The sequence below is a fragment of the Oncorhynchus gorbuscha genome, linkage group LG01 (assembly GCF_021184085.1).
Source record: "Oncorhynchus gorbuscha isolate QuinsamMale2020 ecotype Even-year linkage group LG01, OgorEven_v1.0, whole genome shotgun sequence".
In the NCBI taxonomy this organism is placed as follows: Eukaryota; Metazoa; Chordata; class Actinopteri; order Salmoniformes; family Salmonidae; genus Oncorhynchus; species Oncorhynchus gorbuscha.
This window is the reverse complement of record NC_060173.1, coordinates 91975580-92119758: the sequence shown is the minus strand read 5'-3', so window position 1 is coordinate 92119758 and position 144179 is coordinate 91975580. Positions and strand designations below refer to the sequence as shown.

Here is a 144179-nt window from a genome sequence, read left to right as displayed (position 1 = left end):
GCTCTCAGAGGGGAAGGAGAAAGAGCATTGACTGCAGGAGAGGAGTATATGTTTATCACATAGTGTACACAGTATCAAGTCAAATCAAATTTTATTTGTCACACACACATGGTTAGCAGATGTTAATGCGAGTGTAGCGAAATGCTTGTGCTTCTAGTTCCGACAATGCAGTAATAACCAACAAGTAATCTAACTAACAATTCCAAAACTACTGTCTTATACACAGTGTAAGGGGATAAAGAATATGTACATAAAGATATATGAATGAGTGATGGTAGAGAGCAGCATAGGCAAGATACAGTAGATGGTATCGAGTACAGTATATACATATGAGATGAGTATGTAAACAAAGTGGCATAGTTAAAGTGGCTAGTGATACATGTATTACATAAGGATGCAGTAGATGATATAGAGTACAGTATATACGTATGCATATGAGATGAATAATGTAGGGTATGTAACATTATATTAGGTAGCATTGCTTAAAGTGGCTAGTGATATATTTTACATCATTTCTCATCAATTCCCATTATTAAAGTGGCTGGAGTTGAGTCAGTGTCAGTGTGTTGGCAGCAGCCACTCAATGTTAGTGGTGGCTGTTTAACAGTCTGATGGCCTTGAGATAGAAGCTGTTTTTCAATCTCTCGGTCCCAGCTTTGATGCACCTGTACTGACCTCGCCTTCTGGATGATAGCGGGGTGAACAGGCTGCTGCTCGGGTGGTTGTTGTCCTTGATGATCTTTTTGGCCTTCCTGTGACATCGGGTGGTGTAGGTGTCCTGGAGGGCAGGTAGTTTGCCCCCGGTGATATGTTGTGCAGACCTCACTAACCTCTGGAGAGCCTTACGGTTGTGGGCGGAGCAGTTGCCGTACCAGGCGGTGATACAGCCCACCAGGATGCTCTCGATTTTGCATCTGTAGAAGTTTGTGAGTGCTTTTGGTGACAAGCCGAATTTCTTCAGCCTCCTGAGGTTGAAGAGGCGCTGCTGCGCCTTCTTCACGATGCTGTCTGTGTGAGTGGACCAATTCAGTTTGTCTGTGATGTGTATGCCGAGGAACTTAAAACTTACTACCCTCTCCACTACTGTTCCATCGATGTGAATAGGGGGGTGTTCCCTCTGCTGTTTCCTGAAGTCCACAATAATCTCCTTAGTTTTGTTGACGTTGAGTGTGAGGTTATTTTCCTGACACCACACTCCGAGGGCCCTCACCTCCTCCCTGTAGGCCGTCTCGTCGTTGTTGGTAATCAAGCCTACCACTGTTGTGTCGTCCGCAAACTTGATGATTGAGTTGGAGGCGTGAGTGGCCACGCAGTCGTGGGTGAACAGGGAGTACAGGAGCGGGCTCAGAACGCACTCTTGTGGGGCCCCAGTGTTGAGGATCAGCGGGAGGAGATGTTGTTGCCTACCCTCACCACCTGGGGGCGGCCCGTCAGGAAGTCCAGTACCCAGTTGCACAGGGCGGGGTCGAGGCCCAGGGTCTCGAGCTTGATGACGAGCTTGGAGGGTACTATGGTGTTGAATGCCGAGCTGTAGTCGATGAACAGCATTCTCACATAGGTATTCCTCTTGTCCAGATGGGTTATGGCAGTGTGCAGTGTGGTTGAGATTGCATCGTCTGTAGACCTATTTGGGCAGTAAGCAAATTGGAGTGGGCCTTGGGTGTCAGGTAGGGTGGAGGTGATATGGTCCTTGACTAGTCTCTCAAAGCACTTCATGATGACGGAAGTGAGTGCTACGGGGCGGTAGTCGTTTAGCTCAGTTACCTTAGCTTTCTTGGGAACAGGAACAATGGTGGCCCTCTTGAAGCATGTGGGAACAGCAGACTGGTATAGGGATTGATTGAATATGTCCGTAAACACACCGGCCAGCTGGTCTGCGCATGCTCTGAGGGCGTGGCTGGGGATGCCGTCTGGGTCTGCAGCCTTGCGAGGGTTAACACGTTTAAATGTTTTACTCACCTGGGCTGCAGTGAAGGAGAGTCTGCATGTTTTCGTTGCAGGCCGTGTCAGTGGCACTGTATTGTCCTCAAAGCGGGCCAAAAAGTTATTTAGTCTGCCTGGGAGCAAGACATCCTGGTCTGTGACGGGGCTGGTTTTCTTCTTGTAGTCCGTGATTGACTGTAGACCCTGCCAGATACCTCGTGTCTGAGCCGTTGAGTTGAGATTCTACTTTGTCTCTATACTGACGCTTAGCTTGTTTGATAGCCTTGCGGAGGGAATAGCTGCACTGTTTGTATTCGGTCATGTTACCAGTAACCTTGCCCTGATTAAAAGCAGTGGTACGCGCTTTCAGTTTCACGCGAATGCTGCCATCAATCCACGGTTTCTGGTTAGGGAATGTTTTAATCGTTGCTATGGGAACGACATCTTCAATGCACGTTCTAATGAACTCGCACACCGAATCAGCGTATTCATCAATGTTGTTCTGATGCAATACGAAACATCCCAGTCCACGTGATGGAAGCAGTCTTGGAGTGTGGAATCAGCTTGGTCGGACCAGCGTTGACAGACCTCAGCGTGGGAGCTTCTTGTTTTAGTTTCTGTCTGTAGGCAGGGATCAACAAAATGGAGTCGTGGTCAGCTTTTCCGAAAGGAGGGCGGGGCAGGGCCTTATATGCTCCGGATAAATGGATTCCAGTTTGTAAAGAGTCAAATAAAGTTCGTTCAGAGCCATCGATGTGTCTGCTTGGGGGGGAATATATACGGCTGTGATTATAATCGAAGAGAATTCTCTTGGTAGATAATGCGGTCGACATTTGATTGTGAGGAATTCTAAATCAGGTGAACAGAAGGATTTGAGTTCCTGTATGTTTCTTTGATCACACCATGTCTCGTTAGCCAAAAGGCATACGCCCCCGCCCCTCTTCTTACCAGAAAGATGTTTGTTTCTGTCGGCGCGATGCGTGGAGAAACCCGCTGGCTGCACCGCCTCCGATAGCGTCTCTCCAGTGAGCCATGTTTCCGTGAAGCAAAGAATGTTACAGTCTCTGATGTCCCTCTGGAATTCTACCCTTGCACGGATTTCATCAACCTTGTTGTCAAGAGACTGGACATTGGCGAGAAGAATGCTAGGGAGTGGTGCACAATGTGCCCATCTCTGGAGTCTGACCAGAAGACCGCCTTGTTTCCCTCTTTTACGGAGTCGTTTTTTTTGGGGTCGCCGGCTGGGATCCATTCCGTTGTCCTGGTTGAAAGGCAGAACACAGGATCCGCGTCTCGAAAATCATATTCTTGGTCATACTGATGGTGAGTTGACGCTGATCTTACATTCAGTAGTTCTTCTCGACTGTATGTAATGAAACCTAAGATGACCTGGGATACTAATGTAAGAAATAACACGTAAAAAAACAAAAAACTGCATAGTTTCCTAGGAACGCGAGGTGAGGCGGCCATCTCTGTCGGCGCCAGAAGTATTCACCATGGCATACATTGTAGGGAGCTTGTATTTAAATCTTGAAACAGTAAAAATTAGGTTCCATATAAGATTTGTACTTTTACATTACATGCATCTATTGAGTGAGGTATAGAACACAATAATGTAATAAGCCCGTATCTACATAATTTATATAATTTATTTGTACATTCACAAAGAATGCCTGCACAGTTGACTCCTTACCTTTACATGTCTCTTCTTCAAAGGTTGACTCTCATTCTATCTTGTCCAATGGATCTGAAGAACTTTCCCATGGACATGCAGATCTGTACCATGCAACTGGAGAGCTGTAAGTGACTGCTCCTTACATCCCACATGGTAAAGCACATGCAACATGGTTTGTAAAAATGCAATAACCTCTCATACATCTTTGCTGTATTCATTAATTCCTCAGTTGGCTACACCATGAATGACTTGATCTTTGAGTGGGAGAGCAAGGACAAAAATCCGGTGCAGGTGGCCGCAGGGCTGACCCTCCCCCAGTTTATCATGAGAGATGAGAAGGAGCTGGGATACTGTACCAAAAGCTACAACACCGGTCAGAGAACCACACACACACACACACACACACACACACTGTACACACACACATTCACAGACATTCTCACGCACACACCACACCTCTCACCACACCATCCCTGATCTGAGGTGTCAGTGTGTTTTGTTCTCCAGGTAAATTCACCTGCATTGAGGTGAAGTTCCACTTGGAGAGACAGATGGGTTACTACCTGATCCAGATGTATATCCCCAGCCTCCTCATTGTCATCCTCTCCTGGGTCTCCTTCTGGATCAACATGGACGCTGCACCCGCCAGGGTAGCGCTAGGCATCACCACTGTGCTCACCATGACAACCCAGAGCTCCGGCTCCAGAGCCTCCCTTCCTAAGGTAATATTGTTAACCCAAGCAGGGTGAGTGGACAATCTGATGGAGGAGAGAGGGATACTGGGCCATGTTCAGATCAATCAATATTCCATTTCCTACTCCTTTTCGAAGTCGTACATAATCAGATACTGCTCATAAAATGTAAATATGCCTAAGGTTGAAGTCTCCATGCTTCCCTGAATTTTGAGTATTGGGTTCTGATTCAAGTGGCCTAGGGCAATAGATAATCAATCAATAGATTTATATCAAGCGAATATCAATGCATTTGTGAAGTCTTTAATTTTTAAAATCAATAAGTTGCAAAACAGAGAAGACCTTTAAAAATTACATCAAATCAAATCAAATGTATTTATATAGCCCTTCGTACATCAGCTGATATCTCAAAGTGCTGTACAGAAACCCAGCCTAAAACCCCAAACAGCAAACAATGCAGGTGTAAAAGCACGGTGGCTAGGAAAAACTCCCTAGAAAGGCCAAAACCTAGGAAGAAACCTAGAGAGGAACCAGGCTATGTGGGGTGGCCAGTCCTCTTCTGGCTGTGCCGGGTAGAGATTATAACAGAACATGACCAAGATGTTCAAATGTTCATAAATGACCAGCATGGTCAAATAATAATAAGGCAGAACAGTTGAAACTGGAGCAGCAGCACAGTCAGGTGGACTGGGGACAGCAAGGAACCATCATGTCAGGTAGTCCTGGGGCATGGTCCTAGGGCTCAGGTCCTCCGAGAGAGAGAAAGAAAGAGAGAAGGAGAGAATTAGAGAACGCACACTTAGATTCACACAGGACACCGAATAGGACAGGAGAAGTACTCCAGATATAACAAACTGACCCTAGCCCCCCGACACATAAACTACTGCAGCATAAATACTGGAGGCTGAGACAGGAGGGGTCAGGAGACACTGTGGCCCCATCCGAGGACACCCCCGGACAGGGCCAAACAGGAAGGATATAACCCCACCAACTTTGCCAAAACACAGCCCCCACACCACTAGAGGGATATCTTCAACCACCAACTTACCATCCTGAGACAAGGCCGAGTATAGCCCACAAAGATCTCCGCCACGACACAACCCAAGGGGGGGGGGGCCAACCCAGACAGGCTGACCACAACAGTGAATCAACCCACCCAGGTGACGCACCCCTCCCAGGGACGGCATGAGAGAGCCCCAGCAAGCCAGTGACTCAGCCCCCGTAACAGGGTTAGAGGCAGAGAATCCCAGTGGCAAGAGGGGAACCGGCCAGGCAGAGACAGCAAGGGCGGTTCGTTGCTCCAGAGCCTTTCCGTTCACCTTCCCACTCCTGGGCCAGACTACACTCAATCATATGACCCACTGAAGAGATGAGTCTTCAGTAAAGACTTAAAGGTTGAGACCGAGTTTGCGTCTCTGACATGGGTAGGCAGACCGTTCCATAAAAATGGAGCTCTATAGGAGAAAGCCCTGCCTCCAGCTGTTTGCTTAGAAATTCTAGGGACAATTAGGAGGCCTGCGTCTTGTGACCGTAGCGTACGTGTAGGTATGTACGGCAGGACCAAATCAGAGAGATGGGTAAGGAGCAAGCCCATGTAATGCTTTGTAGGTTAGCAGTAAAACCTTGAAATCAGCCCTTGCTTTGACAGGAAGCCAGTGTAGAGAGGCTAGCACTGGAGTAATATGATCAATTTTTTTGGTTCTAATTAGGATTCTAGCAGCCGTATTTAGCACTAACTGAAGTTTATTTAGTGCTTTATCCGGGTAGCCGGAAAATAGAGCATTGCAGTAGTCTAACCTAGAAGTTAGACTACTAGTCCTAGTCCTAGTCCTTCTGTAGCTCAGTTGGTAGAGCATGGCGCTTGTAACGCCAGGGTAGTGGGTTCGATTCCCGGGACCACCCATACGTAGAATGTATGCACACATGACTGTAAGTCGCTTTGGATAAAAGTGTCTGCTAAATGGCATATATTATTATATTATATATTAGAAGTGACAAAAAGCATGGATTAATTTTTCTGCATCATTTTTGGACAGAAAGTTTCTGATTTTTGCAATGTTACGTAGATGGAAAAAAGCTGTCCTCGAAATGGTCTTGATATGTTCTTCAAAAGAGAGATCAGGGTCCAGACACAACATTAACATTAAACATTATCACAATATATTGAAGAAATGTATTTAACTTGTTAGAATAGTGATTTAGGTGGTGATATAACATGACTAAATTAAACAGTAGTGTATACACAGCGACAGTGCACTGTCAAAGACTAAATTGCTATTCACACTTACACTAGCAAGAGGCCTCCTCCAGTGTGAGTCATCTCTTGAAGATCAATAATTTCCCTACACATTGGACCACACATGACCACGGAGGGCTCGGCCACGGCGGGCTCGGCCACGGCGGGCTCGGCCACGGAGGTCTCGGCCACGGAGGGCTCGACCACGTCAAAGAGGCCTGCATGAAAGAAACGCTGATAAATATTAAGACAGGACTTTGAGAGGCACAGCAACAAAAGCTCAATATGCCTAAAGAGCACTCAACAACGTTGAGTTGTTTTCTCTCCATGCAAATGACCTGTCATTTTGAGAGACAGACGAGGTCATTGTAGGATGAATAAGAGGTCATCCTTCAGATTCTAGCCTCCATCTCACATCCGGCTTGGAGATGAAGGCTTCAGCCTAACTGCTACTGTTTCCTTTATGTTACCTTGGTAATTGAAGCAGCAATTATTTCCTTCCAGTGCTATCGCTGAAATCATTCATATCAATTTCAGCTTTGAAAGTTTAAAGCACTTGTTAGCAAATACCACCCCTCTAATTATGGTGATTTAGAATTTACATCAACTCTGATTAACATAACAAAGCACAATGAGGGAAGATAATAATCCCATTGAAATGTTAATTGACCGATGCATCATGACGCCAGGACATAGAAGGATTATGCAGTCCCAGTAAACTATTGTTTGTTTGTTTCTTGTCACAGGTGTCCTATGTGAAGGCCATTGATATCTGGATGGCCGTGTGTCTCCTGTTTGTATTCGCTGCCCTACTGGAATATGCTGGGGTTAACTTTGTTTCCAGGCAACAGAAGGATTTACTTCGCTTGAGGCGAAGACAGAGGCGGACTCACAAGGTAAACAGTCTAGTCTTGAGGAGCATCCCACTGGACACATGCTGCTTAAATCAACATTGTTTCTACTCCATTTCAATGAAATTATGTTGAACCCACGTGGAATAGACATTCAATTGACGTCTGTGCCCAGTGGGATTGCCGTTAGAACAGTCACTGCAAAGCCCAGACTCATTACCCATTTTTAAAGATTGGGAGTTCCACTCCAGTATTTTTTAATTGCTATTGAAGAGATGGGGAGAGACAGGCAAGACTGAGAAAATGTGTGTTGAAAATGCAATATGGGACCAGGATTCGATCAATCCCTCGCTTACACAGGCTTACATGCACCAAAGGCAGGCGGTGCAAGTAACTGCTACACCAAATTCCAGGGCTTCATGGCTGAACATATGAATGGTGTCTTTCAAAAGGAAGGGTGACATGATGAAACTGGGCTGAATGAACATTTAGGGCAGTCGGAGACTTGTTGACTGAAGTGTGTCAGGTTATCTAAGTGTGTTCGCTTGTTGTTGCTGCTGCAGCAGAGGGAGGGAGGGTGTATCTGGGAGACATTCAGCTGTGTCCCCAGTGTTAATGAAGCAGCTGTAGATGTCGCCTGGAGGCATCCTCAGGTAAAGGGTACAACACCTGAGTCACGGGCCAAGAAAAGGACGCAAGAACATGGCTACTGGCCATACACCACAATGTCATAGTGTGTGTGCACATGGGAGTGTGTCTGAAACTCTTTCTCTCCATTGAACAGAAGCAAACTCATCATGGTTCTGCCTTTGTTTTGTTTCACCAGGATGATGACATGAGGGATGGCCGCTTCAATTTCTCTGGTTACGGCATGACTCAGTGTCTGAAGGATGGGTCGGCTGTTAAAAACGCCATCTCAAACCCCAGCCCAGCACCACCAACCCCTAAAGAGAAAGAGGTGATAAGAAAAAGGTTTGTGGACAGGGCCAAGAGGATTGACACTGTGTCCCGAGCAGCCTTCCCTATGGCCTTCCTCCTCTTCAACATCTTCTACTGGATAACATACAAGGTCATCAGGCATGAGGACATTGGCATGCAGTCAGGGTAGTCGCTCTGCCCGGCAGGTTTTACCTATGGAACCCTCATCTCTCTCTCACTCTAATTTTACTGAATGAGAAATGATTGGACAGCAGTGAGACTACTTTATGTTGTGGGACTGTACATGGAGGAGAGGCACAGTGATGCTGGGGGTGGTGGTGTTCTTTCAGGGACAATTGATAGGTGTTCAAGCAAAATCGAATAGACTATTGCACATGTTTTAGATGAACAAGTGGTGAGGCACAGATATATCCCTATGTGTTAATGCATCCTGGAGATTCTACTGGGTTTTTACTCAAGTCACAGAGCAATGATGTAAAAAGGTGGACCACATTTTATGAGACAATACTGCCTTTGCATTTGTGCAACCTTGCAATGGAGCAACATTCCATGCATTTGTATGTGCAGTAGTCTGGGCTTTAGGGTTAGACTTTTGTGTGGTTTTCATATGAAGGTTGATTTAGAGCAGTTTTATACAATTGTACTGCAGTTCCTCACTGTTTCTACAAGCAGCAGTTCTATACGAGCACAATGTATACACACACACACACGTTTTACTATCCTTGTGGGGACCAAACAATTGATTCCCATTCAAAATCCTATTTTCTCTAACCCCTAAACCTAAACCAAACTCTGACCTTAACCCTAACCCCAAGACTAAGACTAAAAAAGTATTTTTCCTTGTTGGGACCGGCAAAATGTCCCCACTTGATTGAATTTTCCTCATTTTACTATCCTTGTGAGGAGTTCTGGTCCCCTAAAGTATAGTAAAACCAAATACACATCTATAAGGCCTACATGTGTGAAGAGATTAAATCCAGATTGACAGTTAGAAACTGCATTTTTATAAGCTACCCAAAGCCTTAGATATCATGGATTTGGAGATAAATGGTAGGCTTCCCTATCTTTCACAAAGCACTGTCTCTTTTCACTCAGCTGTCTGTCAGAAATGAATGCACTTATTTATTTAAAACTCAGTCAAATTTGGCCTAAAAGGTCGTTTGTATTTTCCACTCCCCTTCAACGTACAGTTGAAGTCAGAAGTTTACATACACTTAGGTTGGAGTCATTAAAACTCGTTTCTCAACCACTCCACACATTTTTTGTTAACAAATTATAGTTTTGGCAAGTCGGGTAGGACATCTACTTTGTGCATGACACAAGTAATTTTCCCAACAATTGTTTACAGACAGATTATTTCACTTATAAATCACTGTATCACAATCCCAGTGGGTCAGAAGTTCACACACACTAAGTTGACTGTACCTTTAAACAGCTTGGAAAATTCCAGAAAATGATTTAGAAGCTTCTGATAGGCTAATTGACATAATTTGAGTCAATTTGGGGTGTACCTGTGGATGTATTTCAAGGCCGACCATCAAACTCAGTGCCTCTTTGCTTGACATCTTGGGAAAATCAAAAGAAAATCAGCCAAGACCTCAGAAAACACATTATAGAGCTCCACAAGTCTGGTTCATCCTTGAGAGAAATTTCCAAATGCCTGAAGGTACCACGTTCATCTGTACAAACAATAGTACGCAAGTATAAACACCATGGGACCACGCAGCCGTCATACCACTCAGGAAGGAGATGCATTCTGTCTCCTAGAGATGAACATTATTTGGTGCGAAAAGTGCAACTTAATTTCAGAACAACAGCAAAGGACATTTAACATTACATTTAAGTCATTTAGCAGACGCTCTTATCCAGAGCGACTTACAAATTGGACCTTGTGAAGATGCTGGAGGAAACAGCTACAAAAGTATCTACATCCATAGTAAAACAAGTCTGACCTGAAAGGTCGCTCAGCAAGGAAGAAGCCACTGCTCCAAAACCGCCATAAAAAAGCCAGACTACGGTTTTCAACTGCACATGGGGACAAAGATCATACTTTTTGGAGAAATGTCCTCTGGTCTGATGAAACAAAAATACAACTGTTTGGCCATAATAACCATCATTTTGTTAGGATGAAAAAGGGGGATGCTTGCAAGGCAAAGAACACCATCCCAACCGTGAAGCACAGGGGTGGCAGCATCATGTTGTTGGGGTGCTTTGCTCCAGAAGGGATGGTGCACTACACAAAATAGATGGCATCATGAGGGTGGAAAATTACGTGGATATATTGAAGCAACATCAGTCAGGAAGTTAAAGCTTGGTCACAAATGGGTCTTCCAAATGGACAATGACCCCAAGCATACTTCCAAAGTTGTGGAAAATGGCTTAAGGACAAAAGGTTCAACGTATTGGAGTGGCCATCACAAAGCCTTGACCTCATCCTATAGAACATTTGTGGGCAGAACTGAAAAAGTGTGTGCGAGCAAGGAGGCCTACAAACCTGACTCAGATACACCAGCTCTGTCAGAAGGAATGGGCCAAAATTCACCCAACTTATTGTGGGAAGCTTGTGGAAGGCAACCCAAAACGTTTGACCCAAGTTAAACCATTTAAAAGCAATGCTACCAAATACTAATTGAGTGTATGTAAACTTCTGACCCACTGGGAATGTGATGAAAGAAAAAAAGCTGAAATAAATCACTCTACTATTCTGACATTTCCCATTCTTAAAATAAAGTGGTGATTCTAACTGACCTAAGACAGTGAATTTTTACTAGGATTAAATGTCAATAATTGTGAAAAACTGAGTTTAAATGTACTTGGTTAATAAGGTGTATGTAAACTGACTTCAACTCTATATCAAGCGATCATCATTACATACATGTTATCTAATCTATTTCATTATTCAACGTATCATCGCTATTTTCAAACTCCATCTTTTGCATTTCATTTTCTTCTTGTTCTATTCTTAAACATGTCACATGGGGTACATGACAAACTTCTGATCTACTCAATATTCCATTTTTGCCAATTAATTTGTTTGTATCACAGATAAATATTTAGAGTTAGGGTGTATGTTTTGTAGATTTAATTGTAATGAAATGTTTATTGTAATGAAGGCAGATGATATGTTTTTAAAAACTGACATTTCTATTCTACTTCTTAAGATTCCTCTGGGGACTGCTGAATGAATTCCCTCTTTGGGCAGTACGTATTACAGTTAACATTGTATACTATTCAGCATTGCCACTATGAAGGATATCCTCGTAAACAATGGTACAGAGCAGCTATGGGTCCTTGCACTCCTGACATACTACAAGGAAAGTATTTTATTGAATGCTCAGTGTTTCCCCTATTTGCATTTAGCAGCGGCTCAATGTAGATGTATAGATGTATTCCCCAGAAGATCTCATCCCCGCGCACCGCAGGAAGACCTCCCCCCTACTCTGCCAACGCTGCTGAAAGAAGTCCTAGGGGAAACTAATGCTGATTCTGAAAAAGGTTGTTTAAGAAACTGTACATCAATAAAGTTGAGTGTGCACCACATATGCCCTCTCCCTCATCATGGTAGTGTGTTGTCCCATCATCAAACAGACTGTCAGAACATCACATTATGTGTACCGTATGGAACTAGCTGATCACATTTTAGAAGAAGAAGTATGATGCAGACTGCAGAGTTCAATATTTCTAGTGGGATGGCAACAGGGAATCATTACCCATAAATAATGATTAGAGACCAACCAAGAAAAATCTAGTAAAACAGACATCTCTATGGTGACTTGGGACAAAGTTAGAGGTGAAAAAACAACAACTGTCCTTTCTTCTTACCTGGCCAATGACTCAGGGTGACTGCTGAAGCCTGGCTGGGCTCTCTTTATATCCAGGTCGCGCCGTGTGACACAGAACTGGGGCGACAGCGGGTTTCCGCTAATGTAGGATAATGGACCTCACGGTGTGTTGGCGAGACATCACAGCAGGTAGCGTTTACCTGTGTGGACACCACCTGAATAGAAAATGCCAGAGTGGCTTCACTGCCACGGCAAAAACATTCTATCAGACATACACCTGGGGCTAAGTGGTAGCACCTCCTAAATGGTCTTCACTCAGTGCAATTGACTCCGAAGTTGTTTAATTTGAAAACCATGGAAATCACTGCTGCCCAGAGAGAATCATGTTATGCTCCCTGACACCAAATGACCATGTGAATCATCTTAATTAGACAGAAAAGATAACATTGCTCTAATGTATATTGGACTTACCTTTCCCACGAGTCAATTCACTGGACCTTATTACCATGCTGGAAATGAATGCGAGAGATCAACATTGAGCCACATCCAACACAAAGTGTGCTATTGGAGATGATTGATTCTATCAAAGCAAAATAATGCATACAACTGTGGTTGAGTGTTTCACATCAGGATTCTAAACAGATTCATAATGTTAATAGTCTACAAATAATACCTCCCATTTACTGTAGGTGACACTTTACGTCACTGATCATTATTGGTCTAAAAGGCAAGGATGCAGTCTTATTGAAATAGCCAGTCAGTGACAGCTTAGAAAAAAATACAATTATTTTCAGAATAAAGAGTAAAAATAGATAGCATCTTAATTGTCTCAGAGAGAAAATACGACTTCCAATCGTTCATTAGGCTTCTAGACGGTCTGGGAGGGAGAAAAAAAAAATGACAGGGTTTCCATAGCAACTGCACAGAAATGGAAAGGCCAGTGTGTGGGGAAAGTGGGGATTGATTGAGTTTGAAAACTGGATCATTTTGTCACAGAATATATATTTAGTCTTTCTCCTCTTTAAAAGGCTGGGAGAATAATATTTTGACAAATGAAAACTGTTTTATGTTATTCCAGTGATTAAACCAGCCTTATAGATGACCACAACAAAGCTATTATCATTGTCATCCAACTTAAACCAATGTTAACCCATTATCCTGTCTGGAACAGCAAAACAGCCCCCCCAAGTCTATACAAACTAATTAACAAAACCACTTAATGTCAATTCAATTCCCACCTTTAGAGGTTGGACACAGAGTTAAAACCCAGTGCTACTACTGTAGATGGGGACGCTGCTGATATTACAGAGTATTAATCTCAGTTCCTTTGTCATGGCTCAATATAGCTAGTCTATAATCAATGAGACTGAACTGTCTGTACATGCTTCGATTCCCCTCCAGGCCTTCCAAGACTGGTTTCCCTGCTCTTAGGAATTTTTCAAAGCACAACGATTCGATCATTCTAAATCCCTACTCCAAAGTGCATATATAAATATCCCTTTTTAATCACAGTTGTACTGCTCAGAGAAATGGTTTCTAACAAGAACTGATAAACATTGTTTATGCTCATAATGGGACATGTACATTTAGAGGAATTAGACTGAGCAACCCTACACTTTGAGTCAGGCATGTCCCATCAGTCAGAAGAAGTAGTCAAATCAGAAAATAATATAAATGTGTTAGGATGTGATAAGGAAAGAATGCAGGGGAGTTGCTAAATTGAACAAATACCATAATACATGATTGATATTTGATAAAGCCTATGTATTTCCACATAGATTTGACAGAGTCACGGGCATTTATTGGGATGACTCATGTACTGGAGGGTAGTCACTAGCTGGCACAAAAACAGTCATACAATCTGATTTGAAACCTAACCCTAACCACACTGCTGACCGTATGCTTAACCATAAATTAAAAGGGACACTGTGATTTTGGCAATGAGGCCCTTAAACTTCCAGTCATTGTGCTAAAGCTAGTTAGCATTGGTTTGTGAAACTACTAACTTCCTTCATACTGGACAAAGTCATTAAAATGGTATCCAGAAGTTCATCTAATACTGGGAATTAGATAAAGTGCCTATTGCCAAAATCCCGAAGTATCCTTTAAAGACCAAAACACAATTTTTTGTAATTATTTAGCCAATTTTGACTTTGCAACTGGCCCATCTAGTGTAAATCCCTCAGCTCTGCCTCTAGGACAAGATTCATCCCAATAAACGTCAACCTGCGACATAGTCCTGCAGCGAGAGGAACCTTAGTCAATAGATATAGTAACCAAGCCAGGAGCAGAGCGATCAAGGTTGACCTGTCATTCAGAATCAACATAACAATGACTTCTCTCCACCAACAACACTCATCATTGTTGGTGTTAACATTACCAGAACAATGCCTCTGGAAACAGTCAATCAAGTATCTGGGGCTTGTTTGTCCCTTAATAGATTATTAAATTGTGATTCATGTTCAGCAACATAAGAATTAAAAAAACTGTACAAGATGGAAACTAGGCTACATGTTGTCTTGTCAACGGATTTAAATCTGTAATGACTGGAAAATTGCCTTCATGTCTTTAAGGCCAATTCCACCACTTTTCAAACACATTTTCATATACAGAACAATACCAGTGTCTACATATGTGAAAACAGCACATATCTACATTTTGTAGAAAAAAAAAGTTATACCCGATGACATTTTAAAAACAGTGATTTTCAAACACTACGAGATTCGGAGTGACGTGTGGAGAAAGAAGATACCCTCCCTCTGGACTCATTGCAGATTTTGAAAAGCAGTTTTTCTGCTTACTTATCTTTAACCACAGATCATAAAAACATGCAATTTTCACATATGTAGACTTTGGTATGGTGCTGGAGATGAGTTTGAAAAGTGGCAGAATTGCCCTATAATTACCTTCAAACTACACTGAACAAAAATATTAAACGCAACATGTGTTAGTCCCATGTTTCATGAGCTGAAATAAAAGATCCTAGAAACTTTCCTTTTCTCAAAAATTGTGTGCACAAATGTTTCCATCCCTGTTAATGAGCATTTCATTTTTGCCAAGATAATCCAGATGTGGCATATCAAGAAGCCTTAAACAGCATGATCATTACAGTGCACCTTGTGCTGGGGACAATAAAAGGCCACTCTAAAATGTGCAGTTGTCACAACACAATGCCAGATCTCTCACGTTTTGACGGAGTGTACAATTGGCATGCTGACTGCATGCATGTCCACCAGAGCTGTTACCATTGAATTTGGCATTACGTCCAACCAGCCTCACAACCGCAGACAGTACGGCGTCGTATGGGCGAGCAGTTTGCTGATGTCAACGTTGTGAAGTGCCCTACGGTGGCGGTGGGGTTATGGTATGGGCAGGCATAAGCTATAGACAAACACAATGACATTTTACCGATGGCAATTTGAATGCACAGAGACACTGTGACGAGATCCTGAAGCCCATTGCTGTGCCATTCATCTGCCGCCATCACCTCATATCCAGCAATTGAAGAGGAGTGGGACAACATTCCAGAGGCCACAATCAACAGCCTGATCAACTCTATGCAAAGGAGATACTGACTGGTTTTCTGATCCAACAGATGCATTTCTGTATTCCCAGTCATGTAAAATCCATAGACTAGGGCCTATTTAATTGATTTAAATTGACTGATTTCCTTCCGTGAACTAACTCAGTAAAATCTTTAAAATTGTTGCATGCTACGTTTATATTTTTGTTCAGTATATTTTGGCTTCGGAGAAGAGGCATATGCAAGCTTCATGCCAGGTCCTCGTCTGCAATGATATTCCTCTGTCAGGAACCACATTCTTCATTCTGATGAAAACACATGTGGATCGAGGGCAGATGCCCTGCAGTCATCCTTCTCAAACTTAACAAAAGTTAGCTTGCAATAATGGGATGACAAAACAAATCCCCATGCTTTCTCCTCAGCCTGCCAGGCAGTGAGGTTTGAAGAGGCCTCCAGGCAGAAAACCATCCCCAGCTGATACCATAACAAATCGAGCAGGTGTCTCAGTGCAGGCGCTGTATACCTAACCCCAGAGGAAAACCCAAAAACCTGTGTGTGTTAGGAGGCCGAAGGTGTGAATTAGTGCGAGTGTTGTGAAAAAGACAGACAGCAGAGCAAAACGCAAATGGCAGGTATCACCAGATGATACAGTTCTCACAAAACCGGTTCAAAGCCGAATCATTTGAATTGCATGGCTTTTTATTTTGATTATTTTGCAAAGAATCCCATGACAGTGAAAACAAAGAGTGCCTACAACAATGTTTTCCAATTATGTTTTCTAGACAAAAAGTATTGTGACAGTGAGTCCAAGAGCCCTGGATCCAATAACAGCCTTAGGTATTGGACCACAGATAGCATCGTGGTGAAAGAGAGAGAAAAGTGGAATTTCTCTGGTCAGACAGTGTGCCACAGACAGGAGCTGCTGTGTCGCGATCTGACTTTACGAGAACCAAAACGGCACATCCCCATCCAAGGGTCCTCCAGGGGCAAACTTCACAAAATAAGGGGCCAAAAACCTGGTAGAACTGCACCATCCATCTTACCAGACACCTTTAGTCAAAGTTTGAGCAAACATAGTAACTGTACTACATTTGGTCAAGACAAGACAATATCCAAGATGGGTTTAATTTATAGCATTTTACAGAAAACATAACTGCGCCATAACGGGAAGAGACAAAGCTTTCTCAGCTTCTAACCAGGGAGGCAGGTGTAGACGTTTGCCATCCCGTTACCTCCTAAAGTTTCCTTCTGAACACACAGTGTTTCACACTTCAGATCACAGCAGCAGCAGCGTTTCACAGGCTGCCGGTCTGAGGGGAGAGAGGAGTAGCTATTACACAGAGATTAGAGACGTGAAGCACAGGAGGTGGTCCAAGGGAGACATGCATTCACACACACACACACACACACACACACACACACACAGTACCTTCAGAACATATTCACACAACTCAACTTTTTCCACATTTTGCTGTGCTACAGCCTGAATTTGAAAAGGACTAAACATATATTGGTCACTGGCCCACACACACACCCCATAATGTCAAAGTGGAATATTGTTTAGATATTTTTTATTTATTATTAAAAAACAAGAATAAGTATTCAACCTCTTATGGCAAACCTAAATAAGTTCAGGAATAAAAACTTGCTTAAGTCATTAGTTGTTTGGACTCACTTTGTGTAACGATAGTGTTTAACGTGATTTTTGAATGACTACCTCATCTCTGTACCCCACACATACAGATAATTGTAATGTCCCTCAGTCGAGCAGTGAATTTCAAACTAAGACCACGGATGTTTTCCAATGCCTCACAAACAAAAAAAAGCAGACATTGACATTTTATTACACGTTAGATGGTGTATCAATACACCCAGTCACTACAAAGATAGGCATCCTTCCTAACTCAGTTGCTGGAGAGGGAGGAAACAGCTCAGAGATTTCACCATGAGGCCAATGGTAACTTTAACAGAGTTTAAATGGCTGAGGATGGATCAACAACATTGTAGTTACTCCACAATACTAACCCAATTGACAGGATGAAAAAGAAGATGGTACAGAATAATATTGCAATAAGGCACTAAAGTAATACTGGGGAAAAAGTGGCAAAACAAATCACTTTTTGTGCTGAATACAGTGTTATGTTTGGGGCAAATCCAATACAACATTACAGAGTACCATTCTCCATATTTTCAAGCATAGTGGTGGCTGCATAATGTTATGGATATGCTTGTAATCATTAAGGACTAGGGAGTTTCAGGACAAAAAAAAGAAAACGGAGCTATGCACAGTCAAAATTATACAGGAAAGCCTGGTTCAGTGTGCTGTACCACTGGGTGATGAATTAACTTTTCAGAAGGACAGTAATCGAAAACACAAGAACAAATCTACACTGGAGTTGCATACCAAAAAGAGAGCAAATGATCCTGAGAGGGCGAGTTACAGTTTTTACATAAATCTGCTTGAAAGTCTGTCAAGACTTGAAAATTGTTGTCTAGCAATGACCTACAACAAATTTGACAGAGCTTGAAGAATTTTTTTAAATAATGGGCAATGATTGTACAATCCAGATGTGCAAATCTCTTAGAGACCTAGCCAGAAAGACTCACAGCTGTAAGTACTGCCAAAGGTTATTCTAACATGCATTGACTCAGGGGTGTGAATTCTTATGTAAATAACATTTGAATTTACATTTTTTAAAACTGTCATTATGGGGTATTGTGTTTAGATGGATGAGATGTTTGTTATTTATTTTGTCCATCTTTAATTCAGGCTCTAACAAAATCTTTTCAAAGGGGTGTGAATATTTTCTGAAGGCACTGTATGCTGCTGTTCTGCTACTTCAGAAGAAATAAAGCACCATTGGTTTTGAGGTGCTAATAAAAGGAAGTGAAACTATTTACTTGTTGTGAAGCGCCATAACCGATTAGGCTGAGCCCCTTCTCGAAACAGAAACTTCTGTAGAGAGAGCAATGCTCCACCCCATCAATGCTGACTTAAATGAAGAACAAGCTTGAAGAATTTAGAAAATCATTTTAAAAAATGGGCAGATATTGTACATACCAGGTGTGGAAAGCTCTTAAGAGACTTACGCAGAAAGACTCACAGATGTAATCACTGAGAGATACTTAAGGAAATGAGATTTCAGTATTTAATTTAAAACATTTTAAACAATTTTTCAGAATGTTTTCACTTTGTCATTATAGAGTGTAGATGGATGAAACAAAAACATATTTAATCAATTTTGAATTCAGGCTGTAAAAAAAATGTGGAATAAGTTGAGGGGTATGAACACTTTTTTTAATGGACCGTACATCTGAGGAACTATAGGTACAGGCAGGTTTACACTATGAGAGATTAACATAATAATTACAATAACCTAGAGGGTGAATTGCATCTCAGGTTTGTAACTTCTCATTACCAATGACAACACATAAGGTAGCACTCAGTTCAACAAGGCATAAGACAGTGATCATCTGGACTGAACCTCAACATTTCATTGATAACAAGAACATACAGAATATTAGAAACCAAAAGGTACAATCCTGTAGAAGGCATAGAAATAAAAAAGAACTACTGCACTACCGTGGCCAGTTTATTAGGTACACCACACCATTCACAAAAATGGTTCACTACTACAGTGAGTCACGTGGCTGTGGCTTGCTATATAAAGCAGGCAGACAGGTATCGAGGCGTTCAGAAACTGTTCGATTGAACATTAGAATGGGCAAAACGAGTGATTTAAGAGACGTGGTATGCTCGTCAGTGCCAGGCGCATCGGTTCCAGTATCTCAGAAACGAGAATGGTGTGACAAACAAAAAACATCCAGTGAGCGGCAGTCCTGTGGGTGAAAACAGCTTGTTGATGAGAGGTCGAATGAGAACGACAAGAATCGTCCGAGCTGACAAGCGGGCCACAAACAGGCAAATAACGGTGCAGTACAACAACGGCATCTTGGAATTAACAACTTGTCGGTCCTCGTCACAGATGGGCCATTGCACCAGACGACCACACCAGGTTCCTCTCCGATCAGCTAAAAACAAGAAGAAGTGGCTCCAGTGGGCACTCGATCACCAACACTGGACAACTGAAGAGTGGAAGGACTTTGCCTGGTCCGACTAATCCCGGGTCCTGTTGCGTCATGCTGATGGCAGAGTCAGCATATGGCGTAAATAGCATGAGTCCATGGCCCCAACCTGCCTGGTGTCAACGGTATAGGTTGGTGGCGGTGGTATAATGGTGTAGGGAATGTTTTCCTGGCACCCGTTAGGTCCCTTGATACCAATTGATCTACGTTTCCCATGAACCGAAGAATTTGGGATGGCCACTTAGTGTGCATGTCAATGCATTGCAAGCCTAAATTAGTGGCTGTGTCTCTAGGAGGGCAACTACATCTCCTTCCAGCTGTACCTGGGTTAGGCTCTGGGTCAACCTGCGATAGCGCTCCACACCCACCAGGGGGCTCAACAGCCTCCTGCTCCTCTCCTTGTCCCGCTGCCACTCCTCCCTGCACCTCTGGAGTCCCTCAGCAGAGCCTGGATCAGGGGGCTCCATCTTCTTCACTCCACTGCTCTTCTTCAGCTCCTCCATCTCCTCTTCACGGAGCAAAGACGACACGCCCTGTTTGAGTGACAGTACCTCTTTCTCCAGGGAATGGGCCAGTCGTGGTACCGTCCCGTCTCCTCCCCCCTGCCTGAGGCGCAGGATTGAGCAGGATGCTGGCAGGAAACCAAACAGGGAGTCGAGGAACTGCAGCACCTTGAACTGGCTACAGGTGAACAATTATGTAAATATCATGAGAGATATATGTATTATTTGTGTTTAATCTGTATCGAAATGCACTATACCATTGAAGTATTACAGCGCCATTAAATGTTCCAGTATATTTGGATTAAGGAAAATTCATGCATGGCCCACCACTAACAAATTTAATCACTCGTGGATAATTTCCTAATTCCTAATTCCTAATTAATAATTGAACATATCAAACGGCATTGTAAGCAAAGATTAGCTACCTGCAGTGGACGGATAATTCTCCCTGGAAAGGTGTTTTGTGCTGCCAGTGAAACAGCATGACAGCAGATAGCCCAGCAGGATTGGACAGTAGGTAGTGTGGACTGATCTCTAGCCTCTCACAGGGAATGCTTGTCTGGATCCAGCCAGCCACATCACACAGGGTGTGGTCAGGAGAGTGGATCAGGAAGGTCCAGGCATCCAGCACAGCCAATAGGCTAAGCAGGTCTTCTCTAGCCTCATCTAGAGAGACAGGAAATAAAATAGAATGCAATAGAATAGTGAACACACTACATACATACTGTATTAACTGTTTATTCAATGAGTAAGCAACACTATAATACTGTTAAGAAAAGATGTGAAGATGTCCACACACAAACGACTATAAATTATCATAAAGGGAGTTACAGAGCTCTTACTTATTGACCATCCACTGATATAAAGTGTCACAGTTTTACCTGTTGTGAGTTGACTGTTGGTCATCAGCTGGCGGTGGTGTTTGACCTGAATATCAATTTGGATTTGACCGCACTGGACCACTGTTGGTCTGTTGGTCCTGGAGTGGTTACAGAGGCCGAAGATCCCTGTCTGTGGACATAATGGAGCATAATGGGGCATTTGACACTGCCAGAGGTCAGCAGAGGGGTCAGGTCAGTCATAGCGGTCACTGCCAGTCGGTGTGTGGCACGGGCTCCGCTGGCAACGGTCCGCCTGCTCCTCTTAGCCGCTGGCTCTGGGTGAGAGTAGGGAGACGGGGGGCTGGGTGTGGGGAACCAGGACGCTTGGCTGTGGGTCTGTATGACCGCAGGCGTCTGGCTCTGGCCTCTCTCTCTCAGGATGGATAAAGTAACATTCTCCGCTGAGCTGGAACAAAAATATATACTGAACAAAAATGTAAAACGCAACAATATCCAAAATGTTATGAAGTTACAGTTCATATGAGGAAATCAGTCATTTGAAATAAATTCATTAGGTCCCTAATCTATGGATTTCAAATGACTGGGAATACAGATTTGCATCTGTTGGTCACAGATACCTTAAAATAAACATCCTCACAATGCACGTCATTGGTATTTCTGTGCATTAAAAATGACATTGATAAAATGCAATTGTGTTCTTAGCTTATGCCTGCCCATACCATGACCCCACCATGGGGCACTCTTCACAACATTGACATCAGCAAACTGCTCGCCCACATGACACCATACACATGGTCTGCAGTTATGAGGCTGGTTGGAAGTACTGCTAAGTTCTCTAAAATGGTGTTGAGGCGGTAGAGTGAACATTAAATTCTCTGGCAACAGTTCTGATGGACATTTCTGCAATTAGCATGCAAATTGCACGCTCCCTCAAAATATCTGTAGCGTTGTGTGACAAAACTGCACATCAGTGTCCTTTTACTGCCCCCAGCACAAGGTACACCTGTGTAATGAAAATTCTGTTTAATTAGCTTCTTCATATGCCACGCTTATCAGGTGGATGGATTATCTTGGCAAAGGAGAAACACAAACAGGGATGTAAACAAAATTGTAAACAATATTTTTGAGAAATAACCTTCTCGTGTGTATGGAACATTTCTGGAATCTTTAATTTCAGCTCATGAAAAAAGGGACCAACACTTTACATGTTGCGTTTATAATTTTGTTCAGTGTATAACATGTCAGTAACAATCCCTTGGACACAGTAGGCTGCTGAACAGGGAATCAAATACATTTAGCATTAATGAAGTGAGTGAGCGAATAAATGAAAGACCAAAAGAACGCATGAAAGAACAAACAGATGAGTGATCTCAAACTGTCTGGAGAGCCTATGTACTACTTGAGCTGTACCAGTGCCATGTTAACCCACAGCAGCAGCACTGAGGGCCCCCAAGCAATTCCACCATAAGGATGATATTCTCCATCCTCAAGACATGCGCCCAAGTTAAAACAGAACAGGTGGCGCAACTTGGACTCTTGATTGCTCTGCGCTCCCACTGAAACCGCTCTGAGGGCTGTTGGAGAGTATGTTGCCATGGTGACCAGATAGGCATGTGGCTGCTGTAGAGTAATTTCTCAAAGTCTGGAGAGTTATCGCCCGAGAGAGTAAGACGGGCTCCTAAAAGTAGCTCTTCTACAGGAGGCTGAGGCAAGGCAACAGGGTGGAAGGGAAGACATTATTGATGTCCCTTCAGTCTTGCTTTGAGTGCACTTCACAGGCATAAACAGCATTTGATGTTACGTTTGTTTGCTATATGTCCTTATAAATGCAATCATGATCTAAGTTGTATAAGTTCTGTGATATTAACTAGGTTTCCATTTCACTTTTTATGCGAGTGTTGACAAACCAAAATACGCTAGACAAGATGGAATCTTTTTGTGTTGGTACAATTAAGTTTGCGAGAAATGGTGGTGGAAACGCCTTTATGCACACATATTGATACAATAACCATCATATCGAAGTAAAATTGGAGTCACGCGATATTTTGTGTGATCCTCTCACTACAACTCGGGAAAGCATGCAGTTTATTAAGCTACAGATGAAATAAATTATGAAGTTCACAGGGTGGTGAAAGTACACAGCGATGAGCTTGATGCTCTTTTCCAATATTCTGGTGACATTATGATCTACGCTAGGCTGTCGTTTGACATAATAATCATCTTATCATGTAGGCCAGAGATTCCCAACCAAGGGGTACTTGAGAAGATTTGAGATCATAGGACTACTGGTAAAATGCATGAGGGGATAACCCCTAGCAGAGCAAAATTCAGTTGGTGGTACAGTAACGGACAACGGTTTGGAACCACTGATGTAGGCTATACCTTCACTACATGTGCAAGCTGTTGCTAGAGCGCATGTGCCAAGGCCAGAGTGGGAACATTCGCTATTTAAAAAGGCAACATTTTTTTGTGACAAAACCATCAGTAGAATTGAAAATGCGATGGAGACCCTTCCCCCCCCTCGGTACATGGGAATTTAACCGCAAAAGTAATTTATGTGCATTAAGTCATCACTGCCTTTTGTCTGCAAAAAGTCAATTGGATGACACCACATCTTAAATGTGAAAATGCGCATATTGTTTTGCGCATATGCAGATTTTACTATATTTGTCACCAATTGGATTGAAACCTAGCTAGTGAGACAAATGTCCGGAGGGGAAACATAGTCTTTCGGGTGTGATTTAAGTGAGTGGATTTAAAGATCAATATTCTGGCAGTTTTCAAATATTTTTTTATCTCTTGTCTTTTGGTTGGGGGAATTGTTCATTGGTAGGTAAAGAAATCTGGTCAGCCACTGTGGGATCTAACATCTGGTCAGTGGCTTTCACCAGGCAGGAACCATGCTTGACTAAGACCATTAACACATACTATCATTACTTTAACACTGCCTCTATCATTACCATGCCCTCAGCTCCATAAAATTAAGATATCAATAAAATTAGAAGCTGCAAAATTCACTAATAACAATTGATGTTCAATGATACGTCGCTGAGGAAATTAAGATGCAATGTTCATAGGGCTCTCAAACGAGCTCACAACAGTGAAAATATCAACTGATATAGAGAGAGAAGTATATTTACATGGCACTCTCTGTGGATAGTATCACACCCACAATCAAGCGGTCTTCAATGACACGGTGCCAAAGATTGTCCACTAGAGGTGGTGGCATCACCGGCATAACCTGCCTCTTCTCATGAATGGCCTCGTCCTCTGGCTCATCTTCCCATAGAGAAACAAGGCCTTCCTGTTAGAGAGGATCAAAGACTACCATCAACACCAATATGATAACAGTTACATACATCTGGCATATATTGAATTGTCATGTAAGAAAGATCATGATAATGTGAGAAAGATCATGATAATGTAAGAAAAATAAGCGTGACTAGGCTAATGACAATCACCTGCTCTGTCTGGGTGAGAATGTGTTCTCTTCCTGAGACCAGGTCTGTGAGGGCTTGGACTGACTGGCGTAGAACCCTCTCCTTCACCCTCACATCGCTCTGAAGATCCTGGAGCAAGGTCAGGCCACTCTAAAGAAACACAACATAGTGGAAAATAGCAACATCTTGGATAAACTGGAATATTGTTGCATCTGGACAATACACTCCAAACATGACAACTGTTAAATAATTTATGCATTGTTCTCATTAGCACCCAAATACACAACTACAGAATAACAGCTGTGATGTTGTTCTCCTGAATGTAATAATATACCTGTAGTCTGGACTGTAGAGCTTGGACAGTTAGGAGGTAGTTCTCCTGAGCTGTGTCAGATACCTGCTGTCCTTCACTGCTCTCCTGTCCATGCTGAAACATACAACAATCTTTAAAGATCAGAATGGTACATTTAGGCATTTGGCTTACAAAACATCAGATGTTAACCTTGTTGCATAGAACATTTAGGGGTATAAGTTGGGTGTTATAAAACTGGTAAAGAAGAACAAATAGTAGTGTCTCACAGAATAGGTTGTCCCGCAGAGATCTGTGATGAGGAAAAGATCCACTGGATCCACAGGAGGGCTCTGGCTTCCAAAGACCAGCAGCATTTGATCTGTTCCACAGCTCAAAAAGTCATCCACATGTAGGGAGGTCACACCTGACCAGCATGATGCTACCTGAGGGAGACAGAACAGGGCCATGAGAATTATACAGTAAGCATGATAGCTCACCCAAAATAGCAGAACAATACCTGAAAAGTATCTTTCCACACTGCACAGACATGTCCATCGTTGAAATAGATGGCAAACAGACATCCATTGCGTCCAGTGTTGACCATCTGAATGTGTTGAGGTTCTTCAAAGGGAAGCAGACATACCTCAATGGGAATGCCGTTCTCAAAATAAACCAACTGCTTTTTACTGGTCGCTGCCACCACAGTTGATTTCAACACACTGTTCACCTCTTCAGCGGAGATCACAAATACACACTGTGTGATGGAACTATAGGCATGAGGTAAGATTAGATCTGCATTAAATACTTGTCCGTCCTCTACAAAATACCCCATGGTTTTGCTCCCGCCTGGAGAGTCCAACTGATCTTTCAGGCATTCATTTGATTGTGTTTGGTAACCTAGTATGAATATTTTTATTTTATTGAGAGGAAACTCAACAATACAATTCAGAGAGAGCTTGATAGGTATTTGTCTAACTTCACCTGCCTGCAGTGACGTGTAGAAGACAATACCAGCATGGCTCCATAATACAGTAGGGCCTTGCAAGATAGTAACATTGTCTTTCATTCGGTATGGCAGTTTAAACTCCATATGTGGCTCTAATCTATTTGAGATGCTCAGAGTGAGAAGGCTGTACTTGAAGACATTTCCCTTCTTGCTCTGTATCAGTAAAATGCATGGCGAAGTGACTCTGTTTTTCACATGTAGGGCAAAGGTGCATGCCACTATATCAACATTGGATGAACTCTTTCTGTTGATGATGGCCATACCACCATTCCCCTTTAAAAAAGTGCAGCCATCCCGTTGAAATGTCAGTCTGCTGAAAGCCAATTCTGATCCTCTTCGACTTTCGCCATCTCTGGGATTGGGGAGTTTGCACTGAAATGTGAGAATATCACCATGGAAGGAGAGCAGCTTCGTGTGTTTGGGACTGTCATGTGTCATTGTGGTACTTTTATCCACAGTAGGATGAGTTCAGCAGGTGCCCTCTGTGTCCCCTCTTCGTCACCTGAAAAGTATATGCACATGACTCTAGTTGAGTTTAGCTTGTCTAGCTAACGTTAGCTTAATCATCTGACTGAAATGCTCAGCTGGTGTACTGTAGTTATAGTAGCCAGTTACTGTAACGTTAGCTAGTTAACTTACTTGCACTAAACCCCAAAATTGCACCGAACAAAAATGTAGTTAACTAGCTAGCTACGTGATTTCGAGTTACAATTATGAAAGATGAACCGGTGATGCTTACCTGCAGTTATGGGGCAAAAGTTTGTCAAATAGTTAGCTATCAAATATTCACTGTCAAAACATCGCGCCAGCACTCAGTCAAGGTGCCCTTGATTCATGTCGCCTGCGTAGAAGATGGGTGGAGTGTTTCATGGCCAAATACCAAAATGGTTGATGTGGTTATATATATATATATAATGTTATACAAGTCTCATATAAAGTTCTCAATTCTACAAGCTCATCCGGCAAAGCACGTGACCCAAATCTACCGCTTTCAATTACGTAACAAACTTTGCATTGTGGGATAGCCAGTCTTGTTTCCAACAACATACACGTGAACAGTTGTCGCATTCAAAACAACTGGTAACTCGGAAATCTCCGACTCCCGACTTCAGTACGCTCATAACCACTGGGAACCCTGGAGAAAAAAACGAGCTCCAACTGGGAAATATCGTATTGGACGGCTCATCCAACATGGAAGCTCTGGAACTCCGAATTTCCGACCTGAAGTTCACTGACGTCATGATTTGACCTTTTCCCCCCGAATTCCCTGTTGTCGTGAAAGCACCATGGATAAACTATTGTTTACGTGCTTTGTCATCAATGCTTACGTTGAAGACGCTTGAATTAATCCATGCAATGTTCTTAACATTTGCATAAATTGACCTGAGATATCATATACTTATGCATATATTTGACGAGCTAGCCAAGAGTAAAAATGGCAACATATATTGTATATCAGTGGGTAGTACTGATTCATCTATCAATTTCCATGTAGCCACACTAGCAGTCACTTGAACAGAGTCACTTGAACATGGCGGAAGTTGGGCAGCTCGAATCAGAGCAGGTAGCACACCAGCTCATTTTAGCAACAAGATTACATATATTTTGCTTGGCTATTTGTTATGTTAATATTCATTAACATTACACATGGCAAACGTATCTCTCTTACAACAGGACATTGAGAAGAAAATTGAGGAGACAAAACAGAAGTTCAAGAATGAGTACGTCCAAGGTAAGTGCCTGGTAACAGTCCAGTTAGCTAGCTAGCAAAATAACATTTGACACAACACCCCATAATCTAGCTACTGTAACGGATAACATCATTCGCTAACTAGTTAGCTAAAAGCCAAAAAGCTATGCGCTGTTCGATTTCAGTCCATCAATCTAGTTTACTTAGCTAGTTAACGTTACCTATTTGACTGAGAACAGATCATACTTTTGAAATAGTAGCCTGTTGCCATATGTTCACATGTGCCACTTGAAACCAATAATTATCATAGTAATCATCATCATACCTATTAAGTTTCTGACAGATTGTTCTGATACATTAATTCATTGATGAATGAATATTGATTTGCCTACTGGCAGTGACATGTCTGTGGTCACACCATTATAATGTAAACTTGTTTTTTTTTGTAATAGAAAAACCTGTTATTTTGAGTAGCCTACTTGAATTGAAAACTATACTATACCTTTCAGTCCCCTGATAAGCGTTCTTGAAAGACCAATCCCTCTTTGAAAAACACTTGTTTCCTAAACAGCTACATTTAGTAAATGAGGTAGCTGAAGTAGCAAGGCACCCCTGTTTTGTTTTACATAAAGTAGGCTAATTGCTGTCTGCACTTTATGGTAGGGTCTTGTCGCAAAAGGTTAAAAGCAACAAACTCATAGGTGTGTTTTTGGAGTAGGTATTCAGTTTATATATGAGTAATATAAATGGTTAATTCCTCTATCCCTCACAGAATCAGACAAATATGACTCCAGAGATGTGGACAGGCTACAGAAGGATGACGCTCTGGTGGAGGCATACCTGACATGGCGACAATACTCAGTGGACGATGCCTTGAAAATGATTGACGATAGTTTCCTGTGGAGGAAAGAATTTGGTTTGAATGGTGAGGAGATTGGGCACATTTCTAACCTCTCCTAAAATTCCATTGCAGGTGTCCTTGTTTTCAGGGATTAAAGAAGGGAAAGGAAGTGACACTGTCAATAACCACATTTCCATCCACAGTTTTTATGTGTGTACCATACCAAGTCATACCATTATAAGAAGTTTCGGTACAATTTTATAAATGCCAACCAATAATCTGTTTGGTAGACATGGTGGGATTGAGTCGCAACAAAATGGAATTTAGCATTGCATATAAATGTTCGGAATGACACTTTCATGTGTACAACATCTAAAGACCTACATCACTATACTGAGAGCTTTGCTGTTTCTAAAAGGACATATTTGGGTGTTTTTGGAGCCTTTGTTCATGTTAATCTGTGGCCCCCATACTGCAAGTGTGGTAGGTTTCTCAAAACCAAGTTAAATTACAAAAAAAAAAAAAACTTCTATAACATGCCATTTGCATCAAATAGAGATTTGGTTGTAAAAAGTAAACTTCTCCTTTTAAGGTTGTGTAGAAAACAGGAACAGCACACATTCTACACTCTGCTAAAGTAGTGTCCTAACTATATTCAAATACAGGCAAGTTATAAAGAGCATTTTTATGTAGGCCTATCAGTATCACCACACTGTGACGATTCATCAGTAGCTGTTTTGTGTGACAATGTGGGATAGATTCTTGGCCTTCTCTGAGAGAAAGGCTTCATAGTCCATCCGTACAAGCCGGAGACAATCTTCTATAAGCCTCACTGGTAAATTGCTGCATTTTAGTCATTCAATTACAGGGTTTTAATCCAGCCAACAGTCAGTTTGTTAAATCGGCGTCATGCAGAAATTGGATTTACAACTTCTGATATAGTTATTGTCACTTGTTGACATGTTTTGTCAGTCTTGAATAGAAGAGAGGAGTTAGGAATACTTTGGTTTTTAAGATAATTATTTTGGCCAGTAATTGTTCCTATTATGAAACATTCTTATTGAATGGCCAAGAAAGTTTTTGGCCATGAAAGTTTTGTCTTATTTCAGACCTCACAGAGAGCAGCATTCCAAAGTGGATGTTTGAGACTGGGGCTGTCTTCCTCCATGGCTATGACAAGGAAGGCAACAAGCTCTGTATGTTGATTCAATATGCTCATACGGTACCATATGTATAATATATTTCTCTAATAATTGCTCACTGACACAATATTTATACCCTTTACAAAATATGTTCAGTCATTGTTCTTTAATACATTTGCCACATATGTTGAGATTATTGAATGCAATACCTTTGTCTGTGTTTTCAGTCTGGTTCAAAGTCAAGCTACATACCAAGGATGCAAAGACCATCATGGACAAGAAGAAGTATGTTGCCTTCTGGCTGGAGCGCTATGCTAAGAGAGAGCCAGGGATGCCACTCACTGTTGTGTTCGACATGGCTGATTCAGGGATCAGCAATATCGTGAGTGGACACTTACCTGTATGATTAACATTGTAGTCATTTCATGTATTTGTCACCTGCCCTTATTATTTGATAGTCTTTGAAGAATCACTAATTCCATCCATTGCTACAGTACATCAATAGCTCTGGTTTCAACCAATATCACAGTTGATCCACTCTACATAGGTTAAAGGCGGGCTTTATTTTTGTTAATTTTTGTCCTCATAATTAAACATGTTTGCCCCCTTTTCAAAAAGATGTGACTAACTCTGTGGGTGGTTATGAGTGCCATTGAAGACCCGATGTGCATCCTAATTTTGCTTGCTGTTTGAGCCAGGGACTTGGAGGGATTGATGCTCTTCAATGCTTAGCACGTTGGAGATTAAAGTGACCTTTAAATCCGTTTGGTCAATCCAAATCGACTGACTACCTAATCCATAGACTGACTGTCTGTCAGAGCCTCCAGGCAGGCACTCTCCTCTCTGTCAGTCAGCTTGCTTCACAGGCCAAACTCACTCCTGGAGAAATGCAACAATTAAACACACACGAGCCAGAGAGAGAACCCAAATATGAAATGTGTGGATTAGTAGATCAGTTTGGGAAGCAGTCTTAATGACGTTTTCGGAAATAGCCCACTGTGTGGGTTGGAACAGGCCTAGCCAGTGTTATCTCATTAACTTTAAAAAATGTGTCTGTAGGGGGTGGGATCTAGACAGGCTCCTCCTAAGTATATGACTAGATTGATAGTGTTGTCTGACGATAATAGGCCAATATGGTAATGGAAACATGACTGAGTGAATTGTCATGAACGAGGCTTTTAAGGTAGCTGTAATCCATTCAACTGACTGCAGAGTTTTAGATACCGGTAGTCTTGTGTGTTTGTATGACTTCAACCTTTGTCCTTGTTTCAGGAGACTCAGGACAGATAGCATTGGTTTGTTTGGAGGACACGTGCACACACAAAAAGGAAACCTCTGAGTTTCCAAGCTGTCCGTAGTTATCGCAGCCAAGGCTTGTTATGGAGAGCGACTTTATACAACCTTTTAATCAAGGTTCCTCAATCATACAGTAAACAACCAAACTGCAATGTGTCAGCAAATACTGTGATTAATACAATCAGCGCAATGCAAGTAGACTAGCCTCTGCCTTAGTTATGGTGGTTCATGGGGTGCCTGAATTATATTTCATATGATTGAGTTGAGGGAAGGTGTTTGAAAGTATGAAATGGATTGGCTACAGCTCTGTTCAGTAGAACTTGTGACAAAGTTTCAATGGTGGTGATTTGGGTCAATGCACAGCTTGCGGCAGTAAATATCTTAGGCTGAGCAAACAATTTCCCTATTGAAAACCCATAAAACGTCTTTGCTAGTCAAAGCCTGCTTTGAGGCTGTATAGCACTGTACTTTCTGAGTCGTGTTCATTTACTTTTTTTTCTTTTTCAGGACATGGATTTTGTGAAGTATATCATTAATTGCTTCAAAGTGTATTATCCAAAGTTTCTATGTAAGTATATAAAAAGTGTAACAATATGGGTTTCATTCACAGGTTGATCGATCAACTTTGTATGACACAGATGGCCTACATATTTAGTATTATCATTGACACGCATTATGTGAAATTAGTTTTAATAAATGGTTTTAAAACAACGCACATGGCATCATATGATTCTGTGTTGTGGCCTTGTTACCTCTCAGATATGGTTTTATCTTGTCATTTCAGCCAAAATGATCATTGTTGACATGCCATGGATCATGAATGGTGAGTCATGTAGTTATTCAAAATATTTGCTATAGAAATGTTAGTATCCATAAGAAACCAGTCTTTATGATTGAATCGTAGTTTGGACTTCGTAGTTGGGACACAGTTGTTTTTTTGTTTTGTTTTCAGCTGCATGGAAGATTGTGAAGACATGGTTGGGTCCAGAAGCCATCAGCAAGCTCAAGTTTGCATCCAAAAACGAGATCCAGACGTTTATTGACCCTGAGTACCTCCCTCTTCACATGGGTGGAATGGTATGTACCTGCAGTAATGAACTCACTGAAGATGGCAGTGACGCTGTCCATTGATCTACCTGGTTGCATACATTTTCATCTTACTATCTCATCTGATGTATTCCCTTTTTCAAACATCAACATTTTACAGGTTTTGCCTCTATTCCTGCCGCTCACTTTTCATAAGAAAATGTGTCTAGCCTGTGACTAATCAGTCCTTCTGTAGCTCAGTTGGTAGAGCATGGCGCTTGTAACGCCAGGGTAGTGGGTTCGATCCCCGGGACCACCCATACGTAGAATGTATGCACACATGACTGTAAGTCGCTTTGGATAAAAGCGTCTGCTAAATGGCATATATTATTATATATTATTAATCAATATTTGGCCATTATCACATTACTTCGGATGGTTGACCTAATACTATCTCTGAATTAATTTCAGGACCCCTTCAAATACAGCTATCCTCCCCTTCCTGACGATGACTTCCAAACACCCACCTGTGAGAACGGACCAATCGTCAGCGAGGATGACAATGAGAGCAAGGAGGGCGAATCAGAGGGCAAGGAGTTGGAGTCAAGCTTCAGCTCCGAGGTCGCTGTCAAACCCAAAAAGGTACAAAGGCTCCCCTTTTATTTATCAACTCTGGTATTTTCTGTCCTCTTCTCTAAATGTAGGTACAGCAAGGAAGACAACAACACGCACAGATACATTGTATATTCATGCTGTGGCTGCATATAAACTCCTAATCTGGCTTAAATAGTTTTACTTATCCATTAGATTTTTAGAATTCGTACAAGATGTTGTCATGTTTCTAAGGTAGCCTGCCATTAAATCTGGCTGCAGTTATTACTCATTAACAGTAGAGTGAATTTAGTTAGTATTTGCAGTGAGCTAAAATTGATTACTGACGGTTTAACCCTGCATGGGGTTCTCTTAGAAACAGCAGACAGTTTTTAATCTTCGTCATTAGCTCGAATTACCATTAAAGCACACCCTGTCCACACTCGGCAGTCAAATAAGACATTAGAAGAAGTCCAGTCGAGTTACTCCTCACTTTGATGTGCCGTTTTACTCCCAGACCCTTTCATTTCTCAACGTTTAGTGTGAGATAACAGTATGTAATCGGGGTCCTCTGTGGAGAGAGCTGTGAATGGTTGAGGCGCTAATGCCCTGATTTGGCAGCTGTTAAGCTCCTCCTCATTGTCTCGGTCAAGGTGACTTCCAATGTCTCCAGCTGCCACTTAATCCTTCCTGTCGACTGACTGACTGTACCCGCACATCGCAGTCCCACTCTCTGGATCTACCTCAGTCTCCCTCACTCAACACATGGCTCCTTTCATTAGGCTATTTTTTATTATTATCATTTTTTTAACCTTTATTTAACTAGGCAAGTCAGTTAAGAACAAATTCTTATTTTCAATGACTGCCTAGGAACAGTGGGTTAACTGCCTGATCAGGGGCAGAACGACAGATTTGTACCTTGTCAGCTCTGGGATTTGAACTTGCAACCTTTCGGTTACTAGTCTAATGCTCTAACCACTAGGCTGCCCTGCCACTCCCTATTGAGAATTTGTCGTCTGACTGGCGTCAAAGAAGCTCTTCCAAGCTGCGGTGGGAGACCGCTTTTTCCCGCATACGTCGCTCGGTTTACCTGACTTCACAGCAGTGTTTAAAGCAGTTCCCAGAATACACCCGCGGGGCCTACTTTCTTTCTTTTGTGTTACCACTAATGGTTTTGTTGCCGGCCGGCCCTCGTGCAGCCAGCGCCCATCAGAGACAACCTGCAGCTCTAGGCTTTAACACACCTCCACCATCTAGTGCTCTCTGCTGTCGTTAGGCTGCCGTACCCTAGCAACAGTCAGCACATCATTACTGGCATATGCTGCACACATTCCCCTCTTTCTCTTCCCTTGGGGTCTTCACTGTTCATCCACAGCACAATCTATTTAGCCTCTACTTTGTGTAACAAGCAAAACAAACACACATTGTAGCCTATGATATAGGCTACTGTCATTTCTGTCATATGAAGACTAGCCTGTATGAGTAGATCTACCTGTTTCATATTCTTTAGTGTAATGTCAACTGGTAGTGCGGTGAAGTGTTGGGTGTTTATTGATGTAGCTCTCTGGGTGTAGCTGCGCTGTGTCCTGTATTCCTGGCAGAAGGCTGTGTTGTCTCTACATTGTCAGACAATGGGGCGCTATGGCTATGCTGTGACTATGCTGTGTCAAAGCAGACTTCTGTTGAGCCTTTAATTAGGCTTGGGCGACGTACCGTATACTGTGGGAATTTAGAAATACCGATATATATTGTTTTTAAATCATACCAGCGGTATTACTAAATTATGGTGGAAAATAAGTATTTGGTCAATAACAAAAGTTTATCGAAATACTTTGTTATATATCCTTTGTTGGCAATGACGAGGTCAAACGTTTTCTGTCTTCACAAGGTTTTCACACACTGTTGCTGGTATTTTGGCCCATTCCTCCATGCAGATCTCCTCTAGAGCAGTTATTTTTTGGGGCTGTTGCTGGGCAACACGGACTTTCAACTCCCTCCAAAGATTTTCTATGGGGATGAGATCTGGAGACTGGCTAGGCTACTCCAGGACCTTGAAATGCTTCTTACGAAGCCACTCCTTCGTTGCCCGGGCGGTGTGTTTGGGATCATTGTCATGCTGAAAGACCCAGCCACATTTCATCTTCAATGCCCTTGCTGATGGAAGGAGGTTTTCACTCAATCTCACGATACATGGCCCCATTCATTCTTTCCTTTACACGGATCAGTCGTCCCGGTCCCTTGGCAGAAAAACAGCCCCAAAGCATGATGTTTCCACCCCCATGCTTTACAGTAGGTATGGTGTTCTTTGGATGCAACTCAGCATTCTTTGTCCTCCAAACATGACGAGTTGAGTTTTTACCAAAAAGTTATATTTTGGTTTCATCTGACCATATGACATTCTCCCAATCTTCTTCTGGATCATCCAAATGCTCTCGAGCAAACTTCAGATGGGCCTGGACATGTACTGGCTTAAGCAGGGGGACACGTCTGGCACTGCAGGATTTGAGTCCCTGGAGGCGTAGTGTGTTGCTGATGGTAGGCTTTGTTACTTTGGTCCCAGCTCTCTGCAGGTCATTCACTAGGCCCCCCGTGTGGTTCTGGGATTTTTGCTCACCGTTCTTGTGATCATTTTCACGGGGTGAGATCTTGTGTGGAGCCCCAGATCGAGGGAGATTATCAGTGGTCTTGTATGTCTTCCATTTCCTAATAATTGCTCCCACAGTTGATTTCTTCAAACCAAGCTGCTTACCTATTGCAGATTCATTCTTCCCAGCCTGGTGCAGGTCTACAATTTTGTTTCTGGTGTCCTTTGACAGCTCTTTGGTCTTGGCCATAGTGGAGTTTGGAGTGTGACTGTTTGAGGTTGTGGACAGGTGTCTTTTATACTGATAACAAGTTCAAACAGGTGCCATTAATACAGGTAACGAGTGGAGGACAGAGGAGCCTCTTAAAGAGGCAGGTCTCTGAGAGCCAGAAATCTTGCTTGTTTGTAGGTGACCAAATACTTATTTTCCACCAAAATCTGCAAATAAATTAATAAAAAATCCTACAATGTGATTTTCTGGATTTTTTTTTCTCCTCATTTTGTCTGTCATAGTTGAAGTGTACCAATGATGAACATTACAGGCCTCATCTTTTTAAGTGGGAGAACTTGCACAATTGGTGGCTGACTAAATACTTTTTTGCCCCACTCTATATAATATATATATATTACGGCCCTTGTGTGCACTTCCGGTAATACCCTGGTATGGTACAGGAATGGTATGACAATCTGGATACCACCAACCCTACATTTAAGCCATTTGGGTAACTTGCATCACTTTTGTAGCTCACAGGGGACTCTGTACATACACATACACACACACACACACACACACACTTGCTTACACGCAGATACACAGACCTATTCTCCAGAGTGGCCTCGGCAGCTACGCGTCGCAAAGCTGCTCGCATGAGCCTCTTAAGCGCCTGGAGCCTAAAACGTCAAAGCCCCCATTGTAAATTAAGACCACATTAGTCATGCACAACAGATTTAGATTTACAAATGGACATATGCAAATGAGTCGGTAAATAAACATAGTTAGGGCTACCCAAAATCCTTGGGACGTCCCTACCCTAAACCCAAACCTTATCACCTACCCTAACTTTAACCATAACCCTTACCTAATCATGAAAACTTTACATTTCAACTTCAGTGGGGTAGGGATGTCCCAAGAATCCCTGATAGCAATGACCAATAGTTCACACCCAAACCCTTTCCTTGGAATGGCCTGCTGACGGTGTTGTAACATACAGACCTGGAGTCAAGCTACACACTCTGCTGTGGCATTGGAGTGTAGCTATGTATTTATGGTCAGGGAGGGTCAGCCTGCCTTGCGCAACCCTAGAGGGAACGGTATGGTTGGTGTATGGTTCAGGTTCAGCCTGGGTTTTTCTTTGGCATGATCAGGGAATGTCTTGTAATAGATTATAATAAATCAGGTTGGCAAACCAAAACCTGAGCCTCATCCAGTCTGTGTGTGGTTTTGTGTGTAGGCCTGTGTGATTGAGTGGTATGTGAATGAGTCCATCTATACACGCGGGTGAGCACAATGGTCTTTGTTAACTCTAACAATCTACTTAGGCTATAGGCTAATCTCTTGGTTTGCTGTGATTAAGGTTAGGGTCCTAACGCCAATCATGATATCCATTGCTTACAGTTTGTCTGTCTGCACACATTCTGCCATCATGATCATATTCTGCTACTCCTCTCTCTACATAAATATTGTCCTGCCTCCTGAATCAATACCTGTGTGTCTCAACAGTGTTGATACAGTAGCGTCCCAGAGCGATCAGCTAATTGCCTTTCTCTCTGTTTTGAACCAAGGGCTGGTTTTGGTAAGCCATTGTATGCTCTTAGCCTCACCAGCAGAAGTACTGAGTCCTGGAGAGTTCTGCAGTCTGAAAGGGCAGTCTGAGGGTTTTACTCATGTACAATGTGTGAGTACCCCACCCTCGCCATCTAATCATCGACTCATTCAGCCTTTTGATTGAATCCAAAATGGACCTGGATCAAACATTTCAAATTTGACCCCTATAATGTGTTGCACTTTTTGGACTCTGTGAGATGATTTGGAATTTGATTATGTTTTTGAAGAGATTCATAGCCAATCAAGTAGGCTAACATACATTACTCACAATACTGCATCATAAAAGAAGAAAAGCTTTCCAACCTTGATGCCTGTCCCAGTGACCAGCTTTATAGCATGGTGGTATTTTATCCAACTTGAGTGTTTTATCTTACTTAATGTAACATTAGGGAGAGTGTTTTCTGTAGTGACAAGAAAGGAAGTGTGCCAAGTGTATACATGCCTAAATGTATTGTACTGACCTTTTAATCCAAAACCATACTGTATTGTATCATTACTGTTCAGTTCAAATGAGCTTATCTACTCTATTATAATGATGAATGTACTCATTGTTTATAATACTAGAGAAAGATAATTATACAGTCATACTACCACCAGCGCTAACGTTTTTGGTATTTTTACCGCACTTATGTTAGCAGATTTGCAATTACCTTATTACAGATATACATGTAATTGCAAGACCTACCTCTGTGTATCGACACCGTTTCAAACGACGAGAGAGCAACTTTTCAAAAATCAACTGTATTGTGCCTTACTGTCAATAACCACTCCAGGGCCCCGTCTTTCAAAAGTTATTTTTCCGGATTCGGCTATCAGATAGGAGTCCCCATTCAAGTCAATGACTTGTCCGTTTTAATTCATTATATTTCTATGCATTTAATCATCTCGATAGGCGAAATCCAGATGAATAGCATTTTAAAAAACTGTGCACAGATCATCGGACAGTCGTTTCACGGTCTGCTTGGGGAGGCTGCCGACAAATCATGTTATCAATTCAAGAATTTCATACTGGCTACATTTCTTAGACATTTCTGGATGTATGGATTTCATATTGTATCTGCTGCCTAGATCAGCCTTATTCACTCAATCTGTAAGATTGTGAGGAAATGATCAGAAGATAGATAGTTACATAGTTCAGAGAACACAATCTCAAGCACACACAAAATGACTTTTATTTTGAAAGTGATCTTTCATTGACAAGCTATAAGTGAATTCAAACATTGTATCGGTGTTATGGGGTATCCAGGGTACATTCAAGTGTCCTTCTCTCAAGTGTCTGAATGTGGTAATTGCACAGTTTTTGTACACTGGATGTGCCTAAAAGTTATTGTTCACTAAAAAATGATATTTCTACAACACCAACCTCTCTCAAACGTTGTGGTGGTGTCGGGGGACATACGTGGGATATTGAAGTTTTTTCATATTTTTCATGCGCATTTATATAGTCACTCGGTAGACATTCAATGTTGCCATTAAGTCATACATCATCAGATAACATTGACAATAGGTTGGTAGGAACAAATATAGCCTAAGGAGGAATTTGATACCCCCCCATATAGCTCAAACACAGACCAAATTGAAGCTTACCTTGCAAGATGTTTGGTGAAAACATTGTGTAAAATAAATATTTTAACTCTCTGGGCTGGTGATCAATAACGGTAGGTCAGAGTATTTTGATCCTGGTTTTGATTAACCAGAATGATAAACTGAACATTTTGTTTTTCACTGTTTGATTAACAATTGATTTAGTTATGATTAACTCTTATGCAATTATTTGATAGTCTATTTAATTAACGGAAATGCTGTAGTTTTTTATTTATTCAACAGATTAGTCTCTGCCAGTCAATTATGCTCATGTACATTTCAACAGTAGCTAATTAATCCCTGTTGTGTATTGCACTTGATTTGAACACTGAATAAAAATAGACATTTCAGAAGCAGCTTAGTGTCTCTTGATGTCTTTATTGTGTCATCTGTGTGTGTCGCAGCGGCCTGGTGGAGGTGTGCGTGTGTGTTGCTTATCACAGTAGAAGACACACTCCCCATCTGACTCATTAGTGCTTGTACATGGATCACAGGCACACCCCAGTCACCTCATCCAACTCTCCCATCCTATCACATCTTCTCTCTCCTGCTGCACTCCCCCTCTCCCTATCTCCCATCTGGCTCACTCAAGCTGTGGGACTGGCCTTGCTAATATACTATAGAGGCCAAATTACGCTCGTCCCACCACAACTGACCTTTCACCTGTCTTTCCATAACTTTCTGCCAACGTTGAACAAACCACGTGTTCATATCGGCTGTTCTGTGGTCTCGTGAACTCATTGTGTGGGTGAGTGTATGAGGGAGGGAGTTGGATGTGGGCGAAAGTTGACGTTTATTGAAGTGAAAGTGCTGACTAGCCATGGGACCATGTGTTCTCACAGGACATGTGTTTGTAGGGTTCCTCTTCTGGTTGCCTCACTATACTGTGAACAAGGTTCAGGGGTTGTCATGGGGATTAATGTGGTTATTTAGGAAATTAAATGACCTGTCACACACACAGTCCCAAAATGTATTTAACTCATATAATTTGAAATAAATCCAATTTGATATCAGATTTGCTGAATACAACAGGTAGACCTTACCGTGTAATGCTTACTTAAAGCCCTTAACCAAAAATGCAGTTAAATAAATAGTTTTTTTTTAAATCAAATTGAATACAAAAATATAATCAAATCAAAAAGTAACACCAAGAAAATGACCTAACAATAACGAGGCTATATACAGGGGGGTACCGGTACCTCAATGTGTGGAGGTACAGGTTAGTCAAGGTCATTTTTAAAGTGACTATGCATATATAATAAACAGCCAGTAGCAGCAGTCCGGGTGGCCATTTGATTAATTGTTCAGCACTCTTATGGCTTGGGGGTAGAAGCTATTAAGGAGCCTTTTGGTGCTAGACTTGGCGCACCGGTACCTCTTGCCGTTTGGTAGCAGAGAGAACAGTATGACTTGGGTGACTGGAGTCTTTGACAATTTTTTGGGCCTTCCTCTGACACGCCTAGTATATAGGTCCTGGATGTCAGGAAGCTTGGCCCCAGCGACGTACTGGACCGCGCACACTATCCTCTGTAGCGCCTTGCGGTCGGAGGCCCGAGCAGCTGCCATACTAGGCGGTGCTGCAACCGGTCATGATGCTCTCGATGGTGCAGCTCAAGACATTTTTCAAAACTTGGAGACCCATGCCAAATCTTTTCAGTCTCCTGAGGGGGAAAAGGCATTGTCTTGCCCTCTTCACAACTGTGAAGTGTTTGGACCATGATAGTTCGTTGGTGATGTGGACACCAAGGAACTTAACTCTCGACCCGCTCCACTACAGCCCCGTCGATGTTAAAGGGGGCCTGTTTGGCCCTCCTTTACCTGTAGTCCACGATCAGCTGCTTTTGTCTTGCTCACATTGAGGGAGGGGTTGTTATGCTGGCACCACACTGCCAGGTCTCTGACCTGCTCCCTGTAGGCTGTCTCATCATTGTCAGTGATCAGGCCTACCACCATTGTGTGGTCGGCAAACTTAATGATGGTGTTGGAGTCGTGCTTGGCCACACAGTCATGGGTGAACAGCGAGTACAGGACGGTACTGTGCATGCACCCCTGAGTGGCTCCAGTGTTGAGGATCAACGTGGCAGATGTGTTGTTGCCTACCCTTACCACCTGGGCCGGCCCGTCAGGAAGTCCAGGATCCAGTTGCAGAGGCAGGTGTTTAATCCCAAGGTCCTTAGCTTATTGATTAACTTTGTGGGCACTATGGTGTTGAATGCTGCGCTGTGGTCAATGAACAGCATTCTCACATAGGTGTTCCTTTTGTCCAGGTGGGAAAGGGCAGTGTGGAGTGCGATTGAGATGCATCATCTGTGGATCTGTTTGGGCGGTATGCGAATTGGAGTGGGTCGGGGGTTTCCGGCATGATTGTGTTGTGAGCCATGACCAGCCTTTCGAAGCACTTCATGGCTACAGACTTGAGTGCTACAGGGCAGAAGTCCTTTTAGGCCGGTTACCTTCGCTTTCTTGGGCTCAGGGACTATGGTGGTCTGTTTGAAACATGTAGGTATTACAGACTCGATCAGGGAGAGGTTAAAAATGTCAGTGAAGACACTTGCCAGTTGGTCCGCGCATGCTTTGAGTACAAATCTTGGTAATCCGTCTGGTCTCGTGGCTTTGTGAATGTTGATCTGTTTAAAGGTCTTGCTCATATTGGCTACGGAGAGCGTGATCACACATTTATCTGGAACAGCTAGTGCTCTCATGCATGCTTCAGTGTTACTTACCTCGAAGCGAGCAACAAAGGCATTTAGCTCATCTGGTAGGCTTGCATCATTGGGCAGCTCACGTCTGGGTTCCCCTTTTGTAGTCCGTAATAGTTTTCAAGACCTGACACATCCGACAAGTGTCAGAGCCTTTGTAGTAAGATTCAATCTTAGTCCTGTTTTGATGCTTTGTCTGAGGACATAGCGGGATTTCTTATAAGAGTCCGGATTAGTGTCCTGCTCCTTAAAAGCGGCAACTCTAGCCTTTAGCTCGGTGCGGATGTTGCCTGTAATCCATGGCTTCTGGTTGGGATATGTACGTACGGTTACTGTGGGGATGACGTCGTTGATGCACCTATTGATGAAGCCAGTGACTGAGGTGTTATACTCCTCAATGCCATTGGATGAATCATGGAACATATTCCAGTCTGTGCTAGCAAAACAGTCCTGTAGCGTAGCATCCGCATCATCTGACCACTTCCGTATTGAGCGATTCACTGGTAATTCTTGCTTTAGTTTTTTCTTGTAAGCAGGAATCAGGAGGATAGAATCATGGTCAAATTTGCCAAATGGAGGGTGAGGGAGAGCTTTGTATGCGTCTCTGTGTGTGGAGTAAAGGTAGTATAATTATTTTAAAAACAAAATTGTCTTATTTTTTTCTCTGGTTGCACATGTGACATGCCGGTAGAAATGAGGTAAAATGGATTTGTTTGCCTGCATTGAAGTCCACGGTCACTAGGAGCGCCGCTTCTGGATGACTATAGTTAATCATTTAATAGTTTTATTTAGAAATGAATAAATATTACTTAGGAGAATATGTATCTTTTAGAACACCTCTCCAAACAAAGCACTTACAATGATGAACTGATGAATGATCAACTGTTGTCTTGTTTCAGGTGTATTTCTCTGAGGAGAGTCTGAGCAGTCTGAAGCTGGATGACAACGACAAAGGAGACTGTCGGACGAAGGGAGCTAGGAAGCCACTGACCACATTCAAGGGCCCTCTTCTAAACGTCAGGTATTCAATGCAGCCCTCTCTTAGTCTTCTCTTGCTGAATATCAAATCAACCCTTACTCGCTAGCCACTCCTGTATCTCAGAAAGTATTGAACATTTATAAGCAATATGCTAATTCTTTCACTTTGCCTTCTGGGTGGAATTTTCACCATATTGTTTATCCAATAGTTGCAGATATACAAGATTTTCTAGAAAGTCAGGAGGGACTAGGGTTTGATTTGGAATTCAGCATCTCTTAGCTGCACTCAATGCTTAAAGAATAGCAGGACTAGTAGCACAGTGACTAGGCTGTGGCTAATCCATATCCACATGGGAAGGATTTGAATGGGTTGTAGAGTTTAGGATGAATGTGTTTTTGACACTCAAGCCCAGAGACAGATATCAATATGTTTGCACCTGGATGGATGGATTGATCTTGTAGTATCTGAACAGAAATAAAGGATGCCTGCGATCAATAGTGCATTGCGTGGAAATCAGTTGGTGCAGTTAATTACTGTGCTGTGATATTCAATAAAATTAATTAATTGATTGATCATGCCGACTATTACTTCCCATATTGACCAAGGAGCAACCAGTAGTCCCCATGCAAATTGATGGCTAAATGAATGTGGCATTGTTGATCGAGTGACACTTTTGTGCAAAACATAGTTCAAGGTCATTCTGTTACCTAATTGTATTCTTTTGTGTTGAAGCGGATGTATCATTTATCTTGAGGCTGATTATAGAGCGCCATTATTCAGTGTTCTATGTTATTTGAAAGAACTTTATCTTTCCTAATCATTTTATAAGAATTTGTTGACTTACCTGTATGGGGTGCTGTTGTTGCTGTTGAGGTTGACTTCAGGTACAGTACTTGAGCTACCTCCATTGATGGCTATTTTGATGTCAAATCAGATCATTCCTCTTTTCCCTAGTCATTTCTGTCGGGTTCAGTTTTTTGGAGAGCTGACACTTTGATGTGAGATTTGACAGCTCAGGGCTACGTATTAGATGCAATTATGTCTCTGAGCTGTGTTAGTCCTGATTCCAGTGAGACCACGAGGAAGGCAGAACGCACTGAGAGGGGAGGGGCATGAGAGGGGAGACTTTGATCTTCAGAATATGTTTGTCAAAAGGTTTCTTGGAGTCTAGAGAGTCATTCTGGGCTCAGGGGAGCGCTGTGCTCCTCAACACTTTACTGGGGCAAAGAATAAATACAGGAAGATGTGGAGAGGAAGGAAGTTGGAACAATCTGTTTAGAGGAGCCGTACCCTATGGAATGTACAATGAGAGACTTTAAAGAATGGTGCCCGAGGAGATGGCTGCTGTTTTATGGGCTCCTAACCAATTGTGCTATTTTGTGTGTTTTTTCACGTTGTTTGTAACTTATTTTGTACATAATGTTTCTTCCACCATCTCTTAAGACCGAAAATAGCTTCTGGATATAAGAACAGCTATTACTCACCTTGAACTGGACAAGGATTTTTTTCTTTAACGAGTCAGATGCAAAGGTTTTACTCCAGATACCCGATCAGGCCCAAATCCCCATTATTTGCATGAAGAGAACACGCCAATACAGGGGGCGCAGGTCCGGGTGCCTTGTGAGAATTTGTTGGCGAGTGGGTAACCCACCTCTACCATCCGTCCTATTGGTCAATGTGCAATCATTGGAGAATAAACTGGATGAGCTCCGTTCAAGACTATCCTACCAACGGGACATTTAAAAAGAACTGTAAAATCTTAAGTTTCACAGAGTCATGACAGAACGACGACATGGATAATATACAGTTGGCAAGACCGAACAGCTGCCTCCGGTAAGACACGGGTTGGTGGTCTGTGTCTATTTGTCAATAACAGCCGGTGTGCGAAATCAAGTATTAAGGAAGTTTAAAAGTTTTGCTCGCCTGAGGTAGAGTATCTCATAGTAAGCTGTAGACCACACTATTTACAGAGAGAGTTTTCATCTATATTTTTCGTAGCTGTCTATTTACCACCACAAACCGATGCTGGCATTCAACAAACTACATAAAGCCATAAGCAAACAAGAAAATGCTCATCCAGAGGTGGCGCTCCTAGTGGCTGGGGTCTTTAATGCAGGGAAACTTAAATCAGTTTTACCTCATTTCTACCAGCATGTTACAGTACATGTGCAATGAGGGGGGAAAAACTCCACACACAGAGACGTATACAAAGCTCTCCCTCGCCCTCCATTTTGAAAAATCGGACCATAATTCTATCCTCCTGATTCCTGCTTACAAGCAAAAACTAAAGCAGGAGGTACCAGTGACTCGCTCAATACGGAAGTGGTCAGATGACGCAGATGCTATGCTACAGGACTGTGTTGCTAGGACAGACTGGAATATGTTCCGGGACTCATCCAATGGCATTGAGGAGTATACCATATCAGTCACCAGGCTTCATCAATAAGTTCGATGACCTTGTTTCCACAGTGACCTACATACATACCCCAACCAGAAGCCATGGATTACAGGCAACATCTGCACGGAGGTAAAGGGTAAAGCTGCTGCTTTCAAGGAGCGGGACTCTTACCTGGACTCTTATAAGAAGTCCCGCTATTCCCTTAGAGGAACCATCAAACAGGCAATGCGTAAATACAGGACTAAGATTGAATCCTACTACACTGGCTCTGACGCTGGTTGGATGCGGCAGGGCTAACAAACTATTACGGACTACAAAGAGAAGCCCAGACGCCAGCTGCCCAGTGACACAAGCTTACCAGGCAAGCTAAATTACTTCTATGCGGGCTTCGAGGCAAGCATGCATGAGAGCACCAGCTGTTCCGGACGACTGTGTGATAACACCTTGGCCAATGTAAGTAAAACCTTTTAAACAGCTCAACATTCACAATACCGCAGGGCCAGACGAATTCGCCAACCGAATTACCAGGACATGTACTCCAAGCATATGCTGACCAACTGGCAAGTGTCTTCACTGACATTTTCATACTGTCCCTGGCCGAGTCTGTAATACCTACAGTAGCAGTCAAAGGTTTGGGCACCTACTCATTTTCATACTCATTTTCTACATTGTAGTTTATAGTTCATCACTAAGCTAAGGACCCTGGGACTAAACACCTACCTTTGCAACTGGATCATGGACTTCCTGACAGGCTGTCACCAGGTGGTAAGGGTAGGCAACAACACATCTGCCACACTGATCATCAACACGGGGGCCCCTCAGGGGCGTGTGCTTAGTCCCCTCCTGTACTCTCTATTCACCCATGATTGCGTGGCCAAGCACGACTCCACACCATTAAGTTTGCCGATGACACAACGGCGGTAGGTCTAATCACCGAAAACGATGAGACCGCCTGTAGGGAGGAGGTCAGAGACCTGGCAGTGTGGTGCCAGGACAACAACCTCTCCCTCAATGTGATCAAGACAAAGAAGATAATTGTGGACTACAGAAAAAGGAGGGCCAAGCACGCCCCCATTCTCATTGACGGGGCTGTAGTGGAGCAGGTTGAGAGCTTCAAGTTCCTTGGTGTCCACATCACCAACAAACTATCATAGTCCAAACACACCAAGACTGTCATGAAGAGGGCACAACAATGCCAATTCACCCTCAGGAGACTGAAAAGATTTGGCATGGGTCCCCAGATCCTGAAAAATGTATTGAGCTGCACCATCAAGACTATTCTGACTGGTTGTATCATGCCTGGTATGGTATCTGCTCAGTCTCTGACATCAAGGTGCTACAGAGGGTAGTGCGTACGGCCCAGTACATTACTAGGGCCAAGGTTCCTGCCATCCAGGACCTCTATACCAGGCGGTGTCAGAGGAAGGCCCTAAAAATTGCCAAAGGCTCCAGTCACCCTAGTCATAGACTGTTCTCTCTCCTACTGCACGGAAAGAGGTACCAGAGCACCAAGTCTAGGTCTAAAAGATCCTTAAAGATAGGGCTGACTACTGCCCCCTTTGGAGGAATTGCGTGCCCATAGTAAACAGAAAAAAAATCTGTCCAAAATTGCTAATATATGCATATAATAATTATAATTGAATAGAAAACACTCTAAAGCTTTTAAAACCGTTCAAATTATGTCTGTATGTAAAGCAGAACTCTCAGGGCAGCCATTCTCCCAAACTCTCTCTTGTCATCATGAAAGTTGGGCCAACTTTGACGTCATCGCCCCCACCCTTCCCAACCAGCTACAGATCTGGGAACAGTTTCTATGTCTTCAGCGCGATGTCTGCTTTCAATGGGGCTTGTCATTGTGAGAATCGCGCGCTGCCTCCACTTTTGGCGGGCTGAAACCTTCAGGTCACGCGAAAATACATGCACTTTGATGCGCTCGTCGGGTCCAGAGCTCTCTTTCTTCCAGGGTTGACCAAACGATGTCTGTTTGTCTGTTCGAGCTAAGTATTGGTTTGCATGTTCAGAACATGCTAAAGCTTGATTCTGCACTTAGATTGACCAGTTTCGTCGACATATAATATGTAATTTTGAAGTTTAGATGCGCATCCACTAGAATTTTAGCTGCATTTCAGACGGAATTTGTCGTGGTTGATAGCCCAAAGACACAGACTTGAAAACCAAACGCAGTTTTTGGTAAGTATGACTACTTCCACGGCTTATGATCGAAGAACATCAAAGGTAAGGAAATATTTATGTGGTTATTTTTGTGTTTCTGTGGAGTCCAACATAGAGGAGACATAATGCTAATGTGTGAGCACCGTCTCATATTATAGCCTAGTGAACGAATTCTGTTACGTTAAAAATAAATGTAACACAGCGGTTGCATTAAGAAGAAGTGTATCTTTCTATCTATATGTAGAACATGTATATTTAGTCAAAGTTTATGATGTGTATTGCTTGTTATCTGATATCTGCTGGAGCTATCATCATTTCTCCGGACATTTGAGTAGCATTTTTTTGAACATTGCGAGATTTATGGATATAAATAGCATATTATTGAAAAAAAAACAAATGTACTGTGTAACATGTCCTATTACTGTCATCTGATGAAGATTTTCAAAAGGTTAGTGAATTATTTTTCTTTGAATCCTGCGTTTGTTGATTGCATATTTTGTTCAACTTGGCTATTCAAATTAGCTGTGTCTTTGGTGGTGGTTTGACATAAATATGTGCTATGTTTTCGCCGTAAAACATTTTAGAAATCTGACTTGCTGGCTGGATGAACAAGGTGTTTATCTTTCATTTGAGCTATTGGACTTGTTAATGTGTGGAGGTTAAATATTTCTAAGAATATTTTTGCATTCCATGCACCACCGTTCCAGCTGAACGTGGGAGGGGTCGTTCCCAAAAGGGAATCCTACCCCGTCAACAGGTTTTAAAACTTCTTAGAGCTGCAATCCCGTTAACGGGATTGATATGACAACAGCCAGTGAATGTGCAGAGCGCCAAATTCAAACAACAGAAATCTCATAATTAAAATTCCTCAAACATCTTATACCATTTTAAAGGTAATCTTGTTGTTAATCCCACAAGAGTCCGATTTCAAATAGGCTTTACAGCGAAAGCACCACAAAAGTCACAGAAAAATTCTGCCATTTTTCCAGCCAAAAAAAGGAGTCACGAAAAGCACAAATAGAGATACATTTAATCACTAACCTTTGATGATCTTCATCAGAATGCACTCCCAGGAATCCCAGGTCCACAATAAATGTTTGATTTGTTCGATAAAGTCCTTTATTTATGTCCAATTAGCTACTTTTGTTTGGTATACTGTACATATCCAAACGCTAGTTCATTTCTTTGGACAAAAACTTCAAAAAGTTATATTACAGGTCGAAGAAACATTTCAAACTAAGCATAGAATCAATCATTAGGATGTTTTTATCATAAATCTTCAATAAACTTCCAACCGTAGAATTCCTTTTGTGTCTTGAGGAGGAATGTAACGCAAGTCAATATCATGTAGAATGGGCGTGACCAGGAAATGGCTCTCTTCCAGTAAGCTGACTCATTCAGTTCTTATTCAGTCCCACAACACAGTAGAATCCTCATTCAAGTTTCTAAAGACGGTTGACATCTAGTGGAAGCCCTAGGAAGTGCAACTTCATTCATATCCCAATGTGAATTCAATAGGGCCTGGTTTGAAAATCCACCAACCTCAGATTTCTCACTTCCTGTTTGGATTTCTTCTCACGTTTTTGCCTGCCATATGAGTTCTGTTATACTCACAGACATCATTCAAACAGTTTTAGAAACTTCCGAGTGTTTTCTATCCAATACTAATAATAATATGCACAAATTAGCAACTGAGACTGAGGAGCAGGTCGTTTATGCTGGGCACCTTTCATCCAAGCTACTCAATAGTGCCCCTGCAACCATAAGAAGTTAATGCAACCTGTGTCAGATTTCAAAAAAACTTTACGGAAAAAGCAAACCATGCAATAATCTGAGTACAGCTTTCAAACAACAAAGCAGCCAAAAAGATATCGCCATACTGGATAGTCAACAGAAGTCAGAAATAGCATTATAAATATTCACTTACCTTTGATGATCTTCATCAGAATGCACTCCCAGGAATCCCAGTTCCACATTCAATGTTTGATTTAGTTCGATAATGTCCATCATTTATGTCCAAAGAGCTATTTTTGTTAGCACGTTTAGTAAACAAATCCAAAGTCATGAAGCGCGTTCCCTAGTTGCAGACGAAATGTCAAAAAGTTCCGTTACTGTCCGTAGAAACATGTCAAACGATGTATGGAATCAATCTTTAGGATGTTTTTAACATAAAACGTCAATAATGTTCCAACCGGAGAATTCCTATGTCTGTAGTATAGCAATGGAACTAGAGCTAACTCTCACGTGACCGCGCCTCAGAGCCTGTGTCAATTTGCCAGACACCTGGCTCAATCAGCCCTTATGAACCCCCACCTCACAGTAGAATCCTCAAACAAGTTTCTAAAGATGGTTGACATCTAGTGGAAGCCTTAGGAAGTGCAACATAACCAATATCCCACTGTGTATTCAATAGGGGCTGGGTTGAAAATCGACCAACCTCAGATTTCCCACTTCCTGTTTGGATTTCTTCTCAGGTTTTTGCCTGCCATATGAGTTTTGTTATACTCACATACATCATTCAAACAGTTTTAGAAACTTCAGAGTGCTTTCTATCCAATACTAATAATAATATGCATATATTAGCAACTGGGACTGAGGAGCAACCTTTCATCCAAGCTACTCAATACTGCCCCTGCAGCCATAAGAAGTTAACAGCTTCTACCCACAAACTATAAGACAGCTGAACAGCTAATCAAATGGCTACCTGGACTGTTTGTTGTTTTACACTGCTGCTACTCGCTGTTTATTATCTATCTATGGATGGTCACTTTACCCTTACCTACGTGTACGTATTACCTCGATTACCTCGACTAACCTGTACCCACACACATTGACTCAGTACCGGTACCCCCTGTATATAGCCTTGGTATTTTGTTACTCTTTTATTTATTTTTTACTTTAGTTTGTTTTGTAAATATTTTTCTTAACTGCATTGTTGTTTAAGGGCTTGTAAGTAAGCATTTCAGGATAAGGTCTACACCTGTTGTATTCGGCGCATGTGACAAATTACATTTTATTTGATTATATGCGCTAGACAGGGATTTGAATCCTGTTTGCCATTTCAGTTTTCAGTAGGTACTGTAGCAGGCCATCAGGATTCCACAGCATTGCTGTGTGGGGAAGTGTTCACTGAGGCTGAATTATCCAATTACAGAATAATCCCTTAAACCTGCGCTGAGTGAATGGGGTGCGCTGAGTGAATGGGGTGCGCTGAGTGAATGGGGTGCGCTGAGTGAATGGGGTGCGCTGAGTGAATGGGGTGCGCTGAGTGAATGGGGTGTGCTGAGTGTTGAAGAGCGAATCAGAGCACCTTGTGGCTAATTTCTCAGGCCATGGATTTTTTGCACTGCTGCTCTGGATTTCACAGCTTTGATGCCAGATCACAGATGTTTTCACCCTAAACCTGGATAATAATGTGGTGTAATTCTCCATGTTCCCCATAAATGGGTTCAGCCAGGCTAGAGGCAGCCTCGTACCCAGGAGCTTGACAGACAGCTCCATATGGGTCAGGAGGAGACACAGCACATCAGAGACTGAGCGTTTGGCCCAGAGGAACAATGTCAGGCGCTATTTCTCTGGAAAGAACCCCCTTTAAAAATATGCTAAAGAACATGTTGACGTCAATCAAGGCTCTCCTTATGTTGAGAGCACACACACACATTGGTTTCAGCATCTCTGTAGGATACCAGGCTTTTTGTTTACTCATGCCTGCACAGATGGACATAATCTGCCATGTGTTAGCTAATAATATTGAGGTAGATGGTGGTACAGCAGCTGTTAAGTAAATTTGTAACAACAGAAGCTAACGGAAGTTACACGTCCCTGGGTAATCATACTAAAATCACTCTCAGGATGCAACATCTTCATCTAAGCTCACGAAGCTTAGTCAAAAAGATTGTTAAAGCTAAGATATCACGGAGAGGAACAACAACAGCACGCTGTAAAGCAAGCTGCTGTTGCTATCCACTTTTAACAGATGTATTGGCTTGTTTTGAACACCCAGATAGCCATTGTGGCCAATGGCTTAAAGAAAAATACATTCATTTATTTAGTTAGACACAAATTCAGTCGTAGCAACCTTCTCTTCATATGCTTTTTCTCCTGTCTTTTCTCTTTCTTCCAGTCCAGCAGAGGAGCTGAGTTTTGGCACCAAAGAGTCTGAGAGGAAGTGTCTTATCATCCTCGATAATGTGTCCAAGAATCAAGTGGCCTTCAAGGTGAGTGTGTGCGTGTGTGCGTGTCAGATACACAGTGGTGTGCATTTGCACAAAATACACAATGTTGTTGTCAGTCTCCAAGCTGACCTGAGCGTGTGTGTCCCTCTACAGGTACGAACCACAGCACCTGAGAAGTACAGAGTGAAGCCCAGCAACAGCAGCTGTGAACCGGGCGCGTCTGTGGATATAGTGGTGTCTTTACATGGCGGTAGAGTACTGATCTTATCTCTCTGCATTGTCTCTCCTCCTCTTACCTACTTCGTCCTTTGAATGTTTCCAAATGCTCCTGCAGAAACTTCAGAATAATCAAAAGGTCCAGTCTATTCATTTTGGGAAGTGCTGACAGAGTGCAGCTTTCTTTTGCCCGACATACATATTTTACGAGGGATAAAATAATAATCTCTTATCTTCCCCTAAACCGAGACTTCAGAAATCTAACAGAGGGTGAATAAACTTTATTGAGACACTTTCAGTACTCTCCTGGAAGGCTGAAACCTCTAAGGTCAATGTTTTTACCTCAATCACTTGAGACCAACATTGAGTTGGGATGCAGGGACTTGGCTGATAAGAAGTTCCGAGGCGTTCAATCATGGCCTCTGATGTACTAGACATGGGTTTTTTGAAGATTTGAATTCTGGCACTATTCCAAAGTTTGAGGGTTTTCTTCTCTCTCTCTGGGTATTAACTTTGAAACTCATTAATTACATGTTTGAGAGCCGCCATCTATCGCTTCCATCTTGTTCACTTAGTTCTAGTGGATAAGAACCCTCACTGTATCTGTAAATGAGTCAGCTCTTTCACTTCTATATCTGAGACTTTGATGCTGACAGCAGTGGGGTGATCCCATCCATATGTAGGACTCTAGATACATAAACTGAACAATATACAGAGATTAAATATCATTCAGAGTTCAATGAGAGAACGAGTGCCCTGGATGTGTTTGTGCAGGCTACCAGGCGTCTCTGCAGGACCGCTTCTTGGTCATGGCTGCTGAGATGGAGCAGAACGCTGGTGCTGGATCACCAGAGCTCGCTCAGTTCTGGAAGGACGTGCCCAAAACCAAGATCATGGATCACAGGTACACCACCATCAATGTCTCATCATGGATGGGAATGGGAATATGTGAATACCTTTTTATACGTTTTTATTACCAGTTCATTCAAGGGGCAGGTAGTCATTTGATATGCCACTATCAAAATCTATAATGACCTCGAAGATGACTTTGATTGACTTAACCCATTGTGGTCTTGCAGTGTACATCACAGATTGTCTCAGCATGGCTAGTGAATGTCAGTGACCTAGCAGGCTGATAATCCCCCTTCCCGGCCCTTTCTGACATGGCTGTGTCCTGTCCTTCCTGTAGATTACGATGTCACGTCCTGGAGAGCACTAAGCCCATTCTGAGCTATCCGAGTGGATGTGACAACCCTGTGGAAGGAGGAGCCAATGGCCACCCAGACCTGCACACAACGGTGAACTCTGATTGGAATATACACCTCATCCCACAATAACTTATTAACCTATACAGTGCCTATAGAAAATATACACCCCCTTGAACTTTTTTTCACATTTTGTTGCATTACAAAGTGCGATTGAAATAGATTTAATTGTAAAAAAAAAAAAAGGAAAAAAAGGGTGGGGGTGGGGGGAATTGATCTTCACAAAATACTCCGTAATGTCAAAGTGACGCGTAATAAAATGTAATAACTAAAATATAGTTGTTGCATAAGTATTCACCCTCCCTAAATTAATTCAGAAGTAAAAAATTGGCTTAACATCAAACTGAACTGAGCTGCAGGACAGGAATGAAACTGCTCAGGGATGTTAACTTCTTACGGGTATGTGGGACGGTGGCGCCCCACCTGGCCAACATCCAGTGAAATTGCAGAGCACGAAATTCAAAAATATTAAATTCAAATATTTAACATTCTTTAAAATATATGTGTTATACATCAAAATAAAGCTTAACTTTCTGTTAATCCAGCCGCCGTGTCAGATTTCAAAAAGGCTTTATGGCTAAAGCAAACCATGCAATTATCTGAGGACAGCACCCCACATACAAACACATGAAAATTATATTTCAACCAGGCAGGTGCGACTCGAAAGTCAGAAATAGCGATATAAAAAATGACGTACCTTTGATCTTCCTCTGTTTGCACTCCAAAAAGTCCCAGTTACATCACAAATGATCATTTTGTTCGATAATGTCCTTTAGTTGGCGCACTTCATTCAGTCAATAATCCACTCAGTTTCCCTTCCACAAAATGAATCCCAAACGTTACTAATACTTTTCCGAACAAGTCAAACAACGTTTATAATCAAACCTTAGGTATCCTAATACGCAAATAAACAATACAATTTAAGACTGAGAATAGTATGTTCATTACCGGGGATAAAGAAGAAAGAACGCACTTTCCTCCTCGCGCTTGGAAACACTACAGCCAAAATGGCAGCCACCTAGAAAAACTACAATTTCTTGGTCATTTTTCCAAAAACCAGCCTGTAATTCTTTCTAAAGACTGTTGACATCTATTGGAAGCCCTAGGAACTGCAATTTGGGAGGACTTGGGCTTATAATTATAGTACTAGCCATTGAAAATAGTGGTAAACTGAAGTTATTTTGGGGGGGGATGGTTTGTCCTCGGGGTTTCGCCTGCCATATCAGTTCTGTTATACTCACAGACATAATTTTAACAGTTTTAGAAACTTTAGGCTGGGTTTCTGTACAGCACTTTGAGATATCAGCTGATGTACGAAGGGCTATATAAATACATTTGATTTGATTTGATAGTGTTTTCTATCTAAATCGACCAATTATATGCATATCCTAGCTTCTGTAACAGGCAGTTTACTTTGGGCAGGCTTTTCATCCGGGGGTCAAAATACTGCCCCTTACCCCAGAGGTTTAACATGCGGCCATTGGTGACTTTAAAACAGCTACAGAGTTCAATGGCTGTGATGGGAGAACTGAGGATGTATCATTATAGACTCTACAATAATAACCTAAATGACAGTGAAAAGAAGAATACAAATATATAGAATATATATTCCAAAACATGTAACAAGACACTAAAGTAATACTGCAAAAAAAAACACGGCAAAGGAATACACTTTTTGGCATAAATGCAGAGCTGTTTGTTTGGGGCAAATCCAACACGTCACTGAGTAACTGCCTCCTTATTTTCAAGCATGGTGGTGGCTGCATCATGTTATGGGTGTGCTTGTCATCGTTAAGGACTGGGCAGCTTTTCAGGATGAAAAGAAACGGGATGGAGCTAAGCACAGGCAAAATCCTAGAGGAAAACCTGCTTCAGTCTGCTTTACACCAGACACTGGGAGAGGAATTCACTTTCCAGCAGGACAATAACCCACATGAGAAGGCAACATCTACACAGTGAATCTGTTAAATATATGCCAAGAATTGAAAATGGCTGTCAAGCAATGGTCCCCAACACCTTGACTGAGCTTGAAGAATTTAGAAAATAATAATGGGGAAATATTGCACAATACAGGTGTGAAAAGTTATTATTCCACTTATCCCAGGAGACTTATTTGCCAAAGATGTTTCTAAAGTGTAATGAAGCACATACGGACTAAATCGCACACATGTTTATTTTGTCCATCCACACCAGACATGATCAGGAGACGCAGGTTGAAATATAAAAACGAACTCTGAACCAACTATATTAATTTGGGGACTGGTCAAAACACAATAAACATTCATGGCAATTTAACTAGCTGGCTTGCGGTTGGTAGCTAATTTATTCTGTGATATAAACATTGGGTTGTTATTTTACCTGATGCATAAGGTCCTCTACTCCGACAATTAATCCACAGATAAAAGGGTAAACTGAGTTTGTTTCTTGTAATCGCTCCTCCCTTAAGGCTTCTTCTCTTTAAGGGGAGTGTAGACTTTCTATAGGCACTGCATATTAACCAATGTATTTTCTGTACTTGAACTTGATTTACTTTCTTTGTATAATATTTTTTTACACAATTAGAGCCATTGGGGTTATAATTATGGTGAATTGTGTCGTTTTCTGAAACATTTTAGTAGTGTCAAATTGATATGGGAGACTGAAAAGTGAATAAATTAGTAAGATGAAGTAATCAAATGTTCTCCTCTGCAGCTGATGCGTGTGATGGTGTGTAACGCCAGGCTGGAGCAGAAGCTGGACCAGTGTCTGTGGGTCCAGCAGGTCCTGATTGGTCTGGTGCTGGTTGTCATGATGTTCAGCTTCCTGACTCTCTACCACCTTTCTGGGGCTTCCTGACTGGACTCAACCTTGTCTACAGCAGCTTAAAGCTAAACCAACAGACAGGGCTGGTATTGAACTTGGTGATAAAAAACGAAGGCAGACTCTCTTCTCTACAATGTCTGTCGTCATGAAATGGAGGAACGCTTTATTATGTAGCAGTGAACTAGGGACATGTGGAGTAGTCAGTCAGTTGCCCAGAGAGATTCTTCATAGTCTCCTTGGCGTTGTGAGAGGTACTGTAGCTAAAGACTCTCGATACCGTGAAATGCAGTCAATAATGTATTTTTGTTACTAATCATGGAATTATAAATTAAGTATTTATTGCAATATGTAACATATTCATTATTTCAATATGTAATATGTAACATGATGAAGGAGATTTAGTACATTTTTCTGATCCTAATGAACATTTCATTTGAAATATATAGTATAAAAATATCAGGTCAAGAATAAACGTGCACTTTTTCTTTAAACCAATTGCAATTTGTTTGGCTTATAAAATGGCTAAAATAAGTGTCTGGCATGTACAAGACACTACCCAACATGAGCTTTTCCATACTGATACAGTAGATAACCATCTCAGTCCTAAAGCAAGCCTCAAACTTCTCTCTTTTGACCCTGATTTTACTTCAACGGTATAACAGTGTCGGTGATCCAGCCTTGCCACCCTCCCTCTTTGATAAAAGCCTTCTCAATCCCGGGGATCCTAATCGAAAAAATAGTCGTGTGTGACCTCGACAAACCTCTCCCCACTTACCTCTTGGGAGCCTAGGAAGATCTCTTTCTGTGCTATCTCCCTCCATTTGTTTTAATCACCCTACGCTGGCAAACCTAAAAATACCTGGCAATTACTGGTGAGGATGGGGAAATGGCAGAACCCACAGAGCTCAGTGGGAAGGCTGGGTATCTATAACAAGATTCAGTGCAGAGCAGTCAACCACAGAGCCAGTGCAGGGGATCACACTTAGAATATTATAATGAACAAAAATATAAATGCAACATGCAGCAATTTCAAGGATTTTGCTGAGTTACATCAGGAAATCAGTCAATTAAAATAAACTCATTAGGCCCTAATCTATGGATTTCCCATCACTGAGCTGGTGTGCAGCCATGGGTGGGCCTGTGAGCGCATCGGCCCACCCACTTGTGAGCCAGGCCCAGCCAATCAGAATGTTTTCCCCACAAAGGGGCTTTATTGCAGAAATTAATACTCCTTTTCTGACTGCTCTGCAGCTGGTCTGCTGTTGGTGGTTGATTGCATTTTGCCCTCAAAAAGATAGTGTTTGGTCTGGCACTGAAGACATCATTGTTTCATGTGCATTGGCTTTTGTCTTGCTTCGGTTGGAGCCTTTTCTTTTTCTTATATAAGACGATCACGTTCAGCTACCTCATGTTTCCTAACAGTGCTATTTCTGTGTTTTTCCTCATTCACATGTGATGTTTTGAACTCTCCCTTTTCTCTTAAAGGGTTCCTATGTATGAGTCTTTACCACACAATTGAGAAACCACTCTCCCTGCATCAATGGACTGTTTGTATTAGTCATTGGATCGTTTTAGGAGAATGTGTGCAGTGGGTGTAAAACTTGCATTATTTGTTGTATTTTTGCTCTCACTGAGAATCGCTTTCGCTATTTGAGGCGGTAAGTGCCTGTGCATTTAGCAGGAGGACGAAGCTAAATGGAGTGCCAGGTTCTCTAGGGGGCTTTAGGTAAAAGCTTTAGCATCAGATTCAGGTGGGTAAGCTCTAAGTGCATCTATACCTCCTTCAGTACCTGACCAAGTCTGTCAGAATCCACTCAGAGACAGATTGATCCTGTTGGTTACATAAGGCGGTCCAAAACCCAATATGAACATCCTCCCAGGCCGGCTCCCACCCGCTCTCACCACTAATGCATTACATTCAGTCATTACAGTAGAGAAAGTTGTTCATTACATGTTTGAAAATGTGTAGCCACACGACTGTCTTCTCTCCCCCCTGACAGACAGACCCAGTCTCTTTCTTGATTTCCCAGATGCCACTAATTACATGGGTCTGATAAGTCTGACCGGGGAGTCTCAGAAGTCACAATATCCTCCACAATATTGATTTAACATTCAGCACTAGTAAATCAACGGCTGGCTCAATGAGTACGGGTGGCCCAAGATGCTTATTGTATGTTTTGAAGGGACAATGATTTACCTCAAGCAGTAAATTGGGAGAGGGGATCGATGAAGAGGTAATGAGTATTGCAAATAATGAGAAGCCGTGTATGTGGCTCAGCAGCTGTTGCTGTATCATCACAGAAGAGGAAAATCGTGTTCATGGCAGCACATTATCTCCTGTTGAAGTTATAGACATGGAGAAGAGACACGATGACAGACATGCTACCATGAATCATATACATGAATGACACCTCTTCTGGGGCTCGTTTAATAATCAATTGTTCATAAGCAATCATTTAAATGAATGTGGTCATCGCAGTATCCATTTTGAAATTGCTCCCTTTACTCTGGTTATGAAATAACTCAATAAGGACCACTCTACTGTATTGTAAGTAATAGTTTTTTGAAGGGGTATAGAAAAGTGTTTACCCCACACTGTCCCAGAAACCATATTACTTGTCAAATTTCCACATTCTAAACTGGAACATAACATATAACATAACATATGCCATTTAGCAGACGCTTTTATCCAAAGCGACTTACAGTCATGTGTGCATACATTCTACGTAGAATGAACCCACTATACAAGCGCCATGCTCTACCAACTGAGCTACAGAAGGACCATTATTTAAAAAATTGTAATAATAACACACAGATGTAGATTTCATACAATGCATAGTCCTTGGCCAAATATACCAATAATGTCTGTTAATGTGTCTGAGTGTCCCTTTACTTGGAAGACTAGGAATCAGATGAATCCTTCATTAGCAACATTTATTTTGTTTCAATCTCCAGTGTCATCGCTTGGGGTATGATGAGGAATACAGTAGACCGCACAAAAGCGAGAGAAGGCAATCAATATATTACTCTGGCTACAGGACACACACTTCTGTGTCTCCAATCGTCCATTTATCTCCCAGTGATTGGCTTTAGTTTTTCCTGATTATCTTGATTCATGGTAAGACTTTGGGGCGGCATCTCCTTCCACAAAGGCTTGATTGAATGCTGATTTTAGTGACAATGGAATAGCCATACTATAACCTATCAATTTATTCAGGAGAAAACCCTTTATTCTGTCTAAATATGATGTGTGTGTGCGTGCGTGCGTGCGTGCGTGCACCTACAGTGCCTTTGGAAAGTATTCAAACCCCTTGACTTTTTCCAAATTGTGTTACGTTACAGCCTCATTTTATAAAAATGATTAAATTAAAACATTTCCTCAGCAATCTACACACAATACCCCATAATGACAAAATGACTTTAAAAAATATATATATATGTTTGCAAATTTATTTTAAAAAAAAAAGTTAAATACCTTATGTAAGTATTCAGACCCTTTAATATGAGATTCAAAATTGAGCTCAGGTGCCTCCTGTTTCCATTGATCATCATTGAGATGTTTCTACAACTTGATTGAAGTCCACCTGTGGTAAATTAATTTGATTGGACATGATTTGGAAAGGTACGCACATATTTCTACAGTTGAAGTCCGAAATTTACCAAATACATTTAAACTCAGTTTTCACAATTCCTGACATTTAATCCTAGTAGAAAATCCCTGTTTTAGGTCAATTAGGATCACCACTTTATTTTAAGAATGTGACATTTCCGAATAATAGAGAGTGATTTATTTGAGCTTTTATTTCTTTCATCGCATTCCCAGTGGGTCATCATTTACCCTCCCTCATGATGCCATCTATTTTGTGAAGTACACCAGTCCCTCCTGCAGCAAAGCACCCCCACAACATGATGCTGCCACATCTTCGGCTTGCAAGCCTCCCCCTATTTCCTCCAAACATAATGATGGCATTATGGCCAAACAGTTGTATTTTTGTTTCATCAGACCAGAGGACATTTCTCCGAAATGTATGATCTTTGTCCCCATGTGCAGTTGCAAACTGTGGCGCCATGGTTTTGGACCATGGCGCCACACCAAACTGGAAGTCTTCCGACTAGCTTGGAAAAGACAGTACCATGCAATATTGAAGAGCACTTACTGCTGCTCGATCATCCTATTTTTCCAACTTAATTGAGGAAAATAAGAACAATCCGAAATGTCTTTTTGATACTGTCGCAAAGCTAATTAAAAAGCAGCATTCCCCAGGTGAGGATGGCTTTCACTTCAGCAGGAATAAATTCATGAACTCCGTTGAGGAAAAGATCATGATTATTAGAAAGCAAATTACGGACTCCTCTTTAAATCTGCGTATTCCCCCAAAGCTCAGATGTCCTGAGTCTGCACAACTTTGCCAGGATCTAGGATCAAGAGAGACACTTAAGTGTTTTAGTACTATATCTCTTGACACAATGATGAAAATAATCATGGCCTCTAAACCTTCAAGCTGCATACTGGACCCTATTCCAACTAAACTACTGAAAGAGCTGCTTCCTGTGCTTGGCCCTCCTATGTTGAACATAATAAACGTCTCTCTATCCACCAGATGTGTACCAAACTCACTAAAAGTGGCAGTAATAAAGCCTCCTTGACCCAGAAAATATTTTAGAAAAAGCAGTTGCACAGCAACTCACTGTCGCCCTGAAGACAAACAATGTATACGAAATACTTCAGTCTGATTTAGACCCCATCATAGCACTGAGACTGCACATGTGAAGGTGGTAAATTACCTTTGAATGGCATAAGACCGAGGCTCTGCATCTGTCCTTGTGCTCCTAGACCTTAGTACTGCTTTTGATTCCATCGATCACCACATTCTTTTGGAGAGATTGGAAACCCAAATTGGTCTACACGGACAAGTTCTGGCCTGGTTAAGATCTTATCTGTCAGAAAAGATATCAGTTTGTCTCTGTGAATGGTTTGTCCTCTGACATATCAACTGTAAATTTCGGTGTTCCTCAAGGTTCCGTTTTAGGACCACTATTGCTTTCACTATATATTTTACCTCTTGGGGATGTCATTCGAAAACATATTGTTAACTTTCACTGCTATGCGGATGATACACAGCTGTACATATCAATGAAACACGGTGAAGCCTGTCATGAATATTACCGAAGGTGACTCCCCTTCTTGTTCGGGTGGCGCTCGGCGGTCGTCGTCGCCGGTCTACTAGCTATCACCGATCCGTTGTTCTGTGTTCGTTTAGTTCTGTCTAATTGGTAGCACCTGTTTCTTGTTTGGTTGTTAGGATAGGGTTATATATAGTCTGTTCAGCCCGCTTCTGTTTCGTGCGGGCTTGTTCTCCTGTTTCCTTGTTTGAGTGTATTTTTGTTGGCATTTGGGTTTCATGCTGTCCGTTTTTATTTCTGTTCATTTGTGTTTCCACTTTTGTTCATGTTATGTTTCCAGGACATTAAAGCGTGTTGTTTTTCCCACATCCTTTGCTCTCTGCGCCTGACTCCACACCTCTTCACTCATATTCGTAACAGAAGCCTGCACCTACCTATGGAGTCAGCAGGAGCAGCGACCACTCCTCTTCCCACAATGGAGGAGCGAGTTCAACATCACACGTCCATCCTCCATCGCCTAGGATCAGCGATGGATCAGATGATGGAGAGGATGGATCGTTGGGAGAGGAATGGTTTCCCTACTACTACCCCACCGACCCTCCCACCAGCAACTCTACCATCTCCCCCATCTGGATCCGGTTCCAGCGCTCTGCACATGACGCCTCCGAGGAATTACGATGGAGCAGCGACGGGGTGCCAGGGATTCCTGCTGCAATTAGACCTCTACCTGGCCACCGTTCGGCCGGCCCCCTCGGAGGAGGAGAGAGTAGGGGTCCTCATCACCTGCCTGACCGGTAGAGCCCTGGAGTGGGCTAATGCGGTCTGGAACGGTCCCGACTCAGCGAAGGACAACTACCCGGAGTTCATCCGCCGTTTCAGGGCCGTGTTCGATCACCCTCCAGAAGGTCGAGCGGCGAATGAGAGATTGTTCCATCTTAGACAGGGGACGAGGAGCACGCAGGACTTCGCGCTGGAGTTCCGGACCTTGGCTGTGGGAGCAGGGTGGAACGACAGGGCCCTGATAGACCATCACAGGTGTTGCCTGAGAGAGGATGTCCGTAGGGAGCTGGCCTGTCGGGATACTACACTTAGCCTGGATGGACTGATAGACCTGTCGATCCGGTTGGACCATCTGCTAGCTGCTCGTGGACGTTCTGAAAGGGTCCTGTCAGTTCTACCTCCTAATCCTCCTGCCCCTATCCCGATGGAGCTAGGAGGGACCGCGTCAAGGGAGATCGGAGGAGGAAGCTCCTCCTGTACCAGTTGTGGCCGGAGAGGGCACACGTCTGGTCGGTGCTGGAGGAATTCATCTGGGAATCGTGAGGGCAGGCAGAACACTCATCGGTCACCCCAGGTGAGTAAGCACCACACTCTCCCAGAGATTCCTGTTGGCCACATGTTCCTATTAATTTGTTTCCTTAATTATTCTCCTTCTCTCCAGCATAATGCACTGGTATATTCAGGCGCAGCTGGAAACTTTATAGATCGCGGACTCGCTCAGAGGTTGAGGATTCCGTTAGTAAAAGTAGACCCCCCTTTTACCGTGCACTCTTTAGATAGTCGACCATTAGGGTCAGGGCTGGTGAAAAGAGCCACAATTTCGTTGGAGATGATTACGCAGGGGAATCACAAGGAGCGAATTAGTTTGTTCCTTATCGATTCACCTGCGTTTCCAGTTGTTCTGGGGATTCCCTGGCTAGCTCTTCATAATCCTACGATTTTGTGGAAACAGGGAACTCTACAGGGGTGGTCTGATGAGTGTTCAGGCAGGTGTGTAGGGGTTTCCATCGGTGCGACAACGGTGGAGAGTCCAGACCAGGTTTCCACCGTGCGCATTCCAGCTGAGTATGACGATTTGGCTATCGTTTTCAGTAAAAAGAAAGCGACCCAATTACCACCCCATAGGCAGGGGGATTGCGTGATAAACCTCCAGGGTAACGCTGCACTCCCCAGGAGTCATGTGTATCCTTTGTCCCAGGAGGAGAAGGTGGCTATGGAAACTTATATCACCGAGGCTCTGGGACAGGGGTACATTCGGCCCTCCATGTCACCTGTCTCTTCAAGTTTCTTTTTTGTGAAGAAAAAAGATGGTGGTTTATGTCCGTGTATTGATTATAGAGGTCTAAATTCCATCACAGTGGGTTTTAGTTACCCACTACCTCTCATTGCTACGGCAGTGGAATCATTTCACGGAGCGCAGTTCTTCACTAAACTGGATCTCAGGAGTGCTTATAATTTGGTGCGTATTCGGGAGGGAGATGAGTGGAAAACTGCATTTAGCACTACGTCGGGCCATTATGAGTACCTCTTCATGCCATACGGTTTAAAGAATGCTCCAGCTATATTTCAATCCTTCGTGGATGAAATACTCAGAGACCTGCACGGACAGGGTGTAGTGGTGTATATTGACGATATTTTGATCTACTCCGCTACACGCACTGCGCATGTATCTCTTGTGCGCAAGGTTCTTAGACGACTGCTGGAGCATGACCTGTGTGTGAAGGCAGAGAAATGTGAGTTTTCCAAACAATCAGTTTCCTACCTGGGTTATCGCATTTCCAGCTCTGGTTTGGTAATGGAGGGTGACCGCGTAAAGGCCGTGCGTAATTGGCCGACTCCGACCACGGTAAAGGAGGTGCAGCGGTTCTTGGGATTTGCCAATTACTACCGGAGGTTTATCCGGGGTTTTGGTCAGGTAGCTGCCCCTATTACCTCACTGCTGAAGGGGGGGCCGGTGCGTTTGCAGTGGTCAGCAGAGGCAAACGGAGCTTTTCATAAGTTGAAGGCGATGTTTACTGAGGCGCCGGTGTTGGCACATCCGGACCCTTCTTTGGTGTTTATAGTAGAGGTGGACGCATCCGAGGCTGGGGTTGGAGCGGTGCTCTCACAGCGTTCGGGTGTGCCACCGAAGCTCCGCCCCTGTGCCTTTTTTTCAAAGAAACTCGGGCCAGCGGAGCGGAATTATGATGTGGGGGATAGGGAGTTGTTGGCTATGGTTAAGGCCCTGAAGGTGTGGAGACACTGGCTTGAGGGGGCTAAGCACCCTTTCCTTATCTGGACTGACCATCGTAACCTGGAGTATATCCGATCAGCTAGGAGACTGAATCCTCGTCAGGCAAGGTGGGCCATGTTTTTCAATAGATTTCGTTTCACTATCTCATATAGGCCAGGTTCCCTCAACACTAAGGCTAACGCGCTGTCAAGACTCTATGACACTGAGGACAGGTCCATTGATCCTACTCCCATCATTCCGGCAGCTAAGCTGGTGGCACCAGTAGTATGGGACATGGACGCGGACATCGAGCGGGCGCTAAGGGGGGAACCTGCGCCTCCACAGTGTCCGGAGGGTCGTAGGTACGTGCCGCTGGCTGTCCATGATCAATTGATTCGATGGGCTCATTGTCTACCCTCGTCGGGTCACCCAGGTATTTATAGGACAGTGAGAGGTCTTGAGAGGAAGTACTGGTGGCCCACTTTGAGGAGGGATGTGCGATTCTATGTTTCCTCCTGTTCGGTGTGCGCCCAGATTAAGGCTCCTAGACACCTGCCAAGAGGTAAATTACAACCTCTTCCCGTTCCACAACGGCCATGGACCCATCTATCGGTGGATTTTCTTACTGACCTTCCCCCCTCTCAGGGTAACACTACAATCCTGGTTGTTGTGGATCAGTTCTCTAAGTCCTGCCGTCTTATCCCATTGCCCGGTCACCCTACGGCCCTACAGACTGCGGAAGCTCTTTTCACCCATGTCTTCCGGCACTACGGGGTGCCCGAGGATATAGTTTCTGATCGGGGCCCCCAATTTATCTCCCGTGTTTGGAGGGCATTTATGGAACATCTGGGGGTCTCGGTCAGCCTGACCTCAGGGTATCACCCGGAGAGTAATGGTCAGGTGGAGAGAGTTAACCAGGAGGTGGGTAGGTTTCTGCGGTCGTATTGCCAGGACCGGCCAGGGGAGTGGGCGAGATATATTCCCTGGGCAGAAGTAGCCCAGAACTCACTAAGCCACTCCTCTACCAACATGTCACCATTTGAGTGCGTGTTAGGGGTACCAGCCAGTCCTGGCACTGTGGCATCAGAGCCAGACTGAGGCTCCTGCGGTGGAGGAGTGGGTACAGCGCTCTAAGGAGACCTGGAGGGCGGTCCAAGAGTCATTACGCCAAGCGAGTATAAGGCAGAAGAAGAGCGCTGACCGTCACCGCAGTGAGGCCCCCGTGTTTGCACCTGGGGACAGGGTCTGGCTCTCGACCCGAAACCTGCCTCTCCGCTTGCCCTGCCGGAAGCTGGGTCCGCAGTGTATAGAGCCATTTAAAGTCCTGAGGAGAATAAATGAGGTTTGTTATCGATTATTACTTCCTTCGTATTATCGTATTAACCCCTCATTTCATGTGTCTCTTCTCAGGCCGGTGGTAGCTGGTCCCATGCAGGAAGATGAGGTACCGGAGGTTCCTCCGCCCCCTCTGGACATCGAGGGGTCCCCGGAGTACAAGATTCGAGCTATTCTGGAATCGAGACGCCGGGTGAGAGGCTTGCAGTACCTCGTTGACTGGGAGGGGTACGGTCCGGAGGAGAGGTGCTGGGTTCCGGTGAGGGATATTCTAGACCCATCTATGTTGAGTGAATTCCATCGCCTCAATCCGGATCGCCCAGCGCCTCGGCCCCCGGGTCGTCCCCGAGGCCGGTGTCGGCGCGCTGCGGGAGCTGCGCGTCAGGAGGGGGGTACTGTCATGAATATTACCGAAGGTGACTCCCCTTCTTGTTCGGGTGGCGGTCGTCGTCGCCGGTCTACTAACTATCACCGATCCGTTGTTCTGGGTTCGTTTAGTTCTGTCTAATTGCTAGCACCTGTTTCTTGTTTGGTTGTTAGGATAGGGTTATATATAGTCTGTTCAGCCCGCTTCTGTTTCGTGCAGGCTTGTTCTCCTGTTTCCTTGTTTGAGTGTATTTTTGTTGGCATTTGGGTTTCACGCTGTCCGTTTTTATTTCTGTTCATTTGTGTTTCCACTTTTGTTCATGTTATGTTTCCAGGACATTAAAGCGTGTGGTTTTTCCCACATCATTTGCTCTCTGCGCCTGACTCCACACCTCTTCACTCATTTACTCGTAACAAAGCCCCAGAATTGTCCTCGCTAGAAGCCTGTGTTTCAGACATAAGGAAGTGGATGGCTGCAAACTTTCTACTTTTAAACTCTGAAAAAACAGAGATGCTTGTTCTAGGTCCCAAGAAACAAAGAGATCTTCTGTTGAATCTGTGAATTAATATTGATGGTTGTACAGTCGTCTCAAATAAAACTGTGAAGGACCTCGGTGTTACTCTTGACCCTGATCTCTCTTTTGACAAACATATCAAGACTGTTTCAAGGAAAGCTTTTTTCCATCTATGGACCATTGCAAAAATCAGAAACTTTCTGTCCAAAAATGATGCAGAAAATAATCCATGATTTTGTTACTTCTACGTTAGACTACTGCAATGCTCTACTTTCCTGGCTTCCCGGATAAAGCACTAAATAAACTTCAGTTAGTGCTAAATATGGCTGCTAGAATCCTGACTAGAACCAAAACATTTGATTATATTACTCCAGTGCTAGTCTCCCTACACTGGCTTTCTGTCATGGCAAGAGCTGATTTCAAGGTTTTATGGCTAACCTACAAAGCATTACATGGGCTTGCTCCTACCTATCTCTCTGATTTTGTCCTGCCATACATACCTACATACCTACATGTACGCTACGGTCACAAGACACAGGCCTCTTAATTGTCCCTAGAATTTCTAAGCAAACCGCTGGAGGCAGGGCTTACTCCTATAGAGCTCCATTTTTATGGAATGATCTGCCTACCCATGTGAGAGATGCAGACTCGGTCTCAACCTTTAAGTCTTTACTGAAGACTCATCTCTTCAGTGGGTCATATGATTGAGTGTAGTCTGGTGAAGGTGAACGGAAAGGAGTGTGAAGGTGAACGGAAAGGCTCTGGAGCAACGAACCGCCCTTGCTGTCTCCGCCTGGCCGGTTTCCCTCTTTCCACTGGGATTCTCTGCCTCTAACCCTATTACAGGGGCTGAGTCACTGGCTTACTGGTGCTCTTCCATGCCGTCCCTAGGAGGGGTATGTCACTTGAGTGGGTTGAGTCACTGATGTGATCTTCCTGTCTGAGTTGGCACCCCCCTTGGGTTGTGCCGTGGCTGAGATCTTTGTGGGCTATACTCGGCCTTGTCTCAGGATGGTAAGTTGGTGGTTGAAGATATCCCTCTAGTGGTGTGGGGACTGTGCTTTGGCAAAGTGGGTGGGGTTATATCCTTCCTGTTTGGCCCTGTCTGGGAGTATCATCGGATGGGGCCACAGTGTCTCCTGACCCCTCCTGTCTCAGCCTCCAGTATTTATGCTGTAGTAGTTTGTGTCGGGGGGCTAGGGTCAGTTTGTTATATCTGGAGTACTTCTCCTGTCTTATCAGGTGTCCTGTGTGAATTTAAGTATGCTCTCTCTAATTCTGCCTTTCTTTCTCTCTCTCGGAGGACCTGAGCCCTAGGACCATGCCTCAGGACTACCTGGCATGATTACTCCTTGCTGTCCCCAGTCCACCTGGCCGTGCTGCTGCTCCAGTTTCAACTGTTCTGCCTGCGGCTATGGAATCGTGACCTGTTCTTCGGACTTGCTACCTGTCCCAGACCTGCTGTTTTCAACTCTCTAGAGACAGCAGGAGTGGTAGAGATGCTATTAATGATCGGCTATGAAAAGCCAACTGACATTTACTCCTGAGGTGCTGACTTGCTGCACCCTCGACAACTACTGTGATTATTATTATTTGACCATGCTGGTCATTTATGAACATTTGAACATCTTGGCCATGTTCTGTTATAATCTCCACCCGGCACAGCCAGAAGAGGACTGGCCACCCCTCATAGCCTGGTTCCTCTCTAGGTTTCTTCCTAGGTTTCGCCTTTCTAGGGATTTTTTCCTAGCCACCGTGCTTCTACACCTGCATTGCTTGCTGTTTGGGGTTTTAGGCGTGTTTTCTGTACAGCACTTTGAGGTATCAGCTGATGTACAAAGGGCTATATAAATACATTTGATTTGACCAGTGGCTTCTTCCTTGCTGAGCGGCCTTTCAGGTTATGTCGATACAGGACTCTTTTTCTGTGGATATATATACTTTTGTACCTGTTTCCTCCAGCATCTTCACAAGGTTCTGTGATTGATTTGCACTTTTCACACCAACGTATGTTCATCTCTAGGAGGCAGAACGCATCTCCTTCCTGAGCGGTATGACGGCTACGTGGTCCCATGGTGTTTATACCTGCGTACTATTGTTTGAATGTGATGAAGATGAACGTGGTACTTTCAGGCGTTTGGAAATTGCTCCCGAGGATGAACCAGACTTGTGGAGGTCTACAATTTATTTTCTGAGGTCTTGGCTGATTTCTTTTAATTTTCCCAAGATGTCAAGCAGAAAGACAGAGATTGAAGATAGGCCTTGAAATAATTCCACAGGTACACCTCCAATTGACTCAAATTATGTAAATTAGCCTAATAGAAGTTTCTAAAGCCGTGACATAATTTTTCGGGAATTTTCCATCATTTTCCGAATTCTGGCCCACTGGAATTGTGATACAGTGAATTATAAAATATCCTAACCAACAAGAAATTTGTGGTGGTTGAAAAACGAGTTTTAATGACTCCAACCTCAACGTATGTAAACTTCCGACTTCAACTGTATATAAGGTCCCACAGTTGACCGTGCATTTCAGAGCAAAAACCAAGCCATGAGGTCAAAGAAATTGTCCGTAGAGCTCCGAGACAGGATTGTGTTGAGACACAGATCTGGGGAAGGGTACCAAAAAAAGTCTGCAGCATTGAAGTTCCCCAAGAACACAGTGGCCTCCATTCTTACATGGAAGAAGTTTGGAACCACCAAGACCCTTATTAGAGCTGGTTGCCCGGCCAAACTGAACAATCAGGAGAGAAGGGCCTTGGTCAGGGAGGTGATCAAGAACCTGATGGTCACTCTGACAGGGCTCTAGAGTTCCTCTGTGGAGATGGGAGAACCTTCCAGAAGGACAACCATCTCTGCAGCACCCCACCAATCAGGCCCTTATGGTAGAGTTGCCAGGCGGAAGCCACTTTCAGTAAAAGGCACATGACAGCCTGCTTGGAGTTTGCCAAAAGTCACCCAAATACTCTCAGACCATCAGAAACAAGGATTTCTGGTCTAATGAAACCCGAGATTGAACTCTTTGGCCTGAATGCCAAGCATCACGTCTAGAGGAAACCTCGCACCATCCCTATGGTGAAGCAAGATGGTGGCAGCATCATGCTGTGGGGATGTTTTTCAGGGGCAAGGACTGGGAAACTAGTCAGGATTGGTGAAAAGATTAACGGTGTAAAAGTACAGAGATATCCTTGATGAAAACCTGCTCCAGAGTGCTCAGAACCTCAGATTGGGGCGAAGGTTCACCTTCCAACAGTACAGCGACCCTAAGCACACAGCCACGACAACGCAGGAGTGGCTTCGGGACAAGTCTCTGAATGTCCTTGAGTGGCCCAGTCAGAGCCCGGACATGAACCTGATCTAACATCTCTGGAGAGACCTAAAAATAGTTGTGCCGTAACGCTCCCCATCCAACCTGACAGAGCTTGAGATGATCTGCAGAGAAGAATGAGAGAAACTCCCCAAACAGGTGTGCCAAGCTTGTAGCGTCATACCAAAGAAGAGTCAAGGCTGTAATCATTGCCTTTATGTGCTTTAAGAAAGTACTGAATAAAGGGTCTGAATACTTATGTAAATGTGATATTTTTATTACATTGGCAAAAAAAAAATCTTAACCTGGTTTTGCTTTGTTATGAGGAATTGTGTGTAGATTGATTAGGAAAGGTTTTTTTGTGTCAATTTTAGAATAAGGCTGTAATGTAACAAAATGTGGAAAAAGTCAACGTACTTATATATTTACTTATTTACATGTAACTTGTGTATGTAATTGTATGGCTAGATGAATGTATTAATGGGTGTATGAAAGTACAGTATCATATATGGATACTTACATTTGAAGCATTTTAGAAAATCCAAAAGGCATTGTTTGAAACAAAATAATTATGTTTATTTGGCATTCCTTTGGTTAACATTTATGATCTTACCGTTGAGCAATATTCACACCAATTTTCAAGTAACAGTACATATTAATTCATTTATTTCTGAATGCAGAAAATCTAGTTCTCTCTTCTTTCTCATATCTTTCATGTGTACAAATCTGATAATGTGGCACAAACCATTCCACTAATCAACATTCACAATAAGTGTTAACGTCCTCTCTCCACAGATGCTGGTGGTAAGGTGCCACCTATTGACCGAAAGTAGAAATGCATTGAGATAGAACATAAAAAAATATGCTCATTTAATGAATATACCCTTTCGATCTGATTGGTACAGAAGGTATTGCTTCAGTTCTGTGGGGATCTGAAGACCATGGATTGAACTAAGTCTGGCCTTTCCCAAAACCTTCCTGATGGACAGCCGGCACTGCTGCATCAGACGAGACACTCCTGGTGAGCCATCAGAGGAAAAACAGCCATCATTTAGATAACATAAAGATGTTCTCAGGGTTTGATATTGTTAATAACACAAGCACAACTATGCAAATCTATTAATAAATCATGCAAGAACCAAGAATCCTTTCACAAACACATCCATGATGGATTTAAACTCGATGTATACAACAGCAGTTCAAAGAACCACAGAATCTCCTGTCCAAAATCCTACGGGTCTAGCTACCTCCTCTGTGGCCCAGTAGTTTCTCAACGGGGCTGTTGGGAGGGGCCAGGTCCAGGGGCTGCTTGCCCTGTGTGTCTCTGCAGTTGCAGTCAGCCCCGTGCTCCAGGAGAACAGACACCAGCTCAGGGTTGGACAGACGGGCTGCCGCGTGCAGAGGAGAGTCCCCATCCTTACTCCTGTTCACACTAGCACCTGACAGAGAGGATATATGTGTGGATATTGTGTGTAAATGTGTGGATTTTGTATCTAGCCTACCGTAAATGTTAAATGAGAGTATCATATACTGCAGGCCAAGTGTAAACTGTAAATAACTCATTTGAGCACCGTGTGATAGAAGCACCCTGGTCAATGTCTAGTCCAGATTCTATCTATCTATACATCCTTTCTGTGTAATAACAAACGAAAGAGAATACATTTTCATACCAAGCTGAAGCAGTTTCTTCACGGTACTCAGATGCTGATTTGTGCAGGCAATGTAGAGTGGCGAGCCTGATTGGTCAGTGTGCTGATCTACATCTGCCCCGTGATGAACCAGAGACACTATGCACTCTGGGTGACCTGGACATAGATATATTCAATGGATAAAGAACAGTGTGTGGGATCTGCTTTGAAAAACTGCTTACTGTATCTAAATCTGGGGAATAATACATTTCATTACACTTTATCATAAAAAATATCCAATCTGACTGGTTTAACAAAGTGATATAGCTCCTAGTTATTACAAAAAAATATAACTGCAACAACAACAAATGGAGTTCATGGTGCTTTTTAAAAATTTGATAAAAGCTGACAATAAAGCTAAGAATGTGACCCCTGACCTTTGGCTGCAGCCTCGTGGATGGGGGAAGCTGAGAGGCTGGATCCCTGGGGTGAGGCTCCGTGCTGGAGGAGCAGGGTCACACAGGCCACGTGACCCTGGGCACAGGCCTCTGACAGAGGGGTGGTCTTCTCCAACATGGGGACATTCACCTGGTACCGCAGACAACATATATCTTGCCAGATACCTCTACCATCCTACACAAACCAACATAACTGCTGGTGATAGCCTACTGAGAAGGTTAACACTCCACTGGTTGTCACATTCCAAGCATATTAGTGTGTCTGGGAATGGTAGTTGCACACCTATATGGAGATATACACTGCTCAAAAAAATAAAGGGAACACTAAAATAACACATCCTAGATCTGAATGAATGAAATATTCTTATTAAATACTTTTTTCTTTACATAGTTGAATGTGCTAACAACAAAATCACACAAAAATTATCAATGGAAATCAAATTTATCAACCCATGGAGGTCTGGATTTCGAGTCACACTCAAAATTAAAGTGGAAAACCACACTACAGGCTGATCCAACTTTGATGTAATGTCCTTAAAACAAGTCAAAATGAGGCTCAGTAGTGTGTTTGGCCTCCAGGTGCCTGTATGACCTCCCTACAACGCCTGGGCATGCTCCTGATGAGGTGGCGGATGGTCTCCTGAGGGATCTCCTCCCAGACCTGGACTAAAGCATCCGCCAACTCCTGGACAGTCTGTGGACGGAGCGAGACATGATGTCCCAGATGTGCTCAATTGGATTCAGGTCTGGGGAACGGGCGAGCCAGTCCATAGCATCAATGCCTTCCTCTTGCAAGAACTGCTGACACACTCCAGCCACATGAGGTCTAGCATTGTCTTGCATTAGGAGGAACCCAGGGCCAACCGCACCAGCATATGGTCTCACAAGGGGTCTGAGGATCTCATCTCGGGTACCCAATGGCAGTCAGGCTAACTTTGGCGAGCACATGGAGGGCTGTGCGGCCCCCCAAAGAAATGCCACCCCACACCATGACTGACCCACCGCCAAACCGGTCATGCTGGAGGATGTTGCAGGCAGCAGAACATTCTCCACGGCGTCTCCAGACTGTCACGTCTGTCACGTGCTCAGTGTGAACCTGCTTTCATCTGTGAAGAGCACAGGGCGCCAGTGGCGAATTTGCCAATCTTTGTGTTCTCTGGCAAATGCCAAACGTCCTGCACGGTGTTGGGCTGTAAGCACAACCCCCACCTGTGGACGTCGGGCCCTCATACCACCCTCATGGAGTCTGTTTCTAACTGTTTGAGCAGACACATGCACATTTGTGGCCTGCTGCAGGTCATTTTGCAGGGCTCTGGCAGTGTTCCTCCTGCTCCTCCTTGCACAAAGGCGGAGGTAACGGTCCTGCTGCTAGGTTGTTGCCCTCCAACGGTCTCCTCCACGTCTCCTGATGTACTGGCCTGTCTCCTGGTAGCGCCTCCATGCTCTGGGCACTACGCTGACAGACACAGCAAACCTTCTTGCCACATCTCGCATTGATGTGCCATCCTGGATGAGCTACACTACCTGAGCCACTTGTGTGGGTTGTAGACTCTGTCTCATGCTACCACGAGAGTGAAAGCACCGCCAGCATTCAAAAGTGACCAAAACATCAGCCAGGAAGCATAGGAACTTGGAAGTGGTCTGTGGTCCCCACCTGCAGAACCACTCCTTTATTGGGGGTGTCTTGCTAAATGCCTATAATTTCCACCTGTTGTCTATGCCATTTGCACAATAGCATGTGAAATTTATTGTCAATCAGTGTTGCTTCCTAAGTGGACAGTTGTCACGATTTCTGCCGAAGTCGTTGCCTCTCCTTGCTCGGGCGGTGCTCGGCGTTCGACGTCATCGGTCTTCTAGCCATCATTGATCCTTTTTTCATTTTTCCATTGGTTTTGTCTTATCTTCCCACACACCTGTTTTCTATCCCATTCATTACCTGTTGTGTATTTAACCCTCTGTTTCCCCTCATGTCTTTGTCAGAGATTGATTTGTTGTCAGTGTAGTGTTATTGTTTGTATAGGTGCGCGTCGGGTCCTCGTACCTATGTTTTGTTTGTTTGTACATTTATTGTTATGGAGCATACTCTTGGAACTTTATTAAAAGACTCCATATTTACACTCCATTTGACTCTCCTGCGCCTGACTTCCCTACGGCCTTACAAACTGCAGAGGCCCTGTTTACACACGTTTTCCGGCACTATGGGGTGCCTGAGGATATAGTGTTTGATCGGGGTCCCCAGTTCCCATCAAGGGTCTGGAAGGCGTTCATGGAGCGTCTGGGGATCTCGGTTAATCTTACCTCAGGTTTTCACCCCGAGAGTAATGGGCAGGTGGAGAGAGTTAACCAGGATGTGGGTAGGTTTCTGCGGTCTTATTGCCAGGATCGGCCGGGGGATTGGGCAAAGTTCATGCCCTGGGCAGAGATGGCTCAGAACTCGCTACGTCACTCCTCCACTAACCTTACTCCCTTTCAACGTGTATTAGGGTATCAGCCGGTTCTGGTTCCTTGGCATCAGAGCCAGACCGAGGCCCCTGCGGTGGACAATTGGTTTCGGCACGCTGAGGAAACCTGGGAGGCAGCCCACGGCCACCTTCAGCGTGCCATAAGGCGCCAGAAAATTGGCGCAGACCGTCGCCGCAGTGAGGCCCCAGTGTTCGCACCAGGGGACAGGGTCTGGCTCTCGATCCGAAACCTGCCCCTTCGCCTGCTCTTCCGGAAGCTGGGTCCGCGATTTGTGGGGCCGTTTAAAGTCCTGAGGAGAGTGAACGAGGTATGTTATAGGTTACAACTACCCACTCATTACCGTATTAATCCCTCGTTCCATGTGTCTCTCCTCAGGCGATGGTGGCTGGTCCGCTCCAGGAGGCTGAAGTGCGTGATGTTCCTCCGCCTCCTCTAGACATCGAGGGGGTTCCGGCGTACTCTGTTCGATCCATTTTGGATTCGAGACGTCGGGCGAGGGGCCTTCAGTACCTCGTGGACTGGGAGGGGTACGGGCCGGAGGAGAGATGCTGGGTTCCGGTGGAGGACGTGTTAGATCCTTCCATGTTATCAGAATTCCACCGTCTCCATCCGGATCGCCCTGCACCTCGCCCTACGGGTCGTCCCCGAGGCCGGTGTCGACGCGCAGATGGAGCCGCGCGTCAGGGGGGGGGGTACTGTCACGACTTCTACCGAAGTCGTTGCCTCTCCTTGTTCGGGCGGTGCTCGGCATTCGACGTCACCGGTCTTCTAGCCATCATTGATCCTTTTTTCATTTTCCATTGGTTTTGTCTTCAGGTGGGTGATCGAATACTATGCGGAATTGGCGGGTGAACTCCTCAAAATGGTCCAATGCCGCATCCTCCCTTCTACACACAGCGCTGGCCCATTCCAGGGCTTTCCCGGTGAGGCATGAGACGAGGGCGTAACTCTTCTCACGGTCAGATGGTACTGGGGAGGCCATGGCTAGATATAAGTTTAGCTTGAGGAGGAAACCCTGGCAGCCGGCAGTATCTCCGTTGTATCCCATGGGTAGGGATAAATGGATCCTCGATTCCGGAGAGGTGGTGGCGCTGGAGAAACTCCCTGTCTCTCCCAGCGATCAATTTTCTGGACAATGTGCTCCATGACGGAGCTGATACAGTCAAGCTCCCTCGCTTGTTCCTGAACGCGTTCCTCCAGGTCCATGGGTATAGTGTCTTCTCCTGCTGACTTCATATATATTGGTCAGAGATTCTGTCATGCATAGGTGTAATAGGTGGCAGGGAAGTCAGGCGCAGGAGAGTCAAATGGAGTGTAAATATGGAGTCTTTTAATAAAGTTCCAAGAATATGCTCCATAACAATAAATGTACAAACAAACAAAACATGGGTACGAGGACCCGACGCGCACCTATACAAACAATAACACTACACTGACAACAAATCAATCTCTGACAAAGACATGAGGGGAAACAGAGGGTGTGTGGGAAGACAAGACAAAACCAATGGAAAATGAAAAAAGGATCAATGATGGCTAGAAGACCGGTGACATCGAACGCCGAGCACCGCCCGAACAAGGAGAGGCAACGACTTCGGTAGAAGTCGTGACAACAGTTTGATTTCACAGAAGTGTGATTGACTTGGAGTTACATTGTGTTGTTTAAGTGTTCCCTTTATTGTTTTGAGCAGTGTATAAAGTGTTGGTTCCATGTTTCATGAGCTGAAATAAAAGATCCCAGAAATGTTATATATACGCACAAAAAGCGTATTTATATGTGCACACATTTGTTAACATCCCTGTTAGTGAACATTTCTCCTTTCCCAAGATAATCAATCCACCTGACAGGTGTGGCATATCAAGAAGCTGATTAAACAGCATGATCATTACACAAGTGTTCTTTGTGCTGGGGTCCATAAAAGGCCACTCTAAAATGTGCAGTTTTGTCACACAACACAATGCCACAGTTGTCTGAAGTATTGAATGTGCAATTGGCATGCTGACTGCAGGAATGTCCACCAAAGCTGTTGCCAGAGAATTGAATTAGCCGCCTCCAATGTTGTTGTAGAGAATTTGGCAGTATGTCCAACCGGCCTCAACCGCAGACCACGTGTAACCATGCCAGCCCAGGACCTCCACATCCGGCTTCTTCACCTATGGGATCATCTGAGACCAGCCACCTGGACAGCTGATGAAAGTATGCACAACCAAATAATTTCTGCACAAATGGTCAGAAAGTCTCAGGGAAGCTCATCTGCGTGCTGACTGCAGTTTGGCATTGTAAACAACTTCAATGGGCAAATGCTCATCTTGGATGGCCACTGGCATACTGAAGAAGTGTGCTCTTCATGGTTGAACCTCTGTCACAACTGTAATTGGCAGATGGCAGGGCATCGTGTGGGCGAGCGGTTTGTTGATGTCAACGTTGTGAACAGAGTACCCCATAGTGGCGGTGGGGTTATGGTATGGGCAGGTTATAAGGTACAGATAATGATCACAATTGCATTTTATCGATGGCAATTTGAATACCATGATACCATGACGAGATCCTGAGGCCCATTGTCGTGCCATTCATCCGCCGCCATCACCTCATGTTTCAGCATGATCATGCACAGCCCCATGTCGCAAGGATCTGTACAGAACTCCTGGAAGCTGAAAATGTCCCAGTTCTTCCATGGCCTGCCTACTCACCAGACATGTCACCCCTTGAGCATGTTTGGAATGCTCTGGTTAGACGTGTATGACAGCGTGTTCCAGTTCGAGCTAATATCCAGCAACTTCGCACAGGCATTGAAGAGGAGTGGGACAACATTCCACAGGCCACAATCATCAGCCTGATCAACTCTATGCTGAAGAGATGTTCCGTGCTGCATGAGGCAAATGGTGGTCACATCACATACTGACTGGTTTTGTGATTCATGCCCCTACTTTTTTAAAGGTATCTGACCAACAGATGCATATCTGTATTCCCAGTCATGTGAAATCCATAAATTAGGGCCTAATTTATTTATTTCAATTGATTTCAATATTTTTTTTAATTGCATGTTGCGTTTATATTTTTGTTCCGTGTATATATATATTTTTTACCTTAATTTAACTATGCAAGTCAGTTAAGAATAACTTCTTATTTACAATGATGGCCTACCAAGAGCAACAACACAGTAGCAGCAAAACATGGTAGCTGCACAAATATGGCACAAACATTGTTAGGCACAGACAACTGCACGAAGGCCAAAAAGCGTAGAGACAACAATACATCACGTGAAGCAGCCACAAGTGTCAGTAAGAGTGTCCATGATTAAGTTGTTGAATGTTGAAATGGCGATAAAACTGTCCAGTTTGAGTGTTTCTTGCAGCTTGTTCCCATCGCTAGCTGCAGCGAGCTGAAAAAGGAGCAACCTAGGGATGTTGTGTGCTTTGGGGACCTTTAACCGAATGTGACTGCCAGAACGGGGGTTGTATGTGGAAGATGAGGGTTGAATGCGGGTATCTCAGATGTGGGGAGTGAGGCTTAAGAGGGTTTTATAAATAAGCATCAACCAGTGTGTCTTGCGACGGGTATACATAGATGACCAGTTTACAGAGGAGTATAGAGTGCAGTGATGTGTCCTATAAGGAGCATTGGTGGCAAATCTGATGGCCGAATGGTAAAGAACATCTAGCCACTCGAGAGCAACCTTACCTGTCGATCTATAAATTACGTCTCCGTAATCTAACATGGGTAGGATGGTCATCTGAATCAGGGTTAGTTTCACAGCTGTGGTGAAAGAGGAGCAATTACGATAGAGGAAACCAAGTCTAGATTTAACCGTGGCTTGCAGCGTGGATATGTGCTGAGAGGACAGTGTACTGTCAAGCCATACTCCCAAGTACTTGTATGAGGTGACTACTGAGTATAAGCCTGTATCATCTGCATATAAATGGTTGAGAGAGCTTCCTACTGCCTGAGCTATGTTGTTGATATTCTGTTTTCACTCAGTGCTTTATAAAAAAGGAAAATTCAACAGTTAAATAAATTGTTACACTCCAATTCAGTAGCTATTGAAACATGTGACTTTACACTCACTCAGTGTACAGTTGGGGGATTGTTGTCTACAGATTTGTGCTAGTAATGTTAAAGTGACAAGGAATGAGTGAGGTTAATCGCCTAATAACTCTACAGACACATTTATAACCCATATTCAGAGGGGTCTGCCTGTATTTGGCCTGCGCTTGTTCTACATTGAAATTGAATCATGTAAATAATGTATACAACTGTGTGCTGTGAGTCTTAAAATCAGCCAAATTCAGAGATGGTGCAGATTAGAGTGAAATTCCTTACTCACATTTGCCCCATTTTCTAACAGTAACCGGGCACAGTCAGTGTGTCCCTGCAGACATGCTCCATGAAGGGGAGAGACTCTGTCTTGAGTGGCAAGGTTGACACACGTTCCCTGTGAAGAGGGTTGAAAAATGACACACAAATATAAAACCAATCCTATTCCCTCTGCCAACCATAGACAGACATTTCTCCATATTGAAATTGCTTTGAATGTTCAATGTGCTAAGCTGTCCCTTGAATAATGCTGTGCTTAAGTGATGCATTCCATCTACATCCCCATTCCGCAGACAATGGTAAGGCTATTGTTACTTTACAAACAGAAATACCAAATAGCAGTTACACTAAAGCCTGCAGGCATGTGTATGCATAATAAGGACCCACAGGGCACACACTGGTTGAATCGACATTGTTTCCATGTCATTTCAATGAAATTACATTGAACCAACGTGGAATAAACATTGAATTGTCTGTGCACTGTGGGTCTGGGTGTGCCTTCCTTACCTGAGCTATTAGGTTTCTCAGTGTGAGAACGTGTCCATTGTAGGCTGCATCATGAATGGGGGACCAATCTGACTCCATATCTTATAAGGGAAGAACAACAATCATAGGATCATTCACAGATACAGACATTCATTGGCCAAAGCATAGATATAGACAAGTGTAAACTTTTACTGTATCTCACCAAGCAGTCTACTCACCACTCATCAAAGGGTTGGAGAGAAAAACAACCGATCCAGTCTGGGTAGCATTGTTCCTCTGGTTGTCACTGCTGTGTCCTGTAGCCTGTCTCATTGTTGACCTAGAGAGTTCCCCAAATCAGACGGGAGTCTAGTAGTCTGTCTTGCACCATTGGTTTTGTAACATCAGCAACTGGACTTCGACCTGTCGCTGGTGTCAACACTTATCTGTACCCGTCTGTTCCTGAACTGTTTTTGGGTGATTTCGACATCACCTCCCAACTTAAAGCCTGTGATGTCATTTCCCCTCAGCTTCAGTCTGCCCTGCAGGAAGTGGTTTTGAATGCATTGCTGGGCTTGTTTTTACAGTGCATATGGTGTTCATTAGACCCAATTGTGGGCAGAGAGAGTGAGTAGAATCCTGTTGAGCAGATCTGTAACTTGACACTGTCATCACAGACGGTTCACACCCATCACCTCTAGCTAAACAGGGAGGGTTAGAGGGAAGGAGGGGGCTAGAGTAAGAAATATAGAGGGGGGCTGGAAAGATACATAGGAGATGTGCAGGTACACGTTTGTTTTTGTAGTTTGGGTAATGTGTCAACACCGTGACTGACACTTTTTCCTTGGATACAAACTGTAAAGCCATGCTTTAAGTGGAGGACTTTTCCATGCCTAGTTATTCATCAGCTGTAGTCAGACTTTACATGCAAGTTTCCACAAATCCAATCCATTTTTGGAAATAAATTCAGTTCAAAAAGCTGGCTGGATAGACTTAGAAATGCCTAAACTTTACAAGGAGAAATTCCAGGCTCATAGGAATTTGCCAGAGTTATTTGCCAGAAACCAGTTTATGATCCCTACTTTTTCCATTTGGAGGATAAGCTGTTGTCTTACAGAGGAAACATGCCAGAAAGACTTACTTACTGCATTGTCTGGCATAGATAAACTAGCATCCGGTTTGCCATGAGATCCGCCATGAGAATAAACTAATCATCCACATAAGTTAGTTGATTTTTATATACCCCAGAATTGCTACCCAACATTGACATTATCGAGGCAAACATTTGACAGTGAGAAAACATGGCAAGGCACTCCTTAGCATGCACATTCTGTGACATACATTCTTCATGGATGCAACGTGATTCTCTAATGAAAACATTCTCTACATAAGTTATTTTATCCACCACCAGATGTCAGCAGCAGTTAGGTTTGTTCATTGAGAGAGAAGGAAAGAGAAGCGAGAGCTGCAAATATCAATTCACTATGATGTTGATATAATCCCTGCCACTGTAAAATTAAAACACACATTACTTTGTGTCTTGTCAGTGAAGGTGCATGGATTAGAATACCACTGTATAAACCCACTGAATGTCCTCTCTGTAATCAATGCATATTCATAGCTCCATTGATCCACAAATCATTTCTACAATGGTTCACCTGCTTTTCGGGTTCTTAGAGCTGGAATGTAGCAGCTCCTCTAGCTACTCAGGTCAGGTGCTGCACAGTAGGCTATTCATAAATGATTTGTCTGGACAGGATAGGGCTTAGTAACTTTGTTACTCTATTTTAACTTCCTAATGTAGCCTACATACGTTCAAACCACTCCAAACAACTGAATAGTATCAGATGTTCTTGTACAATTGGTAAAAGTTTGCATACTGTGCAATTCATATTTTCCACTAGGACTACAGCATCTGCTATTTATTAAAGGTATGATTCAGTATTTTCCTGAACACACATTTCCACGTTTTCTCACACTCATAGTGCAATTTATACTTAATATTATAGAGGCATGGACAATTTTGTGGAAACATTTTACAACAAAAAGTAGCCTAAGCCTTTTTACTACAAATGTTGAGCACCATTCTTATGTGGCCTCTTACCAATGTGGGGCAGTTAAACCCTGACTGGAAGGATTAAATAGAAGCACATGATGATTCAACCCGTGGTTTTCACTTGAAACAGACCTCATGCCACGGACTAAATGAATGAATTTTCCTTTCTTTTCTCCCCTGACACCGTAGCCTGCTTCTTTCCATCGAGTCCATGATGGCATCCCCAAGGCTGGAGACGTTCTGCTGCCCAAACCGAGACGCATCGACCGAATTTGTCATTACTTTTCAGCCCCTCTTCTTTGGCGCCATTTGCATCGGTAGCGCAACTTTAAGTTTGATATTTTCTATTTTACAAATTTTGCCCAAACGTAGGGGTTACAGGCGCCTTGGACAGTACCCTCTTCCCAAACCAGCGTCTTCGTGGAGAATATTGTTTATCATCAGCATATGTGATATACTGGGATGTGCAGGTAAGGCTATGTCCCGTTACTTTTCATGAACACCTTGCGCGTCACTGTCGATACAATGGAGAATTTAATCAAAGTTGTAGGCATACACCACGTTTGTAATTGTGTTCCTCTACTTTACTGTACAATTTAGATTGTTTATCACAGCTTATGACAATGGAACCAGATATTGTAGCTAGTGAAATACAATTTATGCAATTGGCATTTTGCAGGCCAATAGGTCTCACATATCATCAGTCAAAGAATGGATTGTTAGCCTACTAGCTTGATTTTATAACAGGCCTGGGGGTCTCACTGCAATCATTACACAAGGACTGAGAGTAGAATGTGTATGTGGAGGAGCAACAGATACACACACAATTGTGATTGTGATATAGCCTGGAATCGAACCAGGGTCTGTATTGACGCCTCTAGCACTGATATGCAGCGCTACTCGGGAGCCCCCCTCATTGACATCCTGCAAAACAGATCTTTATAAGATGGTCAGATGTTTTGAGAGGTCTTGTTGTGTTTGTCTCCTCCAGGTATCATAGTGAGGTCATCCATCTGGCTGGGCCTGCCCAACCTTGTCAGGGGGATCAATGTGGCCAACAACAGCGACATGTGGCCAGAGGTGTTCTGTGTCGGCAGTGCAGTATGTATGATAGATGTTTTTTTGACCATGTGACCTAACCAAGAAAACCGTCTGACCTAGCAGAGGAGACAAATATGAGCTCAGCAAATATACATTACTGGGAGTAACAGGCTAGCAGATGATATGATCTTACATTTGAAACAGTCACTTGCATGACAAAATGGTGGTTAAAGGGATACTTCGGGATTTTGGCAATGTCGCCCTTTATCTACTTTCCCAGATTCAGATGAACTTGTGGATACCATTTTTATGTTTCTGTGTCCAGTATGAAGGAAGTTAGAAGTAGCATGCTTGCAGATACCCATAGACTTCCAATCATTGTGCTAGCGAGTTAATTGCCTTGTAAAACTACCTCTAACTTCCTTCATACCTAAAGCTTAAAGAAGTTATAACAACCATCTCACTGCACACAGCAGAGGGTGTTGAGGAGAGTCAGGCGTGTTGAACCAACACCTTTATTTAGAGCAGGTATTCCCAAACTGGAGGTATGCACAATGCTGTTGGGGGTAAGCCAAATAAAAATGTGATTCATATTTTTTGAAATTATTAAAAAATAAAAATCTTCACATTTTCAAACAGTCCATTTACATTTTCCAACGGGGCTATACATTTGGGTGAGGTTTTTTTCTCGCCTGAGTAGCCCTGTTTCACTGCCAAAAATCAAATTCAACCATCTAGTGTTCATCGAAATAACAACACAATGTCAAATACAGGTAGCCCAGTCAAATAATTAATATCCAATCACATTAAATGTTACTCTCTCGCGGGAATTCCACTAACGGTCCGTATGTACCTGGGAAAGCACCGAACAAGCACCGAACAACAGACAGCGACGTTGGACCATCGAAGAGGGGCAAATAGATAGCATTAATAAGAAGGGGCTAGAAGTGTCTTATATGGTGAGCTACCAAGTGGCTAGGATAGGCAAGCCCCATACTATTGTGGAGGACTTAATTCTTCCTGCTGCAGCAGATATGGCTGGGACAATGCTGGGGGAAAAGGCCCCAAAAACTATACAGACAATGGCTCCATGAAACAACACTGTTTCACGACGCATCAGTGACATGGCAGGACACGTTTTGAAACAATTACTGTTTCGCATTACAAGCCAGTGAATTATATGCATTACATCTGGATGAGTCAACAGACGTGGCGGACCTTGCACAGCTCCTGGTATATGTCTGTTACGTTTATGGGGGATCAATTAAGGAAGACATCCTCTTCTGAAAACCACTGGAAACAGGAGAGGATATTTTTTAGTTACTGTACAGCTTTGTGACATCAAATGGACTTTGGTGGTCAAGATGTGTTTGTATCTGTACTGATGGCGCTAAGCCATGACAGGGAGACATAGTGGAGTGGTAACGTGCGCGCAAGCAGTTGCTCCCGACGCCACTTGGGTACACTGCAGCATCCACAGAGATGTTCTTGCTGCCAAAGGAATGCCTGACAGCTTGAAAGACATTTTGGACACTACAGTGGAAATGGTTAACTTTGTTAAAGCACGGCCCCTGAACTCTTGTGTATTTTTCTGCACTATGCAATGATACGGGCAGTGACCATAGTGACAACATAGAGAAAAAGTGCACTGGTTATCAAGGGGCAAAGTATTGACATGTTTTTTTTTAAATTGAGAGACGAGCTTTAAGTTGTCTTTACTGACCATAATTTTCACTTGTCTGACCGCTTGCATGATGACGAGTTTCTCATACGACTGGCCTATCTGGGTGATGTTTTTTCTTGCCTGAGTGATCTGAATCTAGGATTACAGGGACTCTCCGCAACTATATTCAATGTGCAGGACAAAATTGAGGCTATGATTAAGAAGTTTGAGCTCTTCTCTGTCTGCATTAACAAGGACAACACACGGGTCTTTCCATCATTGTATGATTTTTTGTGTGCAAATGAACTGAAGTTTACACACAATGTGAAATGTGATATAGTGAAGCATCTGAGTGAGTTCAAATCAAATCAAATTGTATTGGTCACATACACATGGTTTGCAGACGTTAATGTGAGTGTAGCGAAATGCTTGTGCTTCTAGTTCCGACCATGCAGTAATATCTAACAAGTAATCTAACAATTTCACAACAACTACCTTATACACACAAGTGTAAAGGAGTGAATACGAATATGTACATATAAATATATGGATGAGCAATGGCCGAACGGCATAGGCAAGATGTAGTAGATGGTATAGAGTACAGTATATACATATGAGATGAGTAATGTAGGGTATGTAAACAATATATAAAGTGGCATTGTTTAAAGTGGCTAGTGATACATTTATTACATCACTTTTTTCATAATTAAAGCAGTGTTAGTGTTAGTGATGGCTGTTTAACAGTCTGAGGGCCTTGAGATAGAAGCTGTTTTTCAGTCTCTTGTTCACAGCTTTGATGCACCTGTACGGACCTTGCCTTCTGGATGATAGCGGGGTGAACAGGCAGTGGCTCGGGTGGTTGTTGTACTTGATTATCTTTTTGGCCTTCCTGTGACATCGGGTGGTATGGGTGTTTTGGAGGGCAGGTAGTTTGCCCCCGGTGATGCGCTGTGCAGACCTCACTACCCTCTGGAGAACCTTGCAATTATGGACGGAACAGTTGCCGTACCAGGCGGTGTTACAGCCCGACAGGATGCTCTCAATTGTGCATCTGTAAAAGTTTGTGAGTGCTTTTGGTGACAAGCCGAATTTCTTCAGCCTCCTGCTGTTGCGCCTTCTTCACCACGCTGTCTGTGTGGGTGGACCATTTCAGTTTGTCCTTGATGTGTATGCCGAGGAACTTAACACTTTCCACCTTCTCCACTACTGTCCCGTCGATATGGATAGCGGGGTGCTCCCTCTGCTGTTTCCTGAAGTCCACGATCATCTCCTTTGTTTTGTTGACGTTGAGTGTGAGGTTGTTTTTCTGACACCACATTCCGAGGGCCCTCACCTCCTCCCTGTAGGCCATCTCATCTTTATTGGTAATCAAGCCTACCACTGTAGTGTCGTCTGCAACTTGATGATGGAGTTGGAGGCGTGCATGGCCACGCAGTCATGGGTGAACAGGGTGTACTACGAGAGGGCTGAGAACGCACCCTTGTGGGGCCCCAGTGTTGAGAATCAGCGGGGTGGAGATATTTCCTACCCTCACCACCTGGGGGCGGCCCGCAGAAAGTCCAGGACCCAGTTGGACAGGGCGGGGTTCGAGACCCAGGGTCTCGAGCTTAATGACGCGTTTGGAGGGTACTATGGTGTTAAATGCTGAGCTGTAGTCGATGCACAGCATTCTTACATCGGTATTCCTCTTGTCCAGATGGGTTGGGTCAGTGTGCAGTGTGATTCGGATTGCGTCGTCTGTAGATCTATTGGGGCGGTAAGCAAATTGGAGTGGGTCTAGGGTGTCAGGTAGGGTGGAGGTGATATGGTCCTTGACTAGTCTATCAAAGCACTTCATGATGACGGAAGTGAGTGCTACGGGGTGATAGTCGTTTAGCTCAGTTACCGTAGCTTTCTTGGAAACAGGAACAATGGTGACCCTCTTGAAGCATATGGGAACAGAAGACTGAGATAGGGATTGATTGAATATGTCCGTAAACACACCAGCCAGCTGGTCTGCGCGTGCTCTGAGGACACGGCTAGGGATGCCATTTGGGCCGGCAGCCTTGCGAGAGTTAACACGTTTAAATGTTTTACTCATGTTGGCTGCAGTGAAGGAGAGGCCGCAGGTTTTGGTAGCGGGCCGTGTCGGTGGCACTGTATTGTCCTCAAAGCGAGCAAAGAAGTTGTTTAGTTTGTCTGGGAGCAAGACATTGAGGTCCGTGACGGGGCTGGTTTTCTTTTTATAATCCGTGATTGACTGTAGACCCTGCCACATACCTCTCGTGTCTGAGACATTGAACTGCTACTCTACTTTGTCTCTATAATGACGCTTAGCTTGTTTGATTGCCTTGCGGAGGGAATAGCTACACTGTTTGTATTTGGTCATGTTTCCGGTCGCCTTGCCCTGATTAAAAGCAATGGTTTTCACTTTCAGTTTTGCACGAATGCTATAATAATAATAATATATGCCATTTAGCAGACGCTTTTATCCAAAGCGACTTACAGTCATGTGTGCATACATTCTACGTATGGGTGGTCCCGGGGATCGAACCCACTACCCTGGCGTTACAAGCGCCATGCTCTACCAACTGAGCTACACAGGACCTGCCATCAATCCACGGTTTCTGGTTGGGGAAGGTTTTAATAGTCGCTGTTAGTACAACATTGTACTTGCTAATAAACTCGCTCACCGAATCAGCATATACATCAATGCTGTTGTTCGACGCTATCTGGAACATATCCCAGTCCACGTGATCGAAAAAATCTTGAAGCGTGGAATCAGATTGGTCGGACAGCGTTGAACAGACCTGAGCACGGGCGTTTCCTGTTATAGTTTCTGTCTGTAGGCTTGGAGCAACAAAATGGAGTCATCGTCAGATTTGCCGAAAGGAGGACGAGGGAGGGCGTTGTATGCGTCATGGAAGTTAGAGTAACAATGATCCAGAATTTTCCCAGCCCGGGTTGCGCATTCGATATGCTGATAAAATTTAGGGAGCCTTGTTTTCAGATTATCTTCAGTTGGGTGTGTAATTACGCAGGTACTTTCCCAAAACGGATGACACAAACAACTGGATTCATTATCCCTTTCATGCCCTGCCTCCAGTCCACTTACCGATATCTGCACAAGAGAGCCTCATCAAAATTGCAACAAGCGGTTCTGTGAAAATTGAATTTAATCACAAGCCACTGCCAGATTTATGGATTGGGCTGCACTCAGAGTATTCTGCCTTGGCAAATTGCTCTGTTAAGACACTGCTGCCCTTTGCAACCACGTACCTATGTGAGAGTGGATTCTCGGCCCTCACTAGCATGAGGACTGAATACAGGCACAGACTGTGTGTGGGAAATTATTTAAGACTGAGACTCTCTCCAATACAACCCAATATTGCAGAGTAATGTGCATCCTTTCAAGCACACCCTTCTCATTGACATGTTGTGAGGTATTCACAATTTTTGATTAACAAATAAAGTTTTGTATGTAGATGGCCAAATAAAGAGCAAAATTAATGATTATTATTATTTTATTATTTGTGCCCTGGTCCTATAAAAGCTCTTTGTCACTTCCCATGAGCAGGTTTGTGACAACAACTCACACTCATTCTTATGTTTAATAAATGTATTGCATAGTCTGTGTGTGTGGCAGGCTTACAATGATGGCAAAAAACAACATTTGAGAGTGCGCTGACCCTGGTGCTAGAGGGGGTACGCAGCTCAAGGTTGAATGTTTGAATGGGTACGGGACTATACAAAGTTTGAGAACCACTGATTTAGAGCATGTGAAATTCCCTGAATAAGTAAATTACTCTGCAGGGAGCATTTAGCAACCTTGATCCAGTTTTTGGGCTTGAACACACTGACTGACATTTTGCGGAGATGGTCATGTATACATATAACTCTTAATGCATATGGAGACACATACATGGGCTTATTTGAAATAAAAGAGATTAGACCTATATTCGTTTTAGTTACATTAAAAAGCTAGCTACTTATTCAGGAGAGATTCTAAACCATGTTTATAATCCTGTATGATGCTAGATGAAGTATTGTTTATATACAGTGTGTTATTCTGATGTTGAATCTGGTTTTGTGTTCCCCAGATGTGGATCCAGCTGTTCTTCAGTGCATCCTTCTGGTGGACCTTCTGTTATGCTGTGGATGTCTTCCTGGTGGTCAGAAGATCTGCAGGAATCAGGTAGTCTATACTCTCCTCCTGCCATCTATCACCTTCTGCTGTATCACTTCTATATCAAATCTGTTCTCTCTCAATAAAACTCTTGACTATTTCTCCAAATGGGGAGGAAGTACTATAGCCTCTGATGTGCGCTATCATCAATATAATATCTGTAATCTCTCAATACAATGTAGCTACAACTCCTCAATATAGAACTCCTGTCTTTCCAGTTGGGGAAAAGTACTACAGCCTATGATGTAATGCAAAACCAAATATTGTGTTGAATTATTAATACTGGCCTAATGATATGCCACTTCCTTTAGAAAGTGGATGTGTAAATCTGCTCTTCACTTCTGATACTTCTCTCTGGGCTTTACCGTGTATCTCATATGTAATTATCTTGGCCAGGTCGCAGTTGCAAATTAGAACTTGTTCTCAACTAGCCTACCTGGTTAAATAAAGGTGAAATAAATATATATATATATATATATATATATATATATATATATATATATATATATATATATATATATATATATATATATATATATATATATTTGTTTAATAAGTGAAATATTGTGTGCAGTATACTATGTGTCTTTTGAAATCTCTGCCTGGCTCATGACGTGATGTCTTGTTGTTCCGTCAGTACCATCATCCTCTATCACATGATCACATGGGGTCTGGCCGTGTTGCTGTGTGTGGAGGGTGTGGCTATGCTCTACTACACATCCATCTCCAGGTATGTCAACAGCTTCCCACTGAGCACGGATGTCATTTCACATTGGTTCAACGTCATTATCATTGAAATGAAGTGGAAACAATGTTGATTTAACCAGTGTGTACCCAGTGGGTTGGTTTTGTCTGTGTCTATGACTTAACGTTTGTGTTGTTCTGAAAATGTAGACTTGCGAATGTTTATTGTACTGCTGACTGTCAACATACTGGGATGAGTGAGCATTGTCTCAGAATACATGAGGAATGTATGATATTGTGCTAACTGGTGTGAATAACACAATGTTTTGCTTTTGTTCTTGATGTTAGACCAGTTTTCTGTGCATTCCAAGACCTGTGCAGTGCTGGCAGTCAATAGCCATATTGTAGTTAAATGACTGAGGATTGTGGTGTGCAAATCCAATATTTCTCTCGCTACTGATTCCCCTGTGATCCTTCCTCCCTGCTTGGAGGAAACGTGCATGGTTGTGTGATGCATTTCTCTCAGTGTGCTCTCTTGTGTTGCAGCTGTGAAAATGGCCTGCAGCATGCCATTCCTCACTACATTACTACCTACGCTCCTCTAATGCTGGTGCTTATAGTCAACCCTACACTGTTCGCCAGGACTGTGTCTGCAGGTCAGTTCACCCTGCCACTCCGGCCCAAGCTCTTTATGATACAGAGCCCTGAACAGGCAATATGCTTCCAAAATGACACCCTATTCCCTATTTAGTAGTTTTTGACCAGGGCCCAGCACATTCATATCAGATATTCCATACAGAGATAAATACTAACAGCTCTATTGTATTGAACTGTACAGGCCTACAGAAATGTGTTTTTATCTCTAAACGTTTTAATCTTTCATACCTATTCTTTTTCAAAATAAAGGTTCTGTGATGATCATCAAAGTAGAAAGAAAGGAAAGGAAGTGAACGTTTGTATTTTCCATTTAGTGACAGCATTATTGAAGGGACAACAAGGGATCTACACAAAAAATGAGAGACGCCTGGGAACAGAGATAAAAATACGCTTCTTCAAAATCATGCTGGTCTTCTTTATTTGGTAAGACCACAATATTGCATTTAATTGTTGTATGCACAGTACACAGTATGCAATTTCTCCTGTGTTCTATTTATTGTGTTCTGTTGTATTGTCAGCCAAACAGCATACAAATAGCTTGATGGCAAGTGAAATGGTCACACCTACTCATTCAAGAGATTTTCTTTATTTTTTACATTGAAGAATAATAGTGGAGACATCAAAACTATGAAATAACAGACGTGGAATTATGTAGGTACCAAAAAAGTGTTAAACAATTAAAAATATATTTGAGATTTTTCAAGTAGCCACCCATCTCAATTGGGTTGAGGTCAGGTGATTGTGGAAGCCAGGTCATCTGATGCAGCACTCCATCACTCTCCTTATTGGTCAAATAGCCTGTACACAGCCTGGAGGTTGTGTAAGGTTGTCCTGTGGAGAAACAAATTATAGTCCCACTAAGGGCAAACCAGATAGGATGGTGTATCGCTGCAGAATGCTGTGGTAGCCATGCAGGTTAAGTGTGCCTTGAATTCTAAATAAATCACAGACAGTGTCACCAGCAAAGAACCCCCACACCATCACACCTTCTTCGCCATGCTTCGCGGTGGAAACCACACATGCAGAGATCATCCATTCACCTACTCTGCATCTCACAAAGACACGGTGGTTCGAACCAAAAATCTCAAGTTTGGACTCATCAGACCAAAGGACAAATTTCCACCGGTCTAATGTCCATTGCTCGTGTTTCTTGGTCCAAGCAAGTCTCTTCTTCTTATTGTTGTCCTTTAGTAGTGGTTTCTTTGCAGCATTTCAACCATGAAGGCCTGATTCACACATTCTCCTCTGAACAGTTGATCTTGAGATGTGTCTGTTACTTGAATTCTTTTAAACATTTATTTGGGCTGCAATCTGAGGTGCAGTTTACTCTAACTTATCCTCTGCAGCATAGGTAACTCTGGGTATTCCTTTCCTGTGGAGGTCTCCATTAGAGCCAGTTTCATCATAGCACTTGATGGGTTTTGCGACTGCACTTGAAGAAACTTTCAAAGTTCTTGAAATGTTCCGAATTGACTGACCTTCACGTCTTAAAGTAATGGCGGACTGTTGTTTTCCTTTGCTTATTTGAGCTGTTCTTACCATAATATGGACTTGGTCTTTTACCAAATAGGGCTATCTTCTGTATAACACCTCTACATTGTCACAACACAACTGATTGGCTCAAATGCATTAAGAAGGAAAGAAATGAACAATTAACAGGCACACCAGGTGACTACCTCATGAAGCTGGTTGAGAGAATGCCAAGCATGTGCAAAGCTGTCATCAAGGCAAAGGGTGGCAACTTTTAAAAATCTAAAATATATTTTGATTTGTTTAACACTTTGTTGGTTACTACATGACTCCATATGTGTTATTCATAGTTTTGATGTCTTCACTATTATTATACAATGTAGAAAATAGTACAATTTAAAAAAAACTTGAATGAGTAGGTTTGTCCAAACTTTTGACTGGTACTGTATATTACAGCTCTTGGCAACAAAGTCACCTTAAATTTGATTAAGGCAACTGTCCTTCCTGACTGTCTTTCATAAAGTCCATGACTTTCCTCAGAGAGGTCATACTTATAATCCTGTCGTGTAAATCCATGTATTTCTAAAAACACACTTTCAGAACATTATGAAGACCCGCAGAGGCCCCTTGGAATCTAATATCCAAGTTTCCAAATGGAATAACTGGCACTTCAACTGATTTTTTACTACACTTTTAATCAATTACTTTAATTCCTTTTGTAGGTAGCCCTGGGAGAATCTGTCCAGTCAGCAATGGTACAAAACATTGGCACTATTAAAAATATGCCTCAGTTAAAGAGGTTTCCTCCATGTTCAACATTTAACGAGTATCAGACCACTACTCATTCTCTAATCGACAATAGATCTCAAGACAAATCCCTCTAAAACATTCTGTATGCTTTCCTGCCATTAATGTACAATACCTGTATTATACTTCCCATTTTTCAGCTGGATTCCCAACATCATCAATGAGAGCCTGCTGTTTTACCTGGAGATGCAGACAGACATAAAAGCCAGTGACCTGAAAAATATACGAAACACAGCCCTCATCACTTGGTTTATCATGGTGGGTTCACTTTGAATCCATTTTAATTATAGTAAACGATCTTAGCCAAAAGTGTTTGTTTGTGTAGCAAACTTGTCCAGTACCAATGTTAGTGTGTTACACTGAAGGCTCAGGTTTGTTCATACCTGAGGGGTTCTGTGTTCTACTGTTTCAAGGGGATCCTGAACCCCATGTCAGGCTTCCTCAACACGTTGGCCTTCCATGGCTGGACGGGCTTTGATGTGGACTGCAGCCTGCAGAGGAGAAGGGAGCTGGCCTGGGATTCAGCCTCCACCTCGGCGGCTAACAACCCCATCGTGGGCTCCACCCTGCTCTACCAGAGCCACGCCCAGGAGGCCAAGAACATGACCGGCAAGAACATCAAGGGCAATGGGCAGCCAGCCTCTGATGCCATCAGCGTCCTATCAGAAGGTAATGAGCATTCGTGGCTGCAGAGCAGGGAGAATGACAATGGTAACGCCCGGGCGTATCAGGGCTGGTGAAACCGGTAATACCCACACTGGTCATCATCATCTAGATTCTAAAGTGCATGGTGCTGCCAATAAAGCTGCTCTTGGTCTGTTTCATATTATACCACCGTGGGTTTGGTTTTAGATTATAAAGTTATAGATGGCTTCAGACCCATAGGAAATGTGCCTCACTCACCAGGCAGAGGTTCCCTTAGTAAAGCCAGTTTTGATAATATAATACTGTCAGACATTGTCCCCAGGACCAGCTTAATGATTTCTTGTAGAGGATGATGTTCTGAGCCAGGAGAACTTACCGGGGACAAAAGGATTTGGTTCTAATCAAGAAATGACATTTACAGTGCCCTCAAAGTATTCACATCCTTTGACTTTTTCCAATTGTTGTGTTACAGCCGGAATTGAAAACGGATTAAATTAAGCTTTTGTGTCACTAGCCTAAACACATAATGTAAAAGTGGAATGTTTTACTTTTTTTTAAAACAATTTAATTAAAAAGCTGAATGTCTTGAGTCATTAAGTATTCAAGCCCTTTGTTATGGCATGTTTAAATAAGTTCAGGAGCAAAGATTTACTTAACAAGTCACATAATAAGTTGCATGAACTCACTCTATGTGCAATAATAGTCTTTAATGTAATTTTTAAATGACTATGTAAACTCTACTCCACACATACAGTTACTGTATCTTTAAGATCCATCAGTCGAGCAGTGAATTTCAAACTCAGATTCAACCACAAAGACCAAGGCCAGGGAGGTTTTCCAATGCCTCGCAATGAAGGGCACCTATTGGGTAGGCCGTCAAAGTAAATAAGAATTTGTTCTTAACTGACTTGCCTAGTTAAATAAAGGTTAAATATAAAAACATACATAAAATATTGGTAGATGGGTAAAAAAAAAAAAAACAAAAAAAAAAAGCAGACATTGAATATCCCTTTGAACGTGGTGAAGTTATTAATTACACTTTTGATGGTGTATCAATACAACCAGTCACGACAAAGATACAGGTGTCCTTCCTAACTCAGCTGATGGTGAGGAAGGAAGCCGCTCAGAGATTTCACCACCTAAATGACAGAGTGAAAAGAAGGAAGCCTGTACAGACTACAAACGTTCCACAACATGCATCCTGTTTGCAATAAGGCATTAAATTAAAACTGCAAAAGAAATGTGGCAAATAAATTAACTTTATGTCCTGAATACAAAGAGTTATGTTTGGGGCAAATTCAGCACAACACATCACGGAGTACCACTCTTCATATTTTCAAGCATGGTGGTGGCTGCATCATGTTATGGGTATGCTTGTCAATGGCAAGGACTAGGAGTTTTTTAGGATGAAAATAAATGGAATAGAGCGAAGCACAGACAAAATCATAGTGGATAACCTGCTACCTGGTTTCCAACAGACACTGGGAGAAAAATTAACCTTTCAGCAGGACAATAACTTAAAACACAAGGACAAATATACAATACAATGTGTTGTGATAAATGCCTCGTTTTCTATTAAACCTGTTAGTTCATATGCCTTGCGACCGTGATATATGCTTAGGGCTGAGACAATAAAAAGACAGTTGCAGAATAAATTCAACTTTGTAAAGTATATTGCAGGTAACAAACAGTTACATGACCTACAGTATGGTCAATAACGTTCATGTTTCTGACAATTTCGGACTACTAAACAACTATTGATTTAGAACCACAGAGAAATACTGCAGGTCGCAAACACTACTATTCCAGCACCATTTCAACTTCAACATCATATCACCTATGATTACTCTAATACTTTGACAACTTAAAGATAGTAAAAACAATTTATTCCAATCAACATAAGCTAAATGTGATGTGGCTGGCCATGGTTCTGATTTTTGTGTGTGTTCATGCAAGCAGAAAAAAACATTTTGACTCACCCTACTTGTAGAGAAATGCCAATGCCATCCTTCTCTCTTTCATGTTGATGAAACAGTCTATGACTCTACCATACAGTACACACTTCAGTTTGTTGTTGTCCTAGTCGACCTGGCCAAAAGTCTTGCTCGCTAGCCTAATTTCCTTTCATGGGAGACCGTAGCTAGTTAACATTAGCCTTCTACATCTAGCTACATATTGACCTTCCTTCATCTCAGTCCAGGGGCACAATGTATTTTATGGTTGGATCAAAATCGCAGTTATAAACATTAACCAGTATAGAGAATTAAGTAAAACCACAAGGCCAAATCCATATCACTATACATGGCTAATTTAGGAAAAGGACAATTTTTGCTAGCTAGCTAGCCACCGGAAGACAACACACAACGAGAAGCAACAATTCAAGTTGTTTCTATCGATGACGTATTTCTCTGTGATAGGAGTGAAGCCAAATCCAAACTGGTTTCCCTTGACACTTTCTTTTGGCGTACCAGGACCATTCACAGCTAAACAGCTCACTCAGTTTAGCTCAACGCTGATTGGCTATTATTTTAAACTTTTATAATCAAGGAAGGCCAAATGCTCACTGGCTTCCCTTGCATTCAATGCTATGTGCGGCAACAATATCATAATCTTTTTGACCAGACAGCATCAGATGGATGGGCTACACATACAGAGACAGAGGGGCACTCTTTCGCTCACTTGGTTGCTTTCTCCAGTGAGATACATTCAGCATCATGCGAATTGAAAGAAAATTATGAAAACACAAAGAGATACAGACATTTTTTTCTTAGTCCATTTTTTGGCGTAGCCTGGCTTCCCTTGGCATCCATGAATACACGGCACTGTTCCTGAGTGGCCTAGTAACAGTTTTGGCTTGGTTTAGAACTTTTGTGAAACATCACAGTTAAAAATACAGTGCCTTACGAAAGTATTCGGCCCCCTTGAACTTTGCGACCTTTTGCCACATTTCAGGCTTCAAACGTAAAGATATAAAACTGTATTTTTTTGTGAAGAATCATCAACAAGTGGGACACAATCATGAAGTGGAACGACATTTATTGGATATTTCAAAAAAATTTAACAAATCAAAAACTGAAAAATTGGGCGTCCAAAATTATTCAGCCCCCTTAAGTTAATACTTTGTAGGGCCACCTTTTGCTGTGATTACAGCTGTAAGTCGCTTGGTGTATGTCTCTATCAGTATTGCACATCGAGAGACTGACATTTTTTCCCATTCCTCCTTGCAAAACAGCTCGAGCTCAGTGAGGTTGGATGGAGAGCATTTGTGAACAGCAGTTTTCAGTTCTTTCCACAGATTCTCGATTGGATTCAGGTCTGGACTTTGACTTGGCCATTCTAACACCTGGATATGTTTATTTTTTAACCATTCCATTGTAGATTTTGCTTTATGTTTTGGATCATTGTCTTGTTGGAAGACAAATCTCAGTCCCAGTCTCAGGTCTTTTGCAGACTCCATCAGGTTTTCTTCCAGAATGGTCCTGTATTTGGCTCCATCCATCTTCCCATCAATTTTAACCATCTTCCCTGTACCTGCTGAAGAAAAGCAGGCCCAAACCATGATGCTGCCACCACCATGTTTGACAGTGGGGATGGTGTGTTCAGGGTGATGAGCTATGTTGCTTTTACGCCAAACATAACGTTTTGCATTGTTGCCAAAAAGTTCAATTTTGGTTTCATCTGACCAGAGCACCTTCTTCCACATGTTTGGTGTGTCTCCCAGGTGGCTTGTGGCAAACTTTAAACAACACGTTTTATGGATATCTTTAAGAAATGGCTTTCTTCTTGCCACTCTTCCATAAAGGCCAGATTTGTGCAATATACGACTGATTGTTGTCCTATGGACAGAGTCTCCCACCTCAGCTGTAGATCTCTGCAGTTCATCCAGAGTGATCATGGGCCTCTTGGCTGCATCTCTGATCAGTCTTCTCCTTGTATGAGCAGAAAGTTTAGAGGGACGGCCAGGTCTTGGTAGATTTGCAGTGGTCTGATACTCCTTCCATTTCAATATTATCGCTTGCACAGTGCTCCTTGGGATGTTTAAAGCTTGGGAAATCTTTTTGTATCCAAATCCGGCTTTAAACTTCTTCACAACAGTATCTCGGACCTGCCTGGTGTGTTCCTTGTTCTTCATGATGTCATAAGGTGAATGCACCAATTTGTAAGTGGCTCTGGATAAGAGCGTCTGCTAAATCACTTAAATGTAATGTAAATGCAATGATGCTCTCTGCACTTTTAACGGACCTCTGAGAGTATCACAGTGCAGGTGCATTTATACGGAGACTTGATTACACACAGGTGGATTGTATTTATCATCATTAGTCATTTAGGTCAACATTGGATCATTCAGAGATCCTCACTGAACTTCTGGAGAGAGTTTGCTGCACTGAAAGTAAAGGGGCTGAATAATTTTGCACGCCCAATTTTACAGTTTTTGATTTGTTAAAAAGTTTGAAATATCCAATAAATGTCGTTCCACTTCATGATTGTGTCCCACTTGTTGTTGATTCTTCACAAAAAAATACAGTTTTATATCTTTATGGTTGAAGCCTGAAATGTGGCAAAAGGTTGCAAAGTTCAAGGGGGCCGAATACTTTCGCAAGGCACTGTATATGGCAAATAGAAATCAGACTGGATGGTGTTCAGAGATAGATGGGCGGAGTTAAGGGTAGTGGAAGGATAGGAGTAAAAACAAACAAGATGACTATTGTAAAATAGATTGTGTCCGTAAAATTGATATAGTATGTATAAGCTGGAAAGAGATGCATAAGTGTTGTTCATTAGTTTACTCCAATTAGGGGAGGGGTTGTAGGGTTCATGGAAAATAATATAGGAAAACATATTTTTAAAAGATGTGGATATATGTGTAATGTATGCATGTATATATTTGGAAAGTATTCAGACCCCTTCACTTTTTCCACATTTTATTACATTACAGCCATATTCTAATATGGATTAAATTGTTTTTCCTCATCAATCTACACACAATACCCCATCATGACAAAGCAAAAATAGGTTTTCTGAAATGTTTGCAAATGTATTACATATAAAAAATGTAAATACTACATTTACGTAAGTATTCAGACCCTACTTAGTACTTTGTTGAAGCACATTTGGCAGCTATTACAGCCTTGAGTCTTCTTGGGGATGACGTTAAAAGCTTGGCACACCTGTATTTGGGGAGTTTCTCCCATTCTTCTCTGCAGATCCTCTCAACCTCTGTCAGGTTGGATAGGTAGCGTCACTGCACAGCTTATTTCAGGTCTCTCCAGAGATATTCGATCAGGTTCAAGTTTGGGCTCTGGCAGGGCCACTCAAGGACATTTAGAGACTTGTCCTGAAGCCACTCCTGCGTTGTCTTGGCTGTGTGCTTAGTGTCGTTGTCCTATTGGAAGGTAAACCTTCGCCCCAGTCTGATGTCCTGAGCACTCTGGAGTGGGTTTTCATCAAGGATCTGTACTTTTCTCCGTTCATCTTTCCTGACTAGTCTCCCAGTCCCTGCTACTGAAAAACATCCCCATAGCATGATGCTGCCACCACCATGCTTCACCTGGTTTTCTCCAGACTTGACGCTTGGCATTCAGGCCAAAGAGTTCAATCTTTAGTTTCATCAGACCAGAGAATCTTGTTTCTCATGGTCAGAGTCCTTCAGGTGCCCTTTGGCAACTCCAAGCGGGCTGTCATGTGCCTTTTACTGAGGAGTGGCTTCTGTCTGGCCACTCTACCATAAAGGCCTGATCGGTGGAGTGCTGCAGAGATGGGAGAACCTTCCAGAAGACAACCAACTCCACAGAGGTACTCTGGAACTCTGTCAGAGTGACCATCGGCTTCTTGGTCACCTCCCTGATCAAGGTCCTTCTCCCCCAATTGGCCAGGCAGCCAGATCTAGAAAGAGTCTTGGTGGTTCCAAACTTCTTCCATTTAAGAATGATGGAGGCCACTGTGTTCTTGGGGACCATCAATGCTGCAGAAATTCTTTGGTACCCTTCCCCAGATCTGTGCCTCGACACATTTGTAAAAACCTGTTTTCGCTTTGTCATTATGGGGTATTGTTTGTAGATCGATCAGGATTGTATTTATTTTATTCATTTTTGAATAAGGCTGTAATGTAAACATTTTTGGAAAAAGTCAAGGGGTCTGAATCTTTCCCGAATGCACTGTATAGAGTATTTCTAAAAACATAATTTTACTTTGTCATTATGGGGTATTGTGTGTAGATGGTTGAGAAAAAATATTTGTAATACATTTTGAATTGAAGATGTAACACAGCAAAATGTTGAATAAGTCAAAGGGTATGAATACTTTCTGAAGGCACTGTACTGTTTTTGTAGTATAGTAGAACATGTATTGAACAGGGATGTGCTGCTGTATATCTTAAATCCATAAGGTAAAATATTTCAAATGTTCTACTATTTAAACAGACTTAGTGAGTTGTTTGTGTGCACAATTTCAAGATAATGTACACCGATATTTAATGTTTTTGATTGATGTTCAAGATCCCTGAAAGTCATCCTAACTTTTAAATGAAAACCCCTTAAGGAAAACATTTAAGGCTTTAGTGTTTCTTGTTTATGAATATGGCTCTGCATATTTTAATAGATTTTTTATAAAATAAAATAAAAATGTAAATCATGACTTTCAAGGATCGTAAATCCCATGGGAATTAAGTTTCAATATCGAGTTGAGGTGAAAATTGTTTAGGCTTGACTTTTTTTTAACAAGAGGATCCAAATATTTGAACCCATAACAACACATGCAAATAGAGTCCTGTCGAAACTATTCTAAAATTTCCAAAATACATTTGTCAATCATTTGAAACATATGCCAGATATATTTGTATGAAATTGTTGTGCATGCCTTGAATGAAGACAGCAGCAGAGGATGTATGATAATTTTAGGCACTTGGGAATTATGATGTAAGAGAAGGGATATATTGTATATACCCACTTAACTCAGTCATCTCCCCTATCCCCTATTTTGTCTTGCTAGGTTCAGAGTCTAGTACAATTGAAATCGACATTTCCACTGAGCACCAAGACTATGAGGATATAGACGCAGATGGAGAATCATTGGAGAGTTCTGCAAGGCACTAGCTGCTGCATCACCTGCTGCCAGCCTCCACTCTCCATCTTGTTTTGTCTCTCCCCCACTGAGTTTTAGACCCTGTCCCCATCCGCTGTTTGAAAACCCTCAACTCAGACACCTCTTTAGATCCAACAGCAGAGTTAAAAATGATCTGTCTACCTATACCATTTCATTTATTTCGCTCTTAAGAACTGCTGTAGCAAAGTCATAGGCTTGATGTTGTCACAGAACAACATGACACATTTGGCCACCAGTCTGCTCCTCTAATGTCACGACGATACATAACAGGACCAGTTAATTTGCCTCATCACTGGACACCCTCTTAAATCGCCATTTGCTAAATACAGTGTGGTGTTACATTATTGAACTATCACCTGTACAGTAATGGAATAGTCCCTGAGGCTACCTTATATTCCTGCTTTAGCAAACTGGCTCAAATTAAGATCTTACATCTTGATCCAGTATTACTGCCCTATATGACATGTTCACATAATTAGCCCCCAAAAGCATAAAATAATGTGAATATCTTTTCTGAGATGCTATTTAGAGGAAAACAATTTGTAGTTGGGGTTTTTATAATTACATGTTTTACATTGCACTTTGATTCTATTTTATACAGTATTAAACATCAAACAATTATTGAGGTGGTGTTATCTTTAACCCAAATTGAAGCAGGGTGTCACGCCCTGACCTTAGAGAGACTTTTTTATTCTCTATTTGGTTAGGTCAGGGTGTGACTTGGGTGGGCAAATCTATCTGTTCTATTTCTTTGTTGGCCGGGTATGGTTCCCAATCAGAGGCCATCGTTGTCTCTGATTGGGGATCATACTTAGGCAGCCTGTTTTCCACCTGAGTTTGTGGGATCTTGATTTTGTTAGTTGCTGTATAGCCTGCAGAACTTTACGTTCATTTATCTTTTGTTGTTTTTTTGGTGTTCATCAAAATAAAGAAAGCTGTACGCATACCACGCTGCACCTTGGTCTCATTCCAACAACGGACGCAACACAGGGTTTCAGTATTCAGTACATTGTCATTTCAAGTTTGATAATGTATCACAAGCTAATTGATAACATTAAATATCTCCTACAGTGCTACACTAACACACTAAGTGTCTACTTCATTATGCACATGATCATAGTAATGCTATACATTCTGCTGCATAAGTGACAAACCCAACAATACAAGAAACGGACAGTGTTTTCTCATATCAAAATAGAGTGATTTATTTGAGACATTGAGTGTGAATTCATTGTTTAGTCTTGGAAACAGATGACCATATCCTAGCCTGGGGTAGGAGAGAGATCGCTGTCAGTCACAGCATTTTATTCCACACTGGGCTTCTCAACATGCCAAGATGGCCACCAACCACAGCCCGATTCTCAGTCTGACACAGACAATATTGGCTCTCAGCAAAAAAACATCAACGCCAGATTATTTATATTTTAAAAAAAATGAAATGAAATGTTGGCCTTCCTCTTTCAGCACAAATCCAAACAAAAGCTGAGCCTACCTTCTGAAAAAGTGCTCTAAAAATGAGCTTGACTAAAAGACCTAAAAATGAGCTTGACTGAAAGAATGGACCAGAAAAAGGCATTCTCAAAGTGGTGGCTTGTTAGTTTGAAAAGACTGTCACGGTAGACCACGATAAGTACAAGTAGACATACTGCACACAAAGCTAAATCCATCATACAGGCAAGTCAAATAAATCCAATCTGACCAATTAGATCAGGCGGTGGCAATGTCGGGACCTCAACCCAACTCAACCAATCACAGCTTAGAAGCTACAGTAGGACTTCCATTTGACCAATCAGAGCCTGGTTGATCAGTCAGCGTGTAACCTGGGTTTCCACCAGAACGATCACCCTGCCAAACAAAGGAGTACTGTAAGAAAAGCTCAGTAGGTGACTAGTGATGACACTTTGCTACTAAAGCAACATTAAGAAAACACAATACAAATGTTCACAGCATCCTCTCCTTCTCAATCAGCATGTGCTCTGTCTGTTCTGATTTCCATTTCAATGGTGGTCATTAGGGCTGAATACAGACACGTCCTGTTTCACATCCCAGACCTGAGCCAGGGGTAACCCTGACAAAACAGGTAGAGCCTACAGAATGTAACATCCCATCTTTATCCCATTCATCATTACCCATGGTCCATTCAGTTACGTTGAGGCACAGATCTCCATGGCTTAAAGTGTAAAGAGCCATCAGTGAAATGACTACAGTCCACTTCAGCACCACCTGACTTAACACACCAACCTGATACACACATAATTGTCAGAATAAAATAACATACATGGAAACAAAAGAAACATCTATCTGACGTGCATTAAATTGAATCAGGGTCTTGTAACCGAGTATCAGCAAAGAAAAGACGTGATAGCTCAAGCCAGTATTGAGCGTCTAGAAGATTACGTTAAAGTGTACTGAATATAAACATATATACACAGTATATACGTCTGTGTATTTTTCTAATTTACATATTTTACATTCATTAAATGTACATCCAGAAGGGAGAATATATGTTTATAAACCACGCTTTTTGCATATTTTCTTTTTAAAGTGAATTAAATGTCATTCAAACTTAGAGAAGTTAAACATGGCAGTTTGGTGATTTTGGTTGACCTTGATGTTATTAAATGCGAGCACAGAGCTACCGCATAGCGGCACCTTTTTTAACTCTGACTTTCAGAAGTCTATTTGTGAAAAATCTGCAAGAAGTACTGTTTAAACAGGAACTATTCTCCACTGAGGACAATTTAAACATCACATAATTTGAGAATGCCAGTGCAGCAATAACAATGTCACTCTCCTCATGTCTCCCATATTGTTTCTCAACTCAGGACACCATAGGGCTAACATGTGCTTAGATACGTTCTAAAACACAACCTTTCTCTCACAATGTCATGTCAAACACACCCAAAACACCGGTCTGTCTTCCTATACAAACCCTCTTCCTCATAAATTGGATTTCGTCCAGTATGTTAATTAACCCAGGAAATGTTCTTTGTGGTCTTAAACAGGAGACACAAATCCACAAACTGAGGATTGCCTCTGTCATTAAGTATTTTGTGGTTGTTAAAATGTCTCCTGTGTCCGCCCTGTGAGGATGTCCTCCATGTTGCCAGGCCTGCTTTGAGCTATGAGAGTGTTTGCAGATGGCAGGGTCCAACTTCAAAGTCACTGCCAGGATGCTATTTTCTGAGATCAAGAACACATACCTAGAGGGCAAAGATAACATGATTAATAATACATATTATGCTTCGGATTATTTTGGTTCCTCTCCATGCACTTTTGAAGGCATTGGTCCCGAGACTAAAGCATTAGGGGCTTAGCTTTTATTCACCTTGGTTAAAAGGGATACTTTGGGATTTTGCAAATGAGGCAATTTATCTACTTCCCCAGTCAGATGAACTCGTAGATACCATTTTGATGTCTCTGCGTACAGTTTGAAGGAAGTTGCTAACTGGTGCTAGCACAATTGCTAACTACCGTTAGCACAATGACTGGAAGTCTATGGGTATCTGCTAGAATGCTAGTAGATGCTCATAGACTTCCAGTAATTGCGCTAACGCTAGTTAGCATTGGCTCACGAAACGAACTTTAAATTCCTTCATACTGGACACAAGAGACATAAAATGGTATCCACAAGTTAATCTAACTCTGGGGAAGTAGATAAAGAGCCTCATTGCCAAAATCCCGAAGTATCCCTTTAACATCTAGAAACGTGTGATTGACAGAGCAGCTCACAGATTACTGCACCTGTACATAGCCCACATATAATTTAGCCCAAACAACTACCTCTTTCCCTACTGTATTTATTTATTTAGTTTGCTCATTTTTAAAATTTATTTTTATTTTGCTCCTTTGCACCCCATTATTTTTATATCTACTTTGCACAGTCTTCCAACACCATTCCTGTGTTTTACTTGCTATATTGTATTTACTTTGTCACCATGGCCTTTTTTTGCCTTTACCTCCCTTATCTCACCTCATTTGCTCACATCGTATATAGACTTGTTTATACTGTATTATTGACTGTATGTTTGTTTTACTCCATGTGTAACTCTGTGTCGTTGTATGTGTCGAACTGCTTTGCTTTATCTTGGCCAGGTCACAATTGTAAATGAGAACTTGTTCTCAACTTGCCTACCTGGTTAAATAAAGGTGAAATAAAATAAACAGTGCTTGCATAAATGAAAGAAAACAGATAATTACAAATGATATACAGCTTGAAACACAAATTATAATCCAACTCAACTAAAATATGACAACTTACTGATCCATCTGAAGCGCTAGCACCAACTTTGTCTCCTGTGCTGTTCCAACACACCTCGAAAATCCCTCCGGTCCCCCTGTAGCTATGCACCAAGGCTCCAGTCTGCAACCACAACACAACCAACTTTGGTGAGGACTGCGAGATGGCCATAGTTGCCTGCTCGACCTTACAACATCACTGATCTCACTGTCTGGGTAATGCATTGGGGCCAGGGGTTTTCCATGACCAAGTAACTAACTGTTGTAAGCTGCTATAACCTGTTTTAAGCTGTTATAATCTCCTGGGTGACTCACCATGGTGTTCCAGATGTGGACACACTTGTCGAAGGAGCCGCTGGCCAAGTGCTTCCCGTCAGGGCTGAAGGCCACACTGTAGACAGGCTCCTGGTGTTTGGTCAGGGTGTGGATACACACACCTCGCTCCACATCCCACAGACGCACAGTTGAGTCAAACGAGGCACTAAGGGGTACATTATAGCACATGGTCAGTTCTCCATCTACTAACTGCCATCTACAACACGCAAAGACATACTGTAACTGAAATACATGAAAGCTCTAACTTTAAGTTTATGTTAATATCAACAAGCCATCATTTGTCTTTCCATACGAATGTTAATTTACAGGGTTTGACAGGCGATTTAACACCTTTATGACAAAGTAGCAGCCGGGTAGTTTTTCCAGCTTTAGATTGACAACAACACTACATGGAAAGAAGGATATGAAAAGAAGGATATGAAATGTAAGAAACATGTCAATAAGTTTGCTTTGGTGGTCGACACAAATTCTATTTGAAAATGCTGATTCACAGAGCCAAAACAGGATATGTGATTTTGTAGGATCAGTGAAATGGTGTGAATATCTGTCACCACAAAAGGAGAGACACGGTTGAAAGCAAGTGTTAATGAAAAGAGAAGCAGACTTTCATTCACACTTTCTCATCAAAATGTTATTATTAGGTAGTGTAAGTCAACCTAGGTTGCAAATCTCACTTTACAAAGACAAAGGAAAAGATGGAGATAAAAACTCAATTAAAAAAGAAGTTCGGAAAGAACCAAATAAATCACAGGATCAGACAGGAGCTGTATCTTGGTGTACAATAGCCACATTTACCTCAGATAACTATCAAGTTCCTCACAAGTCATAGCAGTAATGGCCGTTTTACATCAAGAATGAAATATAGACCCATCCCAGGGGATGCCAGTAGAGGTTGTAAATACCTCTGCTATTTGAACTGTAACATTTATGCATGCATTCATGTCTGGGTCATCGGCTTTATGTCCCTCAACGACTGACAGTTATTAGACCTGGGCGGATGTCTGGGACACTTTTTGACAAGAGACCCTTTCACTGGCACACACACTGCCCATTTTCAACTAATAAATCACAACGGTGTCCCAAAACAAGCTTAGGAGCTGTGTGCGTGTGTCCCACCTAGCCAGCATGATGTTGGCGTTGGGGTTGCTGGTGCCTGGGCCGGTGGGGCTCCACTTGATAGTGTAGATCTCTTTACTGTGGGCCTGGAGGTCATGGACACATGAGTCCTGCTTCATACTCCAGATCTGGGGAAGAGCACAGCACACTTTAAACTCACTATGTAATAATTACATTCTTATATTGACATATTGATCATGGTCATAGGAAAGAGGTGGAATTCATTGTGTGTCCAGAATCTTGCCTGAAGTGGCAGCACTGGCATTACCTTTAAAGTCATGTCATCAGAGCAGGAGGCTAGTAGCATCCCTGATGGGTCCCACTTAATAGCGTTAACTTCATTCTGAAACACATGGGCAGATATCATGTAGACTCAGAGGACCAACACAAGACATCCTGCTCTTCCTACCGCTAGTCACAAAATAATCGTATTTACTTTTCAGAAGTACAAAAGTTGGGGGAAACACATTCAGTAGAGAAATCCTAAGTGTGACTATGTCCTCAGTAGTGTGAGATGTAGAGGTTAGAACACAGACGCTGTCTGTTTGTTTACCGTGTGGCCCTGGTAGGTCTTGAGCGGCCGGTCGCTGCCCAGTCGACACACGTGGATGCACATGTCTGTGCTGCAGGAGGCAAATGTTGTGTTGTTTTGCCAGTCCACGTCCAGGGCTGGAGCTGTGGTTAGGAGGCAACACACAGGGACAGGAGGGTTTGCAAAGAGTTAACTCACATCAGCCGGGAAGCTGAAGTCCTACATCTTTCTGTTCGGGAAACAGGGGGCTTACCTGAGTGGAAGGGGAACTGCTGCTTAGCCTCTCCTGTGTGTGCGTCCCAAATGATTGTCGTCTGGAAAATGACAATAGATACATAGAAAATGCAGTACAAACTCTTGACAATTGGGGGGCAATGTTCCTTCTAAGCTGTTCACGAAGTTACCCCGGGACTGCCGCGTAGAAGAAATATCAGCCTGCGCATAGAAGCATGAGATTGAACTTCACTAAACCTTCTTGAGTTTTCCCCGTTAGTTAACAATATCAATGTTTCCCTTTACTGTGGGAATTGTGATTGAACCAACTCAATACTAGCCACTTTCAATGCAACGTACAGAAACAAAACAAACTTCGCAAGACTTAGTATGAAAAACAAACTATGCAAGAGGGGCAGTGTTGTATTTTGAGACAGGCTTAAATAAGATAAGTAACCAATAGGCAGAGGGTAGCAGCATTTGTCTGTTATCTCTGTAATAACGGTATGGGACTAATAATGCATTTTATTTTGTAAAGTGGTTTCTTGCATCAAACACAACAAAAATGTTGTCACCTCCTTATCTGAAGGACAAGTGGATAAACAGGTTAATGTCAAGCCCTGCATGTTTTTTCAAAAGTCTCATGGAATGTAGGCCTACATTGAACACCACACATTGGCTGCTACTGTAGGCTGAACGATAGAACAGCCATTTCCATGTTAAAATGTTAAAATGTTATGGTAGGCCACTCTGGTAGGACTACATTATGATCAAATAGCCACAGTAGTTTACTTGGTCACTGTTAAAACAGTAAATTACAGCAGGTACAGCCTCAGTGTTCATAGTAAACGTGCACAGAATTTTCACAACGTTCAAGTTAACTCTCATCAGAACTGAAATTTGCTCAGTGCCCAAAGACATTTGAAGGAACCTCGTTGGGCGGTATACAAAAACATTCAGTCAGCATTCTTGAACTAATATTAATTGATTGCTACATGAGTGACATGATGCATTCAATCAAAAATACCTTATCTACACCAGCACTGAGGATACAGTTCCCTTTCTTGTTCCACTTCAGTGCAAATATGGGTCCTTTATGTTGGCCCAAGGTGCTCGCCAGATTACCTGTGAAAGACAAGAGTTTAATGCATCTACACAGATAACAGTATGATTCAGAATGGGCATTGGGCACGGTTGTTTAATTGAATTAAAAAAGCTACAAAACTCAGCATACCATCTTTTGTCCATATCCTTGCAAATCCATCATAGGATCCGGTTGCTAAGAGTGTCCCATCGCTCTGTGGGGTAAAACAGACCTTTAGTGAACTGTCCTCAGTGTAGATGGCTTCTAATGTTCTGTTCCAGACCATTTCAGTCAAGTAAGAATAGATACAGTAGACGTGGATGGAATGGACCACTGAGAACTCACATTCCAGTCTAGTGAGGTGACGTCTTTGTTGCTGGGGACGTCCTGCCCCCCCTCCCTGATGCAGTGTTTGAGCACCAGCTGGGTGGGGCTGCTGTTACTGTTCTCAATAAGGTTCCAGATCCGGGCTGTCGAGTCTCCCGACCTAGACACAAACAGATAGAATATAGAAGAAAAATTAAATACATAGTGTGTGTGCGGCAGTGTGTGTGTGTCGCTCTAGCCTCCCAAGTCCCAGAGAAGTCAACCCAGCACTGACCCAGTCCCTCCCCCTGCCACTCAAAACAAAGAGATGAAAGATCACTTCTTCCTCTATGACAAGCAGTTTCAACATTATTTTACTGTAATAGAGAACTTAACCTTTGTAACGATACTCTTTTTATGTCTTCACTCCGGAAATTTAGAACAGAGCAGACCCTACTCGACGGGAGTATCAATGAACATGATTGTGGCAAATAGATGTTCAGTTTGTTGCGTGCAGCATTGCGGTACCACATACTGCTAGCAGCATTTTAGCCTCAGATGGTTACATGCTAGCTGTCTGTTTTATAAATGTGCCATGAGCATAAAAATTGGCAACTTGTTCTCATTCTGAGAAATAAGCATATTTTTTATCAATGTAGGCCACTTGATTTCAACATCTAAACAAAGTGAACCGGCTGTAGTTCACAAGTTTTAGAGATGGCCAGGAGGGTGTATTCATAACAGTTCAACTGTTCTACAGTACCTTGTTAGCAGGCAAAAATATCCAAGTTGGCTAGACTTGAAATATAAACATTAGCTGGCTACTAATTAGCAGTGGATTCGAGTCTGAAATATTGTTTAAGAGACCTGTGTTAGTTTTCATGGTTTTGGTTATATATTCATAGACAGACTTGAAAAAAAAGCAGGTGAAACTATTTTGATAAAATAATTAGTCGGTCTTATGGTTGAAGGCTTATATTTGGTCTAGGTATTATTTTACAAGCCCCGAATTCATCAGATTATTCCAGACTGTTTGAAATGCAGTGTATTGACTATTAATTTTGTGCAACAAAGCTTATTTTGAGAAAATGTCAAACCATGTTTTATACATACATACACACACACAATATATATTACACACATACAGTATATATACACACAAGATTTTGGACACACCTACTATTTTCTACATTGTAGAATTATAGCAAAGACATCAAACATATGAAAAAACACATATGGAATCATGTAATCAAAAAAGTGTTAAACAAATTAACATGTATTTTATATTTGAGGCTCTTCAAAGTAGCCACCCTTTGCCTTGATGACAACTTTGCACACTTCACATTCTCTCGACCAGCTTCATGAGGTAGTCACCTGGAATGCATTCAATTAACAGGTGTGCCATGTAAAAGTTAATTTGTGGAATTTCTTTCCTTCTTAATGCGTTTGAGCCAATCTGTTGTCTTGTGACAAGGTAGAGGTGGTATACAGAAGATAGCCCTATTTAGTAAAAGACCAAGTCCATATTATGGCAACAGCTCAAATAAGTAACAAAAAAACGACAGTCCCATCATTACTTCAAGACATGAAGGTCAGTCAATCTGGAAAATTTTGAGAACTATGAAAGTTTCTTCAAGTGCAGTCGCAGAAAACATCAAGTGCTATGATGAAACAGGCTCTAATGAGGACTTCCACAGGAAAGGAAGACCCAGAGTAACCTCTGCTGCTAAGGATAAGTTCATTTGAGTTGAGTTAACTGCACCTCAGATGGCAGGCCAAATAAATGCTTCATAGTTCAAGTAACAAACATCTCAACGAGAGGTCGACCGATTATGTGAAATGGTATTCCTGTGGTGAAGTAGAGGCGGACCAAAACGCAGTGTGGTTATATTGATTCATGTTTAATAAAAAAAAGATAAACACGAACACTACAAAACAATAAACGTGGAAAACCAAAAACAGCCCTATCTGGTGCAAAACACAGAGACAGGAACAATCACCCACAAACACACAGTGAAACCCAGGCTACCTAAGTATGATTCTCAATCAGAGACAACTAATGACACCTGCCTCTGATTGAGAACCATACTGGGCCGAAACATAGAAATACCCCAAAACTTAGAAAAACAAACATAGACTGCCCACCCAACTCACACCCTGACCATACTAAAATAAATACAAAACAAAGGAAATAAAGGTCAGAACGTGACATTATGATTTTTCAACGCCGATACCGATTATTGGAGGACCAAAAAAGCCGATACCGATTAATCAGACAATTTTTTTACTGGTAATAATGACAATTACAACAATACTGAATTAACACTTATTTTAACTTAATATAAAACATCATTAAAATCAATTGAGCCTCAAATAAATAATGAAACATGTTCAATGTCGGTTTAAATAATCCAAAAACAAAGTGTTGGAGAAGAAAGTAATATGTGCCATATAAAAATGTGTGCCATGTAAAAAAGCTAACGTTTAAGTTCCTTGCTCAGAATATGAGAAAATATGAAAGTTGGTGGTTCCTTTTAACATGAGCCTTCAATATTCCAAGGTAAGAGGTTTTAGGTTGTAGTTAATATAGTATTTATAGGACTATTTCTCTCTCTGACTATTGGATGTTCTTATAGGCACTATAATATTGCCAGTGTAACAGTATAGCTTCCCCCCTCCTCGCCCCTACCTGGGCTCGAACCAGGAACACATCGACAACAGCCACACTCGAAGCATCGTTACCCATCGCTCAACAAAAGCCGCAGCGCAAGGGGATTAACTACTCCAAATCTAAAAGCGAGTGACGTTTGAAACAGTATTAGCGCACACCCAGCTAACTAGCTAGCCATTTCACATTGGTTACACCAGCCATTAGGCTGATAGGCTTGAAGTCATAAACAGCCCTGTGCTCGCGAAGAGCTGCTGGCAAAACGCACAAAAGTGCTGTTTGAATGAATGATTACGGGCTTGCGCTCAGTCAGATTGCTTTATCAAATCAGACTTAATTATAACACAATAACACACAGAAATACGAGCCTTTGGTCATTAATATGATCGAATCCGGAAACTATCCTTTCGAAAACAAAACGTTTATTATTTCAGTGAAATACGGAACCGTTCGGTATTTTATCTAACGGGTGGCATCCCTAAGTCTAAATATTCTTTTTACATTGCACAAACTTCAATGTATGTCATAATTACGTAAAGTTCTGGCAAATTAGTTCGCAATGAGCCAGGCAGCCCAAACTGTTGCATATACCCTGACTCTGCGTGCAATGAACGCAAGAGAAATGACACAATTTCACCTGGTTAATATTGCCTGCTAAAGTGGAGTAGTAGTTAAAACTAGTGATTATGATTGATTGTTTTTTATAAGATAAGTTTAATGCTAGCTAGCAATTTATCTTGGCTTCTACTGCATTCGCGTAACAGGCAAGCTACTCGTGGAGTGCAATGGTTAGAGCGTTGGACTAGTTAACTGTGCAGTTGCAAGATTGGAACCCCTGAGCTGACAAGGTGAAAATCTGTCGTTCTGCCCCTGAACAAGGCAGTTAACCCACAGTTCCTAGGCAGTCATTGAAAATAAGAATGTGTTCTTAACTGACTTGCCTAGTTAAATAAAAAGTATAAAAATTCAAAAGAAATTACTGATTTCCGATTGTTATGAAAACTTGAAATCTGCCCTAATTAATCAGCCATTCCGATTAATCGGTCGACCTCTAATCTCAACAGCAACTGTTCAGAGGAGACTGAGTGAATCAGGCCTTCGTGGTCGAATTGCTGCAAATTAACCACTACTAAAGGACACCAATAATAAAAAGCGACTTGCTTGGACCAAGAAACACGAGCAATGGACATTAGACCGGTGGAAATCTGTCCTTTGGTCTGATGAGTCCAAATATAAGATTTTTGGTTCCAACCGCCGTGTCTTTGTGAGACGCAGAGTAGGTGAATGGATGACCTCCACATGTGTGGTTTCCACCGCGAAGCATGGCGAAGAAGGTGTGATGGTGTGGGGGTTCTTTGCTGGTGACACTGTCTGTGATTTATTTCAAATTCAAGGCACACTTAACCAGTATGGCTAGCTCAGCATTCTGCAGCGATACGCCATCCCATCAGGGTTGCGCTTAGTGGGACTATAATTTGTTTCTCAACAGGACAATTACCCAACACATCTCCAGGCTGAGTAAGGGCTATTTTACCAATAAGGAGAGTGATGGAGTGCTGCATCAGATGACCTGGCCTCCACAATCACCTGACCTAAATCCAATTGAGATGGTTTGGGATGAGTTGGACTGCAGAGTGAAGGAAAAGCAGTCAACAAGTGCTCAGCATATGTGGGAACTCCTTCAAGACTGTTGGTAAAGCATTCCAGGTGAAGTTGGTTGAGAGAATGCTAAGAGTGTGCAAAGCTGTCATCAAGGCAAAGGGTGGCTACTTTGAAGAATCTTAAATATATTTTGATTTTTTAACACTTCTTTGGTTACTACATGATTCCATATTTGTTTATTTCATAGTTTATGTCTTCACTTATTATTGTACAATGTAGAAAATACAAAAAATAAGGAAACACCCTTGAATGAGAAGGTGTTTCCAAACTTTTGATTGGTAATGTACAGTTGAAGTCGGAAGTTTACATACACTTAGGTTGGAGTCATTAAAACTTGTTTTTCAACCACTCCACAAATTTCTTATTAAACAAACTATAGTTTTGGCATGACACAAGTAATTTTTTCAACAATTGTTTGAAGACATATTATTTCACTTATAATTCACTGTATCACAATTCCAGTGGTCAGAAGTTTGCGTACATTAAGGTGACTGTGCCTTTAAACAGCTTGGAAAATTCCAGAAAATGATGTCATTGCTTTAGAAGCTTCTGATAAGCTAATTGACATCATTTGAGTCAATTGGGGGTGTACCTGTGAATGTATTTCAAGGCCTAATTTCAAACTCAGTGCCTCTTTGCTTGACATCATGGGAAAATCAAAAGAAATCAGCCAAAAAATAATAATTGTAGATTCATCCTTCTGAGCAATTTCCAAACGCCTGAAGATACCACGTTCATCTTTAAAAATAATAGTACGCAAGTATAAACACCATGGGACCACACAGCCGTCATACCGCTCAGGAAGGAGACGCATTCTGTCTCCTAGAGATAAACGTACTTGGTGCGAAAAGTGCAAATCAATCCCAGAACAACTGCAAAGAACCTTGTGAAGATGCTGGAGGAAACAGGTACAAAATTATCTACATCCACAGTAAAACGAGTCCTATATCGACATAACCTGAAAGGCCGCTCAGCAAGGAAGAAGCCACTGCTCCAAAACTGCCATAAAAAAGCCAGACTACAGTTTGCAACTGCACGTGGGGACAAAGATCATACATTTTGGAGAAATGTCCTCTGGTCTGATGAAACAAAAATACAACTGTTTGGCCATAATGACCACCGTTATGTTTGGAGGAAAAAGGGGGAGGCTTGCAAGCCAAAGAACACCATCCCAACCGTTCAAGCACAGGGGTGACAGCATCATGTTGTGGGTGTGCTTTGCTGCAGGAGGGTCTGGAGGAGGGTGCACTTCACAAAATAGATGGCATCATGAGGGAAGTAAAATTATGTGGATATATTGAAGCAACATCTCAATACATCAGTTAAAGTTAAAGCTTGGTCGCAAATGAGTCTTCCAACTGGACAATGACCCCAAGCATACTTCCAAAGTTGTGGAAAAATGGCTTAAGGACAACTAAGTCAAGGTATTGGAGTGGCCATCACAAAGCCCTGACCTCAATCCTATTGAAAATGTGTGGGCAGAACTGAAAAGGCGTGTGCGAGCAAGGAGGCCTACAAACCTGACACCAGCCCTGTCAGAAGGAATGGACCAAAATTCACCCAACTTATAGTGGGAAGATTGTGGAAGGCTACCTGAAACATTTGACCCAAATTAAACAATTTAAAGGCAATGCTACCAAATACTAATTGAGTGTATGTAAACTTCTGGAATGTGATGAAAGAAATAAAAGCTGAAATAAATCATTATCTCTATTATTCTGGCATTTCACATTCTTAAAATAAAGTGGTGATCCTAACTGACCTAAGAGAGGGAATTTTTACTAGAATGAAATGTCAGGAATTGTGAAAAACTGAGTTTAAATGTATTTGGCTAAACTGTATGTAAACTTCCGACAACTGTATATAGATAGTGAATCGCCCATAAATTAGAAGAAAAAATATATTTTTAGGCCATATCGCCCAGCCATACACCCACCCCTGACCCATCCCAGTGAGACTCACCCAGAGGCGAGCAGGTCGCTGACAGGGTTCCAGGCACAGATGAACACCTCTGACTCATGGCCTCGGAGGACCGTGGCCTTGCTAGCTGGGATCTCCACGTCCACATCCATCTCCATGGGCTCACTCTGGTTATCTGTAATCAGATCAAACCCACCCTCTGTTAGACACAACTCCCAGTACCTACTGTACTATTCAGAATATCACATGGAAATGGAACCATATTTTCAGTCTTTCTATTCTAGTGCCATATTCAGCTACAAAAACAAACTATCTATTAAGTGCATTTGTGACAAAAATTTGAGATGTTTAACCTCTCACCTTTCAAAATCATAACCATTCAAGATCAAATCATTTTAATTAGGCTAGTTCTAAAACACTGCCTTCAAAAAGAAGAGTGTGAGATTTTTAAATAACCGTGTTATCTAAGATTTTCAATTACCGCATCAAACATAATTGTTGACCCAAAAGAATCAGAGGGAGCAATCTGTGCGGCGTCAAAGCACAACTATTCGGGGAGATGAATTAAGAGCTAATCCAGTAATCATCTTCGTATCTTGCCAGCAGTATTGATAAAATGTGTTTTTCTTCCAGATATGTTTTTGCTGCAGCGCAATCCTAAGGGGCTGCAGCGCAATCCTAAGGGGCTGCAGCGCAAACCTAAGGGCCTGCAGCGCAAACCTAAGGGCCTGCAGCGCAATCCTAAGCGCAATCCTAAGGGCCTGCAGCGCAATCCTAAGGGGCTGCAGCGGGGGGCTGCAGCGCAAAGGGCCTGCAGCGCAATCCTAAGGGCCTGCAGCGCAATCCTAAGGGCCTGCAGCGCAATCCTAAGGGCCTGCAGCGCAATCCTAAGGGCCTGCAGCGCAATCCTAAGGGCCTGCAGCGCAATCCTAAGGGCCTGCAGCGCAATCCTAAGGGCCTGCAGCGCAACCCTAAGGGCCTGCAGCCTCCCTGTCTGTTCAGACAAGTATGAAAGAAAAATGACATATTTACCTGATTTGTTTGATATTAGTAGTTAGCAATTAATACTTAATAGGAGGAAATTTCTGTCCTGTTGGTGTCTGTGTTTTTATCGACCAGCCTCATTCTTGCAATAATTAAATCGATATTAAATAAAGATGATTGTTTGAAGAAATTACCCAATCTCTCTCAGTACTGAATTTCCATGGCACAAGTAATCATTATTTACAGTAAGTCTTTCCTGATGCTCTGCCACTCACCCACACATTAGACTTTAACTCCAGTGGGATCGGCTGACAAACATCCACAAAATCCGCTTCTCCCTAGTCTAATGCGTCACCTGACCCACACCTCTCTGGTTTCACTGGCTGAACTCTACAAGCATCTGAACAGTTAGGGAGGCACAATAAAAGGTAAATGCAGGCAGGGTCAAATTCACCAACACTCAATGCCATGTCACTAATGACCTCACATTTGGTGAAAACCACACTGTTCTGAAGTAACCCCCCCACACACACACACACACACACACACTTTGTACTAGTGTGCTCACTTAAAGCTGTACTACTGTGCTCAAATAAACCAATGTGATGTTGATCATGCTTGGGTTTGCTGATTTATGGAGATTCAGCTGTCTCACATAGTAAGTATCGAGATAATGTAGGAAAATATTATTTGCTAAGTTACGATATGAAAATACCAGCTAGCAACAGCTAAATGGCTCAGAGAGGAAGTAATTCTTACAGATGGTGTGTGTTCCGTTTTCCTCTCCGTTCACGGTGGCCTCTCCGTTCTTTGTTGCATTAAGTTGGTTGCTAGCGGCAACAACTGCCATGCTGCCGGCCGCCTGTTGCTGGGCTAGCTTGTCGCGGAAGGCCTGCTGCCGCGTCTGTACCACGTCCGGCATCACCGCGTCGATGAGTGACAGAGACTCGATGGGCCGCCCATCAAACACTGTGCCATCCTGCCAACATAACGCCAAACATGCCAGGGTTACACCATATTTCATTAAAGGTGGGATTTAATTTGTTTTCATTTACCAAGTACAATAGTGTATTGATTTTTGTATTTATTTTTGTATTGTTAACAATTTATGATTTTGATCAATTTACTTCACTGTACTTCACTATATTAGTGAAGGCAGTCTTATATAACCTCATTGATTTATATGGAGAGTGTGTATTGTTCTGACAGTGGTAGTCCAAGGTTGTATTCTCTAGGCACCAAACAATAGAAAACAGATTGAAACAGGGAGGAACTATGTGGACTTTTTGCTACGGTGTGCACTAATGAATGTGTCCCAAGGCAGCACTAGACAGCAGCATGGACTGGAGCAGCTGGCCTCACCTCATTGATACTGATCTCTGCCTCCACATACTGGAGGCCTTTCTGCAGGATGGAGATGAGGGCAGCAGGGGGCACTAGTGTTCCATTGATGTTGGACTGGCTGATGTGGCTCTCAATTCCAAAGGTGAACGCTGAGTGGGTGAAACCTGGAAACGAACACACAGAGAACACAGTCAGTACAATGACAACACCAGAGACCCTGCAACACAAACCTCTTACTCCTATACAAACATATCTACACTTTTTATGTCAATGTTATGCTATCAAAAAATACAAGTGAACGCAGACAGCGGAGCGAGTCAATTATCCGTACCAAGTATACTTTTTCAGTGCTATATATTTTGAAATGCCAGAGCTATCATGCGTTTCACCAATGACAGGCTTCAAAGAAAGCCCCAACAAAAGAGTAATAAAATACAGCGGCTAAGAACTCAATAATTCATTCAACCTGTGAAATACAGGTTAGCATGAATGGCATGAGAGACAGACACCGACATACAGGCAGACAGGCACAGACAGACACTGTGTTGCAGGAAGTTTGGCAGTCATACATACCTGACTCCTGAAGATATCTGTAGACCAAGAAGTTAACTTCATCACTGGTTATACTCATCTTAGCCCACCTCGATGGAGGAGGTACTGTATCTTAGCCCACCTCGATGGAGGAGGTACTGTACGTAGTAAAGATGGACTCAGTCTAGGGAAGAGAGAGAGGAAGAGATTGAGTTTTAGATTCATTACACAGCTAGCTACATAATTTCAGAAGACAACAAGCTTCCCAACGAGTGGGACAATGTAGGTTACCATTTTTCTTGGTAGGTCCCCAATCATCATAACCAAATGACTTGACAGCTACCTTGTCATCACATACAGAGATAAAGCAAGAACATAAATGTGTCTCTGTCCATGGTTAGAAGCGCACACACAAAAGAAAACCCAACTAACTCCCTCCATTAGTGTGGGCCCACCGTTTTCCCATTGGCTGCACTTTTCGACCCACTGAGAATGGCAATGACCGGGTCACTTAGCCAGCGAATCCATCTCCACTGCACAGGCCAAGAATTCCCCCATCTCTCTATTGTGACATGACTGCGGCGTCCAATTCCATTAGTGACCTGGCCACTAATCTAGATGGATAGAAGCCTAATAAAGCATTACAGGGCATTGAATGCCTACTGCTGTTATCTAGTAAACTGTAGAGAGCTTAGCACACGGCGTAAGGATAATTACTGGTAAAGTTGGGGGACTTTCGCATCATTCTCTCTTTCTCAGATAACACTTTATTGGCGCCGACGTGAACAGTTCAACTTGGCCTTCTTTCAAAACTACTGGGAGCTGAAGAAAAACAACATAAAAACAGAACCCTTTAGAATCACAGCAATTGAGTTATTGTTCCCACTGATGAGCCTTCAGGCTAATGAGGGCTTCGCTACAATGGAATGATTCATCATTTTACAACAATATATTAATGAATTGGCAGTACACCGTATATTGTGCATTATAGGGAAGGAAATACGAAGGTGAGACTGGGACTTTACTTTTGTAATTGAGAGAGAAAATTCTGAAACTGAAGGTGCAACCAAGTAAACAGTATTTTGTATCAAAGCCCATGTATAGGTTTAAGAGTAGAGCTGAATCTCAAACTGAAGGCAAAGCAGACAGCAAATATTTGCTATACCACACATAATGCAGTCAATACCATGTAGACAACCATACATTGTAAAATGCTTCCTATTCACATTGGCAGCGCCAATCATATTCAACATTTGACCAAAGATTGAAAAACTTGAACCTCTGTACCTCTTCAAAAACTGCCAGTTATCCATCATAAACACCCCCACTAAAACAGTTAAGACTTCCTCGGAGATTAACAATACATTTCAACTTGATCCTAAACCTATCATTTAGAATGCTGAATCATAGCCATTGTTATATTTTGTGCTTTCAGTCTGACTTGAGGGGTAGAACTGGACAAGAGGAACAAGCTTCCTTCCCGACCAGATACAGAGTAGAGCCAGTCAGTAAGAAATGCAGGCCTCTCTAAACCTCCATACCACACCACTCACAGAGCTCAACTCACTCCCAAGAGTCACCCTTTGGTAGCATAGCAACAAGCAGGAACCAGTTGCAAAATACACAGAGAATAGTGTTACCAGTGGGCCCTGTGCCAGCTGGGTCGAAAATGTTACCCAACACGAATAACACACGTCTTTCACCTTGGGATATTCTTTCACATGGACTCTCTGGCTCTATTGCACCGCACAGCAGACATGCAGCGCTCAAATGAAATAACCCCCAATATTGGCTAAGTGTGAAAGTTCACATGAATTTTCCTCCAAAAAAAGAGATGGTGCTATGATTTGTAGCTGGTGTGAGAATCAATCTCACACTGAGACACATTCCCCTTATGGCGTTCCATGAATACATAATCATACCACATGTTATTGAATGAGAACCATTGCTTGATTTAGAGTTTCATAAAACCCAAAATGCAATACATTTAAATATGATCAATAACGTATTATACATTTTTTAAAGTACAACATAAACACCAAAGCTGGAACAAGTCCCATTTTCCCTAGCATTCTAGCTAAGCCAAGCCTTTGTGTGATAGTCTGGGTGGCCTGCAGAGCTCAATGCCAACCCACTAAACTGCTTCTCTTTGGGCTAATTAGATAACAAGCAGGGTCTGGCTAGAAGGGAAGGCATATCTGTATCAAAGCTGTGAGACGCTGCTCCTATGGCCGCCACCCCCACAACAACTGGAAACATAATTATACTGAACAAAAAATAAAACACAACATGCAACAATTTCAAAATGTTTACTGAGTTACAGTTCATGGAAATAAATCCGTCAATTTAAATAAATTAATCGGGCCCTAATATATGGATTTCACATGACTGGGCAGGGACGCAGCCATGGGTGGGCCTAGGAGGGCAATAGGACCACCCACTGGGGAGCCAGGCCCAGCCAATCAGAATTAGTTTTTCCCCAGAAAAGGGCTTTGTTACAGACAGAAATACTTCTCAGCATCCCCCATCCCCCTCCTCAGACAATCCCGAAGTTGAAAAAGCCGGATGTGAAGGTCCTGGGCTGGTGTGGTTACTCGCGGTCTGCGATTGTGAGACCAGTTGGATGTACTGCCAAATTCTCTAAAACAATGTTGGAGGTGGCTTATGGTAGAGAAATTAACATAAAATTATGTTGGGACAGTCCTGCAGTCAACATGCCAATTGCATGCCCCCTCAAAACTTGAGACATCTGCACATTTTAGAGTGTCCTTTTATTGTCCTCAGCACACGGTGCTGAGGACAATGTGTAATGATTATGCCGTTTAATCAGCTTCTTGATATGCCACACCTGTCATGTGGATGGATTGGCGGCAGGGTAGCCTAGTGGTTAGAGTGTTGGACTAGTAACTGGAAGGTTGCAAGTTCATATCCCCGAGCTTGACAATGTACAAATCTGTCGTTCTGCCCCTGAACAGGAAGTTAACCCACTGTTTCTAGGCCGTCATTGAAAATAAGAATTTGTTCTTAACTGACTTGCCTAGTTAAATAAAGGTAAAATAAAATAAAAGTCTTGGCAAAGGGAAATGCTCCTAACAGGGATGTAAACACATTTGTGCACAACATTTGAGAGAAATAATCTTTTTGTGCTTATTTGAAAATGTTATCCGTTGGGTATCATAATTCTATGTAAACTGACTTGAGTATCAGCTATGATACAGTATCATTGGAAGAACATATCTGCAAACCTAAAGTACATCTTTCGGGAAAACAATCTACATAGGCAATTCCAAAGTAATAGAATGAGACTGCAATTTTTCACTTTAAAAGAATGTCAAACAAAAGCCATTGATTGCAAAGTTAAACCAACCATACAACTCTATGCAAACGGACAGCAGCTCTTCGTTGTGCGTCAAGCATAAATTGATTTTATTGATGTATTATATTAAGTTAAAATAAGTGTTCATTCAGTATTGTTGTAATTGTCATTATTCCAAAAACTGTTTTTTAAATCGTCCGATTAATCGGCATTGGCTTTTTTGGTCTTGCAATAATCGGTATCGGTGTTAAAATCATAATCGGTCGACCTCTAATCTGTACTATACAGAAATGTATAATTATTCTCTTCATGGGGATGTGTCCTTAATAGGTACACAAACGTAGACAATTTTAATATCCTCCTTTGCATTTTTAGGTATAATTCTACACTCTGGCTATTATTATTAGGATACCTGGGGTGGCAGGTAGCCTAGTGGTTGGGCCATTAACTGAAAGGTTGCTGGTTCAAATCCCTGAGCTGACAAGGTAAAAATGTATCATTCTGCCTCTGAACAAGGCAGTTAACCCACTGTTCCCCGGTAAGCCATCATTGTAAATAAGAATTTGTTCTTTACTTACATGCCTAGTCAAATAAAGGTTACATTTAAAAACAATAGCAATTTAGTTGGTCCGGTCCATCTGTTTCACAAGTTTGGACATCACAGCACAGCATGTATAACATAGTTCAGTACAGTACAATATAGTAAATTATACTGATAGATGTCTTCTAAGACCCCTTTAACCATATGTGACCCGAAATCAAAGCCTTTGCTTATTTCTAATTTGTAGGATGGAATATGGTTGAAAAATGTATATATGCCTTAATTTCTCAAATATAGACTCTTAGCTTTCATTTTACTCCAAATTTGATGTGCTCCTATGAACTTCACATTAGTGATCATAGGGCTTTTTACATTGGAATTCCCATACGCTTCAGGGCTCTAATACCACATGTAGGATAAGGATTACATTTATCAGCTCATCATAGAACTCTACATCCCACCAATCAAGATTGCTTTCCAATGTTCTCCAAAGAGATTGCATGAGACTGAGTTTATTCCCTCGGGGTGAATGGACATTAAAAGAGAAGTTCACTTTTTTACAACCAAATCTGTATTTTACATGTAACCTACATGTAAGAGAAGTGTCCAGACACTTTGTGGGGATTTCACTTGTTTTTGAGAAACTTACCCCAACCAGCAATTGACTTCATCTTCATTATTCTGCAGTGTGGGGGCTAAAATAACAAATCAACAAAAGCAACAAAAAACAAACAAGCGCTTTGAAAAACAGACACACACTAAATATAGTGATGCAGGTCTTTAGATGTTGTACACGTGAAATTGTGTCATTCCAAACTTTATCCGCAATGTTATATTCCATTTTGTGCGATTTGAGCCATTTCCCCTGCGCAGCTGTACAAGACGGGTGTGTCAGTAAAATATATGGACACCGGGGGATGGTAGGGGACGCCATGTGCGACTGACGTGTTTTCCGTTTGCTCCCGTGGTATTCTTAAAGTTTATGTGAATTCTGCAGCAGAACCGTATTTATTTTCAAATATTAATTTGGCGATCCCTTTCCGTAAAAACCAAGACTACTTTGCTTCCGAATGTCAGCATGTCGACCAAGCATAAAGCCAAAAGCATGACTTTGAGAAAACCCGGCCTACAAGACCCGCCCTCATCACCGCCCTCTACCCGGGGGCGCGGCTTAGCCTGGCGGCACTGAAATTAACAATCTCGAGGCCATCAAACTACTACGCTCTGAGATAGTTGAAATGAAAACACAGGTGGTTGCTACGATTGAGGCCAGAATACAGGAGGTTTCTGATACTTTAAAAGCAGATTTAACCATCCTGCGGAACGAGACTGTGCCAGCAATCACAATACTCAAAACAACAACTGTGTTACACACAACAACGAATGCAGCACTACAGACCTCCGCTACTAATGTCTCCGATTTAACTACATCCCTGGAGGCTGAAGTTAAACGCCAAGCTGCGGATTTGAAAAAGGTGAAGGAGAGCTGTGTGAGTTTAGAGGGATTCTCTCGCCGCAATAATCTGAGACTTGTATCGGTCCCAGAGTCTGCGGAAATGCATCGCGCCACGGACTTCGTTTGAGGGCTGCTGAAGGATGTTCTTGCCTTAGATGAAAAGCCCCTGATTGATCGAGCCCACCCATCACTGCGCCCAAAGCCCCGGGATGGGGAGAGGCCCCGTGACATAATTCTTCGAGTGCACTTTTTTCATGAGAAGATGGAGATCCCGCAATACCACTCTGAGCTTTCAAGGACAGGGCTTTTCCATCTACCAGGACTACTCCCCCACTGTTTCCAGGCAGCGCGCAGCTTTTGGACAGGCCAAACGAGTACTTCGGGACCATCCAAGTGTGAAGCACGGACTGCGATTCCCAGCCCGTTTATGGATATCTCATGAGGGTAAAGACTACACATTTGAATCTCCGGATGAGGCTATGGCCCACATTCAACGTCACATCAAGAAGTCTTGAACATGCTCGCAGTTCAGCAACTGTTGCTTGCGAACTGTGGATAGTAAAGTAACCCACTTGTGGTACAATTATGTTTAGATATAACAGGCTAGTCTTGTATAGTTGGTGAAACTATTCAGGCTTATTTGATGTGATCTAATGTTTTGATCATCTAGTGTGCGTGCCTTATCTCGCTCACCTATTTAGTTTGTTTACACATTGTCTCAGTGACTCAAATATTTTTGGTTATTTGTTTACTGCATCCGTTTGCATTGACCCAGTAAACAGTAAATGTCTCCTGAGGCTACACGGTGTTTGGGGCCTCACTTTAATTTTAAAAGTTTTGAGCGTCATTTATGCCCAGCAAACGTTCAACGTTGTGCACACATAGTGTTTTGGTATTGGTTGTAAGCTGTCTCAGCTTCAACTAGACTACTATTATAATTACTATTATTTTTAATTGTCTTACTACGATTTCCTTACTTCAAATTAGATTTTTGGCTGAGAGCCTTTATACATTTGATTTATTTTCTCTCTCCAATGCCTGTTATAAGACTGGGATTACAATTATAAACATCACCAAGTGGTGCTTTTGTCATTCCGTTTGCACAAGTGATTTGCCTTTTTTTTATTTGAAAAAAAAAATACATACAAATCTTTCTTTTTGCTGCTTGATCCACTAACAAAATGCGACTTTAAAGAGCGGGACTGTGGGTTTAGGTTTAAGACCGCACTCTCACAGACATACTGTGCGAAGAGAACATGTTCTATTTAGGCTTGTACCTCGTTTGGGGAGGTACTGTCTGGTATGGGGGGAGGGGGTGGGGGGGCAGGTTGAATTGTTCAGTTCTAATGTTGTCATTCTGTCTTTTTAGGTTTGTTTTCTGTTTTTTTTCTGTACTTTTTCCAAACATTTACCACCGTACATTATTACTCTAAGACAAGTTATTCTGGGGGTTTTGGGCGCTCATTGCTTTTCCATTCTATGCTCTAATGACAGGGTTGAATAACGGGAATGCCCAGAGGGGCCGAAATAATATGATCAAGTACATTTCTTGGAATACCAAAGGGGTTAACAACCCGGTGAAGCGTAAGAGGGTGTTGACACACTTAAAGGGTTTGAATGCAAATATTGCATTTCTACAAGAGACTCACTTGAGGACTGGTGAGCATTTTAGGATGCGTAAGGACTGGGTTGGTCAAGTGTTCCACTCAAACTTTCATAGTAAATCAAGAGATGCTGCTATTCTGGTTGATAAAGCTACTCCCTTTGTAGCTTCTGAGGTTATTGCTGATCCTAAGGGACGATACGTTATAGTAACCGGTGAACTGTTCTCTACCCCTCTTGTTTTGGCTAGTTTTATGCTCCCAATTGGGATGACACAAGTTTCATTTCTTCCTTTCTGTCTGCTATTCCCAATTTAGATTCTCATTTGTTGATTTTAGGGGGGATTTCAACTGTAAAATGTCCCCAGTTCTTGACAAGACCTCAAAAACAAATACAGGCCCATCTAAATGTGCCCTACTTATTCAATCCTTTCTTCAGAAATATGCTATGTTCCTGGCGTTTCCTACATCCTACAGATAGACAGTATTCCTTTTATTCTCATGTTCATCAAACATACTCCCGGATTGATTACTTATTTTTGGACAAAAAACTTCTGCCTAACCTTCGGCAGTGTACTTACGAGAGTATTGTTATCTCTGACCATTCCCTATTAGTGCTTGAACTAGATTTTCCCCATTTTACTCTCAGATAAGGAGTTTGTCAATTTCATTTCTTCTGAAATCACCTTATTCCTAGAAACTAATTCAACACCAGGTATGTCCTGCTCTACCATATGGGAGTCTCTCAAAGCATACCTACGTGACCAAATTATTTCTTATACAGCCAACCAAAACAGAGTTCGCTCCCAGCGACTCCGGGACCTGAGCGAGTCCATAGCCACACTGGATGAGAAGTATGCTACGGATCCTTCCTCTGATCTGCATAAAGAGCGCCAACTACTCCAATCTGAATTTGATGAGCTTTCTACCAGGCAAGCTGAACAGTTACTCTTGCGAGCTCGATACAAAGTCTATGAACAAGGCAACAAGGCCAGTAAACTTCTTGCGCATCAGATCCGTAAATCTGAGGCCTCACGTTTAATCCCACAAATAAGGACCCTGTCTGGTGCCACCACAGTTATATATAAAGAGATCAATGATCAATTTAAACCATTTTACTCTGCGCTATACACCTCTGAATCCCCTCAAGACCCCTTGCTGATTGACTCCTTCTTTAATGGCTTGAATATGCCTTCAATTGATACAGACTCCCATGACTGTTTAGAAGAAGAATTTACGCTTGAGGAGATTGCAACAGCAGTGTCCGCAATGAAAAGTGGTAAATCACTGGGTCCGGACGGTTTTCCAACCAAATTTTACAGGACGTTTTCTGGGCTGCTTTGCCCATTCTTGTCTCGACTATTTGCAGAGTGCCTCAATACTTCAAAGCTACCGCCTAGTCTTTATCAGGCTTCAATTTCATTACTACTAAAGAAAAACAAAGACCCCCTGGAATGTGGATCCTATCGCCCAATCTCGCTTTTAAACTGTGATTACAAAATCCTAGCTAAGCTTTTATCCATCCGTATGGAAGGCTTGCTGCACCAAGTAATACACTCTGACCAGACTGGCTTTATTTTTCAATATTAGGCGCCTTATGAAAATACTGTACTCCCCAGCGTCGGAGGACCCGGAGGTGGTGGTCTCACTTGATGCCGAAAAAGCGTTTGACCGCGTTGAGTGGGATTACCAAACAGCTGCCCTTTATAGATTTGGCTTTGGCCCCAAATTCATTGCGTGGATAAAGATTCTTTATTTTCCCCCCATGGCTTCGGTACGGACTAATAACTTGTCCTCTGACTATTTTCCCTTGCACCGCGGATCCAGACAGGGTTGCCCACTCTCCCCCTTGTTGTTTGCTTTGGCAATCGAGCCTCTCGCCACTGCACTACGCTCTAATGATGCCATTCAAGGCATAATCAGGGCGGGCTGGGAGCAGAAAGTCTCGCTATATGCTGACGACCTCCTTTTGTTTATCTCCAACCCTGATACCTCAATGCCACGTGCCCTATCTGTTCTTAAAAAGTTTGGATCAATCTCAGGGTACAAGCTGAATCTAGGCAAGAGTGAGCTTTTTCCGGTAAACAAGGCTGCTTTAAAGTGCTCTTTTACAAGTTCTCAGTTTAGGATTGTCCGGGATCAATTCACTTACTTGGGAGTAAAAGTGACAATGAAATATTCAAATTTGTTTCAGGAAAACTGTTGCTCTAGCAGACAGATTGAAACAATCTTTTACTTTTTGGAATTCGCTACCCCTTTCTCTTATCGGAAGGATTAATGTCATTAAAATGAATGTGTTGCCCAAATTTTATATTTATTTCAATGTTTACCCATTTTTATTCCAAAATCTTTTTTTATTTCACTGGATCAAACATTCATGCATTTTATTTGGGATGGCAAGGTACCACGGATTGGTAGAAAACATTTACAGAAGCCTAGGTCATTGGGGGGTTTAGCTCTACCAAATTTTCAGACATACTACTGGGCTGCAAATTTCAGAGCCGTTCTGTACTGGCTGCAGACTGATCCTACTAGCCCTAGACCACTCTGGGTCCAGATGGAGTCTGAATCGTGTAAACCTGCAGCACTTTCCTCTGTGCTGTGCTCGTCTCTCCCAGTGTCCCTAGGCAAAAGGTGTGTCAACCCAATTGTAAAGCAGTCTCTTAAAATTTGGAATCAGTTCCGTTTAGCCTTTAGCCTCCGAGGCTTTTCTCTATCAGGCCCAATCAATCAGAACATTTTATTTCCTCCAATGATGGGGCTTTTGGCATTTGGCACTCACTAGGCCTCTCCTCGCTAGCCCAATTATTCTTTGATGATACATTTGCCTCTTTTTCTCAGCTGCAGGAAAAGTTCAATCTCCCCCAATCCCACTTTTTCCGCTATCTCCAGACTAGAAACTTTGTCAGGGCTAACACACCTGGATTTCCCAATAGGCCTGCAAATACAGCTATAGAGAGCATCTTGGAGCTGAACAAGCTTCCTATGGGCGCAATTTCAGATGTATATGCAATCATTCATGACTTACAGAACCCTTCTTTGGTACCTTTACAGACTCTATGGGAAAAGGATTTGGGGGAGAAACTTGGGGAAGACGCCTGGGAATCTGTGCTGCACAGGGTGCACTCGTCCTCTTTTAGGACTAGACACAGCCTCACACAATGAGGTGTTTGCTCTGTCCCTGTACTATAGATTGCCCTTTAACCTCTGTAGCCTTCTGCCTGGTGTGTTTAACTTACATTTACATTTACATTTAAGTCATTTAGCAGACGCTCGAGCGACTTACACTTGTCTAAAGTATGGTATCTTTAAAGGTATTTTTTTATTTGTATTTTTTTCTAGTTGAGGATATTATTTATATTGCTTTGTCTTGTCTGTGTGTGTGTGTGTAAAACTTAATAAACAGAGTAAAAAAAATATATATATACATACATTATATATATATATATGGACACCCCCGGCCTGCACAGCTCTGTATGGGAAACAACTTCAGTTGCACAAATCTAACATTGTGGATAAAGTTTGAAAAATGACACAATTTAATGTGTTGGGGTATAACATGCCACTTATATCTAAATGACGGATTTGGTTGTAAAAAAGTAAGATTCTCCTTTAGCTGTAGACACCCATCAATGGCTAGAGGTAGACCCCAACTTGAGACAGACACATCCCTCATATCATCATGGTTAATCAGACTATATCATTGTGTTGAACCCTTGCATCATTCACTACACGTTACTAATCAATGGATTTTGTCAATAGCAGAGGAAAACATAATTCCTTCAGGATTTCTTTTTTAAAATCTTTATTTTCCTAATTTAAAGAAAAATTGAGTGCAGATGTAAAATGTTGGTATTACTGCATAAACAGCTGGTAAGAAACAACTGGTTGTAATAAGTGTACATCAGGTACATACAAAGTGTACTATAGTGTAGTGCCTCTCGTCAGATCCATTTCAAATACATTTGTCTTGTTCAAACGGTTGTCCTACTTTGATGCACACATTCACACCGTTCCCAAGCAATTGCATATAGCCTCAATAGCATATCCCAGGACTTGACTGACACTGCAGTAGAAGACAAATGGACATCCCACTGGCCAGTGTTGAGCTTCCCAGTGGTGGAGCTTCCATTAGTGGTGGTCAGCAACCATCCAGTCATTCACTCATCCAGGCTATGGTGAAATCAGTGTTAGCATGTTTACTGAAACACAGTTTATTTAAGGGGTTACTTTACTGTCAAAGTACAGAGAACAGCAGCCTCTGATGAAGGCAAAAAAACACGACAGGACAGTCAATTCAAAACTCATCCAGGCGAAACGCAAACACAGCATGGTGAATACAATACAAGGAACCGACGGGACAGGAACGGATTTAGGGACTCTTGGATCGGGAACACTGGGAAGACTAAAGTGATTATGCTTGAGGCGAGAGAGTGTGAAAGTCAAAGAATAGCATGGGGAGCACAGGGACAAGACATGATAATAAATTGACAAGGCTTGGAAGTACAACCAAATTAACTGGTAGTTGCTATGAACCAAATTACATCTATACTAGCTACCTGAGCCATTAGAAACTCATTGGAAAAGAACAATCTTTGGATAGCTTTTCAGAATTCACATGGAAAACTAAAGGCATAAAACATAAATAACCTGGTAATAGGAAACACATTTATTTCCATGACAGAATTAAAAAGCAATTTGACTGACCAAAGTAGATATTTTCAAATACATGCAACTTAAAAGTTTCATAAGTCAATTTTGTTGTGTGAAATCCTTGGACATCAGAGCAATCTTGAGAGAATCCTTTAGGAGTCAGATAAGGATATTCATATGATAGGTAAGCTACACAAAACCTTGCAGAGAGCCTACCCAACTGACCATCGCTTAGAAAAATATCTAAACTATTGAAACAAAGACTTAAAAATAACTGACACTGGCACAAGATGGAGGGAATGTTGGAACATAAACTAATGACATTACAGTTAACTAAAATGTACACTTAATCCAGTGTAAACTAATGAATAGAATGTATTATACAATAACCAAGTCATGTCTTGAGTGTAAAACTAACAATGTCTCAATAATCTATAGCATCTGGGAATTCTATAAAGTCCAAAAACATTATGGGCTGAGTTAGAAAGCTGGTTGTCAGAAGTATTACTATGTAAATGTACTTTTAATCCACCTGTTGTAGCGGCGTTCTTCGTTTGTCGAAAGAGAGTCAGACCGAAATGCAGCATGGTTGTTACTCATGATCTTTAATAAATGAAGAGCGATACATGAAATAACTTAATACAAAAGCAAAACAACAAAACGGAACGTGAAACCTAATTACAGCCTATCTGGTGAAACTACACAGAGACAGGAACAATCACCCACGAAATACAAAGCGAAACCCAGGCTACCTAAATACGGTTCCCAATCAGAGACAACGAGAATCACCTGACTCTGATTGAGAAAACGCCTCAGGCAGAACATCCAACCTATGCTACACCCCTACTCAGCCGCAATCCCAATACCTACAAAACCCCCAATACGAAACACAACATAAACCCATGTCACACCCTGGCCTGACCAAATATATAACGAAAACACAAAACACTATGACCAAGGCGTGACAGAACCCCCCCCCTAAGGTGCGGACTCCCGGACACACCTCAAAACCATAGGGAGGGTCCGGGTGGGCGTCTGTCCATGGTGGCGGTTCCGGCTCAGGGCGTGGACCCCACTCCATTAATGTCCTAGTTCCTCCCCTTCGCATCCTGGGATAATCCACCCTCGCCGCCGACCATGGCCTAATAGTCCTCACCCAGAACCCCACTAAACTGAGGAGCAGCTCGTGACTGAGGGGCAGCTCGGGACTGAGGGGCAGCTCGGGACTGAGGCAGCTCGGGACTGAGGGGCAGCTTGGGACTGAGGGGCAGCTCGAGACTGAGGGGCAGCCCGGAACTGAGGGGCAGCCCGGTACTGAGAGGAAGCCCAGTACTGAGAGGAAGCCCAGTACTGAGATGAAGCTCAGGCAGGTAGTAGGCTCCGGTAGATCCTGGCTGGCTGGCGGATCTGGAAGATTCTGGTTGATTAGCAGATCTGGAAGATTCTGGTTGACTGGCAGATCTGGAAGAGACTGGTTGACTGGCAGATCTGGAAGAATCTGGTTGACTGGCAGATCTAGAAGATCATGGCTGACTGGCGGATCTAGCTGCTCTATGCAGACTGACAGCTCCTTGCAGACTGACAGCTCTGGCTGCTCCATGCAGGCTGACAGCTCCTTGCAGACTGACAGCTCCTTGCTGACTGACATCTCTGGCTGCTTCATGCAGACTGACAGCTCTGGCTGCTTCATACAGACTGACAGCTCTGGCTGCTTCATACAGACTGACAGCTCTGGCTGCTTCATACAGACTGACAGCTCTGGCTGCTTCATACAGACTGACAGCTCTGGCTGCTTCTGACTGCTCTGACTGCTCCATGCAGGCTGACAGCACCCTGCAGACTGGCAGCTCCTTGCAGACTGACATCTCCTTGCAGAGTGACAGCTCCTTGCAGACTGACAGCTCTTTGCAGACTGACAGTTCTGGCTGCTTCATGCAGACTGACAGCTCTGGCTGCTTCATGCAGACTGACAGCTCAGGCTGCTCCGAACAGGCAGGAGGCTCCGGCAGCGCTGTAGAGGAGGAAGGCTCTGATAGCGCTGAACAGGCGGGAGACTCCGACAGCGCAGGAGGCAAGGAAGGCTCTGATAGCGCTGAACAGACAGGAGACTCCAGCAGCGCTGTAGAGGAGGAAGGCTCTGATAGCACTGAACAGGCGGGAGACTCCGACAGCGCAGGAGGGAAGGAAGGCTCTGATAGCGCTGAACAGACAGGAGACTCCAGCAGCGCTGTAGAGGAGGAAGGCTCTGATAGCGCTGAACAGGCGGGAGACTCCGACAGCGCAGGAGAGGCGAGGCGCACTGTAGGCCTGATGCGTGGTGCTGGCACTGGTGATACTGGAGCGAGGACACGCACAGGAAGCCTGGTGCGGGGAGCTGCTACTGGAGGACTGGTGTGTGGAGGTGGCTCTGGATAGACCGGACCGTGCAGGCGCACTGGAGCTCTTGAGCACCGAGCCTGCCCAACCTTACCTGGCTCGATGCCCACTCTAGCCTGGCCAATACGAAGGGCCGGTATGAACCGCACCGGGCTATGCACCCGCACTGGAAACACTGTGCGCTCCATAGCATAACACGGTGGCTGCCCGGTCTCTCTAGCCCCCCGGTAAGCACAGGGAGTTTGCGCAGGTCTCCTACCTGGCGTAGCCATACTCCCTGTAAGCCCCCCCCCCCAATAATTTTTTGGGGCTGCTTTTCGGGCTTCCATCCGCGTCGCCGTGCTGCCTCCTCATACCAGCGACTCTCCGCTTTTTTCCGCCTCTAGTTCCTCCTTGGGGCGGCGATATTCACCAGGCTGAGCCCAGGGTCCTTTTCCGTCCAGTTCTTCCTCCCATGTCCAATTCTCCAAGTGGTGCAGCCTCTCCCACTGCAGCTGCTCCTCATGATTAACAGGGAGAGTTGGCTCAGGTCTGACTCCTGACTCAGCCACTCTCCCTCTGAGCCCTCCCCCAATAAATATTTGGGGGTGACTTTCGGGTTTCGCTCTGCGCCGCCGTGTCTTTCTCTTTGACTCCATTCTCCTATAGCCCTCTTCGCACTGCTCCAGCGAATCCCAGGCGGGCTCCGGCACTCTCTCTGGGTCGACCGCCCACCTGTCTATTTCTTCCCACGTAGTATACTCCATGCTTCTGCTGTCCATAACGTCCTCCCTTCGCTGTTCATGCTGTCGCTGCCTGTTAACACGCTGCTCGGTCCGTGTGTTGTGGGTGATTCTGTAACGGCGTTCTTCGTTTGTCGAAAGAGAGTCGGACCGAAATGCAGCGTGGTTGTTACTCATGATCTTTAACCTGTTAGTCCTACCCACACCGTATTCGGTAGCGTAATCATAGCCTCAAGCTCATTACCATAACGCAACGTTAGCGATTTCTAAAAATCGCAAATGAAATGAAATAAATATGCCTATCCTCAAGCTTATCCTTTTCTTAACAATCCTGTCGTCTCAGATTTTCAAAATATGCTTTAGAACCAGAGAAAATCAATAATTTGTGTAAGAGTGGTGATAGCTAGCTTAGCATTTAGCGTTAGCATTTAGCACGCAACATATTCACAAAAACCAGCAAAGGGATCAAATAAAATAATTTACCTTTGAAGAACTTCAGATGTTTCAATGAGGAGACTCTCAGTTACATAGCAGATGTCCAGTTTTTCCTGAAAGATGCTTGTGTAGGACACAACGTTCCGTTTTGTTACTATGCATTTGGCTACCGAAACTAACCGAAAATTCAGTCACCTACACGTCAAACTTTTTTCCGAATTAACTCCATAATATCGACTGAAACATGGAAAACGTTGTTTGAATCAATCCTCAAGGTGTTTTGTCATATATCTCTTCATTGAAATCCCTTCCCTGGAAGCGTGCATTCTTCTCTGATTCAGATGGAAAAATACTGGTACCTGACTTTTGCGCACCAATTTCCACGCAGACACCGTGCGGGACACTTGGTAATTGTAGGCTCTTATGGTCAATCTTCCAATGATATGCCTACAAATACATCACAATGCTGCAGACACCTGGGGGAAACGATAGGAAGTGTCCGTTCATTCCTGTCGCATTCACAGCCATATAAGGAGATCATGGAAAACGTGCCTCCAGAAATCCTGTTGATTTCCTGGTCACTCAAACATCTTGGTTTTGCCTGTAGATTCTGTTCTATGGCACTCACAGTGAAAATCTTTACAGTTCTGGACACGTCAGAGTGTCTTCTTTCCAAAACTATCAATTCCAAGCATAGTCGAGCATCTTTTCGTGACAAAATATTGCGCTAAAAACGGGCACGTCTTTTTATCCAAAAATGAAATACTGCCCCTAGAGTCTTAACCGGTTAATAAATGAAGAGCAATACATGAAATAACTTAATACAAAAGCAAAACAACAAAACGGAACGTGAAACCTAATTACAGCCTATCTGGTGAAACTACACAGAGACAGGAACAATCACCCACGAAATACAAAGCGAAACCCAGGCTATCTAAATACGGTTACCAATCAGAGACAACGAGAATCACCTGACTCTGATTGAGAACCGCCTCAGGCAGCCAACCTATGCTACACCCCTACTCAGCCACAATCCCAATACCTACAAAACCCCCAATACGAAACACAACATAAACCCATGTCACACCCTGGCCTGACCAAATATATAACGAAAACACAAAACACTATGACCAAGGCGTGACACCTGTCTGCATATTTCAAGACACGGCATATATGGGTGCAGTGATATACACGATGGGTTGGACGATACCTTTCTTGTCAATCATCTTGAAAAAACATATATTTACCTGGAAATCAACCAATCCTCCATCATTAACACAATGGAAAGGTCAAATGCTTTATTATCTAAATGTTGAAAGTGCGTGGGTGACAAAGAGAAACAAAATGGTGCAGATTGACACCATGTGGTGGAGAGTGTGATGCGGGCATTGGAGATGGGGGTGTGAGCAGGTGGATCTGTGTAACAGTAGACCGTCCCCTCGCCCATACCCGGGCGCGAACCAGGGACCCTCTGCACACATCAACAACAGTCACCCACGAAGCATCGTTACCCATTGCTCCACAAAAGCCGTGGCTCTTGCAGAGCAAGGGGAACTACTACTTCAAGGTCTCAGAGCAAGTGACGTCACCGATTGAAACGCTATTTAGCGCACACCACCGCTAACTAAGCTAGCCGTTTCACATCCGTTACATCTGGGCAGGTGTGATGTCGTTGATGTTTGTGTGAGTGTGTAGGCTGTCGTTTGGATGAACATGTTTGCATTGTTTGAAAAAAAAAAAATCTGAGTCATTGGAAAAAGCACCACATCAGGTTGAATCCATGTAAGTAAACACATTGCAACAGGTAAAATGGCTTAACCAAAAAGATCACAGGACTCAAACCAAAATTGAGTTGCTGTCATATAAGCATTTCATGAGTGTTCCAGCCCATTCAAAACTGTATTTATCACAGTGTTTCCACAAACACGTCCAGTCATTCCAGCACATTGATCCAGGGTCAGATTTGTCTTACCCTCTTCAACTGTGAGGTTTCAAATTTGGGGAAGGGTCAACTGATGGTAGATAATCACGCTGGGGCACTACAAACAGAAATGTCAGCCACTTAAATTCATACTGTAAAATATGAACTGCTTTAACTATACTCCTAGATCTAACAAACAGACAACCTACAAGCAAGGGAAGCCGTGGTAAGTCTTCATGATAAGGTCACCATGGGTGGATGTAATAACAGTCGCAAATGCTATTTTTTTGCTGTCTATCCTAAAAATAGAAGTGGATGGTTTGTGGTGTGAAACTCACGTACAGAGCAATATGCTCTCTCAGATTAGAGAAGTCTTAACATCTACTGATATATACTGAAGAAATAGAAAACACAGCCACATCCAAACATTGCAGAGAAAACACACAAAACCCTAGCAAAATACAAAACATTTTTATCAACCACAACAAAGTGTCCAATATGAAGAGAAATGAAGTGTAAAAGTAAAGAATAAATCCTAACATAAAGCTATAAGACATCATGCCATCAATGTATTCAGAGATTAAACACAAAGACAGTAAAGCTAAGAAAAATGCCTGGCTGTAGAGTGTGTGTAGGTTTTGAAAGTGTTTGATGTAGAAAAACAGGACACTACAAAATTGAGAGAGAAAAAGACGTTTACAAAAAAGAGAGGAAGGCACATTCTACACCAATATACCAAGGACCCCATTTTCTCCTGTACAGTCACCTCCTGGCAGATGTGCAAACAAGACCTGGAAACAGCAGCCATTTTCTCTTGAACTGCTCTGATGAGTAAAATCCACCTTTGGTTGGGCTGCAGTCTCTGGCCTGACCATTAGGGGAAGGGAGAAAGATAGGGGGTAGGGAAGGATAACTAATGATGCCACAATCAGGTAGTCACAACAAGTACTTCTGCATCACTGTCTGCCTTTCTCAATGACTCACTCAACGACAGGCAGTGTGGGCTTGGAGGGAAACTGTGGGGACTGGGGGATGGTAGCACTCCTGTCTCTAGGGGAAACCACTTCTCCCACACCTGCCTCAGCCTGCATCCCTGGATAAAGGTGGCTTACTGACAACAGTTTGAAGCTGACTATGTTTCTGTAGTTTTAATATTGAAGGGTTGAATGGGTTGTAAAATCTAAAGGCATGTAGGTCTACATCAGGGACTTAGAGGGCGTAATTTATTGAGTAGTACAGTGAATAGTAATATCAAAGTATAATTTCAGCTGGCAGCTTTTCAACCACCAGTGACTAACTTTGCCCTAGTTCTTTTGGGTCCTACACAAGATCACACAGGACAGGATAGAATCCATACACGACTTGCTTGAACTTTCATGCATATTGACCATTGATAATTTCAGCATTTATGCCAAAGATCGAGTTTGTATAATCGTAATAAAAATGTTGGCCAAACTAAGTATACCAAACATGAGGAACACCTTTCTAATTTTGTGTTGCATCTATTATTTTTGCCCTCAGAACAGCCTCAATTCGTCAGGGCATGGACTCTACAATGTGTCGAAAGCGTTCCATGGGAATGCTAGCTCAATGCTTCCCACAGTTGAGTCAAGTTGGCTGGATGTCCTTTTGGTGGTGGACCATTCTTGATACATACGGGAAACCCAGCAGCATTGCAGTTCTTGACACACTCAAACCGGTGCGCCTGGCACCTACTACCATACCCTGTTCAAAAGGCACTTCAATATTTTTTCCGACATATTCACCCTCGGAATGGCACACATACACAATCCATGTCTTAATTGTCTCAAGGCTTAAAATCATTCTTTAAAACACCAATGATATTCACTAAGTCGATGGTTTATATTTAGGATAATGTTTGACAGCTTTGTAATTCTATTTTTAAATGTTATTTAATTATTTAATATATTTTACATGTGATAAGGCCAGAGAGGTCCAGAGAAAATTACAGACACGTGTGATAATTTGAAGAACCCAAACTAGCCACATGAAGTCTTTTGATAAATAACATAAAATCCTTGAATGATAGCAAAATTCCAGTAGTTTACTCATCAACTAAGCAAGTTTTCAGTAAAATACCACCCCTTTGAAACCTTATCCTGAGTCATCTATAACCGTTATTTTGTGGCACCCTGGAGAACACATGGGATAGAGACAGATACTTAGGCTAATTGACGGGATTCATTATGACTTATCATTATGAACATGACCTATGATCCGCTACACTCAAAATCCACTGCTTTGCATCGCATAGGTCTACCGGTGACAATATTTTTAGACTCTTGGCATTTACCAGAGCAACCGAGTGAGAACGAGAATAGTAGAATGGTTCTGACAGCAGACCACCAGGGCAATTACAGTGTTGTGGAATAAAGCTTGTAATTTTCTATCCATCCTCCTCTAGGGCTAAGAATTGGCAGGAATCTCCCGATACTTAGGTGCTGATATGTATTGCGATGCTCATGATTCTATATGTATTGCGATTCGATACTGGTGTTTTATTGTGATTCTATTTTTATTTTTTTTGAGAATTGATACTTGGAGTCATATAATCTATATTATATCATCCAAAATAATTTAGCAATACTCTAGTGTATCAATTTTTATCCCATCACTATTATCCTCTATGCAGGCCGTGTGGATCTAAACACCCAGGCTCTGTGGAGGGGATCGTGGCATCTGGTTGAACAGAAACAATATTCCTCAGTAATGCTCACTGCAAAAGTCATTAGCAAACTCATTCAGCCTCATTCAGCAAACTCATTCAGCCTCCTCTCTCTTAGTTAATTCACTATATATATAACAAAGCAAGCCAGGCGACTTTAAAGATTGTTGTTTTAACTCAAGACAAAGGATATACCTAAGCCAATATTTTTTATAGGCCTTACAAGTTCATGTTATGATGGCTATCATGACAGCCAGCCTGAACCGTACCATTCAGGCTATATCACAAGCTTTAAATATTTCATAGCCTGTAAATCCATGCATGCAAATATGACAACAGGACAGAAATTCCTGACTGCAGTGTTTATGATTAGATTAGCCAATAGCCATTCACTCCGTCATGTCCCCGAAGGAGATGGCTGTCTGACAGAACCAGTGATGGCCTATTGGTACACATCTCCATGATTCTCATAACGCTACTTGATTGGTGAAAGACACCTTCGCCCATGAGTAGACTAGACTATTGCTTGTATGGAGCCAATAGCTTGCTTTAATTTATTATTCATTTAACTAGGCAAGTCAGTTAAGACTTCTTAGGGCTGAAATCCCGTTAACGGGATCGATATGACAACAGCCAGTGAAAGTGCAGGGCGCCAAATTCAAAACAACAGAAATCTCAAACATACAAGTATCTTTTACCATTTTAAAGGTAATCTTGCTGTTAATCCCACCACAGTGCCCGATTTCAAATAGGCTTTACGGCGAAAGCACCACAAACGATTATGTTAGGTCAGAGCCAAGTCACAAAAACACCCACAGCCATTTTTCCTGCCAAAGAGGAGTCACAAAATAGGACTTCATGTTACACAATACATGTATGTTTTGTTCGGTAAAGTTCATATTTATATAAAAAAAAATCTCAGTATACATTGGCGAGTTATGTTCAGACATCTGGTGATTTTGCAGAGAGCCACATCAATTTACAGAAATACTCATTATAAATGTTGATGAAAATACAAGTGTTATACATGGAAATATAAATAAACTTCTCCTTAATGCAAACACTGTGTCAGATTTCAAAAAAGCTTTACGGAAAAAGCAAACCATGCAATAATCTGAGTACGGCGCTCACAAACAAATACATATATCCACCATGTTGGAGTCAACAGAAGTCAGAAATATTATAAATATTCACTTACCTTTGATGATCTTCATCAGAATGTACTCCCAGGAATCCCAGTTCCACAATACATTTTGTTTTGTTTGATAATGTCCATCATTTATGTCCAAATAGCTACTTTTGTTTGGTAAACAAATCCAAACTCACAAACCACGTACACTAGTTGCAGAAATGTCAAAAAGTTCCCTTACAGCTCGTAGAAACTTGTCAAACAATGTTTTTAACATAAATCTTCAATAATATCCCAACCAGAGAATTCATTTGTCTTCAGAAAAGCAAAAGAACAGGAGATACCTCTCATGTGAAATGCGCGTGACTGCAGGCAGGCCTCTGACTCATTCCCTTCTCATTCAGCCCCCCTTCATAGTAGAAGCATCATCTAGTGAAAGCCTTAGGAAGTGCCTTAGGAAGTGCAACATGACCAATATCCCACTGTATCTTCGATAGGGGCTGAGTTGAAAATCGACCAACCTCAGATTTCCCACTTCCTGGTTGGATTTTTTTCTCAGGTTTTGCCTGCCATATGAGTTCTGTTATACTCACAGACATCATTCAAACAGTTTTAGAAACTTCAGAGCGTTTTATATCCAAATACACTAATACCATGCATATATAGAAACTGGGACTGAGAAGCAGGCAGTTTACTCTGGGCACCTCTGGGCACCTTATTCATCCAAGCTACTCAATACTGACCCCCAGCCATAAGAAGTTAAACAAGGACTTAGGAAGGATACACCTCCACTGAAAGTGACTATTCTGCCCCCTTTGTCTCGCTTAGTCATTAAACCAAGTCTTCCTGTAATGATTTACAACTATCTATGCAAACACAGAGCTATTTATATAGGACCCTCCACACTGCCAATATCTGGTTTGGCTGAGTGCCCTAGTCTACGCCACCATGGTAGAGGAACCGCTTGCATTTGGTTATTACTTTACAAATGAGCCTATCACAAGGTGTGGGTTTAAGACGTCTAAGGAATAAAAATGATCTCAAATCTCAACCAAACAGCTTTTTCTGAGAAGTTAAAATGGTAGGGCAGTGAATTCAGATACAAGACAAGTCAAAGTCTGTATTACTTGTCACAATGTCTAGGTGTTAGTCAACCTCTCAGAACCTCCAGTGGTATCATTATGAGAGTGTATGGCTGTTTCAAACTACAAACGGCAGGAAATGGCAGTGATAACAACTAACTGAGGTAGACTATCTCTGGCATTCTACACATGAATGTTTGGGATCCATTCCAGAGCCACTATTCAAGGACAGGGTTATCCTGGAAACTTGATAACCTTAACAGACAGAGGCTGGTCATGGCCAAGAGCAGAGCAGACGAATGATCAACACAAACATACTTCGAGCATCAGAAATCATTACAACTAACACTATGAATTATTAACTTCAATGTTATCTTCTTTTAACTTCTTTTGATTTTTTTCACACTAAAAACAACTTCACAACTCATTGGGGACAATACAGTGTCACACATATTGGGAATTCCTTTCGGATGCTGTGTATCACGAGTTGACAGTAAATGCCACCCAATTACTCCAATTGCACTGTGATATTGGTCAACAAACAAATCTAAACCAAACTTTGCGGTGTGTGTTTAAATGTGAATATTAATTCCCCTGTATTTCCCTCACACAAATCTCTTGCTTTCCTTTTTTATGACACCTCACACACATGGCACACAGTACCAGTCAAAGGTTTGGACACATATACTCTATTCTACATTGTAGAATAATAGTGATGACATCAAAACGATTAAATAACACATGGAATCATCTAGTAACCAAAAAAGTGTTTTAAAAAATCTAAATATATTTGAGATTCTTCAATGTAGCCACCCTTTGCCTTGATAACAGCTTTGCACATTCTTGGCATTTTCTCAACCAGCTTCACCTGTAATGTTTTTCTAACAGTCTTGAAGGAGTTCCCACATATGCTGAGCACTTGTTGGCTGCTTTTCCTTCACTCTGCGGTCCAACTCATCCCAAACCATCTCAATTGGGTTGAGGTTGGGTGATTGCGGAGATCAGATCATCTGATGCAGCACTCCATCACTCTCCTTATTGGTCAAATAGCCCTTAACCAGCCTGGAGGTGTGTTTAGTCATTGTCCTGTTGAGAAACAAATGATCGTCCTACTAAGCGCAAACCAGATGGGAATGGCGTATTGCTGAAGAATGCTGTGGTAGCCATGCAGGTTAAGTGTGCCTTGAATTCTAAATATATCACAGACAGTGTCACCAGCAAAGCATCTCCACACCATAACACCTCCTCCATGCTTCACAGTGGGAACCACAAATGTGGAGATCATCCATTCAGCTACTCTGCGTCTCACAAAGACATGGCGGTTGAAAACAAAAATCTCAAATTTGGACTAATCAGACCACTTGTCTAATGTCCATTGTTTGTGTTTCTTGGCCCAAGCAAGTCTCTTCTTATTATTGGTGTCCTTTAGTAGTTGTTTCTTTGCATCAATTTGGCCATGAAGGCCTGATTCACGCAGTCTCCTCTGAACAGTTGATGTTGAGATGTGTCTGTTACTTGAACTCTGTGAAGCATTAATTTGGGCTGCAATTTCTGAGGCTGGTAACTCTAATGGACTTATCGTCTGCAGCAGAGGTAACTCTGGATCTTCCATTCCTGTGGCCGTCCTCATGAAACCCAGTTTCATCCTAGCACTTGGTGGTTTATGCGACTGCACTTGAAGAAACTTTCAAAGTTCTTGACATTTTCCAGATTGACTGTCCTTCATGTCTTAAAGTAATGACTTGGTCATCTATCTTCTGTATATCACCCCTACCTTGCCACAACAAAACTGATTGGCTCAAATGCATTAAGAAGAAATTCCACAAATTAACTTTTACAAGGCACACCTATTCATTGAAATGCATTCCAGGTGACTACCTCATGAAGCTGGGTGAGAGAATGCCAAGAGTGTGCAAAGCTGTTATCAAGGTAAATGGTGGCTACTTTGAAGAATCTCAAATATAGTTTGATTTGTTTAACACTTTTTTGGTTAGTACAGGATTCCATTTGTGTTATTTCTTAGTTTTGATGTCTTCACTATTCTACAATGTAGAAAATCATAAAAATAAAGAAAAACCCTAGAATGAGTAGGTTTGTCCAAACTTTGGACTGGTACAGTATATACATACATATCCTATATGCTCGCTGACACAACTCACAGCATAACTGATTGGATATGCATCAATTACTTTAGTGCTTTAACAGGAGCAGAATGGGGGGGGGTATCTGGATTCTACAGCTTTCAAACAAGGGCTCTAACAATCATTACAGTTTAGGTCCGAGAATAGACATTGATTTGCAGCTGAAGCGAGCAAGAGAGCAGTTGCCGTATAAACATGTACAGTGAGGTTTCTGTTGAGGCCTCCAGTCCACTCTGGACAGACCTCCAACTTGTCTTTATAGCCTAGCCTGAACACAATTGTAAGGTCATAAAGGCACAGCCACCCCTGGTCCCAAATAAATAGCTGTAATCTTGAACAAGGATGTACTGCAATGAGTGTTACTTCTATGTAATGTATTGGCCTGCCAACACTGGTGGCCACGTGAACCTTAAACCCCTCTAAAAGGGAGGGCTTGCCATGCCTCCTCCCATGTTCTATTAGGGATAAATATTGCTGCATAAACATTTGGACAAATGCTGAGATTGAGAGTGGTTGTTTTCACATGGGATTTTTGTATGTGGGGCTAATTTCAGGTACTGCTGGTGTATGGGGAATGAAGCACTGCTATGAACTAATGGGAGTTCGACAGAAAATAACCTCTATCTCCTGCAGAAAGGGGTAATCAACACATTAGTAACTAAATTTAAAAAATGTGTACCCAAATGAAACAACAAACTACTGTCTGAAGGAGAATGTCTAAATGACCATTAACCTATAGTGGGACATTGGAGACTGGAGGGGTTGTGTTATTGGTCTATGCCATGGAGGGTAATAGGCTACCTTTTATGTGTTACGCTGCTTTCTGTTGTTTGTCAATGAATGTTTATTTTGCATGTAAAACTTGTCTATTTGAACAAATGAAAAATGTACTTGTAAAAAAAATACATCCTGACTGAGGACAAAGATTACATCTGAAACATAAACTGTATCATTGCCCTGGAGCTCATTTATAACATGAACACACAGTGTCAACACTAAAGCCAAAAGGTGTCGTGTCATTTCAAAACAAGCTCACTGAAACTTCAGTAGACATATACCCCTAGAATGCTGAGACACTCAAGTGTAAACTATCTAAGTCTTCTGAAACAGCCTATCAGAAGAAAAACCACAATACAATCTCCCAGAACAGAACGTTCACTGAGACATAAACCAATTCCAATATCATGGAGATTTAGCATTGCTGTTACCTCTCCATTTCCAACACGGTGCCATTCTACCAAGGTTCACACAGCCATAGCTTACTAATGGATTCCAACATTACCACTCTTTAATAATAGCTTGTAGAATTCAACAAATGGAAAAGCCTCGAGTCATCGAAGGACAAGCAATTACGCTATAATACACCCCATTGTTCTTTAAAGAGATGGCACTAAACCAGTTGTTTTTTTTATGACTCATTTGGTTTAATCTACAACCAAACCAGTAGACACAGGCACAACGAGCTCCAGGTTTTGTTGTGGGATTCTACACTTTTATTAGTTAAAATTCCTTATTAATTGAAGATCATATTTGGAGTTGGAGTACGATAATTCCAGTGTCACTGTCCTGGTGAACTGTTGCCATACATTGAAGAATGTTGGTGGGGGTTGTCAAGTCTTACATGTCTGCACATTATCCCATAAACTTAAGTGGGAGGATGGAAATGCCTTTACATTAATATAGAGCCTAAGTAGTCTTTACATCACCATATTTTGTGTCTAAAGTAAGGACCTAGATCTAGAAAAATCACAGTTTGACCATATAATCACCAGATCAACAGGTGTTAGAGGTGGTGCCATATAGGCCTAGGTTACATCCCATGATGTGATGATGCCTCTTTCAAACCTCACAGTCTTTGTTCCTAAAGCTTCCCCAATACCCTTCAGAAATAAAGTGCCAACAGTCAGTATAATCATTCTTTAAAGATGAATCTAATGTCATGTGTAAACATAATGAAATAATGATAATAATAATGTCAAATCTAATGACAATTAGCATTCTAAATAATGTATTGAATAGGCATGAGGGTGAAGGTTGTTTTTGTACATGGTCTAAATGTCACCATTTTGACTGATACTGTAACAAGAAGTAACCGTGGCAGCAGGCTACTTACTAGTGAAAGCAACGTCTGCTGGTGTATTGAATCAACTTCCCCTCCCCCACTCATTGCGAACTATCAGCATGTGCAATACCCTTTAAATGTAGCTAATATCATTACAGTTTGCAGAGTATATGAGAAAGAAAACTGATGAAGTAACTTTAAATACTCAAACTTAATAATAAAAAAATCTGGGAAACAATAGCCACCAAAAGTTGATGCATTTGATGTCTTGTATTTCAAAACAAAAGCGTTCATTTATGCCCAAATATACAATATTTCGACTATTATGTCCAAATAAAAGGGCAACGTTTTGATAAGCCTAGCTCATTACTACTAATAATAATACAATACAAAATAAAGAACAATGCTCCTTCGGGAAACATTTATACACATGTAAAGTGATTAATGTGACCCTGTAAATGATTAATAACAGTGTTACTAAGTTCAGCAAGTAATTACATGCAACAATGTATCATTCATGAAATTACAATGTTCCAATTCATGAAACTTGAGCGAAAGTTTTAACTTACCTTTCTCAGAGAGTGAGCTTGTGGTGTTGCCGACTTGCCGCCACCTCTTCCACTTGGATAGCCCCCAACTTCAGTGAGCAAGAAACGACTTTCCTCCCATTTTGCTTATCATAATTCAAGTTCTGACCACCGGTGCAATCTCTGCGTTCCGAAGGTAACATAAACGGTCTAAAATATATTTCCTCTCGAATATTTGTGTGGGATGTAAAGTTTAAAGAAGCTTGAGGTCTAAATAAAGCTGGGGATGTGTGGAATAGAGTTTCCAGCGATTCTGAGAATGAAACGAAGAGACCGCAGCAAACACTCATCGGCAGAGAGAGAGAGAGAGAGAGAGAGAGAGGGAGAGAGAGAGAGGGGGTGGGGGGGTATTATTTCCCTTGTTTATTTCCCTTTTTGTTTATTGTCTATTCCACTTGCTTTGACAATGTAAACACGTGTTTCCCATGCCAATAATGCCCTTTGAATTTACTTGAATGGAGGGGTTGGGGGGACTGTCATGACCTACAATAGATTTTTTTTGTAGGTCATGACAGTCTATCTATCTATCTAGCACCTGACCTTAAACCTGCTTATTCAAAACATGACATTTCTTCCAGTAAAACTTAATTAAATGACCATGTGGTTATCATGTTGACCACACGTAATTTCCTTTACAGGTAGAGCAACTAGTGCTAGTGAATGGCTTTGTTTGACCTTTATTGTGTAATTTGTTATTTGTATTATATTGCCTTGTACATAATGTAGGCCTTCATGTGGTCTCAGAACATGGTCACTGCAAAACTACAATCAAAGAACATTGTGGCTAGATTAATGTATTGTCTTTGGTAGCCTAATTGTCTTTTTTTACATTGCATTTGAACATTTTAAAAGGCTAATATAAATGATTGATTAATTTCATTGCAACACAATATAATACGTATTTTGTGATATAATTTCAAACTAGGCCTATGTATTACTTTAGATGCTCAAATTATATTGTATGATTAGACATCTACATCAATGAAGAATATACTAAACGGTAATCCCAAAATATATATTTTAAATTAGTCCGAATTCCAAGATTGAAGAATTGCAGTCATTATAATCTTAGTTTTGCTAAAAATTACTAATATGCACCATATAATGCACAAAGCCCAAAAACTTAGTTTATAATATAATATGCACCATATAATGCACAAAGCCCAAAAACCCTGGGTTGGTTGGATCTAGTAAAACAAAAGGACTACAGCAGCTGAAGTCTTTTCATGATGCAACTCTACATTGTATGTGGCCTTAGCGGTCAATACCCCTCCCCCACAGTTCCGTATTTTTCGCCTGCCGAGTCACATAGTGGTTGATTAATTCTCTTTTCGCCTTGCTCAGTCATTCAGATTTGGAAAGTAAATAACAAGTTGACATCATTACAGCTCTACATTGGTGTGACACATTCCTTTGGTTACCGTATGAGCTTGAATATTTGCGCACAAAGACTACAGAATTATGTAATTTAATCATAAAATAAAATGTTAGTGGTCACTTACACATATTTAGCAGATGTTATCGCAGGTGTAGCAAAATGTTCCTAGCTCCAACCGTGCAATAATATTGAAATATTAGAACAGGCAATGTCAGTGTCCTGGATATATATATATATATATATATATATATATATATATATATATATATATATATATATATATATATATATATATATATATTATTGTGTGTATAGACATTATTGGTAGTATATGAATATAACATTGTAGCAGTTATATAGGATAGGCCCTGACTAGAATACAGTATATACATATGAATTGGTTAAAACAGTATGCAAACATTATTACTATGACCAGTGTTCAATAACTATGTATACTGGACAAAAATATAAATGCTAGATGCAACAATTAATTGAAATTAATTCCTTAATTTATGGATTTCACATGACTGGGAAGGGGCACAGACATGGGTAGACCTGGGAAGGCATAGGCCCACCCACAGGGAGTCAGGCCCAGCCAATCAGAATGAGTTTTCCCCACAAAAGGGCTTTATTACAGACATAAATACTCCTCAGTATCATCAGCTGTCTGGGTGTCTGGTCTCAGATGATCCCGCAGGTGAAGAATCCGGGAGGGAATGTCATGGGCTGGCATGGTTATACGTGGTCTGCGGTTGCGAGGCTGGTTGGACGTACTGCCAAATTCCCTAAAACAACATTACATTCTCTAGTAACAGCTCAGATGGACATT

At 42.4% G+C, this 144179-nt stretch overlaps 6 protein-coding genes across 6 annotated transcripts in view; 3 read left to right on the top strand and 3 right to left on the bottom strand.

Moving 5' to 3' along the window:
- The window catches only part of glra2 (glycine receptor, alpha 2), a 17103-nt gene extending 7493 nt beyond the window's left edge, over nucleotides 1-9610 (top strand). Inside the window, exons 5-9 of the mRNA XM_046338535.1 lie at nucleotides 3640-3722; nucleotides 3828-3971; nucleotides 4106-4320; nucleotides 7273-7422; nucleotides 8204-9610. Of these exons, the coding sequence (XP_046194491.1) occupies nucleotides 3640-3722; nucleotides 3828-3971; nucleotides 4106-4320; nucleotides 7273-7422; nucleotides 8204-8485 (874 nt within the window). The 3' untranslated portion in view covers nucleotides 8486-9610. The remainder of the gene's footprint in view (nucleotides 1-3639; nucleotides 3723-3827; nucleotides 3972-4105; nucleotides 4321-7272; nucleotides 7423-8203) is intronic.
- Nucleotides 9611-18897: 9287 nt separating this feature from the next.
- fancb (FA complementation group B) lies at nucleotides 18898-26983 on the bottom strand. The gene is given in 10 exon segments (XM_046365734.1): nucleotides 18898-20388; nucleotides 20636-20876; nucleotides 21092-21179; nucleotides 21182-21515; nucleotides 24193-24356; nucleotides 24514-24642; nucleotides 24827-24919; nucleotides 25072-25227; nucleotides 25302-26292; nucleotides 26530-26983. Coding segments are annotated over 9 exon segments (2367 nt in total). The 5' UTR covers nucleotides 26052-26292; nucleotides 26530-26983; the 3' UTR covers nucleotides 18898-19976.
- Nucleotides 26853-55570, top strand: LOC124045912 (motile sperm domain-containing protein 2-like). The gene is made up of 15 exons (XM_046365723.1): nucleotides 26853-27354; nucleotides 27465-27522; nucleotides 28253-28405; nucleotides 29431-29517; nucleotides 29691-29845; nucleotides 31267-31327; nucleotides 31544-31582; nucleotides 31712-31836; nucleotides 32257-32427; nucleotides 41968-42089; nucleotides 50741-50834; nucleotides 50946-51042; nucleotides 51783-51912; nucleotides 52198-52306; nucleotides 54965-55570. Exons 1-15 carry the CDS (start codon nucleotides 27322-27324, stop codon nucleotides 55106-55108), a joined length of 1578 nt encoding a protein of 525 aa, XP_046221679.1. The 5' UTR covers nucleotides 26853-27321; the 3' UTR covers nucleotides 55109-55570.
- A 13698-nt stretch (nucleotides 55571-69268) lies between these two features.
- Nucleotides 69269-78610, bottom strand: LOC124024577 (ankyrin repeat and SOCS box protein 9-like). Its single transcript, XM_046338503.1, has 7 exons — nucleotides 78280-78610; nucleotides 78083-78162; nucleotides 77586-77693; nucleotides 70780-70930; nucleotides 70385-70519; nucleotides 69962-70153; nucleotides 69269-69732 (listed from the first exon to the last, which is right to left on the bottom strand). The coding sequence occupies exons 1-7, from the start codon at nucleotides 78371-78373 to the stop codon at nucleotides 69581-69583; spliced, it is 912 nt and encodes a 303-aa protein (XP_046194459.1). The 5' UTR covers nucleotides 78374-78610; the 3' UTR covers nucleotides 69269-69580.
- Nucleotides 78611-80140: 1530 nt separating this feature from the next.
- On the top strand, nucleotides 80141-99275 carry LOC124045908 (G-protein coupled receptor 143-like). Its single transcript, XM_046365707.1, has 9 exons — nucleotides 80141-80566; nucleotides 81088-81197; nucleotides 86880-86974; nucleotides 87603-87695; nucleotides 88196-88305; nucleotides 88621-88729; nucleotides 90724-90841; nucleotides 90997-91252; nucleotides 98216-99275. Exons 1-9 carry the CDS (start codon nucleotides 80308-80310, stop codon nucleotides 98317-98319), a joined length of 1254 nt encoding a protein of 417 aa, XP_046221663.1. The 5' UTR covers nucleotides 80141-80307; the 3' UTR covers nucleotides 98320-99275.
- Nucleotides 99276-99508: 233 nt separating this feature from the next.
- Nucleotides 99509-142264, bottom strand: LOC124045905 (F-box-like/WD repeat-containing protein TBL1X). Its single transcript, XM_046365693.1, has 15 exons — nucleotides 141955-142264; nucleotides 115307-115448; nucleotides 114752-114897; nucleotides 114149-114368; nucleotides 112448-112580; nucleotides 106195-106336; nucleotides 106000-106063; nucleotides 105793-105890; nucleotides 104806-104866; nucleotides 104574-104695; nucleotides 104289-104363; nucleotides 104021-104148; nucleotides 102884-103049; nucleotides 102591-102692; nucleotides 99509-101532 (listed from the first exon to the last, which is right to left on the bottom strand). The coding sequence occupies exons 2-15, from the start codon at nucleotides 115362-115364 to the stop codon at nucleotides 101506-101508; spliced, it is 1542 nt and encodes a 513-aa protein (XP_046221649.1). The 5' UTR covers nucleotides 115365-115448; nucleotides 141955-142264; the 3' UTR covers nucleotides 99509-101505.
- Between the last annotated feature and the right edge of the window lie 1915 nt (nucleotides 142265-144179).

Bases quoted from the DNA above. Each gene is read 5' to 3' on its own strand.
- LOC124024577 (XM_046338503.1), bottom strand. From the start codon at position 78,373: ATGAGACAGGCTACAGGACACAGCAGTGACAACCAGAGGAACAATGCT. The intron at 70,931-77,585 runs GTGAGTAAGGAA...CTGCGGTACCAG, and splicing joins TGTTAGAAAATGGGGCAAAT to GTGAATGTCCCCATGTTGGA. The intron at 69,733-69,961 runs GTAGCTAGACCC...ATGGCTCACCAG, and splicing joins ACTACTGGGCCACAGAGGAG to GAGTGTCTCGTCTGATGCAG.
- LOC124045908 (XM_046365707.1), top strand. From the start codon at position 80,308: ATGATGGCATCCCCAAGGCTGGAGACGTTCTGCTGCCCAAACCGAGAC. The intron at 80,567-81,087 runs GTAAGGCTATGT...TGTCTCCTCCAG, and splicing joins TGATATACTGGGATGTGCAG to GTATCATAGTGAGGTCATCC. The intron at 87,696-88,195 runs GTATGTCAACAG...CTTGTGTTGCAG, and splicing joins TACTACACATCCATCTCCAG to CTGTGAAAATGGCCTGCAGC.
- LOC124045905 (XM_046365693.1), bottom strand. From the start codon at position 115,364: ATGAGTATAACCAGTGATGAAGTTAACTTCTTGGTCTACAGATATCTT. The intron at 112,581-114,148 runs GTAAGAATTACT...ATCTGATTACAG, and splicing joins AAACGGAACACACACCATCT to ATAACCAGAGTGAGCCCATG. The intron at 104,867-105,792 runs GTATTTTTGATT...GTCATTTTCCAG, and splicing joins TCAGTGCTGGTGTAGATAAG to ACGACAATCATTTGGGACGC.
- LOC124045912 (XM_046365723.1), top strand. From the start codon at position 27,322: ATGGCGGAAGTTGGGCAGCTCGAATCAGAGCAG. The intron at 31,328-31,543 runs GTAAGTATATAA...TTGTCATTTCAG, and splicing joins GTATTATCCAAAGTTTCTAT to CCAAAATGATCATTGTTGAC. The intron at 31,583-31,711 runs GTGAGTCATGTA...TTTTGTTTTCAG, and splicing joins CATGCCATGGATCATGAATG to CTGCATGGAAGATTGTGAAG.